The sequence below is a fragment of the Felis catus genome, chromosome B3 (assembly GCF_018350175.1).
Source record: "Felis catus isolate Fca126 chromosome B3, F.catus_Fca126_mat1.0, whole genome shotgun sequence".
NCBI lineage: Eukaryota > Metazoa > Chordata > Mammalia > Carnivora > Felidae > Felis > Felis catus.
In genome coordinates, this window is record NC_058373.1 from 125659149 (window position 1) to 125803327 (window position 144179).

At 39.8% G+C, this 144179-nt stretch overlaps 1 protein-coding gene and 1 long non-coding RNA gene across 2 annotated transcripts; one reads left to right on the forward strand and one right to left on the reverse strand.

The window, feature by feature from the left end:
• Window positions 1-321: 321 nt before the first annotated feature.
• SEL1L (SEL1L adaptor subunit of ERAD E3 ubiquitin ligase) lies at window positions 322-53520 on the reverse strand. The gene is made up of 21 exons (XM_003987895.6): window positions 53318-53520; window positions 47690-47727; window positions 46426-46660; window positions 31228-31395; window positions 29750-29855; window positions 28552-28714; window positions 26115-26168; window positions 25965-26024; window positions 24303-24384; window positions 23783-23937; window positions 20174-20230; window positions 18094-18162; window positions 17074-17151; window positions 15696-15758; window positions 14322-14409; window positions 13848-13996; window positions 12914-13079; window positions 12274-12348; window positions 10930-11102; window positions 6645-6773; window positions 322-4578 (listed from the first exon to the last, which is right to left on the reverse strand). The coding sequence occupies exons 1-21, from the start codon at window positions 53385-53387 to the stop codon at window positions 4369-4371; spliced, it is 2388 nt and encodes a 795-aa protein (XP_003987944.1). The 5' UTR covers window positions 53388-53520; the 3' UTR covers window positions 322-4368.
• A 201-nt stretch (window positions 53521-53721) lies between these two features.
• Window positions 53722-111404, forward strand: LOC111561005. The gene is made up of 4 exons (XR_002743377.2): window positions 53722-53866; window positions 65382-65589; window positions 102969-103044; window positions 108961-111404. It is a non-coding gene; the product is annotated as an uncharacterized LOC111561005 (long non-coding RNA).
• Window positions 111405-144179: the final 32775 nt, after the last annotated feature.

Genomic DNA, 144179 nt, shown 5'->3' on the forward strand with positions numbered 1-144179 from the left:
TAATAATTTCATATAATGCCAGATGGTAACTAGACGTATGGTGGCGATTTTATAATGTAAAAAAAAAAAAAAAAAAAAAAAAAGTAACATTTCTTAACATATTCATATTGTCCCTAGGGCAAAATTCAACTTACAAAAATCTGAATTTAGGGAGTTAAAAGTAAATGAAAGATGGATTCAAACTACTCCAAATCAATGTTCCCAGAAGCTTCTAAAATTCCAGAAAGGGCCATTAAAAACTGAATCATTCAGGTTAAAAAAAACCCAAAAAACAAAGAGTCTGACTGGAAAGGTGGTCATGGCACATTACAGCATACAGGATAACCAGAGGTGGAGTCTTTATTTCACAAGTTTCAAGATACAGTACAAAACGAATCTGTACATCTCTCTATTAACAGGATTTGTTTACACAATTATATTACACTTCACCAGCCTTTATACCGTATTTAATTAAATACAAAATAAATTTACAAAAAAGTCTACCATGGTGTTCCTTCCAATGCCAGCTTATGGTCTTTTTTAAGCTTCTCCTAAGTATTGACAGTGGTTATACCTTGATCGAATCGACACTATGATTTTTTTTTTTTAAATCAAAGAGACTAGTGTCAGCCTGTTTGTCATTGCAAACAGGAAAAACAGTGCGTGTAAAGAGGACTGCCTGCACGTAGCCAAGACATCCTTCCCATGCACACAAAATCAGAGTTTTGCTGGTGCAAACAGTCATTTTAAAACACAAATAATTTTTACTTGGGGTATTTTAGGTTTTCTTGAACTACCTAGTGGCAGGAGAAATTTAGCTGCTCTTCAATGACTGCCACACATTTAAAAATCAGGTAGTGCCTCAGACAGTGTGGTGTTCAAAAATTTTCCATTTTCACTTATAGTGGAGGACAATGACTGAGGAAAAAGATTTTCATGAAAATCGTTTTCTTTTGCTTTATTTCTTGCATTCTCCTAGTCATAATGTGGTGCAACACGTATTAAACTCACTTCCAGAACAAATACTGGCTGTCCTCGGGGCAAAAGTAGCCCATTCTGCTCTTCTTGGCAGGTGAAGGGGCTGTTTATCTGACACTGTTTTGAAATGTGCATGTGAAATGTTAGTCCAAACCTCTGTGAGGGAAGTTTTTTTGCAGACGGGGCTAGACAGTAATACACATGCTACACACATGAAGAGCTGTGGTCTCCATTTACAGGCTTGCATGCATACTTCCAAAACACCGGTTTGAAGAACAAATATGAGCAGCAAAGAAAAGAGGGAAAAACGAAGGAAAAAAAAAAAAAAAACCCTATACAAAATACTTAAGTTTCCCGGAGGCAACAGCAGCTCCTTAAATAAAGCATCAGATCATGGTCAGATCATGGCAGAGTTTCTACAACTTTCCAATGGTACAGAGACAGAACAGCTTAGCAGTAAAACTTTCACAAATTAACCTTATATGCACAAGGGTAACAAATCCTCAAGAGTATCAAGATAAACGATTCCCAAGTTAATCTCATTTCAGTGCTAAATAATGAATTTTGAAAAAAAAAGGGGGGGGAGTTACTTTTTCTGTGACACTGAATATTAACCAAAAATAAGATAAGCCTTACTCAAAGAACAGAAACAAAAAAATTCAACCACAGAAAGAAACAAAACAACCCCAAACACCAATGCTACCTCTGTGACATAAAAAAGAAGAAGAATGGTCTCAAAACTCTGGAACAGTTGGCTAACCACAAAGCACACGCACAGGAGAATATAAGCTAAGTGGAGTACTACTGTCGTCACCTTTGATGGCAGGAAGACAGGCTATTAAAGGGGTCAGGAGACAGGCTACCATGGAGAAATGAAGCTGTGCTCAATCTGCTAACTCTAAGTTCTAACATTAAAACTCCTGAATTCTGGAGTTAGTTTAATGTCACTGACATTAACTAGCTTTAGTTACTGTCATTTTATTCAAATGGATGCCATTTGATTAGGTAAGTATTGAGCATTATTTTAGGAGAAACACCAAACCCAGTTCCTACTTGCCTAGGTATTATGTCCCGTGAACAGAAAAGAAAAAGGGAGCAGAGTATTTTGAGACAGTCGTAAGGACTGAAGTCACAAAGCCATCTAGGAACTAAGTTATTTTAAATAGACCGTTCAAATTTCCAGTAGCAAATGACTCAAGGGTTTGGCAGGACGGGGGGGAAAGGCCAAGAAAAGGGTTAGAATATTAGTAATAAAAAGGAAATGGCAAGTAGTTGTAAACTAACAGGAAGTTTGTTATTGCATGAAGAACAAGACTGCGCTTTCCCATCTGGCTTTATTTAGGTAGTGCACACTGTTTTATGAAATGTCTTCTCAGAGTGCTAATGGAGGGAAGTAAAGCTAGAGATAAAAATGCTGCTAAAGGAGAAATCAGGTGGGTGGTAGAGGAAACAAACGGTTGTTTACTCATCTTAGAGGGGTTTTTAAGCATTTAAATAAATTACAACAGTTCTTTCAAAAAGAAATGTGGCTGCTACCGTGAATTACAGTTTTGAAGGGTGAGAAGACGCAGTGGTGAAGACACCAACATATTGTACCAACTGCACTCAGATCTCTCTCTCTCTGTGTAAGAGATCAAAGAAGTCTTAATATTTAAGAGCTGCCCAAAGCAAGGGGATGTTTTTGAGGGTGGCATTTCCTACCTTTCAGATATGCATTTATACATATGGTTCCCTCTGTGGCCACCTCTTCAAATCTGGAAGCAATTACGTGGGTGTAAAATTTGCTTACCAGGTTTCTCAGAATACTCTAAACACACACGAAAAGCATACAACTTCACATTTAAAGCCTTCGTGTTCATTACAGACTACCTAAATCTAGTTCTAAATACAATCCCAACTTCAAAACCCAAAGTCTTACAACTCTACAGGTAATAAACTCTTCAAGTTTTCTGGCAGATGAGGGCCTACGGAAAGAGTATAAAGGTTAATATAAACAGACTGAGGTCAGTAGGCATAGAAAGCCTGCTCAGATACTAATGTAGTCTCAGACTAGACATAGGCTGGTGAATACCACCATCTGATAGTAAAAAGAAATACAAATTCGGTTTAAATTTCTTCATTTGTATGGTATGTGAAATCCTCGGTTTTCTTTGTTGTTGTGTTTCACGCTATTTAACCAGACTCTGAAGTATAATGGCCTTGATTTTCCTAACGTCAACAGTGGGAGGGTGGTGAATAGGACAGCTAACAAAGTGGTTGACTTTCTACTGTAATATAAAACTGCAGAAGTAAAAATCTACCTGAACAGTATAAACAGGCTTTGGCTTTCCTCAACCACTGAGTTTAATATATCTTAGATTCTCAGAGTTTTAGTTTTATAATGGTAGTCACTGTGTGCCACATCTTGGCAATAATATTTCAAATTTAAAGAATTCAGGAGGGTGCAAACTGTTCTTTTGCAATAAAAAAATGCAAAGTAAAATAAACCCTGGGAACAAATGCTTCATCTTTCGGGAAAGTGTGTCTATCATTTTGGTACCCCACCCAGAGTTCTTTAGTATTGTTCTAATTTCTCCCACTTAGTCCATCCTCTGGCTTCCGGATCAAGGCTCTGTATACTCAAAACAAACAAGCAAATTACATCGAGTAGGTGGGGCAAATTCACATGTTAGCTCAAGGAGTCAGTTCACAATGTTTCATCTATTTCATTCCAGAGAAGTGAAGTTCACGTAAAACTCTTTAACAGGACTTTCAGTCTTTGAAGGACACAAGTACGGTATCAAGTGTGACAATCACCAGTAAGAAGAAACCTCCCAGCCTTCCCTTTTAAAATAATATGTTGAATACGTATACTTGCACATGGATTGGTAAAAGTTTCTCAGTTATTGCAGTTCTGAAACACTTTGAAGACTTTTTTTTTTTTTTTTTTACTTAAAAGGCAAGTTCTATTTTCAGACTTTCAAACATGTTAAGGTTAAACTTGCAACTAACTGGTTTTTCCTTTTTACAGTGATCAGTTTTTAGTGTTGATGCACAAGACCTTAAAGGTGGTTGATAGAAGAACTTATGCACATTGAGAGAATGACCAAAAGGACCCAAGAAAGACAGCTGGGTACAGCAGACATTGCGTCTCACATGTTTCCAGGAAAAAAAAATGGGGGGGTGGGAGGGGGAAAGCCACTGAGAGTTGTTACTCCATACGGCACTGAAACAAACATTCAACTCAGTTTAGGTAAGAGTTACTTATCCCTGAAAATAAAGGCATCAGATTCTAAGCAGCTTTAGGAATTCAATGTTTCCTTGTGCCTCTTCCAGGAGGTGACCACTGATCCGAAGTCCTAAATCAAATGCAAGTGTTCTCAGCAAACAATTTCCTTGGTTGTCACTGATCAAGGCTGGACACAGTGGCTGTTACTGTGGTGGCTGCTGCTCTGGTGGCCCCTCCTGCTGTGGTGGCACTGGCCGTGGCCCTGGGGGCCTGGGTAGAGGCATGTCCTGGTGCTGCCTCTGCCGGTAAGCTATAACTGTTCCCAACAGCAAAGCGATGATGGTCATGAGGTAAAGGTCCCACTCAGGCCCCAAAAGCTGGTCCATGTCAAGCTGGGTGAACAGATCTCGAATCTTAATGAGAATAATATAAAAATCATTACGATCACTAAAATGTCAGAGAAGGAAGCAGGAAAAAGTTGTATCACAAATCAGAGACGAATACAGAACTTATTAAAATAATTGGCTTTAGGAATGTTTTGCAATGGCTTAAATAAAAAGGCTTTAAGAATTCAAAAAATAATGTGTTTCAGGAACTGAGTTATTATTTCATGACAGTAGATGATACAGAATGTCTAGCCGGGTTCCTTTCCTTTCCATCAGTAATCGAATGCATGCATTTCCAACCACTTTTCACAGAAAAGATTTGCAAGGAATACTGGGGACAATGGAAGGCCACGGGGAGGCAATCAGTCTCTCAGCACTTGTCACCTATCTGTAGTGATGGCAGCCCTGTTCTCATGACAGCAGGGTTATTTCACTTCCTCCCTCATCTAGGTGGAGATGGCAGGAATTCAAGCGTTTAATAGCTGAATGACTAATGCTTTTCAACTAGGATTTCACTAAATATTTAACACTTTTGAACTTAAACTTTAAAGTTATGTTCTTAGTCCATAATACTTTGTTTAGGTGTCACTTAAGAGAAGTTACTCCTGAAATTTCCTGACTGCTACTTACCTACGAAGGAAGTAAACATGTGGTATAATCCTTTATATTTAACTAAAATTATATTTAAAAGGTCCCCATAATATAGATTTGTAGATGCAGGTGCTAAATTTTCCTCGAAAAAGATTCTAAGAAACTATTAACTGTGTTTCCTGGGGGTGGGACCTGTGATAGGGGATTTTTGTCTTTTCTGCACTGGCTTTCTCACCATCAATACTTGGTAACTCTTTTCTTTTGGTTGGAATATCTAGGTGGTAGGCTTATGGAGCATTTATTGTCTTCTTTATACTTCTGTATTAAAAAAACAACAAAGATAGGATACACTTAGTATGGTATAAGGCGTGACTAAATCCTAGTCTGTAACTAACAGTTCTTAGTCTTACAAACTGTGAGAGACAAGGGTCTGAAATAGCCCCGAGAGAAAAACAGCAGGCTGCCACACTGTTAGCTTTTCAGTGAAAGGAACAAAGACTGTTTCCACTTAGTGGAGGGTACGGCGCGTCTGGCTCAGGCCACCAAGCAGTTCTAAAGGTGCCATTACAAGTGTGTAAGCAACCAGGAGGACGGAGTCCAACACCTCCAGTCCTTCGGAGCCCTATGCGGGGAGGACCTCAGTACACGAGACAGGGCTGCGAAAAGGAACATCACTCTTTCCACCTGTATCACACAGGAGGAAAAGCCCTTTCTGGAATCTAATGTGAAACGGTGTATCAACCTGTTCTGAAAGATGTTAATGAAAGACTGAAACATCATCCTGTTCTGGTCTGGAGTAAATTCAAGTTTTGTAGCCCTTGTTTCTGCACACATTTCAGGACTTTCGGAGTTAAATCCTGTTCCAGTTAATCCATTATAAGGAAGTACAGTTAACAAAATGTAAAACTGGAGAACCCAAGAGCACCTACACAGAAATACTGGTAAATAAGGTCAGCAGTTTTGAAAGGAATGGGGAACCCACCTCTCGTCTAGGTTCCACCATGAGCTTATTTAAAGTAGTTCAAGGTATTTTTAGAGAACAAAGTTCGAGACGTGTTTTTAACATGTTTCTTGCTAATAGCACAATCTGAAGTACAACAGCCTGGGCAAGTTCTCAGGTTCTCCTTCTCCCTTTTGAAGGGTCTGGTCTGAGTCACTGCCAGGCAGTCACCTGATTTAATGTTTACTGAATTTAGTTAACCACTCCTTCAAATCGCCAAGGGTTGGTCTCGGTTTTCTCTGAGCCAGAAAACACCTGCATCAGTGGAAACTGCTTTAGCACCTGGAGCTACTGTCAAATGGTTCCTGAAAACATGCTGCTCTGTGGCTATGTTCACCCCACAGCTGATGCGATCTCCTGGTCCTTCATCTGGGGCAGAAGGGAAAGCACCAGACCCCTGAAGGACACTCCTCCCTTCTCCCTGAACTTTTCCAATAAAAACTTCTGGACCGAGTAGCTTATATCACTTCTATTTTAATTAAAAGAGGCACGGAACACTTACGTTTGTCTCCCGGATGTACTGCAAGAAATACACCACAGCCAGTTTGCATAGTGCTAGGAAGACTGGTACCTGTGCGTCTGGGCTGGCTTCGGCCGCCATGTCATAAAAACGTTTTGCAAGGTGAATATCCTATAATACAGGAAATAAACCAAAATTCATCTCTTGGTACAATAAGTCAAATAATATTATTTAGTTTATATAGTCCTATTATATCAGTTTGTGCATTCAGAGCATTGACTTTACCTTTCAAGTTTTCATTTTAAAATTTCCCTTATCCTAAAAGGATAAATCCCACCTTTAATTGGGTAATATTTCTTTAATCATCTAATGGCTTAATTTTGAAAAATCTAACTGAACAATGTTAAGGTTTAACTCCTGCTCCTCCTGTCTGACATCCTACTTGCTGTGTATGCATAACACTGTCATTCTGAAGACTCCCGGGGGCAACCTGGAAGTCTCAAGTTCTGGGTCAAGTTAAGTAAGTTTCTTAAAACTTCAGTCAGTGTAAGCAATTCAGGTTTCAGTTTGGAGCAGTGATCCTCAAACTGGTAATATGCTCAAGATGTTTCAAATGGTACTTGCATGGATAGTGTTAAGGGACCTGCATGCTGGGTTTCCTGCCTTAGACATATTTCCGTAAGGGGTGAGACGAGTCATTATGAATCCGGGCCCAGACCGAGTGCTCTGCATTCAGATAAATGTTGAATGGCATGGGGAGACACAGTGAAATTTTCATTTAACAACGTCCCTTTCTCCATGCCCTGACTACTGTCAAAGGATACCAAACTCCAAGGCAAGAATTCCATGAGACATGGGAAAGAAAGGCTAAACATTAAAAAGGACCTTCCCACATAGTTCAATGTAAGCAGTTACTGTCAGCTCTTCCCTATACTGTCCCTAGGGGGTGTCGTTAGTGAAGAAGGGTACCTTCCAACCAACAACAGTACTGGTAGAGTCAGTGTCTTTGGTTCAAAAAAAAAAAAAAAGGTAACAAGTTTTTTTCTGGACTGCCACATTCTTCAAGATCATGGATCAAACTTTATGTGACAACATAGACTTTTGTGTGGATGATTCAAAGGGGTAACTAAATTTTATCAATCACATCCTGAATTATTTACTCTGTGTAACACCAATCCTCATTTAATCCTTAATATTTTTCTAGCTGTACTACATGCTGGATTGATAGTTTTTAGTAGTATGTAAGTTTCCTTCTTTTAAAATTGGGAAAAAGTAAGAATAGATGATCATGGATAATCATGGAATGAAACTAATGGAATCATTTTTTTTTTACACATGGTTAATTATTCCTAAAAGCTGCATCCCTGAGTTCTGTCCTCCCCATTCTTATCAAGGGAATACTATGCTCTTTATCATCGTCTTTATTGACAAGAATTTATATAAGCAACATATAACATTATATTGCAAATTACGAGAATGCACACTAATTAATTTTCTTGGTTTCTAATCTATTATAAAAGCAGACTGTCAGAGTTCTATCACTTTAATTTTGATTGCTTTCAGTAAATTATTATAAAGTGTATCCCAAAACAACCACAACTATGTGTAATCTTTATTAGTCATCAAACACACATTAATTTTATTTGAATTAAAAAAAATGAAGTCAGTCTTGCTGATGGAGGCAAAGTCTGACCTAGCTGAGTGGTCTGCCAATTAAGAGAGGCTCTGGTATCTTAGTCAACATGGCAGAGATCTTCCACAAACTGAATGTACTCCATCTGCAGTTCCATAGTCTTGATAAAACTATATTCAAGTATCTAATAGTAACATAAATGTAAAATATGAAAATTTACATATTGGGATTAAAATACATATTCAAATGTGGTAAAATAAAAGGCACTTTGACAAAAAATGGTGCATTAGCAAAATGAAAATGAGTAACTTGCCCTTAAGCACATTAGGTCAACAAAGTGTCTCTAAGTGATGAAGAGGAATATAATTAGTTATCTGATAAACCTAGGTAAAGCCTTTCAGCATTCTCCACAGAAACTAGAAAATGAATGACTCCAGTGACAAGGGAATAAATAAATGTATCCTTTCCAAGTCTCCAGTTTCCAACAAGATTGAAGGGGGACCTAACCAAAGTGTCAGTGACAGATCACTCTGATTTTTGGCATATGTTATAGACTAAATGTGTCCCATCCTCCTGCTAAATTTCTATGTGGAAACTCTATTCTCCCTCATGTGATGGTTGGGATTAGGAAGTGAGGTCTTTGAGAGGTTATTAGGATTAGATGAGGTTAAAGGGGTAGAGCTTTCATGAATGAGATGAGCATCCTTAAAGAATCCCTAAGTACTTGCTGCTTCTCTCCTGCTCGTTGCTCAGATGAGGACAAAAGCCAGAGGACAGTGTCTCTGACCAGGAAACAGGGCCTCCTCGCCAGACACCAAACCTGCTGCCACCCTGAACTTCAACTTCTCAGCCTCCAGAAGTGTGAGAAATTCTATTATTTAAGCCACCCTATGGTATTCTGTGTAGCAGCCTGAAGGAAAACAGCAAGCAACTCGAAAGCAGTTTAAAGAACTAAGTGACCTTGCTATAACAAAATTCTCCCCAATTCCCATATACTTGTTTATGTGAACAAGGTTCCAGCCATACATTTATAAAATAAGGGGTGCCTGGATGGCTCAGTTGATTAAGTGTCCAACTCTTGAGATCGAGCCCTGTGTTGAGCTTTGTGCTGATGGCATGGAGCCTGCTTGGGGTTCTCTCTCTCTGCCCCTACCCCATTCACACTCTCTCACACTCTCAAAATAAACTTAAAAAAAAAAAAAAAAGGAAATTAATGCTAAATTTACTCAATGATACTTAAACTAATTTTTAAAAGATGCTCCATTCAACTCATTAAAAAATGCATTTTTAATAATTATCACAGAAAGTAAAATTTTAGTGAAATTCATAGTATTATGTTGATTTGTTCAATATTGTATTGATAATTAACCAACTATGGCTAGTATCTTATGAATTTTTCTTAACACTTAGAGCCTATAATCATAGGAAATAAAATTCAAAATTTGAATTTACATACTTTGTTTCAGGTAAGTATGATTGATCAGTAAAATATCTAAGCATTAAAAACATTACATTTACATGTAAATCTATGAAAACAATGACTTGAAAATATGAATTCAGGAAGAAAAGGAAAAGACACAATTTTCATTTCATAAATTTGCTGTGTTTTTTAAAAAAATTAATGATGAGGGTATCAACATTTTGGTATTCGGAGTAACTTAGTCATTTTATTTAAAAAAAAAAAGGGTTGATGCTTAAAATAGGTAGAACTCAGACCTGAAGCTTATGATGAAAAATTTTAAATGTCAAATTAAATACGTGCAGGAGAGGGGTGCCTGGGTGGCTCAGTCGGTTGAGTGTCCTACTCTTGATTTTGGTTCAGATCATGATCCCAGGGTCATGGGATCGAGCCCTGTGTTGGTCTCCACACTCAGTGTGGAGCCTGCTTGGGATTCTCTCTCTCTCCCTCTGCCCCTCTACCCCTGTTTGAGCTCACCCTAATTTAAAAACAAAAAAATAGGGGCGCCTGGGTGGCGCAGTCGGTTAAGCGTCCAACTTCAGCCAGGTCACGATCTCGCGGTCCGGGAGTTCGAGCCCCGCGTCAGGCTCTGGGCTGATGGCTCAGAGCCTGGAGCCTGTTTCCGATTCTGTGTCTCCCTCTCTCTCTGACCCTCCCCCGTTCATGCTCGGTCTCTCTCTGTCCCAAAAATAAAAGTAAACGTTGAAAAAAAAAATTTAAAAACAAAAAAATAAATAAAATAAATAAAAATGTGCAGGACAAAACACAGTTGTTCAAAATTCTCTTAAGGGCATATAGGCAAAAAGTTAAGACCATGGCTCTAAAGAATGTTAGACTCCATTAGGAAGGTATAAGAGTCAGAAATACGTTTGACAGTAGCAAACATCTTACTTCATTTCAAAATACTTTACAAAGAACAGAATTTGGCTGAAGATGGACAGATAGTTTCTCAAACAAGGAGTTGCTGATCGAAGCAGCACCATATTTCCATTTCCACGACTCTGCTTTTGGCTTATCGTACATAAAGCAGTGTGCATGTGACAGCAACATGCGTATGTCTGACAACGGGAGAGGTGCAAGGGCGGGCTTCTGAAATATTACAAAACTGCCTCATAACTTAGTACCTAAAATCGGAGCACATTCCGAAAGAAAGCCTATTTTCTAGAAATAAATGCAGACGTTTCCCCCAAATCACAATTACATCATTCTAACATTTGTTTTGAAGCCAGCCTCACCTGTTTAATGCCCAGTCCTTTCTCGTGCATATACCCCAGATTAAACATGGCTTGTGCGCTGTGTTGCTGCTCGGATGCCAGACGATAATGAATGAACGCAGTCTCGTAGTCTACGTCAGTGCCAAATCCATAGAAATGATAGTCTCCAAGCTTAATTCTAGCCACTGTATAGCCTTAAACAAAAATTAAATGCAAAACTGCCAGTAAATAAAGTGCGTTTAAAACAGACCAAATTGTTGTTTCTCCTCCTGTTAACATGCTTACATAAAACACAATTTTAATTGGTAGTATGTAAACTTTATAACAAATCCTTCAGCCAAGCTATAAATTCAATAAAGATTGAAACTAGAGGTATTGCTCTTCTGAAGCAGGTTCCGCAACAGGGAGAGGTATAACAAGGTGGGTGGTACTCCCCATGTCACAACAGTACTCTTCAAATGAGCATGTTCTAGTCTATCATGCCATTTTATACTTTCTTTTCCTTTTTTTTTTTTTTTTTAATTTAAATTCTAGTTAGTTAACATACAGTACAATGTTGGTTTCAGGAGTAGAATTCAGTGATTCATCATATACAACACCCAGTGCTCATCATAACAAGTGCCCTCCTTAATGCCCATCACCCATCTAGCCCATCTCCCACCTACCTGCCTCCATCAACCCTCAGTTTGTTCTCTATCGCCAAGAGTCTCTTGTGGCTTGTTTCCTTCTCTTCTCTTTGTCCCCCTCTTCCCATAAATTCATCTGTTTTATTTCTTAAATTCCACATACGAGTGAAATCATACGGTGTTTATCTTTCTCTGGTTGGCTTATTTTGCTTAGCTTAATACATTCTAGCTCCATCTATGTCACTGCAAATGGCCAGATTTCATTCTTTTTGATGGCTGAGTAATATTCTGCCATTTACATTTTAAAGTAGTTCAACTGGACCATTGTTTAGGTTTGAAGAAGGGATAGCCAGGCACTGTTGAGAGGAGTATGTGTGAGAATAAAATAGTCAAACAAAAAAAGATGGGGAAAGGTTAAAATCTTTTTGGGTTTTAGACTAATATTTTATTATATATTCCATGTGATTCTCATTTTATGCAATATAACCGGCTTCAAACAAAAAATCAAAGAGTAAACCATAACGTGATATAAATGACCAATCACAATTCAATAATTTAGAAACCCTGTAACTAGAACTTCCGTTTTAAGAATAGATAAATCACGATGCAACTTAAGCAACAGTTAGTATGTTGATGAATAACATTATTTAGTTTTTACGGGAGATTCAAAAACAAAACAAAAACAGTACAGAAAGATCCCTGGGTGAAACTCTTGCCCTAGAATGAGTGGGCTACTCACCTTGGGAGGCAGCCCTGTTCCAGTGCAGCAAAGCTCTGGGGTAAGTTTCATTCTCACCTACAATGGTTGCTTCTCCTACAGGGAAGATGAAATAAATACAACTTAGGCATTTAAGGAAAAGAACTAGACTTTTAGGCTTCATTTACAAGCTAGGGTGGATATGTGGAGCATAACTGGGATATAACAAGTATTAAATGACCAAAGTATTGTATTGAAATTAAACAAGTATTAGAAGGAAATACCGAGTTCAAAAGAATCACTATAAGCAGGACAACACTACTTTCTGCAACGTGTTTTATCCACAGAACTAATCGGACAGTAACCATGGAGCCACTTCTAGGGATCTACAGACCACTGGAAAAATGAGGTTCTTCTATCTGCTGTATTTTGAAAAATGTGTTTACTGAAAGCAGTTAATTTTGTGAAGAATGGCAAATTGATTTCTACATCAACGCTAATTGCAAAACTAACTTTGATGGCTTAGGGGAGCTGAGGTAAAGTACTCCAGCACGTGCGTTGTTAAGGTCTACTTACAACAATAAAGAAGTTTCTTTGTGGCTTTTCTCTTTAAAACAAAAACGAGCTACCTGATGTGAGCCTTCACAGTCTAAACCCAAGGCAGAATGAAAGTGAACCTTACTCTGATCGAGAATGAAGGCTGCGTTGCTCTGTGCCACTTCATAGCCTTGTTCGGCCAGCAGGAGGTACTGGATCACCGCGGCGTTGTAGTCGCCATCTTTATAGCTGTTATAGGCAGTCATTAGCCTCTCTGACCACCGGCCTCGTTCACACACATTCTTAAACAACTGTGAGAACAGGAAAAAAAAAAAAAAAAAAACAGTAACAAAAAAAGGAGCATATGCCAGAATATCATTTTTGCACTTTGGCTACAAGTGATTATTAAGCTACCTCTTTGAATCTCTGGCAACTTTATTAAATATATATAAAAGTCTGGGATATTTACTTGAAGCTTTCAGTTAGTCTTTAGAGCAGGTTTATAAAAATAATAGTAAACAATTATATACCATTACCCCCACCAGGCACTGTTCTTGTGCTTTATGTACAGTACGTACAGAAACTCCCTTACAGCTCCCACGAGGTTCATGGGGGACACTCTATGAAATAAGTCTTATTAATAGGCCCATTTTACAACCGAGGGAACTGAAACACAGAGAGGTTTAGAAACTGTGCTAAGCATTTAGCAAATGCCACTCTGCAGTGCCAGTTATGAGAGAGCTAAAGAGGAAAAGTTCCATTTAGAAGACATCAGCATTGCCTTTTGCAACATTCATTCGACACAGACCTCGTGGTGCTCAGATACTGTCTAGGAGGTGCTAGAGAGACTGCAGACAACACCCACTGTCCTTACAAACGTACAAATGAAACAAATGAAACAAATAAGCATGAGGGTGACACACAGGCCCTCAGTGTCTTCCCTCAGTGTATCCAAGCTATTAGGTCGAATCTCTTTCTACTGTAGAAGAAATCATGCAAAGAAAACGAGAATTAAAACGACAGACTTTCCTCCTGGGAAAATGAAGTTCCTGTGTACGAGCTGGTAGAACAGCCCTTACCTCCACTGCCGTGTGACACGATCGCATCACACCTGTGCCGCTGGCATGCATCTGTGCTAGGTTATAGAAAGCCAAGATGTGGCCTCCCTGAGAAGCTAAGTTAAAATACTTCAAGGCCTGTTTATAATCCCTCTTGACGCCAATGCCATCTGTAAGGAAAATCACATGAAAGGTCAGAAATAGTTTTAAATAAGATTTAACTGAAGCATGAGAGCAGCCTTATATAATGAGTAAAATCAAATGAAACTCAGAATTCTTACTCAGGAAAGATGGGAACCTTAACAATACAGATTTGTATATTAATACAGATGAACCTAATTTACCATGAAAAACAAGATGCACAAATTACTGAAATGGGAGAACATTAATCAGCCCGAATGCGACAGCTCTCGTTTCCACATCAAAGTGGTATCTGATGGAAAACAGGCAATTTCGATGTTGGTGGATGAAGCATTTAATTCCAGTATTACTTACTGTAGTACATAGAGCCAAGCTGCAGCTGCCCGTCCACCCAGCCTTGTTCAGCAGCTTTCTGGAAATACTTTAGTGCCAGATCATAATTCTGTAGGAAAAGAGGTCACATGATCACATGATAAGAAAGCTCAAAAGGCTGATATACTTAGAAGTTAGGAGATTCATTTATTAAAAAGAGTCAACAAAACACATACAGGATATTCTCAAAGAGCCATTAAAAAGACTACCTTCTAAGTTTTCATAACATACAGAGGGTAGTCTACTTTAAGTCACAGAGGGACTTAAATATTTAAGACTAAAGAAAAGCAAGTAAGAGTTTTTGTGAAACAATTTGCTGTGTTCACTCTCAGAAAGCATACACATCACCAGTGAAACACAACATCAGGACTTAAGAAACAATCTTTCCTATTAACCAACAAATCTTTTCTAAACCTTAATTTTTCTAATTTCCTTAAATAAGGAAAATTATTCTCTTTATTCATTCTTTTCCTGTGTAACTTATCAAGCACCATATGATTATTAGATTTCAAATACCCTACGTATCCACAGAGAGAAACTAAAAGATCACTACTGAACTTTAGTGTCCTAAAATGACTAAAAAGAATCAAAATGAGACCACGCTATACTGATTTCTGTGCTAGGGAACACCTACAGATTAGAATCTTAAACCTAATGCTTAGTTTCAGGCCCAATTAAAACATACTACTTGGAGGGTTCATAAAGTGAAGAGAAGAGGACAGCATTGAGAATCCAGGGGCAACCATGAGGAAGTAGTAGAGAAGAATAAGAAGCAATGGCTTAGGAAAAGCAAGAGAACTTGCAGAATTCCAGGGAGGAAAGGGTTCAAGCCAAAAAGTCAACAGGTGTTGACCCTTAGGAGGTTACTGGTGATCTGCATAGGGCAGTTACGTGAGGCAGAAGCCTAACTCTAAGAGCTAATGAGTGAGTGGTAGCCACTAATACAGTTCATTTTTTGGAGAAACCTGGCTTTGCAGTGAAGGACTAGAGAGAAGAGAAGAGCAAAGAATAGAACAGAAAGCTTTTCTCCTAAATGGGAGGGACAAACATTTTCTTAGCCTTGAGTCAAGAAGTAGAGAGGGAGAAGCTTAAGTCTTGGAGAGTAGACAGCATAGACAGAAGAATGAGAAGCAGCTTCACACCTTTAGAAAAGGTGCCAGAGACAGAGCTATTCGAAGAAGGCAGTCATATGGCAGGTGCGGGGTGAAGGGTGGTAAGCAGCCAAAGTCAGAGAATAGGAAAAGGTTCAGCTCTGGTTATAAAGAAAGGATTTCACCTAGGCTGGAAGCTAGTTATATTTCTCCAACTCACCAGCTGACTGCTTGTTTAAGTCAGAATGTTACACTGAAAACTTACAACTTGAACTCCTCTCCCGTAGAGGTAAGCCATTCCGAGTCCACTCTGACCGACTGGGTTGCCCTGCAAACCGAGAAAAAAGAGTGAATGGATTCATTAAGAAACTAGGCAAGAATAAATGACTGCAAAAGAAATAATTTACAAACATATTCAAAAAATGTCACTGCATTTTTCAATTCAAAATTCTCCTTCCCATCAGGCTAAATGTAATGCTGACTTTTAGAGATTTGGAGGTCAATAATTTGCGGAAAAAGAGCAAATAGTAAATTTATCTAGAATTAAATTTTGGTGACTTATGACCATCTGTTCCATGAGTTATGATAGAAAACATGACTAATGTGTTTCTTTTTTATTAAACTAAAAGTAGGTCACTTTTTAAACACTTTTTTTTAATAGGTAGTATTTTATTTTGTTTTTTTAAATGTTTATTAATTTTTGAGAGACAGAGCGCAAGTGGGGGAGGGGCAGAGAGAGAGGGAGACACAGAATCCGAAGCAGACTCCAGGCTCTGATCTGTCAGCACAGAGTCTGATGCGGGGCTTGAACTCAGGAACTGTGAGATCACAACCTGAGCACAAGTTGGATGCTTAACCAAATGAACCACCCAGGCATCCCAAAAAGTATATCACTTTTTTTGTAGTTTTTCATTGGTAATCACCCTCCCCAATAAAGAAGGAAGATGCTATGGTGTCAAGTCAACAACTAGGTAAAAAGCAACATTGGGATCAGGTGGCAAAGATATGCTAAAGGTTACTGGAGTCTCACAGAACAAAGATAATCACTGTTTTGAGACCTGCAAGAGAAAAATCTAAAATTCAATCTAAACTAATAGGGACAGAGGCATCTTTTAAAAAGTGTCACAGCACTCCTTTGGGAAATACTCAACTGACATTTAGAACTAAAGTAACATGTAGTTGGCAAGGAGATAAGTACACACACTGGAGGCATATGGGGTCTTAAAAATTCGTATGTAGTTTTCTCTGGGCCAAAGAAAGTCTAAATTATGTATTTAAGATTATTGAAAGTACCTAGTTGTGTAAGTTTTAAGCCTCAGATTGCAATACAAATAGGGTAGATTATATGACTTTCAATTGCATTACTAAAATCAGTATTTCCTTAATCAGGAAACTTCTCAATGAAATTGAAACAGAGGCTTAATATTCAATACTTTGGTCTTTTCTATCCACGCCCCCCCCCCCCCCCCCAATAAAATGCCTTTTATTGGGAAGGTTTTTTTCTAGCCAATCCATTCACACAAATCACAGGTGCTTTAAATAATTTGAGGTATGAGTTGGTTATGACTAATCCTTCAGTATAATAAACTTACTAAAATAATAATATGGCACACATTTCAATATGTTAAGTCATGAGATCTTACCATGTCAGCAGCTTTCTTAAAGTAGTGAAGAGCTGTCTCGTTACTCTGTGGGACAATATCACTTCCTTCTGAATACATCTACAAAACAAAGCCTAATTTTATTACGAGCTATAACCGTCTCTCCTATAATGTATTTCTAGCTCATCTCATTCTGGTGTTTGTGAGAGATCATGAAATCTTTCAACAAAGTTTAAAATTCCCCACAGGATATTTTAGAATTAAAAGCAAAGCATTAAAAGTAAACATTTTAGCATTATTATATATTCTTTGTCATATCACATTATGACTTCTCTATAAATATGAATACATTAAAATCAGCTCACGGATCAATCTCAAGAGGGGAAATCTTTAACTCAAGGTGAATCTTTTCTCTCACTCTATCCCAAGGCAGTCAAGTGGTTGATAAATTGCTTGGGATCAGTGATTAAATGAGAAAAAAGGAGTGTTATTACCAATATCTGCTTCCATTTCTCTTCCACCACTATTGTCCCCAGGGTAAGATAAAGGGTAGGTCTTAAGTTCAGGAAAAGAAAGAACTAAAAGGTTTCAAACACTGAATGATCAGAGTAGTACCAGGTATGGAACATGATGAAAGGGCCAAAAGAAAGAAGAATAGAATATTAATGCTTAAACAAAAATATATGAGGAATACCAATTTCTATGCTACAATAGATGGGATGTCTGAATGTAAAGTTCTCAGGCCCCAAATAACTTGCTGCAATTATGTGGGAAACACTGCTGAGATTTTTCTATTTGCAAGAATTTCTGTGACATATTTATTCTGAGCATCCTAACCTTAGGATTTGTTATAGATGAAAATACCCATTGGTTTATACTGTATTTGTTTTCAAAATAATGAAAAAGGAAGTTTTTCTTACTTTGCCATAAGACACAACATCCTTGCATTGGAAACTTCATTTCCACTTTATTTTTGGTAAACTGTAGATCCTAAATACAACATGTGCTTATTATGCAAACACCTCTTGCTGTTACATAATATGTTCACAGGACATACAGTACCTTTCCCAAGAAGGCCATAGCATGTGAATTGCCAGCATTGGCTGCTAAATTGAAGTAGTCAAATGCTCTCTGTGAGAAAAGAATTTATTAAGATAATTAGTTTTTATAGAATCTATCTATCTGCCTTTGGTTTTTAACCAAAATAATTATTTCATGAACAATTAAAAGATCTTGTAATATTGCAGTTATCTCAGTTTAAGTAAATAGCAACATGACATCTCTTGGCTGCTTAAGGTAACCCCCCCGCCCCCCGCCGAATCTCATATCCAATCCATCACTGAGTCCTGTAACTTTCACTACCAAATTCCTCTTGAATCCACCTACCATCCCCCACTACCACCATTCTAGACTAAGCTACACTATCTTGCCCTGAACTTATGGATCACTCCCTTCCTTGATCTCCCTTGCTTTTTTTCTTGGGTCACCTAAAGCAACAGATATTTGTTGAGTTAATGCAGTTATATATTGGGAACTCAGTTTATTTCTTCTGTGAAGGTACTGAAAAAATTGATCACTGTGTGAATGTTTCACAAGTCGGCACCATACACCAAGAATATCCCAAAACTTGTATAAAAGGTATGCAGCAAACTCACCATCCAGAATTCTGTACCTGACATTTTTATTAACTGATTCATCTGGCCTAATGATATACATTTTAAAGACCTACAGACAATGAAAGCTGTCAAAATGCTGTCTGGAAAAAAAATTAAAAAAATAAATAATAATAAAGCATGGGTATCTGGTATAGTTTTAAGTGTACTCTTATCTAATTTTTAAAGTTGATGGGATATGGGAATGAAATACCCTTAATTAGAATATTTAACTGTTATGGCAGAATAACAATTTTATTAGTCTGACAAACATTTATCAAGCACTATGTACTAGATATTGTCAGATGCTGGGAATAAAGTGGCAAAGTCCATGCTCTTTTGCAACTTAGTTCTAGCAGAGGAAACAACTTAATTATATAATTAACACATTTACAATGGGAAAGGGCCATAAATACATATTTTCAGAAACTGTAACTATGGTACATGACCTATTCCTGGAGTGGGGTTAGGGGTCCAGGGAGATACTTTGGGGTAAGAGACACTGGAATTGAATTCTTCAGGATAAGTAGGAATTAGTTACATAAAGAAAGGAAGTAGAATAATATTCACTCTATACAGAGAGACTAGTATTCCAGAAATCCGGGGATAGGGAGGTTCTTGATATTTTCAAAGACCTGAGAAAAGGTCCATGTGCCTGTGACTCAAAAGGCCAGGTTTTGGTCTTTAAGTGACTGGAAATTATGGAGCACTCAAGAGTTTTAAGCAAGGGAACACAGTATCAGGTGTGTGGCTTACAAATACAGGCTACTGCTTAGCAAATGCAAGCAGGAGATGATTCACACAAGTGGAAGGTATACTGATAGAAGGGAAGAGATGAGAGAGATTTCGGGCATAGAGCAGACAAAAGCTGGTGACTGGATATAGACCTGACTGCTATAGTTGTATATTCCTTAACTGCTCACAACCTCAACAATGACTGTTCCTCAGTTCTATGAAATATTTTCTTTTATTTCTTTAATGTTTATTTATTTTTGAGAGACAGTGATAGAGTGCAACTGGGAAGGGGCAGAGAGAGAGGGAGACACAGAATCCGAAGCAGGAGCCAGGCTCTGAGCTGCCAGGACACAGCCCGATGTGGGGCTTGAACTCATGAACTGCGAGATCATGACCTGAGCTGAAGCTGGATGCTGAACCAACTGAGCCACCCAGGCGCCCCTAAAATATTTTCTAATGGGAGTTTTAAGACATACTTCTATCACATACCTATAGTAAACCAAGACACTGTGTGTGTATTTTTGGCAGTATTGAGAACTAGGTTTCAGAATTAAAAAAGCCTTTCCCACCACTATGAGGTATAATCACATTTTTAGTCTTCAGCTTTCTCAGAGGTTAGTTGGATCTTAAAATCGTTTGTGAAGATTATCTAAATAACACAAACTTGATATTGTCATTGACTGACAAGAAATACATCTGGGGTATCATTTCCATCTACGACATGAAGTGCAAAGTCCCGGGAATAGGAAAGTTACCTGATGATTCTGTTCTACTCCACGGCCTCCGTGCAGATGCAGTTGTCCCAGACCAACCTGAAAATTAACAAAAATGAGAAGTAAATGGTAGCATCTGGTGTGTAATTACAATTACAAAAAGGTTTCTGTTCATCATTCAAAAATTTAAAGACTTAGTCTTAACTCCTGAAGATATTACTCTACTTTAACCTACATTTTCTAAGAACTGAAAATGCCTGCTTTTAATTACAAGGCATCTTTCTGAAATAAAACATTTATTGCAGGCAAACTAAAACTGAACTTGTCACCAGGGAACCTACTCTAAAGGAAACACTAAAGGATGTGCTTTAAGAGGTAGGAAATTTATCCTGGGAAGCCTAAAGATGCAGTAAGAAATAAAGAGCAATGGAAAGTTAAATTTGTGAGTAATCTAAATTATATGGACTGTATAAAATAATATCTTGTGGAATTCAAAAATTGACAGAATTAAAACATACAGAGTACTCTAAAGTTTGCACTGTCCAAGAAATGGTAAAAAGTGCTCATTCATACTAAACTTTGATAAAAGAGTAGTAAAACAAAGTCCAACTATCACATTAGTAGAAGGGAGGAGAAGCAACAGCAAAAACACTCAAACCAAAAGAAGGTAAGAGAGGAGAGATAAAGCAGCATGGAAAAGCATAAGGAAAGAAGGCAAGCAAGATAGAAAATTTAAACTTGAATATACCACAAACTACTTTCAACTAAAAGACTGTCAGAATGGATAAAGATATAAAAGTAGTCTTCTGATGCTTCCAAGAGACGTATCTTAAGCACAAGAAGTTGAATACAAAAGAATACAGAAGATACTCCATGTAAATACTAACCAAAAGAAAGTGGCATAGCTAGAAGCAGGCAGAGTACAAAAGCAAAAAATATTTCTTGACATAAAAAGAGAACATTTCATGATGTGCAAACTAGTTTAACAAAAAGATAACAATAATAAGTCTAAGTGCACTCCACCTGGCCTAAAATACATAAATCAAAATTGACAGAACTACAAGAAGACAGAGACAAATCCACACCGCAATGGGAAATTTTATTTATTTATTTATTTATTATTATTATTTTAAAAAAATTTTTTTTTAACGTTTATTTATTTTTGAGACAGAGAGAGACAGAGCATGAACGGGGGAGGGTCAGAGAGAGGGAGGCACAGAATCGGAAACAGGCTCCAGGCTCTGAGCTGTCAGCACAGAGCCTGACGTGGGGCTTGAACTCACGGACCGCGAGATCATGACCTGAGTCGAAGTCGGCCGCTTAACCAACTGAGCCACCCAGGCACCCCTCACAATGGGAAATTTAAACAATACTGTCTCAGCACTGGACAGAAAAAGCAGACAAATTCAGTAAGGATTCACAAGATGTGAACAATAGCATTAAGAAACATGACTCAACTGACACACAAAGAACACTATACCCAAAGACTGGAAAATTCATATTCTCTTCAGCATACAATATTTGCCTAAACTGACCAAGTGATGGATCATAAATCAAGTGTCAGGACATCTCAAACAACTGAAATCATGCAGAGTATATTCTGACCATGGTGGATTAAGCTAGAACTCAACAAAAAAGTAGAAAATCCCCATTTATATGAAAACTAAGCAATTCACTTCTAAATTTACACATGGGTCACATATGAATATATGAGAGAATATTGAGAATATGACAGCGGGAGAATGTATTCTACCAGATATCAAGATCCACTAAAGCTACAGAAATTTAAGACAGTACTGGCATAAGACATGCAAGAGAATATGCACAGAGCATTATTTGCAATAGCCCAAACCTGGGGAGGAGTAAAGTGGGTAGGTAAGCTGTGGGATTTTATACAATGAAATAACCACAGGGTAATGTAAATGAATTACAGCTACATGAAAACACATGGATTGATTTCATAAACAATGCTGAGCAAAACAAGCTGATTCCAAAAAATATGTAGGATTTTTTTTTTTTTCACATAAAATTCAAAACCAGGCCAAACCAATCCATAGTGTTAGAAGTCAGTTCAGTGGGTTACCCCTGGGGAAGAGGGGGCTCTGGGATGCTAGCTGTGCTACACAGGATGCTCACTTGGTGATAATTCAGGGGGCTGTATGCTTCAGATTTATGTACTTTTCTATATTAAGGTCATAATTCAAGTAGTAAAAAGAAGCAAATGATACATAATACCACATATGGATTTTTTTCACTTGAGTTTTCCACTGAATACACTGAAGTATTCTATATTCTACATAGTTTTTTAATGGTTGCATAAAATTCCATCACATGGAAGTGTCATATTTGAAATAAGTAGTTCCCTATTTTGAGGCATTTAGATGGTTTTGAATTTTAACTGGTTTCTCATATAAAAGAAAGATGTTTAATTAGACAAGATAACTATTATAATTTCCATAAGCTAAGATTTAGATATTCCACTGCAGGTTTTCTTTTAAATTTAAAAAATTTTTAATGTTTATTTATTTTTGAAAGAGAGAGAAAAAGAGCAGAGGAAGGGCAGAAAGAGAGGGGGAGAGAGGATCTGAAGTGGGCTCTGTGCTGACAGCAGAGAGCTGGATGCGGGGCTTGAACTTACGAACTGTGAGATCACGACTGGAGCTGAAGTTGGACACTTAACCGACTGAACCACCCAGGTGGCCCATTTTTCTGTTTGTTTGTTTGTTTTGTTTTTTAAACCTAAGATTCCCTTCTGGTAAGTCTCAAAATTAATTGTTCTCAAAAAGTATCTAATGTTTATCTCTAAATTTCTAAATCAGAAAAGATCTGTTAAATTTCATAGAAAAAAACAGGCAGATGTTGAAGTTCTCCTTTTTGTTTTAGGATTATCAAATAACCCATGAAATAACAAATTATACATGGTGTTTTGATTGATATACTGTACAATTTACATTGAACTGGGCTACTTCAGTTGATGACCTTGAGGAAATTATGGTCTACGACAAGCAAAGGAAACATAAACAGTAAATGGCTCTGAAGGGCATCTGAAATTACAAATGTTCCAGAGACTTTCTGTTTAAAAAAAGTAGCAGTTTTCATCCTTGAGGACTCTAATAAGAGCCTCATCATCTGTAAAACTCTGCTCTTTTCAAGCAATGGTTTTCAACTGTGGTGCAATCATGGGGCCAGCTTCTAGGAACACATGCCTAGTCTACATCCCAGATGAATCCTAACGGAAATGGAAATGTCTTTTTTTTTTTTTTTTTTAAAGTTTATTTGAGAGAGAGAGTGAGCACATAAGCCAGGCAGGATTAGAGAGAAGGAGAGAGAGAATCCCTAGCAGTCTCCACGCCATCAGCACACAGCCCAATGAGGGGCTTGAACTTACGAACCGTGAGATCATGATCTGAGCTGAGATCAAGAGTCGATGCTTGACTGACTGCGCCACCCAGGCGCCCCCAAATGGAACTTTTTTTAAAGTACCAAGAGTCCTACACTCTAAAAAAAACCAAAAAAAGCTCCTCCGGTGATTCTAATATATAGTTAATAATCGCTCAGAGCAATAAAAATGTTTCTAATAGATGTAAGTTCTTGCCCGAGACTATAATATAAAATGCAGTAAGATATACCGTGAGATGTTTAAATACATACCTGTGCCTGTACATCACCTTTTTCAGCTAGGAACTGATAATACTGAATCAAATCTTCTTCCAGCATTCCACTATTCATTCCTGGATTTTCCACCTCGTCAGGCAGCCGTATTCTCTGTACTACTGAGCCTCCTGTCAGTGAGATGTCACTAGCAACTGAAACAAGGGGACGAAGTAATAACATGGAGGAAGGTCAGAAGCATTGTTCCACAGAAAAAAGTATCATTTCAGCTGCCAAATGTTGACAGACCTTATGCAAACAGTAATCTACAGATTACAAAATAGTAATCTACAGAAGCCCAGTTTTTTCAACAAACTATTTAAGAAGTGGAATCCAAAGCACATGTGCACATACACACACAAGTTCTTAGTCAACTAGGGTAAAGACCATTCCACTTAAGAGAGTCAGTCACGGTTATTTCAAGTAGTACAACAAAAATAGATGTATTTAAAGTTAAATCCATTTTGGTTTTTGTTTCTTTTGATATGGTGAAAGGCAAAAAAAAAAAAAAAATAGATACCATGATTGGCAACAAGACGATAGTGAGTCAGTGCCGATTCACAGCTCTGGAGGACTCCGATGCCGGCCCAGTACCGGTAACCCTGTGAGACAATCTCTGGTGAGAAGCCTGCGGTTTCACTGGAGCTCTCGTTGTAACAAAGAAAGCCACCTGCACTCAGGATGTAATTCTATGGTTCCTTGATCCCAGTACATCACCACCTCATTCATCCTGAGTTTTAAGTTCGGCAACTCCAACAACTAGACTATAGCTAAGCACTAGGAAATAATGAAGTTCCCACAGAAATCAAAACAGATGCCATGAACCTTATGCATGAACTCTGCGTATCTAACGTGTAAAAGAAAATTACTTGGGCTCTTGCTAAGAACACATTCTAATCTTATTTTAGACAGGATTTTAACCAAAACAGGGTTGATTTACTAAACCAGCAAAGAAGCAACAATTAGCAAAACAGGGAAAACAAACGATTACTGGATGCAGGCAAAGACACCAGCAAAAAATGATTTCAGAATGAGGGGGAAGATAGTGAATTATAAAGAACATTAGACGCAAAGTAGAGCCTCTTGAGTCGTTTAGCACAGACTCAACTTTACAACTGTCACAATCCTTAGGGCATTATCGTATAATTACGTGTATAATATTTCATGTTTTTATCCTGTAGCCATTATTTAAGAAGATTGGTAAATTAAAAAAAGTTATCTGTAAAAAATATTTAACATACTTTTGCCACACAAAAATAAATGCTTCAAATTTCTGGAAAATTCATCTAAAAGCAACTTTCAATTACTGTTTGAGGAATAAATGTGACCACAGATGAAAAAACCAATGGGAAAAAAAAGCTTCAGAACTAGTGAGGAATGTTTCAGAAATCTAGAGCAACATCCTTGTTTTTCAGTGGCTTTAACTACTTCAGCAGTTTGTGTCTGTCACAGACAAGGTCCAAGCTCCTTGGCAGGATGTAGAGTTCACTTACGTGATTCCTGATGCACTTCCTGGCATTCTCCTCTCCAGCCACTAAAAAGCTTGTATTTTCTTGCAAGCACCATGTTCCTTGTCGCTGTCCCTCTGTACATATTGCTTCTGCTGTCTGGATGCCCTTCCACTTCTATTCACTCACTACTGTTTATCCCTCAAAAGTTACTTTGTTTCTTTCCTCAGAAAGAAACTTTCTTTTAACCTCTTTTTAACCTCTTTCCTTTAACCTCTCCTTCTGACACCAGTGTGAATTAAGTGCCTTTCTAGGTGATTCTTGTACTGTAATGATCTCCTTACTCGTGTGAATATAAATGTAAAACAAATCAATGTTCAATGGAAAATCAACTTAAATGTAAAATCTGTGAAAACTCAACCTAGGAAATGATTCTGACAAACAAGCTTCCAACTTACAGAAAAAAAGAGAGCCATTTATCAGATCTCTATTTTAAGGGCAATCAGCCAAACTAATCATTTTAAAGAAAAACTGTGGACTCTACAAATTTTCATCCACATGTAGATTCAAGTGTTATATCTGTTAATAAGAATTTAAAGGACGTTCAACTGAATATTTGATCTGAATGAATATAAGCAGATCTTGTTCATGAAAGCTAGAAAAGTTATGGCTCCTCAAAACGCAAACATTCTGCTACTCAATGTTTCTAAGTCTTCCCCTGAAATCTTACTTACCAAAACCATGTGTGCTATCAGGTTGCCCCCAAGAGCTCCAAAAGTGTAATACACGAGGGCCTGTGAAAGAACAAAAGACACTTAACTGATCATAGGCACACACTGACCCAATTCAAATTGTTGCACATGATAAAGTTTTCATATTATTACCTTTGCCTGACTTGAATTGACACCAAGTCCAGAGGCATAGAGAAAGCCAAGGGCCTGAAATAAAATGATAAAAGTAAGAATTCTTCCCTAGTGGAAGTGTATCCAGCAGAGACATGGTTTTATGAACTATGAAAAGACGCAACAATCTTTAGATGCTGAAAGACTTGAACCCCCAAGTATGTACAACTGTGTACATACTGAGTCATAGAGACTAGAAATGCATTCAAGGTTTTACACGATGAAATACAACTTTAAACAAATAGTCTACCTTGAAGATTAAAGACAACTTAGTAAAATATTAACTAGAAAAACAAAGCTGAACACAAACGTGGCTTTTACTTTATCTTGATCAATAGCTATTTTGAGAACCAAACAGCCCCTATAATGATATAATGATCAACACATTACCTAGCAAAGGAGAAAATACAATGAAAATGGTAAGAGACTACCAAGATAAACTATCCTAGCAATAAAAAGGGGCAGCAAGGGTCAAGTTGAAGGGGTCAACAGAGAAAGGTCACTTTACAATGCTAAAGCACACACACTTTTTCATTAAAAACAACAACAACAACAACAAAAAACCCCAAAACAAAAAACCCCAACCAACCAAAACATGCATTGGTAAGGTTCTAATCTTTGCCTTCTGAGGACAATCCTTGATGACACGAAAGTATAAGCTAAAGTTAGAAAGGCAGATATATCACGTGCCAGTGCTCATCAAAATCTATGAGCTCTTTTATATTTCCCAGCCTCCCTTGTACTTGGGTGGGGCCACATGTCTAGGATGCGGCAAAAAGAGATGTGAACCATTTTTAGGTGTGGCCATTAAAAACTTTCCAGAGAATCCTCCAGCCCTCACTTCTCCTTTCATGATGGCTCAAAGCCCTACGTTTCAGACGGTTGCAGCTATGTGGCAGAAGCAGCCCTTGACTGAGTCACCATCTGGAAGACAGGACGCAGGCAGGGGAACTGCACCGACCCTGGCATGCACAAGGAATAACTCTCTGTAGTGCTGAGCCACTGTGATTTGGGGGCTGTGTCTGTTACATCAGCTAGAATTAATTACCACAGAGAGAGTGTTTTGCAATGTACAACATAAAGCACTGTGGCACGGTAAGGTGCTATTATTAGAGGGAAAAGATGCCTTAGAAGAAAAACCATACTTCAGAGCCAAATGTGTCTGCAGATAAAGAATGTATGTGTGAATTTTATATAAAATGACTTACACAAAGAAGGGAAAAAAAGCTTTGAAAACAAAGGAGGAACAGTTAACATATAACCTGTTTATAAATTAAACCACGACCATGTTAGAGCTGCAGACTGGTTAGGTATTCGGTCCTACAGAAAACTATGGTCACAATTCCTGTTATTGTTTACACAGTCTGAAAACAGACCTCCTCTGTGACTAGAAATTTTATATTTAAGCATATCCCATACCTTCAATAAACCTGAATTATTGAGAGCATTTAAAAGAAATGGGGTGGCCCCCTAAATCCAGCTGTCAATCTTAACTACTACCAAGGGGAATTAAGCAGGTATCATGTACCAACTGGTGTGATGCAGTCTGGGATACAGAGCACCCCTCATAAGGCAGTCTGGGCCAAAAGTATTTTCCTAGTGTTCATCAGCCTTTAGCTGTGACATCCTCTGTAGGAAACAGAGATGAAAAATGGGTCCTGTTTCTAACACAGATAAGAAAGAAAAGTGGGAACTGTGCTAGCAATAAAGACCAAATATAAAGTGTAGTCCTAGGCTGGATGCTGCTTTGGACAAAACAAGTATAAAGAAAATGTTTTGGTTCAACACCCTATGAATACTGTGTGGGTATTACATTTACCAGAGTGAACCAGTGAGGGCTATTCACTGGATGAGCAAGTAATGGAACAGAAGACTGTGCATCTCGTTTTAATAAAAAATTCACAGTAAAAATACACTAAGAGAAAGGTCAAGAAGGGTGTGCATACAGTAACATGTTACCAATGTTCAGATCTGGGTAGTACAGATAGGATGCTTACTTTCTTAGTATTTTTTAATTTGTATTTCTAGTTTCCTATAATGGACATGTACTATAATGAACATTTAAAAAACCACCAAGATTACCAAAAGCTGCAGCATCTGAAGTTTGGAAAAAGGGCAGTGGGGAGTGACTTCAGATAAAAAAAAATAATCACTTTCATGTTTCACTCTTTACAGATTGAATTTGGAAAACTACAAATATAATTGTGGTAAGATGCAATCTCAAGAACGCCGTAGGTGACCACAAGTGTTCTCAGACTAAGGAGAAGATTGGTAAAATGATCTGCTGCAAAATTAGTATTTAAAGATATTCTACCTCGCAGCCATCCTTACTAAAGGAAGGCAGACCATCCAGAGTAAACTGCTGTGAAAATAAACAAGTGCTGTGTGCCAAGAGATTCTGCCGTGGAAGTGCACTTACAGTTTGTCCCTTAGGAGAGCCTTCCTCAGTTAGTTTCTCAAACATCTCTTTAGCTGCCTGGATATTCTGTGTCAGGTAATCACCAAACAAAAGAGCATATGACACTCTCTCCAGGGCCTTGGTATGGTTCATGCCTGCTGCCTTTTGAAGATACCGATAGGCTCTTTAAACATAAGCAATTAAAAAACAAAACAAAACAAATTAGCAATATTTTGGAACTACTATTAAAATATATATATATATATATATATATATATATATATATATATATATATATATTTATTTATTTTTTTTTTTTGACAAAATCTGGGGCGACTGGCTGGCTCAGTCAGAAAAGCATGTAACTCTTGATCTTGGGGTTCTGAGTTTGAGCTCCACATTGGCTGTAGAGATTACTGAAATAAAAAAACTTGAAAAAGTTTTTTTCTTTTTTTTACAAAAGCTAAAATGCAGAAAAATTAATTTCCCTGTTCTATAGAATCCTTCTGATATTTGATTTCTACTAAATTGTGTTACTTATATATGTAGAAAGCATTCTGGCTACTTTTGTTTTTATATAAAGTACCAGTTCTGTTATTCCAATATTTTAGAACAGTCTAATTTTAAAAATTTCTATTAAGAAAGTTATCTAGATTTGCAATGACAAATTATAATAATGTGGTATCCAATAAATAATCCAATGATAACCATGGCAATTTTCTTTTAAAATCTTTGCACAGACTATAACAAAAGTCAGCTAAAACTAAAAGTAAGGCACATAAAATGTTGGAAGACAGTCAACTCATTTCATATTCTTTCCAAATTCCTAAATTCTAGTCTTTGTCTGCAAGACAATTACAAAGCAAAAACAAAAAAACAAAACACCTGACAACAATTCCTTTTGTTTTACGTCATTTTGAAATCTGAACAGTGTAGGTATTCTTGGCTCTCAGAAACTATTACAGCTTTAATCAGTTCCCTTTTGCTTATTGTTCATTCTTGTGACGAGTATTTATAATGTTTTAATCCCAACAAGCTGAAATCTGATAAAAGTAATGGCCCTAATATCCATATTTCATAGTAGGTTTTCTTATAGTACAACTTAAGAAATCCTGTCTTTGGGAGTAGACTTCAAAAAGAAAAAAAATACCACACTTTAGCTTTTTATCTCAGTAATGGCCTGTGTTAGGGGAGGAATGGACTTAGTAGTGCTACCTACTCTCGTTTTTGGCTTTTCTTATTGCTTCCATTGAGGATCTTCATCCCAGTCTGGTACATCACTTCTGCTTCCTGCATTTGCCGTCTTTTAGCAGCTTCTTCTTCAGCTAAAAACAAAATGTCAGATGCTTTTAAATATATTTTAATTTTATACCAGTTATGTATCAAACATCAGTATATATTTTCTGTTGGGTAGTCATACAAACACAATATTTCACTATTTCCATATCTGACTTTAAAGACACATGGTTTTTGTGTGTAGCCTTTATCTGACAAAAGAGGACTTAAAAAAAAAAAAACTCATTGAAATCACTTTCTTGTAAAGAAAGCAATTATCAACCTGTTTTTGGAAGGTGCTCTCCTGCCAGTAATTATAAAACTTTTTATATAATTCAAACTAAAATTCCAGGAGGGCCTTATGATTATATACCAAGGTGAGCTAAAACCAGGACAGAAGAAGAGTAAAAAACAATAGTCAGAAAAATACTGTTGTAGTCAAAGTACTCTTTAGCCTTACCTGAAAGGTTGCATCTTTACAAGGAGAAGATATCTGACTAATTACATAACAAAAAATAAAAAGGATTTTTATTAAACAGAGATCTTGATTTAATATTCAAGTTCTCTGTACTTCCCAGTGTAGTGATATAACACTGGAAATCATAGCATTGGTATAGATGTCCCCCAAATTATTTTGCTACTATACTGGAGTATTTTAGCAGAAATCTAGAGCTCATCAAGACACATTTGAATATTTTGTTAGGAATATTTATAGAAATAGAAGAGACTACTTCTTGTAATATAACAACAAAATTTGATGTATTAAACATGAATACCTAAATCATACTGGCCCACATATGAAGGTAGACTATATGTGGTGATATCTCTAAGGAATGCCTAAATATTCTATCAGAACCAGTACTTTGAAAATGTTACCTGGTAACAAAGGAGATATGTTCAAGGTTTTCTGTTGTTCTTTGACAGAAAGTTTTACCTGAAAACACGGCTTGCCTTTAGAGGCAATACTGACATTAACGTTTCAGGCAGTTAAATATACTTTATCTACCAAATATTCCCTTAGCACAGCACATTCCACTCAAAGTTATTTTAAAAAGGTATTATTTTTCTTCTAAGCGCTATTAATTAACCTTCAACATAATGTTCTGTTTCTGTCATTGCCAAAAAATGTTTTACATTAATTAATTTAGCAGCCTGCCCGAGGGTTTACAGGACAACCTGTGCACACCAATGGAAAATCACCTCTAGATAAAACACAAGTGGGATACACCGCCCAAGTGACAGCCTGGAAGTATGTACACCGCAAGCTTCCTACTCATAAGTCTAGTCTTTAGGACCATAACTATGTCATCAGCACTGACCACTTCTGATCAAGGTGGGAAAAGGATGGCTAGAAAAAAGCCTTAAAAATGTTATGCAAGACCTAGAGCAATGTGGACACGCCTCCTACTGAACAATACTTACTTTCACAAAAGCCCCACTTTTCATCTGCCTTGTAGTCATAGGTTGTAGCACACCATAATCTGCCATCTTCCCTCCCATCTGATGTACATTCATCGTATTCCTTATCCAGGAACAGGAAAGGGAAGTGGCAGGGCTCCCCATGTGCTGTGCCTTCGATGGCGGTCAAAGCTGAAAAGATAAGAAAGAACTCTAAACATGAAGAGCACCTCTGGTATTCATGGATTTAATACTGTGCATTCTAATGATTAGAATCTGAAGACAAAAATACATGATTTAAAATAAATGGGGAACATGAAAGGGTCAGCATCAATTTTCTGTAGGGACGATTTAAGGGTGGGTCAACTTAGTGGACATGGCTGATAGACTACCCAGCTCTGTATCTAGCTTAGAATCTCTGAAGGTCTTGAGAGATAACCTTGGAATGTTAAGAGTCTACTGCAAAACTCCCAGCTAACTAGTGAGCAAAAAAAAAAAAGGCAAATGCAACCGGATTAATTCCACTGTTCAGCACAACTTTTTTTCTATCTGAATGTTGTAATTCAATTTCTTTAGTAGTATAAAGTTATACAGGTAAAGTTAATCACTCATGTACACCTCTGTGATCCGACAGCATTTTATCAGAGTACTTATCATATGTGCTGAGGTTCTTTCTTTCCATATTCTAGCTTCCACTAGACCCCGAGCTTCTTAAAAGTAAAGACCATATCTCTAATTTGTTCTTAAGCTCTGAGTATCTTCTCGGTGCTGGAAATTATGCCAGGTGCTGGAAACGAGGTGGAGCAGAGGCCTCTGCTATACACAACTTACCACCTAGCAAGGAAGAGAGACATTAAACAAAAGTATGATCTATGTTATGAAAAGGAAAGCCTCCCCTGTCAGGAACTGAGGTTTATACTGAACTTCACGGATATGTAGGAGATGAGGGTGGATGAACTGCTTCAGGGTGGGGTGGGAGAAGTATTATAGACAGAGAGATCCTTGTGCACTGAGAATCAAACGAAAGACAGCATGGTACAGTAGAAAAATTACAACAAGTTCAGTATGTCAGAACATGCAGTGTGAGTGCCAAGGTGGATGAGAGAAGAGGTTAAAAGCTAAAGTGGCCTGAAGAAGCCAGAGTAGGAAGGCCCTGACAAATCTAATTACGGAGCCTGGACTTTATCCTGAGAACAATGGAAATTCACTTAAGAGTTTTAAACAGGAGTGACATGCTCATATTTGCATTTTTATTAAGATAGTGGAAAATGGAATAGAGAGAAACAAGGCTGGATGCAAGGTGACCAGTTTAAAGGTTGTGACAGCAGTCTAATTGAGTGGTAATGGTAGCCTGAAGAGGACAATGGAATGAAAGAAGTGGATGTACTCAAGTGATCCAAGGAAGTAGAAACAGTATCACTTACTGACTAGGTAGATGAGAGGGGAGAGGAGTCATGGAACACTCCTAGGTACTAGGCTTCAGGGAGTGAGGAGATGGCTGTCTTCACTAAGAGAACACTAAAGGAGGAGGTTATTGGGTAGGGATGAAACGGATCAGGGGCAAGTTAAGTTTTGATCCTGCTACATTCAAAGTGACTACAAAAAACAAAAACAAGATGTCTTAAGACAACTGGAGGAAGTTCTCCAGTTCCCAGATATACTGGAGGCCAAGAGTATGCATAAGAATGCCAAATGAGAAGTACAGGAGAAGACCAGCGGGCCAGGGTTGAGCCTAGAAGCATACATGGTTAAGTGTGAGTACATGTCAACTTCTACTGGTTGATTTTACATGGAGAATTTAATTAGGCAGCAGAGCTTAGTGATTAAGAGTAGAGATTCTGGAGTTAGAATGCCTGATTCAAATTCTACTGCTTATTAGCCATGCACTTTGAGCAAATTATTTAATTTCCTCATTTATCTGTAAAATTATTTGCAGATAACTGCCTTATCTACAAATAGAGATAATAGTCCTTGCTGCATAGTTATTCACAAAGATGAACTGAAATAATACATGTAAAGGACCCACCATGGTGCCTGCCACTTAAGGTAATAAGCATTCAAGAGATGGCAACTGCTATTATTACAGGCACACCTGCTCTGAAAGGCTAGAAATGTGCTCTCCTTCTTTCCAGGGCAAAGAAGAGTACATATGAAGATACTAATTTGAAAACTATTTTCAGTGAGTTATAAACAGCAAAATAAGGGGTGCCTGGGTGGCTCAGGGGGTTGAGCATCTGACTTCGGCTCAGGTCATGATCTCACGGTCTGTGAATTTGAGCCCCGCGCCGGGCTCTGTGCTGACAGCTCGGAGCCTGGAGCCTGCTTCCGATTCTGTGTCTCCCTCTCTCTCTGTCCCTCCCCTGCTCATGCTATGTCTCTCTCTGTCTCAAAAATAAAAACATTAAAAAAATTCAAAATAAATTTCAAATGGTTTACCGGCAGGTAAATGTCATTCACTATCCTGGTAATTACTACCAGGGACAAATACTTTGACCTGTCCATGTTTATAAGAAATGATCTTTAGTACAGCATATAAGCTGTGCTAAAGTGTCCTTTAGTAACAGCCCTATAGGGGTAACTTTAACTACAGAGTTTGAAAAAGGCACTCCTATGCACTGCTACTAGATTCAAATTTGCTTGAGAAAAATAGTATCTGTAAAACAGTAGTTTGTAAACTTGAATTTCAAATTAAATAATGTAATAGGTTAAAAGAATACTTAATTTTTGCTATGATAATAGAAATTAAAAAAAATAGCTTGTCCTAAGAATTCTAATTTGTCAAAGCTTTCTAAGGGGTGCAAATATATGAAAGAATTCTCTTTCATGTGATGAAACTATACGCCAGCAAAGAAACTGGAAAGAACCCAAAGGTTTTTGGCAACAAAGGGTTTTAACCCAAGGCTGATTCAGCACTAACTTAAGTAGAAAGAAACCCCAGGGTGCATGTACTTCACCAATTTAGTTAAAGTGAATCTCGGTCTAAATAATGTGTTTATTAGTAAGTAACTAGAAAGAAAATTTGTATCTCTCAGCTACATTCTCTAAGCCAAATCACAACAGGAAATTGCTACTACCTTTTAAACTGGTTGTAAAGTCTTCTAAAAGTTCCTGACCGGGACTTGCTAGTTCTAAGTCAATTATCTCAAGTAGATATTCTTACAATAGCATTATTATTCAGTTAATTTTCTTTCCATGAAGATATTCTGCAAGAGTTTCAAAGCTATCATTTAAAAAACTGCCACAAAAACAGTACCAGCTTTAAAAACAATGGTAATCACTGCTCTGGTGCAATGAAGCAGACTGATTATGCAATTTAAGTTAATGATACCAGTAGTCAAACCTGACAAAATGAAAGGGGGAAAAATGTGTCCTTAAGTCAATTCTGCACCTTCTTGTGAAAAATCACATTTTTAGAGGATTCATAGTTTGACTCTACAATGATGACACAGTACCACTATTTAAACCCTGACAGTAAGATATTTATGATTTATGTTATATGAAAACTTACGATAATTAACAGACTGCTTTATATTTATACTAGTAAGGATTTGCTCTTGCAAAGTCAGTAAAAATCATTCAAGATAGCTAGAAAAAATTAAAAAAAAAAAAAAGACAATCTAAAACAACCACCCCAAGCCTGAAATCATTCAGCACTAGCCAGAGTCTGGGTATATGGGAACCTTCATACTGCTGGCAGGAGTATAAATTAGTACAAGCTTTTCACGAGGGACCTTTATAAATACCTATTAGCATTTAAATGGTCCATACCTTTGGATCCCATTTTTCCACTTCTAGGATGTTTACTTGTAAAAATGCTCCCAATAAGGATGCAAAGAGATATGTGTAAGAGAGTGTTTGTATATAAAGATATAAAACCAACAAGAACTCAAAGGTCTATCAATAGGAGATTGGCTAAATCAGCGACAGTGTGGCCATTACACGAAAACCTGGGCAGCAATACAGATGGAAGGTCACTGGGGAGGAGTGTAGATGGAGCACAGGATCAAAGTCTGGGTGTCAGGGCAATCTTGTATTTGAAGGTCAGGCAGATTCCAGGGAACCAGCAGCTAAGTGAAGAAACTATCTTCAGAGTATGAAAAAATATTTGAGGGGTCAGTAAAATGAGGACCAAGAACTGACCAAGTATCCAGCAATGAGAATGTGACTAGAGCACAGTGGATTGACAGACAGTTCTTGAGGGGATTAGAGCATCCCTGGAGTCAGATGAGAGAATGGGAAGAGAGGAAGTGAATAAAGACAACTCTTCCAAAGAACAATGTTAGAAAGGGGAGTAGGGAAGGAGGGAGGTTGCTAGAAGGGGTTTTGGTTTTTAAAATATAAGCTATTACAGCATGTCTGAATGCTGATGGAAAGAACCCAAGAGAGAGGGAGCAATGGAAGTTCGGCTAGAATGATGCTATATGAACTGAATTAAATGTCCTGGGAATAGCAACACCCAATAGCTTTCCCTCATTTCTAATGGTAAAATCAAAATGAAACCCAAAAAAGTCAACTTCTTGATCCATAAAGATAAAAGCAAAGGATTTAGCTTTGCAAATTTCTCATCTTAGGAGCTTTTACACTGCCAGTAAAGACTGATACTGTATCTGTAAGTTTAGATAAGTGCTCTATTAATAAGAAAACTACTTAATCATGCTGCTTGTTTGAAGCTATCTTGCACTTCCAAGCATACAACAGTAAGTAGAATTTTAGTCAAATATATTTGTAGTAGAAAATAGTTGAAATGCAATCACTTAATCTTAAAAAGCTATCAACCATATAGTGTTGAACCATATAGTGTTCATCAATTTTAGTAAACACCAAGATAAAAACTCAACCAACCAACGAACTGAGGGTTGATGGGGCGTGGGAGGGAGGGGAGGGTGGGTGATGGGTATTGAGGAGGGCACCTTTTGGGATGAGCACTGGGTGTTGTATGGAAACCAATTTGACAATAAATCTCATATTAAAAAAAAAACCAAAAAACTCAACCAACCAACCAACCATCATCAAAAATCCCCAAATTACTAAAATCAAACCCAACTACAGATGATTCAAAGTAAACCCTACTTGAGATAGAGCAAATGGTATAGGCCAAATAAAGAGGTATTTACTGTGGAAATACGGTACAACAATCTCTTAGGGCAATTCCCAATGTTATATAATTTATTATAGAGATTGTTTTCACCCAGTGCTGAGAATTCTAACTACAGCTGAGAAATGACATGTTAATGAAGAAAGGGAGGGAGGAAGGAAGGAAAGAGAAGCAGACTATGCAGGAAGGCCTTGCTTTAAGGATTAAAACAATTTTCACAACAAGAATGAAAGGTAGTAATATGGAAAATGAAAAAAACATTAAGAATTCACAAGAGAACGAATTTTAAAGGAGAAAGACAAACAAGCACTGGCCCATGTGCCCAGAAGAAAGTGACAGGCTTCATGACACTTAAGTGACAGGCACAATCAGAAACCATACAGAGTGAAACTTGCTCAGGAGGAGCAATTTAAGAGTGAGCTATTTAAGAGTGAGCTTCTCTGAATAATGGCTTTAAAGACAGTTCTTAGAGTTTGAACAGCACCAGGTGGAGTGCTTTTCCACAACGATGGTCTCCTAAAGGAGTTTTCTTGCACAACTAATTTCTTGCACACCCCAACAAAACAAAATAAAACAATGAAATCTTTTCATTAAAGTCACAACCTGCTGTAGGGAATGACCTATGTTTCCTAAGCCATCTATCTTCTGTTACGTCTGATCACTAAATTAAGGTTTTATTCCCAGCCACCCCCATGTGAGTGAGAATGAGGTAGAAATGCCATCCTATTACTCAACCAACTTGCTTATTTCAAAGCCCAACTTAACCATGATTTATCAAGTTTAAACTCAGTTCCTTCTGTGCCATTTGAAATAAAGCAAGATGCTCAACATTTGACTTAATTTTTTCTTTTTTAAGACTATCCGGATAACGTGTTTATTGTTGCAGAGACAATCATAGCGATAGGAAAGAATACAAAATTAAAGAAAAATCACAGTCATCTTTAGCTACCACTGCAAATTCCCTTTTTTCTCCCCAGGTAAACAAACCACTGTTACTAGAAAAGTAGTTCACTTTTCTCTTTCACTTACAAATATATAGAGGATAAAAAGTCTTTTCTTTTACAAAAGGGACCTGTGATGGTTAACTGTGTCAGCTCACTGGGCCACAGTGCCCAGATATTTGGTCAAAAATTATTCTGGATGTTTCTATGAAGGTGTTTGTGGAGAGTAACATTTAAATCAGTGGACTCTGAGTAAAGCAGATTACCCTCCATAAGTGGGTGGGTCTCATTCAATTAGTTGAAGGCCTAACAGAATACTGACCTCCCTTGAGCAAGCAAGAGGGAATTCTGCCAGCAGGCAGCCTTTGGTTCCATTTCTCTGGAGAACCCTGATCAATACAAGGATCATATTAAGTGAATTATTTGCAATATGGCATTTTCACTTTACACTACTATTCTTGCAGGTGGCAGACTGCAGATTGGCTCACTCTTAACCCTTTCCTCACCTTCTGTAGAGCTAGGGATGGTCAAATGATTGTCTTGGTAGTTTCACTAGTGACTTCTAAGGGAGGTTCCTGCCCTTCTGATGCAGGTACCACTTCTTCCTGAGGACCAAGGAAGGTACAGCCTTCTGTAGCCTCCTGAGGTACAGCCAACCATCAGTTGTGATTACATGGAACCAACATGAAGATGAAGCTAATTTACTAAGGAGATTGAATAGGAGAGAGAGGAGATGGAGTCCTCAATGGCATGAGCCCTGAACAGCCTATGGAACCAAAAAACCCTCTGCTTTTGTCACTTTTTAACAGATTTTGTCATTTGCAATAAAAATGTTTTTTTTTTTTTAATTTTTTTTTTCAACGTTTATTTATTTTTGGGACAGAGAGAGACAGAGCATGAATGGGGGAGGGGCAGAGAGAGAGGGAGACACAGAATCGGAAACAGGCTCCAGGCTCTGAGCCATCAGCCCAGAGCCCGGACGCAGGGCTCGAACTCACGGACCGCGAGATTGTGACCTGGCTGAAGTCGGACGCTCAACCGACTGCGCCACCCAGGCGCCCCCAAAAATGTTCTTTTTAAAAACTGCAAATATTCTATAATAGGAAACACCACAATGTAATCACTTCCCCTTCTTGATGGCCATTTATTTATTTGTTTGCAAAAAACATTTACTGGGATAATGTGCAAAAAACAGTCACCACAGGGATGGCTGTTTTCCTCTGAAAGGTGGACCCCTGGCTAGAATCAGGGAACTTACATTTTGGGAGGGTTCCCACTACCCTAACTGATAAAAGTGACTCACTGGGCCTAAACTGTACAATGTGGTTTATGCTCAACATCTGTTTTCCTTCTGGGAACCTACAATTTTGGTACAGGCTAGGCTGACAGTGATTACATGACTAGTCTGCATTAAAAATTCCAAGCACTGGGTCTCTAACCACCTTCCCTGGAAGGTAATATTTCACCTGTGTTGCCACACATGCTCAGGGAATTAAGTACATTCTCTGAGGAGTCCCCTGGAAGACTGCTGGAAACTTGCACCTTGTTTCATTTGGATTTCGTCTCATGCTGATTTTGGTTTGTATCCCTTCTGCTATAATCACCCAAAGCAGTGAGTACAACTACTTGCTGAGTCCTCCCAGCAAATCATGGAACCCGGGGAAGTCTTGGAGACCCCAAGTCAGCTGGCATCAGAAGTAGGATTCGCTATGATGACCCCGACCCACTGAAATACGGTGAAAGCACTGTTTGGGAAAGGAAGGACGGCAGACAGGCTGTGATGAATCTTTGGTGGCCAGGTGGCTACAGGGTCATCCGTGGGGTGCAGCAGCTGAGCTGCTCTCTGTTATGAGACATAAACGTTACCTGTGGAATCTGAAAATGATAGATCCAACTCTAGGGGAGTGAGCTCACTGCTTCTGGCCACAGTAGCTAAAGTGATGCCTTTGGGTTTTATGCTCTCCTCCAGATAGGAGAAAGGGCTCCCAAATTCCCAAAGGTGAACGGGCCAAAAATATTAAAAGTTTACAGTGCTCTCTCCTCCAGGTGGGGTGGAGGAGCAGGATGGGGGGGAGGGTGGGGGGCAAGAGGGAATAAAACCAGGTCCTAGGGCCGGAGCAAAACTTCAGAGAAACCAGAAAGAAAAGGGAGGGAGGGAGCGCCCAAGCAGTTTTTTTTGTTTTTTTTGTTTTTTTCAGTCTAGCTGCTGCTGCAGTAGCCTCCCCTACTCCCCTTCCTCCCCTGCGTTCTAGCCTCCAGCTGGGATCTTCCCTGGCAGCTGTGATGTTAACACGTAAATGCCGAATTTATTTCTTGGCAGTTCAAGTAAATTTGCAACAAGGTAAAAAAAAAGAAAAGGAATTTCTTTGGTAGCTTTGTATTTCGTGGCTATCACAGCTGGATGCATGATATAAATTGACATATAATGTTTAATACTTATAATTCCATACATGCCTGAGGAATCATCTTGATCAGGAGAAGCTGCAAAAAAGAAATGTGTTAGTGGGACACAACTTCCTTGCTTTTTGCCACCAGTGGGCGGGTTGGAATTTAAACTCCTTTGAGTATTGGAAACGGAACAAGTCTCTGTAATTGCTGGGTTTTGCTATGGAAGATTCGGATGTTTGCTTAGTGAAGCCCCTATAAACAGGGAGACAGTAAGAAAGAGGTGATCTATAGATACACACTTTTAAAGTTCTAAAGAACAGGTTTTAGCTGGCTATTGAGGGCTTGTGAAAGCAGAGGTCAGACCTTAGAGCCTGAAATGCGTGCCTGTGGGGATGGGGGTGGGGGAGAGAGGGGAGAGGGAGAGAGAGAAAGGGAGGGAACTCAAAGGGTGACAACACAAAAGGTGTAGCAAAGTCACTTTGCATGTCACTTAGAATTTCTGGCCCTGCAGCATCTTGCCTTTGCTGCTGAAAAAAAAAGCCTTTGGCTTTTAAAAAATCCTGAATTCACAGATCCTAGTTGCCTGGACTTGATTCTAAGCTCAAACCTGATGCTATCTGGGACAGACTTCCAGCTCCAGTGTGAGCTGGACTGAACTGAAAACAGGAATAGGCTCAATAAACAGCTCGGATTCTGTGACCTCTATACCTTAGGCCACCTTTCTGTGGGTCCCCACATTGTGAGGAAATCGTGAATGCTTGGGTCACATACAAATGCTCACAGGAAAGGAATTGTTCTTCGATGGGACTACCTGAAATCAAGCTGCTGACTGGCTGCATATTTAACTTGTGACTATTGCCCCAAGCTGTAATTTGTGAGAGGGTACATCACAGGAACTATGACCCTCTATTCACTCCTTACAGGTTGAGTGGACTCCGGGCATGTCTTAATTGTGTGTGGCTCTCCTGATAAGCTGCCATCTCCAACAAGGACTGATTACATGACCGCTTCCCTCACCTCTCCTGTGCACACACCTTAGTGCAATCTGATTATTCACTACAGCTGTCCTCAGAGAAGGGTTGATCTTTACTAGGCTGCTTATTGGTTATGTGATCAGGGCAAAAGGGGTGGGAAATTATATAAACCTCTAAAACTTTTGAAAATTATGAAATTTTTTGAAAATTCAAGATTTTGTCCTGACCGATTTTTGAACATGGTGGTTTTCTGGCTCAGCTCTATAAAAATGCTCTTCTGAGAAGATGTTCTGCCCCTCTTACACAGAACCCCTCCAAGTGAAAGGTATGGATGAGACTAGGGGATGACTAAGAAAATACAAAATTATGATTGCTGAATGGAAACACTGATTTTGTAACAACCAAGGAAAATCAACTGAAACTCCTGCACTTGGAGAGGCATGAGTGAGGGGAGAAGGCATGATGATGTTTGTTTTTTGAAACTATTCCTGGAAGCTTCTTCCCCCTCCTTGCACCATTCCAAGCTGTTTAGAGTGCTTTGCATTCAGAGTGCTGAGCCTGTGCTCCTATCTGACAGGGTTGACCATGAGGTAGCAGGAGGCGGCCGGGCCCTTGCACCTGCCATGCAGAAAACTTCCAGCTGTTGTCCCCACTCATGAGGTGGATGCACTGGTCTCACGGACAACAACACTGTTTGGAGCTGACTGGTAGTCCCTCTGAAACTAAAGACTGAGCTAAATGACTTGGACTGGAAACCCCAGGACAAGATGCCCATGGTAGGAGGCCACATCATAGTGCCTAACATATGCCCTGCTTGGGGTGCCCCAATGATGGTAAACTCTTTGTTTGCAGGGTTACTACACGTGCCCTCTGAGACTATATTTCTGTATGTGCACCCTGACTATCACGACACTGACTCAGCTTCAACTTACTGGCCAGTTGTGCTGGGCCTGAATTGATGCTTAAGGCCAGGTAAAAAGGGTTAATACAGATATTTAAGGGGGAAGCCACCTGGCTAAGGCAGGCCTTTATGATTAATGGGATTTGTTGACTGGCTGAGTCCAGGACCCATGAAGGGCATAATTGAAACCAATACTGCAGACTGTTCTCACTCTGTTGTCTGGGTCTCACTGAGATTAACTTTGCTGTAAAGCCAAGACAGCTAATGACCAAGGGGGTAGACTATGCAGAGAAGAGTTCACATAGCAGGTTTTAACTTCTGTCCTTGAAAAGACCTGCTTATAAGGTTAGCCCTTGGCTGGTGTCTGGGAACTTAAGATTTTGGAAGGGTTCCCGCTACCCTGTTAGGAGTGACTCATCCCAACTGTACAAACAATATGGTTTATGGTGAACACCTGCTTTCCTTCCACGAGTCTGCAGTTTTGGTATGTGCTAGGTACAGAGTGCCCACGTGACCACCCTCCTAAAACAACTCTAGGTATAGGTCTCTAATGAGTGTCCCTGGTAGACAGCATGTCACCCATATTGTCACAACTTGTTGCTGGAGAAATTAAACACATTTTGTGTGACTCCCCAGGGAGAGGACCATAGAAAGCTTGCATCCAGTTTTTCCCCAGGCTTCACCTATGCATATTTCTCTTTATTATGTTCTGTGTTCTTTTGCTGTGATAAACCATAGCTATAAATATGACTGCATGCTCAGTCCTATGAGTCTCATGGAAGATCATTGAGCCTGGAGGTGTGGTCCTGGGGATCCCAGAGACAGTTGGAACTAAGTGTAAAATATTCAACAAGAAGGCAAGTGTGGCTGCAATCATGTGAGTGAAGGGAAGTGGCAGAAGATAAAGTCAGAGAGATAGTAGGGGCTTGATCGTGGAAGGCCTTATTTGGACTTTATTCTGAATGTGATAGGAAGCTACTGGAGGCTCTGAACAGGAAGGAAAACTGGTCTGGTTGCTGTTAGAGAACTGACATAAGGGGGAAAGCAGGGACACGAGGCAGGAAGTTCTTACAGACATGAGACTCTTCAACTATCCTTGGGTGGTTCAGATCCACTTCAGAAAGGAGAAACTTAAGTTCTTCTTTAAGGATGAGTAGAAATAGGATAAATTTGGGCAAGGGGGTGAGGAAGGTAGTCCAAGCAGCAGGAAGAACTTGTACAAAGACCTAGAGGCATAAACTGCACAGTGTATCTGAAGAATGGTAATGGGTTTGATATCACTGAAAGAGGGTCTGGGGCAGAGCCACAGAGATGAAGTCACAGAAGCCAGCAGGCATGCTGCATGTGGAAGATTTTGGGAATCATGCCCAGGGGCTTATGTGTCATCTCACAGGCAAACGGGGAGATACTGCAGGGTTGTAAACAGGGGAGTTATGGATCAAATTTGGGTTTTAGGAAGATCAATATGGCAGAGATGTGGATGAGAGAACAACAAAGGAAGCAAGTTTAAAAGTAAATATCATAGTACCCAGTTCTAATGTAGTTGGGACTGCACACAAAACCATGCATATATAATTTATGTTATACATGAACAGAGAGGTGACATGATCAAATCATGTTAGAAACATGCTGACAAAAGACTTCCGGCAAGCACACTAAAGGTATTTACTACCAGGCGGGTCCTTCCTACCTATGGAATGCTTTAGCAGTATGCATGTGGTATGTCTACACTGCTCACTGTACATAAACCTGGGATGTATATATTTATGAGGAATGACTTCCTAGAAAATATCACACAAGCTATGCAGTTATCACAGAATAAACTGGAGATGTTTCATAATGGAAATAGCCCCATTCATGGATGTAACATTCCATATGCATCACTCAGAGGCTTCATACGTTAAAATCCAGGCCAGGGTGCATCCTAGTTGAGGCAAGCAGTAGCTGGCAGCAGCCCTGGCAGTCACAGACTTCTCGACACTTTACCTGTGTCTTGTGATAATTGTATCTTTGAACATATTAGTCAGGTTTGGTGCTGGGTAAGATCTCTCATTTGTTGGAGTCCAATATACCAATCTGACCCATTGGGTTTTCTCACAATATTTAATTTGAAATGGAAGAATCAGGACGAATGATATATTTCCTAAACATACCCACCAAAAAGGGCTACCAGTACTGACAACTAAGTTGCAGTGCATGTCCCTGCTGCCTAGATTGTGGTGTCTAAATACAATTTCCACTAACAGGAATCTGGTTTGTGTGCGTGTGTGGGGGGGAGGGGCGGATGGCTGATTCATTTCTGGGTTAGGAAATGTAAAAGATAATTTAAGACATCCTACCCTGCCTGAAAAGAAAAAATGTTTAAAAGTTACCTACAATTAGTCAAAAGAACAAAGGAATGAACTTAAACGAACTGTAAACAGGCACAACTGGGGTCACGTGAACAATGAAGAAGGGTGACTGCAATAGCGTGAAGCACCAACATGTGAAACCCACAAATCTGTAATGATGCTCAGAAGCAAAGCAAAAGCAAAGCAAACAAAAACAAACAAAAAAATGTACTCATTGGCCTCCTTTGGAGGTTACTAGGGCACCAAGTTATTATGTGAAAATACTTCAAGGGAAAAACTCGAGCATTTATCCTGCTTATAAGGACTATGTTTCAGGTAACCAAATAGTTGATGAGGGAAAGTTTTTCTTCATAAAAGAATCCCAGATAACAAATGCAGGTAGAATTATATGTTAGAAAGCCATCACTTTGCAATTCTTAGTGAAATCCAGACAACAAACAAAATGGTTGCCAAAACCTCTAGGTGAAATGTCTGTGAGGAATTTTCGCATGGCTGGATCAGGCTGACAGCACCCAGCTTCATTGATTCATCACCAGAAGTGGGACAATCAGATACTATATGCAGTGCAATGTAAAAGGAAGTACACAATATGCTATGAGATATTCTCAATAAAAAACCAGAGCTGAATCTACCCAAGCCTGTAGAGCTAACTCCCAGTTTACAGACTAGACAACAGACAGTGGAACACGTTAAATTATATTACAAGGATATGACCAACTAGATCCAGAATGTGGGAAACTGTATAGCACAAAGGACATTATTTCTCTAACAAATAAAATGAAATAAAAAACAAGGGAGAGAGAATTGTCATAGATTAAGAGAAACCTATGATCTTAGTTTGGATACTCATTCAAACAAATCACTTCTAAGAAGATATTTGAAACAGCTGGGAAAACGGAGAGGCTGGGGATTGAGTGATTAAGGAATAACAGCTAATTTTGTGGGTGTTCTAATACTATTGTGGTTTTGTTGGAAAAAAAAAAGTCATACTTTGAGAGATACCTACATAGGTGAAATAACATGTGGAATTTGCTGTAAATACTCTAGGAAAGAAAAGAGTTAATGTGTGTGGGGTGGCAGAGACGCAACAAGAATGGGATTGTAGAGGGCCACTGACTCTGGGAGATGGGTACAGGGGCCCATTACATCCTCTACTTTTGTGCATGTTTCAAAGTCTCCCTTATAAAACATAAAAAAGAATGAATTAAGCTATAGTATTTGACAAAAACTTAAAAATGGTAATACACACTGGCTGAGGTGCAGGAAAAGGAGCAGTTTCAAAGGAAGTAAACAATTACTTTTCCTAAGAACAATTTAACAGTATGTATCGAATGTCTTTTAAAATTTTATATTTAGTCAAGCATATTTAAAAAACCAATTAGTTTTTTAGTTTAAACTAATTAGTTTAAAAACTAATTTTCATAGATGTGCACAAGGATACATCTAAAATGGTCACCCAACAAAAAGCATCGTAAACAACCTATTTCCAACTTATGACATGTCAATTTTTTTTTTTTAAGTTTTACTTATTTAAGTAAATACCCAGCGCAGGGCTCAAATTCAGGATCCCAAGATCAAGAGTAGCGTGCGCTTCTGACTGAGCCAGCCAGGCACCGCTACATGTAAAATTTTTTATAGTGATTAACCATCACATTGTAAAAGAATACTAAATGATAAAGGAAATTGTTCAAGATGAACTGTTAAGGCACAAAATATGGGCTATAAAATAGAATATACATTTTGTCCCATTTTAGTCTTCTGAAAACTATGCATTTAGAAAAGATCCTGAGTTTTCTCCATAATGTTAACAGCTGTTATGTCTAGTTGATGGAATTAAGATGCTTTTAATTTTTTTACAGTTTTTCTATTTGCAAGTATGGGTATTTATAATAAAGAAATTGTATTTTTGAAAGGTCAAATCTGGATCAATTTCTAAAAGTAGCTAGTAATGGAAATAATAAGTGGGTATGGTAGTGATATCTGAAATAATAAACTAAATGACAGGAGGCTGATGGGACAGGGCAGAGTGGATTCATTAACAATTAATTTTAGAAGGATAGGTATTTAGCACACTCTATTGTGAGAAAGAGCAAGTTGTAAATTTAAAAACAGAGGGTGTCAAGAAGGTTAAAGTTAGAAAAGAATTAAAGTGTATGTGAGCTTCAGTTAGAGGAACAAACACCTACATCAATTTCCTATGGTGACAGGGAAGGTTATTGTAGCAAAAATCTTAACACAATTCTGAAAATAACCAGAGCAGCATATTAGACAATCTCTCTTGAGTTTCTATTTTGTGTACCACGCGGACAGATAATTATATACTGGAGTGCAAAAAGAAATGTTAGGATATTACTGTAATACAAACGCAATTCTGATCATCAAATTCAGCTTATGTAATGGGTCAAATCCATTAAATGAATAACTTTGACATATAAAAATCTAGAAAATCCTATACTACCACACTTCATATATTATATATGGTTCAAAATTAGAAACCAGACATAAACACTGGTTTAAATTTTAGTTGTCTCCTTCCTAAATCAGGCAAAAGCAAAGAAAATGCCCACACTACCTTGTTTCCGTACTTTCGATGGTTCTTCGTAGTCCTGGTTTTCTGGATTTGGAGATTCTAGAAAGCTGATTTCTTCTGTGACACTTTCCGCTTCTTGACTCCTGAGGCTGTCTTCCTCTTCTTGAATAGGTGATTCTAATTCTGATTCTTCTGAATCAAGAAAGATTTGACCAGCGACTACTCTGCCTGCTGTGCTGTGGTCCTTTACCGACGACTCATCTGATGGCAAAGGGGTCTGAGAATGTAAAGTATTTTTAGTTTCCAACCTAATTTGACCACTACTTTTATTAATCCAGATACATCTCCTTCAGCTGTGAAGGAGCTGGTCGTCTCTCTAAACTCTGAATACATACCACTGTGGTATGTATTCATCACATGCCTTCATCACTTGCCTAACCTGACTCTTCCAATTTCAACTTAAATGTTACTTCCCCCAGGAAGCCTTCCTTAATTCCTGAGGTCTGGATTAGGGTCTTTTCCTATAAGTTCCCAACATCTCTTATACTTCCCCTTATGCTAGCCCTGTACTACAACTTTCTGATTCTTATCTGTGTTTCCTCAAATCTAGAGATCAGAGATCATAACTGAATGGTTTCCTTGGATACATAATAATCAGCCTTATTCACTCAACCAATTTAGCTCAACAGATACATAAAAATTGATATATAAGTGGAAACAAATGGCAGAGGTTAAGCCTTCAAAATTAAAAAAACTTAAAAAAAAACAGAAATAAAATCAATCTCTCATTAGGCAGGAAAAGTGTTACTGCCTTGGGGCGCCTGGGTGGCTCAGTCGATTAAGCGTTCGACTTCGGCTCTGGTCATGATCTCGCAGTCCGTGAGTTCGAGCCCTGCGTCGGGCTCTGTGCTGACAGCTCAGAGCCTGGAGCCTGTTTCAGATTCTGTGTCTCCCTCTCTCTGACCTTCCCCCGTTCATGCTCTGTCTCTCTCTGTCTCAAAAATAAATAAACGTTAAAAAAAAATGTTACTGCCTTCAGGCTCTTACACAGCACATTTAAGTTAAAATTAAACCTAATAACCAACACTGTGAATGAAAACACAGTATTTATTATTCTCCTTCCTACAGGTCAGTGATTCCTACCTTCCCCCCCTCCGGAAGAACTAGTACATTGAATATCAGCTATGTTTTTCTTAACCCAATTCTATGCTCAAAAGATGCAGATTTCATATCCTTTTTAAGATACATGAATTCATACTTTTAAATTGGGCATTAAATACTGGTCAATGTGAATTTTAGTACACACCTTGGAATCTAAGGATTCATCTTGACTGCCTTCCTCATCTGTAAAGAAATTTTAAGACAATTTTAGTCATCCTTCTTGCTGGAAAATTGCAGGTATTATTAAAGCACTTAATAAGTACAACAAATAATAATCAGACACTTGATAAATACACCTAGAATTACCTAAAAATTGCTTGTGCTCAGCAACTGCTCAGAAAATACTAGGTGAAAGCAAAACAAGGGGCTGGCTGGAGTGGTCCTTCTTCTCTCCCCGGGCACAATGGCAGCTCCATCTGTGATACAGGCAGGAAGACCAGCTACCTCTACCACCACCAAAACCAGACACTTCTGCACATAACCATCCAATTCTTCTGTACATATTAAGTCTACTACTAAGAATGTGTTACTAAATTTATAAAAATCAATCTCTGATTTTGTGGTTCAGGATACCACCTATTATTTTCCTCTGATCAGAATCTGGAATTACATAGCTTATCTTAGTACTGATTAGCATCTTACTGTTCACTGAGACTACTAAAAATGGACACTAAGAATTATTATTATGTGACAGTAGAATTGCCAGACTAAGATATTTAGGATTTGTGTTCTACTCTATTCAGGATATAACCAGATACAAATAAAAAGTAGCATCAAACCATCATGTTTCTTATTAAGAAATTAAGATCTCTTATTAAATAAACAATGAATCCAGACCTTGGTTATACCTTTCTTCCAAACTCCTATCTGCTGCTTTGGCTTTGTCCAATTATGTTAACCTTCCTCTATTACTCCTTTTGTGCTTTCCTATAACTTCTATTCTGGTAACTTGTCATTCTTTTTTCTGATCTTATACAAACACATTCAACAACCCAGTGTCCATATGCATGTGTTTGATCTTTGTATTCCTGGCCAGTTTAAAAACAACTGCCACATGATCTCTAAGTTGCCTTCTTAGTCTTAAAATTACCTGATTTTATCCAGGAGTGAGCTTCAGTATTGCCTGCTCTGTAAGTTATATGGGAAATTGACCAGCAGACAAAATGCTATAAAACCATGTGTTTTTTACCAGGAAATTTGGTGTTCTGGTTGTCATTTATCTTTACTTCATATGGTTACACCCTAAATATTATTCATAACTTGCAACTCTTTCAAGACTAACAAAAACATGCTTTGGGGTTTGTATTATCAAAGTAGTGAGCTAACTTTAAGAAGTATAAGCAACTCATTATGTACAAAATACACAACACTATTTCACAGTATTTCTCTTGAATATTTGAGAAAACTAGTCTACTACTGAGGTTTTGCCATATAAGAAAAGTGCTGTCAATTCACATACTTAAACCATAGCTACTTCCACATTAACTACTTTTAGACTGCCTTCCAAATGTTTTTTTTTTTCTGATGAGTGGGGATGAGGAAGGTATAGCATGCATTAGTCCCATAGTGCCCATAACATTTAGGTAGTGATGCCAGTTAATGAACAATCATTCTTCATGCTAACTTCTTCACAAGTTTTACCCAAAGCCCAAGTTTTAACATACAGTTCAAATTCCATTCTCAGCAAATCTTGGATAAAGGAAAAAAATTCATCTTCATTATATATCAAAGTTGTATGTATGGGGGCACCTGGGTGGCTCAGTGGATTAAGCATCTGACTTTGGTTCAGGGCATGATCTCACAGTTTGCGGGTTTGAGCCCCACATCAGCCTCTGGGCTGACAAGTCAGAGCCTGGAGCCTGCTTTGGATTCTGTGTCTCCCTCTGTCTCTACCCCTTCCCTGCTCATGCTCTGTCTCCTTCTCTCTCTCTCTCAAAAATAAACATTAAAAAAAAAAAAGGTTGTATGTATGGATGTGTTTAATCACAAACATTAACTAATATATCAAGAGCAGTCATTAAATGCACAGATATATACAGTATATACCTACATACTGAAACTTTAGATGAGCTGGAACTCTTAAATTACTGATCACTAAATCATGAAATTTAGTACCTTCTCAACACAGGTCACATACGTAGCTAATAGGTATATAATACAGACACCTATAAATAAATTTTAAGATATGTACATTTGAGACACTACAAGCTATTAGACGTTTGACTGGCAAAATGTGTTTCTGAACTCCAAGAGACATGGAAACTTGTGACATCAGGGTTATTTCACGTGAATTGCATCATGCTTCTCTCTCTGTCTCTTCTCTCTTCAAACTAGGAATATATACTAAGGTTACCGGTAAATAAGAGAACTCTCTCTCATTTACTAAACTGGGAAAGACTACTCCAGATGGTAGTCTTAAGGCATAAGCTATTTTCTCTTTCAAACTGATATATCCATTCACATAACACTTTTATAGAAGTTGCTTATAATCTAGAAACTTCTCACATATAGCAGTCAGGTAACAATTAAAGACACTGAAGTTATGCATAAATAAAAAGAAAATAATAATGCTTTTATCAGAACACAGACAGCAAGAAAAAAATGCAAAAGAATTCAACGAAGAGTTACACATTTCTCATCCAATAGCAACACATCCAAAATATAATGGTTTACATTACTTTAATAATTGTACACCTTCCTTTGAAAAAGACCAATTTTCATTTTCATTATATCAGCTAACCAAACTGCAAAAAGTATCAGGGATATTCTTTCAGGGAAAAGTAATCATCACAGATTCATTTTCCAATTTGTTATGTAAACTAAACAGACTGATGGACCTTCAAACATAGAAAGTATTAAGAGTTTGGCGAAAGACAGCAGACATCCTGTTCTCTGATTTGCCACAGATTCTGTGCAGATCCTACAATACCCCTGATTTTAATTACTCCCAAATCAAGGCCTGGAGAGCTAGCTTCAAAACCTGCCTTCATTACATGTTAATACATACATGGTTCAATACAGCAAGCTTCCTTAGCCTTCTTCTCAACGCATCAAGAGAGAGTAATACCACCTGCCCAGTTGACTCACAATGTTTTAAGGAACACAAGAACAATGAAATTAAACATCCTCTGCAATCTCAAACTTACTCTTTGAGTATGATAATAGAACTATTATCTGAAACACTTAGCAGTGGATCTAATTTAAAAGATTCTGTAACACTGTTGGCATAAAGAAAAAAAGTAAACTATCTCTTCCTGTTGAAAATAAGAAAATACGTATTTCTTTTTTTTTTAATGTTTTTATTTTTGAGAGACAGAGTACAAGTAGGGGAGGGGCAGAGAGAGGGAGACACAGAATTCACAGCAGGTTCTGGGCCCTGAGCTGTCAACACAGAGCCTGACGTGGGGCTTGAACCCACAAACAGTGAGATCATGACCTGAGAGGAAGTCAGATGCTTAACTGACTGAACCACCCAGGCAACCCAAGAAAACATGTATTTCTAAGTGAGAAAAATTATAGCATTTTTCATTATCAAGAGAATGAAGGAGAAATGCCTTTTTAATGCCCTCCTTTATTTATTCACAGGAAAAAGAAAACATTGCTAATAAAGTTTCATATTTTTATATGCCTCTAAGACAAACTATGAAATAATAGCTACTAACAGTGACAGGATAGATATTTCCTTTGTTGGCTGATTATATTCTAACTGGTAATAAATGCAACTTGCTCTAGGTAACCACTAATATTCAAACTTTAAGTCAACACAAATTATGACCCAACACTTGAGTTTTAAATAGGAGCAAATCTTTAAATCTAAACTAATAATGAGGTGGACTTCCTGTATGAATAAGCAATTTAATGAATAAAAAAGTCAACTAAAAAGCCACGTACTCAATTTCTAAAACTTTACTTCACACAAGTGTTTTACCATATTTGCGCTTCATGTGAGTACAGTACTGCCTTTATTGTTTGTCAGCACGCACGTCTATACGGTTTTAGTTGTGGCTAAACATGGATTTTGCCTCTGCCAGAGAAATGCTCTGGCACAGTTTAACTACAATGGAAATCTCTGCTTACACCAACACAGTCCAAAGATTTAACATTTCAGTCTTAATAAACTATTATTATAACTACCCGAGAATCCCAACTGTTGCTTAAATGACTTCTTCAAGTATCATCTCCACTGACATGAAGCTCTAAGTATATGAAATAACTTAATGGAAGATGCAGGAAAATGTTTCTACGCTTTAATTTTCCTTAAATTGTGCAGACTGAACTCAGAGGAATATTTACCATGTTCCTTAAGTAGTTCTTATACTTTAGCGTGAAGAAATCACTTGTGAACTTTGTTAAACTACAGATGGCTGACCTGTTCCAGACCTAAAACTGCATGTTTAACAAACTCCTAAGAGGAATTCTGATGCAAATGGTCTGAGGGCCATCAGTTACTCTATCCATTACACTCAACAGCTCCATTTCATACTTCTTTTGGTCAAATAAATGCAAGCAGGGCTTCAAGAGTTATGTAGAGGTTTTGAAGATTTGGTTATGAATACAAACCATCACTAAAAGGGGATAAGGCAGACCTTAAAGGATGATGTTGGCAGTTAAGTAACTAGCATATGCTTGTTGCTTTTGAAATGGTATCTCAAACCACATTATGGATAGAATTTTAGGTTTAGACCTCTCATTTTAGAAACAGAATGACGTTATGGCATCGACTTACAACTAGGACAGATAATTTGGGGATTCAAATAACCATCTGGGAAATTTTCTGTTAAAAAAAAAAAAGAGTTGACATTTATACCCTGCCTTGTTCCAAAAAAATTTAAAGCCACAGAACAGCTGTCTTGTTAACTAAACTGATTAAAATTCAAAAGCTTTATTGTACTAATTGTTTCTTTACCAACAGTTAGAAACACTGTTTCTTTATCAACATTTTCAAAATAGAAGTTTTCAGATGTAGGCATACTGAACTATTAAAAAATAAAAACCAAACCACAGTATCAATCAGCTAACTGGAAAATCAAGTCAAAGGCACATTTCTATATCTATCCAAAAAATGAAAACGAGTTGCTATACATTTTAAATCTATAGGGACCAAATTTTCTCAAAAATCATAGAGTTACTTGTCAACAAACATGGGGCAACTCCAACACCGTGACAGAGGTAAACACCACTTCCTCAGGAATATTTCCTGAAAAGGGATAGAGAGTGGGCACAATTATATCAAAAGTCTTCATTTTTAAATAGACAAAGAGACAAGGGACCACTTCAGGTACTAAGCAAATCCGCCAAACCACTGTCAACATCCTGGTTTTGATGGCCCTTGTGATAGGGCTCAGTGATAGATCACTGGCTCAGTGATAGATCCAGGTGTGTCAATTACTTAACTTACAAATCTCAAGCACATAATCTGTATGAGAGTCGAGGAAGTTCCAAAAGGCTCAGGTACCTCTGTGGATCTAAGCCAGCTGTTGGGATTCATTTCCAGGGTCAATTCCTCATTCGCGAGGAGTCGCTTAAAGTTTGTTAAGTGAGGAGAGGTGTGGGCAGGGTGACCGCCCCTTCTTTCCTTCCCCTCTCTAGCTCCCGAAATACCCGCTCTAGTCCAGGCCAGCCAAAGTCCAAGGAAAGACAACGAGTGACAGGCTAGTGCGAGGTGTGACCAGAGAGAGTGGAGTCTCCAGCTTGAGCCCCCACGGCCCTGCCCCGGGATGAAGGCCGGGGGGCGGTGGCTCCCGGCCTCCAATCCGAGGGGGCGGATACTAACCCGAGGACGCCGAGGCCGAGCCCAGCAGCACCGCACAGAGCAGCAGCGTCAGCCCAACCCGGACTCGCATCCTGCTCTCGCGGCCGCTGCCACCCCCTGGAGCTGTCGCTTTCGCCTCTGCCACCACCAACTCAGCCACCGCCACCGCCTCGCCGCTGCTCTTCCTGCTCTGGTCTCCTTCCTCCGCCCCTTCCCAGGCCTCCCTGCCCCAGTGCGCAGCCAATCCCCGCCCGCCGCCGCGGGCTCCGTGCCCAATCGTCGCAGTCTTCCCGCCCACCCTATTGCTCCGCCCCCGGGGTCATGCATTGACCAATCATTTTGCGAGGTTCCCACACGGGCTTTCCCGGTAGGACCACGGCCTCACCGACATGGCCCCAGCTAATTGGTGGATCCTGGGTTCAACCCTCCCGGAATCCGAGCGTGGGTCCGGGGCCGGGAAGAAAAGAAAGTCACCCAGGACTACAATTCCCACAATGCACTACATGGGCTTCTCTCGACGTGTGCTCTTGGAAAACGTAGTACATTGTGGGGCAAGATTTAAAAATGCAGGTAGGTGGCTGTCGAAGTTAAGAGAACTTACTTAAGTAACATCTGGGGCAGACATTAATTCAAGGCCACGAACTCACAGCCTCTGTGTGTGTGTGTGTGTGTGCGTGCCAAAATATGTATCAAGCAACACACATTGTAAGGGTAATAGTTTGCAATGTGTATTAAGCTCTTATTCCTCTTTGTTTTATTTAGAAGTGTTGAATTGGACAAAGTGATATCAACACTGAGGAAAAATACAACAGCTAGACTGAGTTCGAAGTATTTTTGTAAAACCGTGCCATATGTACAGAAACCAGGATAGAACTCACTACCTGCCCCCCTTTCCCTGACAAAACAAAAGGAAAGAAACCCCGTCCAGTGCAGATCATTTCAATGCTAGTATTTATTTTTAGGAGGACCACTAGATAATAATCATCTGGAAGACGTGGCAACAGCCTTTGCAAAAACCCTTTCAAACACTTGTCCTTATCCCTCTCTTTTTGTAAGTGACACTGTTCTCTTCGTTGACTAAGTTCAGGAGACTGGGTTGATGTATTTGGAGATAAATGTGATGGTGATTGATTGCATTGCAGAAAAGGAAAGAGTCTTGTATGATAACTACCAACTTCAGGCATGCTCCCACTTCGGTAGTAGGACAGTAGCTTGTTGTTCCTGCCCCTGCGTCAAATTGTGTCATTGTGTTTTCCCTAGCATCCACCCACTCTCAACTCAGTGCTGGAACTGAGTTGAGCTCAGTTTGAGGTCAGGGTTCTGGTCAGGACACCGGCCACATGTCTTAACACCTCCAGACATTTTCTTCTGTCTTCTTTGATAGAAAGTTCTCTTTTCCAGGACGAGGATAAAAAGTTAACTGCTGGAAAACAACAAAAAACTAACTGCTGTTCCACATTCACATGGGAGGGGATGAAGGAAAAATATTGTCCTATTATAATTGTACTACTGCCTCCTTGGTACTCATCTCTGTTTCTGTCACTACAATGTTTCCTCAGAGTTCCTCTGATTTTCAATCATAGAGTAGGGGTGCCTGGGTGGCTCAGTTGGTTGGGTGGCTGACTACAGCTCAGGTCATGATCTCGTGGTCCAGCTCAGGTCATGATCTCATGGTCTGTGACTTTAAGCCCCGCATCAGGCTCTGTGCTGACAGCTCACAGCCTGGAGCCTGCTTTGATTCTGTGCCTCCCTCTCTCTCTCTGCCCCTTCCCTGCTTGCTCTCTGTCTCTCTCTCAAAAATAATAAACATTAAAAAAATTTTTTTTAATCATAGAGTAAAATCTGGTATATTTTCGTCCCTTTTTCATCTTACCGATCATTGCATCCTAATACTTTGAGCTATGTAGTTACTCTTTTATGTGACTATTTTTCTCTTTCTCTCTCAAAATTTCCCTCCTGGGTCTCATTTTCTGTTACCTGCATCGTGCACCTGAGTTCTAGCTATTTTCACCGTCATTCTCCCATGACTCTTACCTAAGTCTCATACAGCCAGATTCATTTTCCTTTCAAAATTAAATTTCAATTCAATTAAAATTAAATTGAAATTCCTACTCGAAATTTTTCAATGACTGCCTTTGTCATAAGATCGAAAAAATATTAGAACTTCTCCTGAAAAAATAGGAACTTGTGCTGACAGTTTTATTTTCTTGAGGAAGTACTGGGAAGACATTTCTGCCTTCTGCGGAAGAAGCAGCGATTATCTGATTGATAGATTAGGGAATGACTGTTCACTGCTTGAGACTCAGCTTTACTTTTCATCTTTTTCTTTCCTATGTGCTTCTTATATTCAAGGTCCGATGCTAAGTGCTGCATGAATACATTTGCCACTTCTCTGACTAATCTCCTGATTTCCACATGAACACACTCTTGCCTTGTCATGGGCTCCTTTACCCTCTCCCCACTGCCCTTGCTTCCTCTTCTTAGCCACAGCCATGGCATCCTTCCCACTTTCACTTGGATTTCATCTTGGCTGAGCCTTCTCTGACCAGGCCAGTTCTCATTATTCTTTATGTCTTTAAGGGTTCACAGAACATTCACAAACTTGCCTTTTAAATGGGATGTAAACTTTCTGAGGCCAAAGACAATTATTTAATTCTGTGCATAGATATATATCATTGGACTTGCCACTAAATAATTTTTGTTGATTGATAGTACACCTTAGTTATAAAGTATTTTAATAAAAATAAGATCTTATTATAGATAATAGATAATTATAGATTATTATTTTAATAGTAAGATCTTCAAAGTCCTTGCTATCTATTATAAGCTTAATCTTAAAATATTTTACAGGGAAATATTAAGGAGCATTTGCCCCCATAGGACATAGGAAATTTACTTCATTCCTCTTCAGCTCTGTAAAATGAGTATATTAATAACATCTTCTTCACCAGGTCTGTTGTGAGGTTAATACCTCAAAAGAGGTATGCAGGAAAAGAGAATGTTTTACAAATATTATTTCTGATTGATTGCTTGGTTGAAGCAAAGAAGGAAACCAAAATACTACTTTTTATTAAGACTAATAAAACTAGTTTTATTCACTTAATTTGAAAAAGGTTTAGAGCTGCTAGAGGTACTGTCTTTAGCCAACAGCGAATAATTGACATCTTCTGAGAATGCTCATAGGACCTTGGCTTTTTGGGGAAATTCCAAGTCTCCAAAACAGGTCTAGTGGGGAAGACTGGTGTGGGAAACCAGATTTATTTTAACAGCCTGCTAGATTGCATGATGATTAATTAGTGAAAAGGTTGTGAATTCTCCATGGCCTTACCTAGTCCAGGCAAACATTCATCAAGGTTTCTTGCCAACATTCCCAGTTAAACTTATGTACTCACTCTACTTGTACAAAATTTTAATATTATTTATTAATTCATAGACTTCTTTAATATTTGCTCAGCTGTCTGTACTCTGTTTAACTTGTCCTATATCAACATTCTGGATCAGTGTCATAGATTTCCAAGTTGCAGAAAACCTGTTTGCTTGGCATTACAACACAGCATAGGACCCAATGGAGGTAGATAATAAGTGCCTTTTCATGCAGAGGACACTGATGTGACCTTATTCCGTTGAAATGAATCAAACAACCAGCATGTATTGAAAACCTCCTGAAAGTATTGAGCACATAAATCCAGTTTGCTCTTTGTTTATGGATAAGACAACCCCCAGAGCCTTTTCCTAAGAATGCAGTGATTGTCATTAACTCTAGTCAAGTATATCCTTTCCTGTGCTATTCTTAGGCATCTGTTTGGTTGACCATGTGCACAGGCTGTCAGCACTTGAACCAACATATCTGCCAGGGCAGGATTAGGGAGAGACAAGGAGCAGAATATTTTCCCCTTAAAGCTTAGAGAATATACTTTCTTTGATATAGATGAGGTAAATTTAAGTCGTTATTTTTGTGTTCACTTCTCATGGATAAATGAAAATTGAAATCCTTGCACCGAATCATGATTTAGAACCTGACATCTCCTCATGCACATTCTCAGTTCCTTGAGTAAATGGGCAATAGGTTCTTTACTTCATTGTATTAACTGTAATTCCAGGATTGTTTATAGCAGACACATAATTAATCGTCAAATAAACTTTGAATGTACATATAGCTCTCTAAGGTTATAATTGTCATAAAGATCAGAGTGTAGATCCTGATTGCAGAGCACAGTGTTCAATATACCTAAGCTCTGAAGCTGATAGAATGAATAGGGTGTGGCATGTGTGTGTGTGTGTGTGTGTGTGTGTGTGTGTGTGTGTGTTCAGGCTCTACTAAGTTTAATCCTGAAGTGACATTTACTTTGGAGGTGTATATCCTTTCTAAGCAGTGTTGATTCATACCAGATAAAGGAAAGGCCGAGATACCTTTATACCCTGAAGAAATGGACAGGCATCTTTTGGTCTAATTTTTTCATAGATTTATTAACTACAGTTCTGGAGAGAGACTGGATTAAAACTAAATTTCAATAAGAACCTGATTAAGTGAACCTTATAAAGTGGAGATAAATGCTTTAGAGCTATCATTAAATTTAGAATACTTAACTGAGTAGACGGCAATGTATTTAATCAGTGAATGTTGGGTTAAGAACATTATATTCATAGGATAATGCTTCCTTCCTTCTTTCCTTCCTTCCTTCCTTCCTTCCTTCCTTCCTTCCTTCCTTCCTTCCTTCCTTCCTTCCTTCCCTCCTTCCTTAATTCAACAAATATTTTCTGGGCACTGTCAATGCCTTTCTGCTAAAGACCACTAGGGACACCCCTGTCGTTGAACACATTAGGTTTAGTACTTACTAATGAGGGAGAACACATGCATGGCATCTCTCTCTGTAAGGAGGCTTTAGAAAGAACCTATTATAGGATTTGGACTTTGGTTGGGTAATTGGTCGGAGGATCCAGGAAAGTTGGGTTTGGTCTAGATTGGATGCTGTTAGCAGTACCCCCGATTTCTATGATTTGGTAGAAATCAAGCAGTAAACCTTATCTGAAAGGAGAGGAGACTAGAATGAGGATGAAGCAATCATTGGTGAAGAAACAGTAGTTACTTATTTTAGCCAAGAGATGAAGTGTTTGGTACTTTTTGGATGACACAGGGAACTTGTTTCTGTCTGTGCTTAGATAAAATCGTGAAATGGTTTGCTTTGTTTCATTTAATCTTAGTTGCAGAGTAGCCTGTCTGTTGTTGGTATTCTGTGATTGTTTATGTCCAATAGGAGAAGAACATGGCCTGGTTGTGAGTGTCAGGCCGGCTTCTGCTTGTCAGGCGTTCCTCTTTTTCTTTCTCAGCACCTACTGTTGAGGTACACCAGGTTCTTGGTGCTGCGGATTCAGTGATTAATAAAACAGACAAAAATCATAAGAGTGTACATTCTAGAGAAATAGAATAAAAGAAATAATTATAATTATTTAGAAGGTGATAAGTACTACAGAGAAAAAACATAAATAGTACAGAAGGGGAATAGGGTACCGGGGGGTGAGTGGGGACCACCATTTACATTTAAAGCAGGGAGGTCAGGGGAGACTTCCCTGTAAAGCTCACATTTGAGCAGAGACTTAAAGTGATGAGGAATGAACCATGAAGACATGGAGTGGATCTAGCTGTTCTGATGGGTGTAAGGTGATATCTCATTGTGGTTTTTTTTTTTTTTTCAATATATGAAATTTATTGTCAAAATGGTTTCCATACAATACCCAGTGCTCATCCCAGAAGGTGCCCTCCTCAATACCCATCACCCACCCTCCCCTCCCTCCCACCCTCAGTTTGTTCTCAGTTTTTAAGAGTCTCTTATGCTTTGGCTCTCTCCCACTCTAACCCCCTTTTTTTTTTCCTTCCCCTCCCCCATGGGTTTCTGTTAAGTTTCTCAGGATCCACATAAGAGTGAAACCATATGGTATCTGTCTTTCTCTGTATGGCTTATTTCACTTAGCATCACACTCTCCAGTTCCATCCACGTTGCTACAAAGGGCCATATTTCGTTCTTTCTCATTGCCATGTAGTACTCCATTGTGTATATAAACCACAACTTCTTTATCCATTCATCAGTTGATGGACATTTAGGCTCTTTCCATAGTTTGGCTATTGTTGAGAGTGCTGCTATAAACATTGGGGTACAAGTGCCCCTATGCATCAGTACTCCTGTATCCGTTGGGTAAATTCCTAGCAGTGCTATTGCTGGGTCATAGGGTAGGTCTATTTTTAGTTTTCTGAGGAACCTCCACACTGTTCTCCAGATTGGCTGTACCAATTTGCATTCCCACCAACAGTGCAAGAGGGTTCCCGTTTCTCCACATCCTCTCCAGCATCTATAGTCTCCTGATTTGTTCCTTTTGGCCACTCTAACTGGCATGAGGTGATATCTGAGAGTGGTTTTGATTTGTATTTCCCTGATAAGGAGCGATGTTGAGCATCTTTTCATGTGCCTGTTGGCCATCTGGATGTCTTCTTTAGAGAATTGTCTCTTCATGTTTTCTGCCCATTTCTTCACTGGGTTATTTGTTTTTCGGGTGTGGAGTTTGGTGAGCTCTTTATAGATTTTGGATACTAGCCCTTTGTCCGATATGTCATTTGCAAATATCTTTTCCCATTCCGTTGGTTGCCTTTTAGTTTTGTTGGTTGTTTCCTTTGCTGTGCAGAAGCTTTTTATCTTCATAAGGTACCAGTAATTCATTTTTGCTTTTAATTCCCTTGCCTTTGGGGATGTGTCGAGTAAGAGATTGCTACGGCTGAGGTCAGAGAGGTCTTTTCCTGCTTTCTCCTCTAGGGTTTTGATGGTTTCGTGTCTCACATTCAGGTCCTTTATCCATTTTGAGTTTATTTTTGTGAATGGTGTGAGAAAGTGGTCTAGTTTCAACGTTCTGCATGTTGCTGTCCAGTTCTCCCAGCACCATTTGTTAAAGAGACTGTCTTTTTTCCATTAGATGTTCTTTCCTGCTTTGTCAAAGATTAGTTGGCCATACGTTTGTGGGTCTAGTTCTGGGGTTTCTATTCTATTCCATTGGTCTATGTGTCTGTTTTTGTGCCAATACCATGCTGTCTTGATGATGACAGCTTTGTAGTAGAGGCTAAGGTCTGGGATTGTGATGCCTCCTGCTTTGGTCTTCTTCAAAATTCCTTTGGCTATTCGGGGCCTTTTGTGGTTCCATATGAATTTTAGGATTGCTTGTTCTAGTTTCAAGAAGAATGCTGGTGCAATTTTGATTGGGATTGCATTGAATGTGTAGATAGCTTTGGGTAGTATTGACATTTTGACAATATTTATTCCTCCAATCCATGAGCAGGGAATGTCTTTCCATTTCTTTATATCTTCTTCAATTACCTTCATAAGCTTTCTATAGTTTTCAGCATACAGATCCTTTACATCTTTGGTGAGATTTATTCCTAGCTATTTTATGCTTCTTGGTGCAATTGTGAATGGGATCAGTTTCTTTATTTGTCTTTCTGTTGCTTCATTGTTAGTGTATAAGAATGCAACTGATTTCTGTACATTGATTTTGTATCCTGCAACTTTGCTGAATTCATGTATCAGTTCTAGCAGACTTTTGGTGGAGTCTATCGGATTTTCCATGTATAGTATCATGTCATCCTCCTCTGTGACCTCTCGTCTGCGCTTGGCTCCAGAGACTCCGTTCTGCTAATCCTCTGGCGGTTTTCTGGGTTATTTAGGCAGGTGTAGGTGGAATCTAAGTGATCAGCAGGACGCGTGGTGAGCCCAGAGTCCTCCTATGCCGCCATCTTCCTAGTAACCTCATTGTGGTTTTGATTTGTGTAACATCTGAAATAAATAGAACATAATACATACATACATACATACATACCCTTATAAATAAATAAATAAATAAATAAATAAATAAATAAATAAAGGTATGTTAATTACCCTTCAAATAGAAAATAAAAAAAAAATTTTAAAAATGTGGACATGAAGAGCCTTCCAGGAATAAGAAGCAGCCCCAATAAAGGTTCTAAGACAAGAGCACGTCTCTTATGCTCCAAGAATAGCAAGGAATCCTATGGCTGTAGAAGCAGGTGAAGGAGGAGATGGCAGGAGAACAGGAGCAGGGGAAGTCAGAGAGTGACTCGGGCCAGATGGTGTAGGGATTTTAGGTCAATATTAAGGGGTAGTCAGAATGCTACTTTTTATGAGTCTGAGATTGGGTCTCTTGAAGTATGGCTTGGATAGTGGCCTGGAGCTTCCCCCTCCTGCATGAAAATAAGCAAATAATTACATAATCCTTTTTATTAATTGTTTGGATATAATGCTAAAGTAACCAATTAAAACAATTTTACTCAAAAGTTTGATTTAGCAGGAGTTAGAAACTGAGATGGTAAGTACAAAATTGAGATGGTAAAAGAGAAAGATCTTCAAATAAGGATCCCCAAAATATTCAAATAATATTATTGTAAATGCAAGTCACATGGAAGTAAGTTTAGAAAACATTTACAATGCAAAATAAGTTTTTTTTTTAAGTATTTATTTTGAGGAGCTCGTGCATGAGCAAGTGGGGGAGGGGCAGAGAGGGAGAGAGAGAGAATCCCAAGCAGGTGCCCTATGCAGGGGCTGAACTCACAAACCATGAGATCATGACCTGAGCCAGAATCAAGAGTCAGATGCTTAACCAATTGAGCCACCGAGGCACCCTTTGATCATTTCCTACCCTTAAAAAATTTTTTTGAAGGTTTTATTTTTATTTTTGAGAGAGACAGAGACAGAGACAGAGACAGAGACAGAGACAGAGGATCTGAAGCAGACTCCACACTGACAGCAGAGAGCCAGATGCAGGTCTGGAACTCATGAACCATGAGATCATGACCTGACCTCAAATCTGATGCTTAACTGACTGAGCCACCAGGCAACCCTGATCATTCCCTATTCTTGAATAGGTTCCCAGTTATGCCATGTTGACTTCACATAAATCCACCTCGAAGGGCAGCATTGACAAAAAAAAGAAATGTATGTATTATGTATATACTAAGATATACAATAAATATATATTTCATATATGCATGAAAAATGTTTGTACACATTGGCACAAATGTATATAATTAAAACAATTGAGAATAAGTTGCAGGCATGATGCTTCTCTAAATATGTTAGTATTTCCTGAAAACAAAGAATTCTCTAACATAGAACTATGATCAAAGTTAGAAACTTCACACTGATTCAATACTATCATCTAATCTACAGACTTTATTGATCTTGTACTGACTTGCCACAATAATGTCCTTTCTAACAATAGAAAATTCAACATCATCAGTTGCATCCAGTTTGTCACATCTCATTAGTGTCCTTTAACCTGGAACAGTTCTTGAAAGTGTGTGTGTTTCTGAACCACTTGATACTAATAATTTTTAAGTGTATAAATAAGTTATTTCATAGAATTTACCCTAATGTCAATTTGTGTTATGATTAGATTCAGGTTATGTACATTTGGGAAGACCACCACAGAAATGATGCTGAATTCTCTTAGTGCATCATGTCAGGCACCAAATGCTATTGGTTAGTCCAAATTCTGGCAATGATAATGTTAATCAATTAGTTAAGGAGGTGTTTCATTGTATTTACCTTTTGCAATTAATATGTATCTTGAAGAAGACACTTTGAGATTCTGCAAATATCTCACTATTCCTTAAACATTCACCCACTAGTTTTACCATGTATATTCATGATTCTTGCCTGAATCAATAATTACTATGACAGCTGCCAAATGGTGATTTTCTAATTCTATCATTCCTTCTACATTTATTATTAGCTTTCTAGCGTAGGCAGAGATTTTTCTTATTTATTTCTTCATTTAATTGATTAATTTACATTGTTATAGACTCACACATTTTTTATTCAATATGTTATAATCCTACCTATCATTATTTTGATGTTCAGATTATCTCAGATTTAGCCAGTGGGCGCCTCTTCAAACTGACTACTGTATCTTTTTGAGAGCATTCTTACATTTTTGCACTACTTATATTTTTTTTCTACTTCCCTTGATCCAGTCTTGGAATCAGCCATTTCTCCAAGCAGGCCTGCTTTTCTTCAGTGGAGAATGGTGTTTATATTCCAAGAGTATTCATTACTACTGGGTTGTTAATGTTTCTAAAATATCTTAGCAGATGGAGCTGGGAAGTGTGTGTGTGTGTGTGTGTGTGTGTGTGTGTGTGTAGGTATAGATGTGTGTATGTTTATGTGTGCATATATGTATGTATATATAAATGAATGCATACACACATTCATAATACACATAACTACACATATCTATACCCACTTCTACATATATTTTTTAAGTTTATTTATTTATTTTGAGAGAGAGAAAGAGAGACAGAGAGCAGGGGAGGGTCAGAGATAGAAGGAGAGAGAGAATCCCAAGCAGGCTCTGCACTGTCAGCACAGAGCCCAATGTGGGGCTCGAACTCACAAACCATGAAGTCATGACCTGAGCCGAAACCAATAGTTGGATGCTTAACCAACTGAGCCACCCAGGTGCTCCCATTTCTATATCTATTTATGTCTTTCTATATATTAAAATCTCTGGAAAATGAATGAATGAGCCACAGAGAAAACAGGAGAAAATATTTGCAGTGCATATTTTTAAAGGGAATTTGTGTCTAAAATGTGTTAAGAACTTGATAATAAACACATAATGAATATATTATTTAAAACTATCCAGGCTATAAACATAGACATAAAATAAATGTGAATTAAGTAATATGAATAACATAAATATAACACATGTATATATTTATGTAATAAATAGAAATACAAAATACAATAATAAATATACAAATAGAATAAAACATAATAATAAAAATATCCCACAAATGGAAAAAGTTTGAACATGCCCTTGCAAAGAAAATAGGTAAGTAGAAAATAAGCACGTGAAAAGGTGTGCAACATCTTTAGTCTTCAAGGAAATGTAAATTAAAATCACAACAAAATATCACTCCCCTTAAAATGGCAGAACTTTTAAACAATGACAAGTATTGATGAGGATGTAGAGCAATTGGAACTTATAGGGCTATAAAAGGGTACATCTGCTGAAAAAAATTTTTATCCATAGTCCTTGTGCATGAAACATATATCGACCCTGTAACTTAATGTTTTCATTCTTTTTTTTTTATTTTTTTTTCAACGTTTATTTATTTTTGGGACAGAGAGAGACAGAGCATGAACGGGGGAGGGGCAGAGAGAGAGGGAGACACAGAATCAGAAACAGGCTCCAGGCTCTGAGCCATCAGCCCAGAGCCTGACGCGGGGCTCGAACTCACGGACCGCGAGATAGTGACCTGGCTGAAGTCGGACGCTCAACCGATTGCGCCACCCAGGCGCCCCATTAATGTTTTCATTCTTAAGTGCTTGCTCAAGAGAGATGAGACCCTATGTTCATAAAATGTCTCATGCAATAATGTTTCTGGTAGCTAAATTCATAATAGGGAAGATCTTGGAATCACTTAAAATGTTCACCTTGTGAATGGATAAGCAAACTGGTATATTGATACAATGGAGTGTTATTTGGCAACAGAAAGGAGAGAATTATTGATATGTGCATATCATGGACGAATCTCAAAAACATGCTGAGCAAAAGAAAACAGACATGAAAGAGCTCATCTTTTATGATTCCATTCCTATGGCGCTCGACAACAGTTACAGCTAACCTATAGTGATAGAGTTCAGAACAGCAGTTGCTTAGTGGTTAGGGTGGGAAGGGGAAAATTAACTGGAAAGGGGAAGAAGGGAACTTTTGGTTAATAGAAATCATCTATAGTCTAATTAGCTTGTGGGTCACATAAGTGACAGAGATACATCTGTCAAAACCATAGAACCATGCCTTTAAGATCCATGCATTTTCATGTATGTAGATGATACCTTGTGGCAGGCAGACTAATGCACCCCCTACCAAGATGTTCCTAATCCCCAAACCTGTGTATATGTTACCTTTGAAAGCATAGGACTTTGCTTATGTAATTGAGTTTAAGGGTCTTGAGATGGGAAGATTCTCCCGGATTAGCCAATGAGAATGGATAATCATAATGTAATCATAAACTTTCTTACAGGAGGGAGGTAGGAGGGCCAAAGTCAGAGAGAGAAGAGGAGATGCTATTTCTAAAAGAGGACCATGAACCAAAGGATGCAGATAGACTCTAGAAGCTAGAAACAGCAAAGAATGGATTATCCCTGGAGCCTCTGGAAGGAACACAGCCCTGCCAACTTCGTGATTTTGGCCTTGGAAGGTCCATTTTTGGACTTCTGACATTCAGAACTGTAAGATAATAAATTTGTGTAGTTTTAAGTCACTATGTTTGTGGAAATTTGTAATAAGCGGCAGTAGTAAAGAAACTAAGATATATAGGCATACCTCATTTTATTGCGTTTCACAAGTATTGCATTTTTTCATAAGGTGAAGGCTTGTGGCAACCAGCATGGATCAAGTTTATCGGCACCATTTTTCCAACAGCATTTGCTCACTTCCTATCTTTGTGTCACATTTTGGTAATTCTTGCAAAATTTTAAACTTTTTCATTGGGCACTCACAATGTGCCTATTATATTTGTTACAGTGATCTGTGGTCGGTGATTACATCTCACCGAAAGCTCAGGGATGGTTAGCATAAATTGAGGCATGTACATTATTTTTTACAACATATGCTGTTGCACACTTAATAGGCTATAGTATAAACATAATTTATATGCACTGGGAAACCAAAAAATTCATTTGACTCACTTTTTTGCAACATTTGCTTTATTGTAATATTGGCTTTATTGCAGTGTACCGGAACCAAAGCTACAGTATCTCTGAGGTATGTCTGTACTTCATTTTGAAAAAAAAAGGTATTAAAAAATAAACGTGGGGTGCCTCAGTCAGTTAAGTGTCCAACTCTTGATTTTGGCTCAGGTCAGGATCTCACGGTCGTGAGATTGAGCTGGGCATGGAGTCTGCTTGGGATTTTCTTTCTGCCCCTCCCTTTCTCGCATGTGATTTCTCTCAAAATAAAATAAATAAAATAAAAAATGCACTTAAATGAGCAGTCTCATGTGCTACCAAAAAATAAGTAAAAAAAAAAAAGCCATATTGTGGAACAGACCTGGACACTACTCTGAATTGTGCCATCTGCCAGTTCAGCAGTTCAGCTGTGGAAACTTTGGAAAGTTATGTAACATCTCTAAGGCTCAGTTTCTGAGTCTACAAAATCAGGATTATTAAACCTGGTTTACCACTCAGAACTGTCATGAGGAATAAAGGCAATAAAATAAGAAAGCATTCTAATAACAAAAGACCAAAAAGGTAAAGCCTTTTTTCAGTTAAAAAAAATTTTTTTAATGTTTATTTATTTTTGAGAGACAGAGACAGAGACAGAGAGAGAGAGACAGAGTGCAAGCAGGAGAGGGGCAGAGAGAGGGAGACACAGAATCCAAAGCAGGCTCCAGCCTCTGAGCTGTGTCAGCACAGAGCCTGATGAAGGGCTTGAACTCAAGTGCTGCGAGATCATGACCTGAGCCGAAGTCAGACACCTAACCAACTGAGCCACCCAGGCGCCCCTAGCAATTTTTTTAGCACTGATCAGCTGGCACCTAAGAAAGAGGTCAACCTGGGTATTCTGTTCTTCAATAGTCCTACTAAAGGTCAAACAACATTTTCAATTTCTTATTGATTCTCCAGAAAACTTTGAGAGGTTTGCTGGTGAGCCCAGGAGATAGGTGCCTCTGTTAAAGAGGACCAGGTTCCTTCATCAATTCCTCATTAATTAGCCAGATCCCCACCATGTCCCTTATCAGAGTTTCTCACTTGTCAGGCTTAAGGAATGAGTTCATTATATAATAATAATTAAATTTATTTTGAAGTTCTGGCAATTCACGTCACTTAATGTTTCTTGGAAGTTCTGCTTCCATTCTTTTCCACAGTCACCATCCTGGTTATAGCCCTCATAACTTCATGTCACACAAACTTGCTGATGAGATTTTCATCAGACTCATTTTCCTCAATCTCTCTGGCTCAAGAAGTCATAAGGGCTTCTTATAACCTTGGGCAACAAATTCAAACTCCCCTGCATGGCCGCCAAGCATCTTTTTCCCTCCTCTCCTCTACATCTGCAATCCTATTTTTTTCTTTCCCCCTTATACATGTGTATTAGTCAGCTCAGGCTGTCATGAGAAAATACCACAGACTGGGGGGCTTAGAGAAGAGAAATGTATTTCTCATAGTTTTGAAGACCGGGGGTCTGAGATCAGGGTGCTGGTGTGGTCAGGCTCCCGCGAGAGCTTTCTTGCCTCTTCCTGTGTCCTCACGTGGCTGTGAAAGAGACTGAGCGTGCTCTCAGGTTCTGGTGTCTCTTCTTACAAGGACAGTAACCCTAGCAGAAGGCTCCACCCTCATGATCCATCTGAACCTAATCTCCCAAAGGAGGCGATCACCATCTCTAAATACCATCCCATGGAGGGGGCGGGTAGGGTTTCCACATGTGAATTTGGGAGGAGGGACACAATTCAGTCTGTAGAAACATATTCTGTTTCAGATGTAGTTTTACCTGCTTATTTAATCCTACTTGTTCCTTTCTTTGGGTTGGGCTGCTTGCTTTTATTTTCTAATTCTCTTCCTTTTCAAAACCCAATTCTAAATTCTAAGAAGCACACTTTCAGTTTAATCTTTCTTTTGTTGGGCTTTCTCCCATTTCATAAAATACTCCTTTGTGCCATTTTAGTTTGTGTATACTTGATTTTAAGCATTTTGCTATATATTTTTATTCTGAAATTACAATTGGGTTGTAGTGAGGCAAGTGCCATATTTTGAAGAATAAATACTACTATAAAGAGCATCTCTCTATTATGAAAAGATTTTGACAGCCTAACTAATGGGTTACCTATCTTTAGCACTATGAGACTCCATTATAAGCAAGAGGAGAAAAAGGCGCAGTAACTGAGAGTTGATTGTGGCAAGATTTAGAATCATTGGATTTTCAAGCCTCTATCTCTCATACTACATATTTTAAAACTTCACATCTTAAGAAGTGACTTAAGATCGTATAGGTAGTTAATGGTGATGATAGAGACCCAGATGTCTTTCTTCCCATTCTATGGTTTATTTATTTATTATTTTTTAAGTTTATTTATTTTGAGAGAGAGAGAATCCTAAGCAGGCTCTGCACTGTCAGCACAGAGCCCAATGTGGGATTTGAACATACAAACCGTGAGATCCTGACCTGAGCCAAAACCAAGAGTTAGACGCTCAACTGACTGAGCCACCCTGGTTCCCCTATGGTTTATTTATTAAAATGTATTTTTCCACTGAAAGCCTAGTTGGTTCTATTCGTTTTCTGTTGGTGCTTAACAAATTATGACAAATGAAGCTGCTTAAAACAGACATTTATTATTCCCATAGCTTCCATGTTTCAGGAGTCTCAGCACAGTGGAAATGAATCCTCTGCTCAGGGTCTCACAAGGCTGCAACTAAGGTATTTGAGAGCTGGGGGTCCTCCTCCAAGCCCGTGTGAGTATTGGCAGAATTCATTTCCTTGAGGATGTAAAATTCATAGCAACAACAAACTCATTGCTTCTTCGAGGCCACGAGGAGAGTCTGTTGCTTCAAATCTCTGGCCTGTAAACCCTCTTTTAAAAGGCTTCCTAGGGCGCCTGGGTGGTTCAGTCAGTTAAGTGTCCAACTCTTGACTTCAGCTCAGGTCATGATCTCACAGTTTGTGAGATCTAGCCCCACGTCAGGCTCTGTGCTGACAGTGTGGAGCCTGCTTGGGATTCTCCCTCTTTCCCTCTCTCTCTGCTCGTCCCCCACTCATGCTCTCTCTCTCTCAATATATACATATATATACATACAAGCTAAGCTCTCCTTAGCTTATATATATATATATGTGTATATATATATATATATACACATATATATATATATATATTTTTTAAAGGCTTACCTGATTAGATCAGTTCCTCCCAGAATAATCTCCATTTTGATGAACTCAAAGTCAGTTGACTAGGGACCTGATATTTGTAAAAATATCCTCACTTCTGTTATATAATGTAATATATAACAGAATCATGGAAAGGACACCCATCATATTTGAAGCACTCACCCACACTGTAGGCCAGAGGGTTATACTGGGTATGTATATTGGGTTAATTTTTAAAAATTAGGACAAGTAACAACAGAGAAAAACAAAATCATTTCTGGTGTGGCTTTCTGAATAAAACACCATAATGTGTTTCTTTCTAGTCATTTGTTCTTGTTGCCCTTCCCTACTCCCCTTTGGGTTTTTTTCTCCCCATACTTTAAAAATAGAGTCATATACTATATATAACTAAATCTGATACTTCATTCATTTGGCATTATTTTGTAAGAATTTTTACATGTTGTTCTATATCATCCCCATAGACATATTTTTTTTTTAGTAAACATGTCTCTTTAGTGTGGAAGAAATGGAAAGTGTAGATAAGCAAAAAGGGAAAATAAATCAAATTGCAATATTCAGAATTCAGCCTGAGTGTCATACACTTTCAGATTTTTTATTTTGGTCTGAATATTTTGAGTATACTCATATAGATATATTTCAAGGTGGAGACAATTTTTGGACCTTACCTCTCGGCATTCAAATTTCCCTTTGGGGAAGATGTCACAGTATTAAAAAAAAAAACACTCTGATAATTCCTTGGGGCATAAGATGGGACTCTGAGTTTCAGGATATTGGATGATGTTAAGATGTCAGAGAAGGAGAAAGCTACACGGCAAGGTGGAGGAGCAGAATCTGGAGTTCCCAGGAAGTGTGGGAGGTGGGAGTGAAGAGCTGATAGAGGGAGAGAGGAGGGACAGAGAGGTGATGGTATACTGCTGCACACTGTGCAATTTTCCTTTACCCAGCTCAGTTTTCATTGCATCTGCTAGAAGTTTGAATTCTTGGTGTGAAGGATTTGTTGATGCAATGCAGGGTTTCTCAGCCTGGGGACCACTGACCTTTTGGGGCTGGATAATTCCTTGTTGTGCAGTCCCTGTGCACTGAAGAGTGTTTAGTAGCATCCCTGATCTCTACCAACTAGGTGCCGATGGCAGCCCGCCTTCCATTTGTGACAGCTAAAAGTATCTCTAGATGTTGCCAAATATCCCATGGGGGCAAACTCAGTTGAGAACCCCTGTTGTAATGGAAATGGTAGGAGTGGCTACGTTTTGTGTTGGGTGATTATGTTGGCTTTGTAATATGCCAACTTGTCTAGGCTGAACCGCATTCTCCAGTGGATTTTTCTGGTCAGGGTAGGTTTCTGGTCACCCTGTTGGTGTGAAGCAGCAACTGAACGTGCAACTGTTCTAATCTCCTTGAACCCTCCTTCAGCATCTCCCATTCCGGTGCATGAAATTTCACGGAGAAAGGCTGTGGCTTCTGTAGGATGCCCCTGTCATTGTGTTAGTTTGCCAGGGCTGCTATAACAAAAAGCCACAGACCAGGTGGCTAAGCAACAGGAATGTATTTTCCCACAGTTCTGAAGGTTATGAGTTTGAGACCAAGGTGTTGGCTGGGTTGGTTTCCTCTAAGCCTCTCCTTAGCTTGTAGATGGCATCTTCTTTCTGTGTCTTCACATCAGATTCCCTTGGTGTGTGTGTGTTTCAATTCTAATTTCCTCTTCTTATAGGGATACTGGCCACATTAGATCATGACCCACCCTAATGAGTAATTTTAACTTAATTAACTTATTAAAGACACTATCTCCAAATATAGTCACATGCTGAGGTACTGGGGTATATTAGGGATCTCTGGAAAAACAACCAATAAGACCCCCCCAAAAATATGTAAGCAAGATATAAATGTATATATAGGTACATTCTATACATACATATATGCTTATAGCTATATCCTATTTATACAATATTAATTATAATATAATTATATAATAAAAATATTGTTATTAATATTATATATATAATAATTTATATGTATAAAAGGAGATGTATTATAAGGAATTGGCTCATGTAATAATGGAAGCTGAGAAATTCCAGGATCTGCCTCCTGGAAGCTGGAGATCCAGGAAACACAAGAGTGTAATTATAGTCTGACACTAAAGGCCTGAGAACTAGGGGAACACATGGGGTAAATCTCAGTTCGAGGGCAGGAGGAGACTGATGTTCTAGCTCAAGCAGGCAGAAAATTCATCCCTTCTTCTACTTTTTGTTCTATTCAGGCCCTCAGCTGATTGGATGCTGCTCACTCACACTGGGGGTCGGGGGGAGGTCCATCTACTGTGCTGAGTCTACCCATTCAAACGCTAATCTCATCCAGAAGCAACCTGCAGACCCATCCATAAATCATGTTTAATCTGGGCACCCTGCATCCCCGTCACTTTAATACATAACATTAACCATCATGTGGGAGTGAGGATGTCAACATGTGAGTTGGGGGGTAACAATATTCAGCCCAGAGCAATTATCAAAGTCAGAGGCCACAAGAACTGACGTGGGCTTATTAGCCTGTCATCGTGGACCCTGGCTCATTTGTGTGGCTTCCCACATGTCCTCTCCGTACCTTACTTCACCTTTGCTTCTAGCCTGTCTGCCTTGTGGACTTCAAGTTCTAATATCAGACACAAAGGAGGAGTATTTAATCAACTCCCACAATTGTGTAAGATCAGATTTATGTAGCAAGTATGTATGATATATGTAAATACCCATATTTGGTATATGCTTCTTTGATTGAACCCTGACTGATACAGCAGGGCAGAGGCAGAACACCAGGCAGACAGAGACTTAGGGTGAGGAGGGCAAAGGGAGATGTGGATCCACCCTCCCCTGCTCAAGAAGGGGCTTGCAGGAAGCTTCACACTGCACTAGGGTAGACAGTTAGAGGGGGTCAAAGAAATCTGAAGTAAAGGTCATGGGTAGGGTGTACTACCTGTGATTTTGTTCACATGAATAAACACGGAAACAATTTTAATGGTGCTATGGTTTGCTATTGAGTGGCTGTTCTACATTTAGCTTTACCTTGTGGTTGAATTTTTTTTGTAAGTTTATTTATTTTGAGAAAGAGAGAACAAGGAGGGGAGGGGCAGAGAGAGAGAGAGAGAGAGAGAGAGAGAGAGAGAGAGAGAGAGAATCCCAAGCAGGCTGCCTACTGTCAGCCAGGTCAAATGAGGGGCTCAGTGCCACATCTCAGGAACTGTGAGATCATGACCTGAACTGAGATCAAGAGTTGGACACTTAACTGACTGAGCCACCCAGGAGCCTCTTGTGGTTGAATATTTAAGTTGTTTTCACCCTCCTCCCTTCTCATTATAAATAATACTTAGATAATCATTTTTTGTTCAGGTCTTATTTTGAATTAAGGATTGCATTTTTATAAGAGTGAAATTACTAAGTATGTCAATTTGTGTCTCTGAGAAGAAGATGTAGGTGGGAAGTGGGAGAATCTTGAGAAGGATAAATTAGGGAGGGAACAGGAGTGGTTGGGGGAACCCTCTGGCCATGGTGCAGAGCCAACACCTGTGAAGGGAGAGATGGAAGTTGCAGCTGATGGGGTGCCTAGGGCAAAAGCTGATGTGTCTTTGTTTAGGCAGAAGTGGCCTGACTCAAGTCCCCTGTGTGCTCAGCCTTTGGCTGGGATCAGGTTGGGAGAAGCATGGTATCCACCTGAATTCATGATGAATTAAGGTTACCCTTTGTAAGCAGGTCTTTTTGAAAAAGAGTTCAGCATTGTGCACTCTTACACTGGGCCATAGGATATGTATGTATGTATGTATGTATGTATGTATGTATTTATTTATTTATAATTTATATCCAAGTTACTTAGCATATAGTGCAACAATGATTTCAGGAGTACGTTCCTTAATGCCCCTTACCCATTTAGCCCACACCCCTCCCACAACCCCTCCAGTAACCCTCTATTTGTTCTCCATATTTAAGAGTCTCTTATGTTTTGTCCCCCTCCCACTTTTTATATTATTTTTGTTTCCCTTCCCTTATGTTCATCTGTTTTGTGTCTTAAAGTCCTCATATGAGTGAAGTCATGACATTTGTCTTTCTCTGACTGACCAATCTTGCTTAGCATAATACCCTCCAGTTCCATCCACATAGTTGCAAATGGCAAGATTTCATTCTTTTTGATTGCCGAGTAATACTCCATTTTATACATATACCACATCTTCTTTATCCATTCATCCATCAATGGGCATTTGGGCTCTTTCCATACTATCGCTATTGTTGGTAGTGCTGCTATAAACACTGGGGTGCATGTGTCCCTTTGAAACAGCACACCTGTATCCCTTGGGTAAATACCTAGTAGTGCAATTGCTAGGTTGTAAGGTAGTTGTATTTTTAATTTTTTTAGGAACCTCCATACTGTTTTCCAGAGTGGCTGCACCAGTTTGCATTCCCACCAGCAGTGCAAAAGAGATCCTTTTTCTCTGCATCCTCACCAACATCTGTTGTTGCCTGAGTTGTTAATGTTATCCATTCTGACAGGTATGAGGTGGTATCTCATTGTGGTTTTGATTTGTATTTCCCTGATGATGAGTGATGTGGAGCATTTTTTCATGGGTCAGTTGGCCATCTGGATGTCTTCCTTGGAGAAGTGTCTATTCATATCTTTTGCCCATTTCTTCACTGGATTACTTGTTTTTTGGGTGTTGAGTTTGATAAGTTCTTTATAGATTTTGGATCCTAACCCTTTGTCTGATATATCGTTTGCAAATATCTTCTCCCATTCTGTCGGTTGCCTTTTAGTTTTGCTGATTGTTTCCTTCACTGTGCAGAAGCTTTTTATTTTGATGAAGTCCCAATAGTTCATTTTTGCTTTTGTTTCCCTTGCCTCTGGAGATGTGTTGAGTAAGAAGTTGCTGCAGCCAAGATCAAAGAGATTTTTGCCTGCTTTCTCCTCAAGGATTTTGATGGCTTCCTGTCTTACAGTTAGGTGTTTCATCCATTTTGAGTTTATTTTTGTGTATGGTGTAAGAAAGTGGTCCAGGTTCATTTTTCTGCGTGTCACTGTCCAGTTTTCCCAGCACCACTTGCTGAAGAGACTGTCTTTATTCCATTGGATATTCTTTCCTGCTTTGTCAAAGATTAGTTGGCCATACGTATGTGGGTCCATTTCTGGGTTCTCTATTGTGTTCCATTGATCTGAGTGTCTGTTTTTGTGCCAGTACCATACTGTCTTGATGATTACAGCTTTGTAATACAGCTTGAAGTCCGGGATTGTGATGCCTCCTGCTTTGGTTTTCTTTTTTAAGATTGCTTTCGCTATTCGGGGTCTTTTGTGGTTCCATACACATTTTAGGATTGTTTGTTCTAGCTCTGTGAAGAATGCTGGTGTTATTTTGATAGGGATTGCATTGAATATGTAGATTGCTTTGGGTAGTATTGACATTTTAACACTATTTGTGGGGCGCCTGGGTGGCTCTGTCGGTTAAGCGTCCAACTTCAGTTCATGTCATAATCTCGCAGTTTGTGGGTTCAAGCCCCACGTCGGGCTTTGTGCTGACAGCTTGGAGCCTGGAGCCTGCTTCGGATTCTGTGTCTCCCTCTGTCTCTGCCCCTCCCCTGCTCATGGGAGCATGGAATATTTTTCCATTGTTTGTGTGTCTTCTTCAATTTCTTTCATAAGCTTTCCATAGTTTTCAGTGTATAGATTTTTCACCTCTTTGGTTAGATTTATTCCTAGGTATTTTATGGTTTTTGGTGCAATTGTAAATGGTATCTATTCTTTGATTTCTCTTTCTATTGCTTCATTGTTGGTGTATACGAATGCAAACAATTTCTGTGCATTGATTTTATATCCTGCAACTTTGCTGACTTCATGAATCAGTTCTAGCAGTTTTTTGGTGGAATCTTTTGGGTTTTCCATATAGAATATCATGTCATCTGAAAAGAGCGAAAGTTTGACCTCCTCCTGGCCGATTTGGATGCCTTTTATTTTTGTGTTGTCTGATTGCAGAGGCTAAGACTTACAATACTATGTTGAGTAACAGTGGTGAAAGTGGACATCCCAGTCTTATTCCTGACCTTAGGTGGAAAGCTCTCAGTTTTTCCCCACGGAGGATGATATTAGCATTGGGTCTTTCATATATGGCTTTTGTGATTTTGAGATATGACCCTTCTATCCCTACTTTCTTGAGGGTTTTTATCAAGAAAGGATGCTGTATTTTGTCGAATGCTTTCTCTGCATCTATTGAGAGGATCATATGGTTCTTGTCCTTTCTTTTATTGATGTGATGAATCACACTGATTGCTTTGCAAATATTGAACCAACCCTGCATCCCAGGTATAAATTCCACTTGGTCGTGGTGAGTAATTGTTTTAACGTATTGTTGGATCTGGTTGGCTAATATCTTGTTGAGGATTTTTGCATCCATGTTCATCAGGGAAATTGGTCTATAGTTCACCTTTTTAGTGGGATCTTTGTCTGGTTTTGGAATCAAGGTAATGCTGGCTTCATGGAAAGAGTTTGGAAGTTTTCCTTTCATTTCTATTTTTGGAACAGCTTCAAGGGAATAGGTATTAACCCTTCCTTAAATGTTTGGTAGAATTCCCCTGGGAGCCATCTGGCCCTGGTCTCTTGTTTTTTGGGAGGTTTTTGATTACTAATTCAATTCTTACTGGTTATGGGGCTGTTCAAATTTTCTATTTCTTCCTGTTTCAGTTTTGGTAGTGTATACGTTTCTAGGAATTTGGCCATTTCTTCCAGATTGCCCATTTTATTGGTGTATAATTGCTCATAATATTCTCATTATTGTTTTTTATTTCTGCTTTGTTGGTTGTGATCTGTCCTCTTTCATTCTTGATTTTATTTATTTGGGTCCTTTCCTTTTTCTTCTTGATCAAACTGGCTAGTGGTTTATCAATTTTTTTAATTGTTTCAAAGAACCAACTTCTGGTTTCATTGATCTGTTCTACTGTGTTTTTTTTGTTGTTGTTGTTTTGATAGCATTGATTTCTGCTCTAATATTTATTATTTCCTGTCTTCTGCTAATTTTGGGTTTTATTTGCTATGCTTTTTCCAGCTCTTTAAGGTGTAAGGTTAGATTGTGTATCTGAGACCTTTCTTCCTTCTTTAACAAGGCCTGGATTGCTATACACTTTCCTCTTATGACCTCCTTTGCAGCATCCCAGAGGTTTTGGGCTGTGGTGTTATCATCTTCATATTTTCCATGTACTTTTTAATTTCCTCTTTAACTTCTTGGTTAGCCCAATCATTTTTTAGTAGGGTGTTCTTTAGTCTCCGAAGTATTTGTTACCTTTCCAAATTTTTTCTTGTGGTTGATTTCAAGTTTCATAGCATTGTGGTCTGAAAATCTGCATGGTATGATCTCAATATTTTTGTACTTGTTGAGGGTTGATTTGGCCCAGTATGTGGTCTATTCTAGAGAATGTTCCATGTGCACTGGAGAAGAATATGTATTCCACTGCTTTAGGATGAAATGTTCTGAATATACCTGTTAAGTCCATCTGATCCAATGTGTCATTCAAAGCCATTGTTTCCTTGTTGATTTTTTGACTAGATAATCTGTCCATTGCTGTGAGTGGGGTGTTGAAGTCCCCTACTATTATGGTATTACTATCGATGAGTTTCTTTATGTTTGTGATGAATTGATTTATATATTTGGGTGCTTGCACATTTGGTGCATAAATGTTTACAGTATTAGGTCTTCTTGGAGGATAAACCCCTTGATTATGATATAATGCCCTTCTGCATTTCTTGATACAGTCTTTATTTTAAAGTCTTTATTTTGTCTGATATAAGTATGGCTACTCCAGCTTTCTTTTGTTGACCATTAGTATGATAGATGGTTCTCCATCCCCTTACTTTCAATCGGAAGGTGTCTTTAGGTCTAAAGTGGGTCTCCTGTAAACAGCATATAGATGGATCTTGTTTCCTTATCCATTCTGTTACCCTGTGTCTTTCAATTGGAGCATTTAGTACATTGACATTTAGAGTGAGTACTGAAAGATATGAATTTATTGCCCTTATGTTGCTTGTAGAGTTGGAGTTTCTGGTGGTGTTCTCTGGTCCTTTCTAGTCTTTGTTGCTTTTGGTATTTATTTATTTATTTATTTATTCATCTTTTCTCCCCTCAGAGGGTCCCCCTTAGAATTTCTTGCAGGGCTGGTTTAGTGTTCACAAACTCCTTTAATTTTGCTGTTTGTCTGGGAAACTTATAATCTCTCCTTCTATCTTGAATAAAGAATTCTTTTTTTCAACGTTTTATTTATTTATTTATTTATTTATTTATTTATTTATTTATTTTATTTTTGGGACAGAGAAAGACAGAGCATGAATGGGGGAGGGGCAGAGAGAGAGGGAGACACAGAATCAGAAACAGGCTCCAGGCTCCGAGCCATCAGCCCAGAGCCTGACGCGGGGCTCGAACTCACAGACCGTGAGATCGTGACCTGGCTGAAGTTGGATGCTTAACCGACTGCGCCACCCAGGCGCCCCTTGAATAAAGAATTCTTGACTGCATATTTTTCTGATTCAGCACACTGAATATATCCTGCCACTCCTTTCTGGCTTGCCAAGTTTTTGGATAGGTGTGCTGCAAACCTGATCTGTCTTCCTTTGTAGGTTAGGGACTTTTTTTCCCTTGCTGCTTTCATGATTCTCTCCTTCCCTGAGTATTTTGTGAATTTGACTATGATATGTCTTGTTGATGGTTGGTTTTTGTAGAATCTAATGGGAGTCCTCTGTACTTCCTGTATTTTGATGTCTGTGTCTTTCCCCAGGTTAGGAAAGTTTTCTCCTATGATTTGCTCACATAACCCCTCTACCCCTTTTTATCTCTCTTCATCTTCTGCGACCCCTATGATTCTGATGTTGTTCCTTTTTAATGAGTCACTGATTTCTCTAATTCTTAAAATGTGCTCTTTTGCCTTAGTGTCCCTCTTTTTTTCTGCTTCATTATTCTCCATAAGTTTGTCCTGTATATCTGCCAATTCTCTGTGCTGCTTCATCCATCCTTGCTGTCATGGCATCCATCGAGATTGCAGCTCAGTTATAGCATTTTTTATTTCATCCTGACTAGTTTTTACTTCTTTTATCTCTGCAGAAAGGGGTTCTAATCTATTTTCGACTGCAGCTAGTATGCTTATTATCATGATTCTAAATTCTGGTTCAGACATCTTGCTTGTATCTGTATTAGTTAAAGTCCCTGGCTGTTGTTTCTTCCTGCTCTTCCTTTTAGGGCTAATTCCTTCGTTTCATCATTTTGAAGGGAGAAAGGGAATTAATGAGGTAAAAAAAAATTAAAAGTAAAAAATTAAAAACAAGACATACACAAAATCAAATAAATGATGCTAGATCCTAGGTGTGTTTTGGTCTTGGTGTTGAAAGGGGCTTGATAGATTAGAAGAAAAAAGGGGAAAGAAAAAAAAGGGAAATAGTTTGAAAATTTGAAAAAATGAATACACTGAAATAAAATGAAATGATAGAAATAGAATTTGAAAAAACTTATACAAAAGTAAAGAAATATAGTAGAGAAAAATTAAATAAAAATATTTTCAATAAAAATTGAAAGTAAAAGTAATTTTTTTTCTTTCTATATTCAAGAAAAGGAAAAGAAACGAAAAAGAGAAAAAAAAGAAAATTGAATAGCTGGACCAGTGAACAGACTGAAATATGATTGAAATTACTTCGTTTTCCCCTGGAAGTTAAACTGTGAATCACTTTATAGTCTGTAAACTAAGTAGTTGGAGAGATTTGTGTTTCTGGAGAGTGAGGTTGGCCCAGTTGCGGGGCTTAGTGTAACGGCTCCATTCTCCACTAGATGGCGCTGCTTAGCTTAGTGGGGTGGACTGCTGCAGAGCTCGTAGGTGTGTATGCGCATGCGCGGGAGCAGTGAAAATGGCGTCCCCCAGCTACACAGTCTCTGGTGTCAGAACTCTGTGCTCTCCAGACCTGCAGTCACACACTGGTCCTTTGTCTCTGGCTTCTGTCCACTCCACGCTTTTACACTGTCAGTGAACAAGCTGTCAGGTTGCCAGATGGCACCTCCCTCCTGAGTTGTATCTCAGGTGCGGCTGTTTTCCCCGAGCCCTCACTTCTGAGGGACTGCAGGTTTGACCCACTCAGACCTTCTGCAGGAGGGTCTCACCGAGTAGTGGCCAGGTGCTGGCCCCACCCAGGAATGTTCGCGGGTCCGTGCTGCTGCCAATGCCCAGAGACTGCAGCCGGGCGCCAGCCCACCCCAGCAAAAGTTCATGCGAACGTGTAGCAGCAGCATTTCGGGGATTATGGAAAATCGCAACACCCATCTGGCACCAGGCTTCACCTTTAATGACCTTCTTCCAGCACCAGGGAATGTGGTTGTTCTCTGCGATCTGCAGGGACTGGGTGGTCGCAGAGCCTCTGCCAAATGTCCTTCCAGCAGTGGAACCGCTTCTCCCCATGTGGCCCGAGAACCTCCCAGACCCCACTCTGTTCCTGGGGATTCACCCTTCTCACCAGAGCACCACCAGGTATTGAGCTGCGGAGTTTCAGACTCTGCGCTCCCCTGCTTATAGAGTCTTAATGGAATTTAAACCCTCTTATTTCTCCTTTTTCCCTTTTTAGTTCTGTCCCTGTGGCTGTTTCCCCTTTTCTACTTTCTCTCCAGCTGCTTTGGGGGGGGCGCTTTTCCCGAACTCTCCCTCCCATCTCCAACCTCTCTCTGCATGCAAAAACGGCTCCCTGCCTTCTGCCCTTCTCTCTCCCCCAGTTCACCTCTCTGTGCCCATAGTACCTGCTGAGTTCTGTGGTTCAGGGTGTGCAGATTGTTGTGTTGATCCTCAAATCAGTTTTCTAGTTGTGTAGGATGGTTTAGTGTTGATCTGGCTGTATTTCATCGATGTGAGATGCAAAAAAACCTTCCATGCTGTTCTGCCATCTTGGGTCCTCCAGGATATGTATTGTTTTAAGATGAATTGCTAACTTATTTTCCACGAGAGTTGTAGACTTGGGCACACTAAGCAATACAAGTCTCTCTACTTTGGACTCAGATACACACAAGCCCATGACACACTTGAAGTGAACGCACCCTGCAGATGGGTGGCTGCTTGGATCTCTCCTGAGTTTTGCCCCTCCCCACAGGATATGTATGAGCCTCTGCTGGCTGCCTTCAAACAGTCTTCAATTCCATGGCCACCCACCCTGCTTCCTGATGTCGCATGGCAGTCCCCAACCCAGGTCAAGATTTGGCAAAGCAGGATTCAACCCTGTCATGTCCACATAACCAGGAATGAGTGACTTTAGCATGTAAAGTAAAAAATAAGGGCAGCTTCTTAAATGTTTAAAGTACAGTGACTCTAAGCCCTTACCTGCCCTCATTAGCCTAAAGCCATTTTCTTTTTCTAGCATTCTTTTCTTGAAAACCAATGTGGTGGGAAAGTCTTTTAAAGTATTAATTGAGGCACTGTCTTTTCACCTGCCAAGAATAGCTGTCCTCCCTCTTCATTTGATAGCTAAAGGAAAGAGCATCCAGAGTTGTGGGTACAATTTATAGGGTGAGACAAAGATGCCAAGTTCATGATTTATATCACTCTAATGTAAGGCAGGATGGATTTTGATGTGGCACAGAGAAAAGAATTTACTTTCCTGTTCCAGGAATAGGAAGGAAGAGACAGGTAAAAGGAGCCCCTATCTGCCGCAGCAGAGCCGATGAGCTGGCCTGAGGAGAGGAGGAGTGTTCTGTGTGACCCCACCCTGCCTCTCCCCACACAGACCCGTGGTGGGGTTGGGTGTGTCTTTGTGTGGATGGGCTGCAGGTGGTCATGAGGAATGTCCAGGACAGGAGAAAAATTCCTTCCTTGAATTGGAGGGTTTCAAATAAAGACATTTTGTGCCTCGTTTTCTGTCTAGATCTTTTGAGATACTGTCTTAGTCTGTCTGGGCTGCCATAACAAAATACCATAAACTGGGAGACTCATCAACAATAGAAATTGATTATTGCTCACAGTTCTGGAGGCTGGAAGTCTGAGATCAGGGGGCCAGCACAGTTGGGTTCTCTCTTCCTAGTTGCAGACTGCCTGTTGCCTTCTCATCAGATCCATGCATGGTGGAGCACAGAGAGGGAGAAAGACTCTTATGAGGTGCCAATCCCCTTTATCAGGGCTCTATCCTCCTGACCTCATCCAAACCTAATCACATCCTAATGGCCCCACCTTCTAATGCCATCACATAGGTGGGGAGGGTTTAATATATGAATTCTGGGAGGTCACAAACCCCATAGATTCTCCTCATACCACTAGGCATGGAGAAGCAGTGAAAATGGGGACCTGGCCCATCTATTCACAGGAGGGTCCAGAATGTGGTTGGGGGTGCAGACGGGATCTGAATGCTCTCATGTACCTGGGGATAGGGAAGGTGGAATATGACAATCAGCAGGCTGGTTGCCGGGAACAGAGCAGGTGGACAGCCATAAAATACATGGCTGATGTCTCACAGAATCTTCTGTGTCACAGGGCCAACCTGTGGGCCAGGTCAGAAGGGGGAGTTCAGAGCCATTGCCGGGCGGGGAGAACAGTGGAGGAGATGAGCAACCAGGAACACTGCCTCTCTTCCCACTGGATGCTACTTTGTGATGTAAACTTTCCCTGAAGGACCGTCTGCTATTAGTGAAGGGGCTGGCACAAGAGTTCAGAAAATAAAATGAGTTGCAATGCAGTTTATTTGCTGCTGTGACGATGGATGATCACATCTAGTATGTCCTCAGTCACAATCCTTACCCTGACCTGAAAAATCGAAAGAGGTTCTCCTTGTGGCCGGCTGCTTTCCACACCCCCTTCCAGGGCTCCTCCTGGGGCTCTTTGTGGCCTCATGCTCCCCCTTGTGGTCGTTGCTTGATATGGCTCCCGCTCTGGGTGGGAGGGAGGAAGCTCCTTCACTCAGTCTGATTCAGTCAAAGTGGCTCAGAGCAAAAATGGCCTGAGGTTCCCAGGCTTATGGATGGCTGTTGGTGACATAAACATGGCTACTTCCTGCAAAGTGTGTCCAAGACGTCAGGATGGCTGAAGCAAGATGAATCACTGCCTACTGTGCCCAGACAGGTCTCTCCTAGGACAGTCTGGGCCCTGGGATGATTGCACCACCATCTTCTCTATGGTGAGTGTCTTCTTAGCTTCTCCTTTCCTGCTAGGAGCCCTCATCTGAGGTCATTTTGTCCTTCTGACATATTCTATCACATTAAAAAAATATATATAGAGAGTTCCTATATATTCCATACCCAGTTTCTCCTAGTAGTAACATCTTACATTCCTAAGGGACATTTGTCACAACAAATGAGGCAGTATTGAGAAACTATTATTAACTGAAGTCCATACTTTATTCAGCTTTCCCTAGTTTTTTTGTTTTTGGTTTTTTATTTTATTTTTTTTTACACCTAATGTCCTTTTCCTGTTCTAGGATCCCACTCAGGGTACCTCATTACATTGAATCATGTCTCCTTAGGGACCTTTGACCTGTGACAGTTTCTCAGGTCTTCTTTGCTTTTGATGAGATTGACAATTTTGAGGAATACTGGCAGAGTATTTTGTCGAATGTCTCTCAACTGGAACTTGACTAGACTGAGGTTATGGGTTTTGTGAGGAAGACCAGAGGTGAAGGACCCTCTTCATCACGTCGTATCAAGGGTACGTGCAGTCAATACAACTCATCACTGTTGATATTGACCTTGGTCACTTGGCTGAGGCAGTGTTCATAAGCTTTCTCTAAAATAAAGTTCTCTTTTTCCCCCTTTCCATGCTGTACTCTTAGGAAAGACATCACCCTACACAGTCCTGTTCCATCACTTTCGAATCTCAGTGAGGAAGACCCTGTGTCTCCAGTGGTTGCTGTGTTTTTCAGAGTTGTTCCATAAGCAATTTATTATTTGTGGTACAAGGCACATTAAAAAAATAGAAAATATTAATCAAAAAGGCTTTAAAGATTTCATAGCAATTCAAATTGTTATAGCCTCAGCAGAATATCTTCCCAAAATTGGAATTAGAAAATCATGTAAGAACTTCAGTGACTCAAGAAAAATCACATAATTTGGCACTACCATCAATAGAACAGAAATTTTGTGGAAAATATGATTAAACAACATAATTAGAGGCATTGCTGAAATTAAGGCAAGAAAAATAAATATTTCGGAATTCGTGTGTAATTTGTAAATTACATGTGTCTGTACTTTATGACTCATCCAAACTTGACCGGTAACAGAACACCCAGGCATGTGCAATAATAATTAAATTCAGCTGTCTGATATTTGTCCACTTGCAGTTGTGGCTTTTGTGTATGGTTATGGGTTTTGTGAGGAAGACCAGAGGTGAAGGAAAAAAAGACACAGGGTCTTCCTCACTGAGATTCGAAAGTGATGGAACAGGACTGTGTAGGGTGATGTCTTTCCTAAGAGTACAGCATGGAAAGGGGGAAAAAGAGAACTTTATTTTAGAGAAAGCTGATGAACACTGCCTCAGCCAAGTGATCAAGGTCAATATCAACAGTGATGAGTTGTATTGACTGCATGCACCCTTGATAACGACGTGATGAAGAGGGTCCTTCACCTCTGGTCTTCCTCACAAAACCCATAACCTTACACAAAAGCCACAACTGCTGTGTATTTGTTTTGACAGGAGGGTAGAACATATTTTGCTTAATTTAGAACTTTTAGTTTGTTAGAGGTGTGGCCTATAGACCTCCCTTTGTACTCACAGCCTGAGCCCCCGAAATGCTAGGGGCGGGTGTGACCGTTTGGAGGAACACGAGCATGACCCTCAGTATTGCCAGTGGAAAGCTTCCTCCCTGGCCACTTTGGTGTCTAGTTTGATTCTGTATTTGTTAATGTGCCTCACTCGAACCGGAGGAGGCTGTGGTGGGGACCTGGTTTATAGCTGATGGCTTAGAAGCCAGGGGACAGCCTGGACTTTCAGCTGGCATCTGAAGGGGGGCGGAGGGGCATTCTTGTGGGACAGAGCCCTTCACCTGAGGGATCTGACACTATCTCTGGGTAGACAGTGTCATTACTGAGTTAATTGTAGAACACGCAGCTGGGGTCACAGAAATGCTTGGTGTGGGGACCTCCCCCCTCCACCTGGTGTCAGAAGTGTAGTAAGTGTGGTGGCTCAGTGAGAGTAGAGGAGAAACCCAGGAGGACTGAGACTTTTCTCACTCACTTGGTTATACTCCATGGCACGTATCCCAGTCTGCAGTTAACTTTTAATTTATATATTATCTGTTTAATATTTGTTTTCCTTGATGAGGTTTGAGGAAGATAATGAATCTCACCTTCTTCCTTCTCTAGGTTCAGAGTCAATTAAGAAATAAGACACAGGAATCAGAGATAAAACATTGGCATTATTACTGGTAACAAACTATTCTGACAACTTTGCTCATTGCTGACACTTATGACTCATTCCAAGAGAGATGCCTTAGTTTTTACAGTTGGACGATGTCCTTACAGGATATAAGCACTACTCACAATCACCCATTCCCCACTTCTTTCAGGAGGTATTGTAAACATTTCCAGGGATTAAAAAAATTAACCTCAATCTCTTTTAATGCAAACAATTGCCATGTGGCATGCTGGGAGTGGAATTGCAAGAGAGAGCACATAGGGCTCTGGCCAAACAACAGGGCAGGGGCTGGGAGATAATGGACAGTGTGTGCATAGGCCTGCACCTACATGGGTGTAGTAAATAGGGGTGCTTCTCAGCAAGCAAAGGAGGCCCCTCTTAGAATGTTGGGCTGGGAGTGACAGAGATGGATATTTAGGGGGAAAATCACCCAACATTTCAGAGTCTCGAGGCTGTAGGCACCCTAGAATCTCTGGCTGAAAAGAGAGACCCCAGTTTTTCACTCCTTTTGAAAGGATATCTTGAGAGTTAGTGAGATTGTATGATTGTGGAAGGTTGCCAGGGGCTATGGACTGGGAGACATAAGAAGAGAATGGATAGCAATAAACCTGGGGAACTCAGAAAGAATGTTCAGAGAGTAGAAACTTTATATATTGATTGAAAGTAAGCAAAGAAAGCCACTTTAATGCTTATAGTGAGACTGCAGCCGCATTTGGGGAAGGTAAATTAGAGGGAGGAGGTGAGGGGAGATGGGAGAGGCCTTGCCTGGCTTACAGATAAGAGGCAAAAAAAAACCAAACAAACCCAGAAATGCTGTTACCTGTAGAAGTGAAGCTGGGATCCAGCTGTGCCCCTGGAGGCTTACTGTCAGTGCAACAAACTAACAGCTTGTTGTACTCAAATGGGAGTTGAGTAAAAAGCCATTGTTAGAAGGAATGTAAACAAAAACTGCCAGTTAGGCCCACAGAAAAGCATTTTATGTGTTTGAAGCCTAAGAAACAATGGTTCAGGTTCAAGGTTATGTGGAGTTTTAAGCAAATAGTCAGCAGGGTTTACTTTAGGAGGGCATCTTGACACACAACCAAATGACCCAAATAAGGCAAGCACTGTGGAGTTCAGGCAGCAGGTAAGTAAGCCCTTCTGTTCACAATGGGCATCCCAGTCATTCCTTATTTATTTACCTAGTTTTACTTTAGAGTCCAGTTTAGTAGGACTCTAGTAGGAAATGTAATAAATCCAACCTTAGGGACACAGTGGCCTTGAAAAATGTAGGTAGCAATCTAGCAAATTACACGTCTTGTGCAATTTGGTGGGCAAGTCGGTGGGAAGGTGGAACTGAGCTCGCAAATTTGCAGCTTCCAAAGCCATCGGTTTTGAAGACTATGGGGTTACCTAGGATGGCAGTTGACTTTTACTCCTTTAAAAGTGAAGTTTAGGGCTAGATTGGCCCTTTGATATTATCTAATCCTACCCTGTCATTTTAGGAAAGATAATAGACCCAGAGAGGTCAGAGTTTTGCTAAAGATTACAACACCTAGCTAGCAGTTGACTAGGATTCCAGTAATCTGAAGGTGTGCTGTGATAAGACTGGAATATGGGAAGTCTATGTCTGTGGGGTATGAATGACAAGCTGGCTCTCCTGAGGCTGTCTTCAAGTCCCTCAGTCCACTTGTCCCCATGCATGAGTCTTGTGGGAATCTCTGGCTTCCCTGACAGCCACCAGGAAGACTTGGGAGAGCCCCTAGGGCCATCAGTGAGTCCTAAGTGAACGGTTTCTGCATGGATGAGCTTCCCACCGCCACTACTTGGCCTCTGGCTGCCTGCTGTGGCCAGCTGGCTAGGAGGACAGCAGAGGCTTTTGTGCAATATTCTTTCCTTAGCAATTTCTGAGGAAGAGAGCTTATATGTAGGCCCGTGACACCTGGGGATGGGAGGATTCAGCTTTGGAGACTCAGACATCAGAATTGAGAAGGGGAAGGTCAGTGCATCCTGCAGTTGATCAACTAAGTCTACAAGACTGACCTCCCTGCCTGTCTCCTTCTCATGGCCACTTTTTACTGGAGAACACCTTTAGGGTTTAACTCCCCACCAACGCCTCCTTCTCTGTCCCTCTCTGCCATACTTTGGAGGCCTTTTGTTTGTTTTTAATATGAAATTTATTGTCACATTGGTTTCCATACAACACCCAGTGCTCATCCCAACAGGTTCCCTCCTCAATGCCCATCACCCACCCTCCCCTCCCTCCAATCCCCCATCAAACCTTAGTTTATTCTCAGTTTTTAAGAGTCCCTTATGGTTTGGCTCTCTCCCCCTCTCTAACTTTTTAGGAGGCCTTTTGGAAAGGTGCTTACCTACTGTAAGAGAGAAAGAAACATCCAGGATGTCAAAGAGCTGATGGCTGAAGGGAGAATATAAAGTAATGATGTCAGCTCTCCTTCCATTTCAAACCCACCCCCAAAGCTATATTAGGCTAGTGCACACAGCATTATTCAACAGATCTTTTTTGATTGAATGAATACATTGGCAGTAACAAAGAGATTGAGATTTTGGAACATGGTGGGGTATGTTTAGCATGGATTCTCTGATCTCAGGGAAAAGAAAACAGAAAGGCAATTTTCATCTAATTTCAATCAGAATATTCTGGAGATGAAAGGGATCTTAGTGATTATTTGGTTTCTTTGTTGTTTTACAAATAGGAATTTAATGACTTGCATTTCTTGCTGGTTCAATAACATACACTTAAATATTTTCGTTTTTGAATTGAATGGAATATATATTGGATAGATACTCAGATTGCTCTTGCCTCAAATTTCCCATTTGCTGCTCATGTTTCCTGAATACTTCGTTGTGGAGTGGCTCATTAAGGTGGGAAACAGGTGGTAGCTTTGGGGTCTTAATGCTTTAATCCTACATTTTACCATTCCTAACTGGGCTCCCTTAACAGTTACAAAAACTGTGGGAGGGTCAGATTTACAAATACTGACAGTGTTGCCAGGGCTGTTTTGATGAGTGCAGTTCAAAAGCATAACACACAGTCTCCACCCTCTTCTTTTTTTTTCTTTTAAAGCTATTACATACTACTATTAAGTAATTTAGATAATCTAGAATGCTAATAATCAAGACCCATGCTCCAAAACACCACACAGCAAATAGATGCAGGACTGCAGTCCAGTTTCAGCTCTTAGAGAATTGAAGGGAAAGGCAGCACAATGGCTACGAGCCTTTAGGGACATCACTCAAATTGTTGAAGCCTTGCCACAGCCAGAACCATGTTTAGCACATAGTAGGTTCTTAATACTTATTATGTGATGAATGCATATATCTGTATAAAGACAGTACTTAAATGCTTTTCAATAATGACCTGAAAACTATATCAGAACAAGTCTTAACTTTTCCCTGCACAATCAAATGATATGTGTGCATGGCAGGCACTTGACAGGTGATATATACTCTGTTGCAAAGTTGCAACTGCTACTTCCGTCATTTATCCATGGAACAAACATTTAGTGAGTATCCACTACATGTAAGACACCAGAGATAAAACTTTGAACAAATTATTATTGATAATAATAATATAGGAGAGAGTATGGGCTTTGGAATTGGACTCACCTGGATCTGGATACACTCTTATGACCTCTAGAGTGAATTGGGGCATACCAACTTTATCTGAGCCTCACTTTTTGCATCTGTAATATGGGGATATTCGTACTATCCGTGAAAGTTGGGTTGTTACAGAAATTAAATATAAAGTAAAAAACATCTGTAACATTTACAAAGTCACAGAAGATGGTCAGCACACATTTATGGTCAGCACACATTTATTACTGGCAGTACTAGCTAGCCATGTAGGAAGGTTTTCCCAGAAATGTTTCAGATGCTATGGCATTTCACCACGAGAGGGAGGCATAACCACACTATTTGGAACACAGCTTTCTCCCCACACAGATGGCTCTCAGCACTCAACACAGTGTTACTCCCATATTGTGAGTTTAACGCAACATTTAAAGGCCTAAATAGCTTAGTATAATATTTTAAAAGTGGCAGGTTCTAACCTCCAGGCTTCTAGTCAACTGGGTATTGATAGGAATGATCAATTAAGTATTCTGCATTCCAGATGTTGAGAATATTCTTGCAATGAGGACTCAGCTGGATCTGAATTGTTGAGTCTTAAAAATTAGGCCAAGTTATCTAACAGCATCAGGCTGTCTTTGGCTAAATCCAGAATTTCATGGAATTGGTCAAGCTGTTAAACTTAGGCCTCCTGGCTGCCATTTGAGATTCGTATAAATTCTTTACTTTGAGACATTCTAGATCGAAGACTGCATTCGAAGGTGCAGTCTTTCATTTACCATATATTTTTTGTGGACCTACTAGGTACCAGGTGCTGTTTTCAGTGCTTACTATTCAGCAGGAGATTAAAAAACCTCAAATGAAGTCATTATCACTATCATTAAGCAATAGATCAGATTTATCAAATTCCTAAATGGAAAGTGACAAGAAAGAAGCAGTCAGTGTGTGAAACAATAGGGCAGGGTGATTGGTTCTTGCATCAGGGCTTGTAACTGACTTTCTCAGATCCCTTTGTTGGAGTGGCCCAGTGCTGGCCCTCGCTCATGGCTGATGTCCTGGACTTGACTAATGTAACGTCCCAGCCGCGAACATTTGCATTAGTGATTCTAAATCTTCATGCCATGACACACGGGTGTAAACTGGGAACTGTAAGGAGTAAATAAGGGAACATTTGCTGTTCCTGTGGATCTCAGCCTGGAAATCAGGCAGCCCAAACTGTAGCTCGCTTCATCCTCCTGAGTCACTCTCATTTCATTTTGTTCCCTCCTTCTGGTAGGATGACAGAAACTTCCTTTAGTTGTTTTGTGTGTCTAATTCTGGGGTTGGTGGTGCGGCCGGGGGCAGAGGGTGACGTGAAGACACTGGTGTGTCCACAGAGGCAATCTTGTAAGCCCTGGATGTCATCTGGGCCGTGGACACCTGTTGAGAAGTCCGTTACTCATCTGGTCCCTGGTTATCAGTTCACTCAGGTTACCAAGGAGACATCCATCCTCTCTCCTGTAAGTTTCAGATTCATTAGCTCATTCACCTACTTCCTGTGCCTTTAGGGGCAGAGAGATTGCCTTGTCCCACTCTGTGGGGCTGCTGTGGCCCTGTCTAGTTGTCCCAGAAACACCAGGCATCTCTTCCTTCTCTGAATCTTGCTGCCTCCCAGAGTTTTTCCCTAAGAATGGGGAGCCTCTTCCCTGCTCTCTGATGCCTCATCTCAAGCCTGCCTGGGGGCTTCAATGCCTCCCTGGGATTGGCCCAAAGTAGGCCCCCCTTTCTCTGCATCCTCAGCTTCTATGATCTCATTGCTTCCCCTGAGGCTTTCTACCTCAAGCTTGGGAAATTCTTCCAAATTTAGGAGTGGGAGGGAGCCTTGCTCTTTTATTCATGATTTATCTCTAAAAACCTGTACCCCACATTAAGGAATCTACTCTTGAAATCATTGTTGCACTATATGCTAACTAATTTGGATGTAAATTAAAAAAATAAAATTAAAAGAAAAAACCTGTACCCCAAATTCTCTTTGTTTCACCTAATGTCTGGTCTTTTGGGAAAACCAAAATCTGGGATGAATCTTGAAGCCTGTTTGATTTTCTCCTTGTTGTGTCTCTCTGCCTCCCTCTTCCCCACAAAACAAGTCCAGGCTAACCTAGATGCTTGGGGGTGGGCAGGAGGAGAAGGATAGAAAGGTGAAAAGGGATACAGAGAAAAAATATTGGTTAATATTTCAAATATATTATCCTGCCATACCAATAATAAAGTACCAACATTTGTGAATGATTTATCTTTTTTATAAATTGGAGTGGTTTCAAGGTTATCCCTATAATAACTTCCATCCCATTGTTCATTTGGATTTCAGTTTGATCATTTCTTCCTCAGGGAAGGGTCTCCTGACCTACCCTCTTCTCTGCTTTCATAGCACTGTTTTTCTGCCTCTCATAACACTTACTCTCATTTTTAATAATTGTGGTAAAGTACACATAACAAAATTTGCCATCTTAACCACTTATTATTTATTTATTTATTTTATTTGAGAGATAGAGAGAGAAGAGGGGAAGAGAGAGAGAGAGAGAGAGAGAGAGAGAGAGAGAGAGAGAGAGAATATCCTTAAATAGGCTCTATGCTCAGCATGGAGCCTGACATGGGGCTGGATCTCACGACCCTGGGATCATGGCCTGAGCTGAAATTAAGAGTTGGATGCTCAACTGACTGTGCCACCCAGGCACCCCCATCTTAGCCATTTTTAAGCATATAGTTAAGTGGCATTAAACACATCCACTGTGACCACCAGGGTGGTCCACTGTGGACCACTGTGACCACCAATCCATCCACAGTGTTCTTTTCATCTTACAAACGTAAAATAATTTTAACTTTGTGTGATTCTTTGATTAATGTTTGCCTGCTTCACGAGGATCTCAGCTCCATGGTGGTTCAGACTGTGTTCTGTTCTCCTCATTGATATATTTTAGCATCTGGCACAGTGTGTACCATAGAGTAGTTGCTCACAGAGTAGTAGTTACTGAATGAGTGGGTGGCCCTCATTTCCTTTCCTTATATGCATTCTTGAGTAGGACAGAAAGGAAACAGGTACAGCTAGCATGCCAGAAACTTCTCACAACCCTGGGTGCATGTGGGAGTATGTTGTACAATTTAACAATGTCTAGAGAAATTTGCATGTTTTGGGTTAACATGGTAGACTCACAATGCATCTTTTCCCCAAAACCCAATGAAATAAGGAAAAACTGTAAAAGCAAAAACAAACAAAAATACAGTAACCAAAGGAGGAAAGAGACATAGTATATATCAATAAGGTTAAAGAAACTAGCCACTGTGAAGACACTGAGAAGATGCTGGAACAGAGTAGAATCCCAGGCTGCCCTGGACTCTCCAGAAGCCAGACTGGATAAGCCAGAGGCAATAACATTCTGAGAAATCTCATGAATAATCCTAATTTGAAAAGAGGGAAACTGAGTAAACCGACCTTCTATTTTTCTTCATGGGACTGAGAAATAGTGGGAATGAAATGAATCCTGAAAGAAAGGGGCATAGGGGTAGGTAGCTCCTTGGTTAGGCATGGAACTAGAGAAACCCACTGACATGCATGGTCATCTAGCAATGGGAACAAGATACACACATTGCCAAAGGGTGGCCCTTTGGACAGTACAGATATCAAGATGGTGGAAGAGAGCAGGATTAAGTTTTCTAACCAAAGATGCTCTACCCACCGATTCAGGTGAGCTCTCCCATCTGTGTTTTGGACAGGAAACTAAACTTGTCTCAGCTACAGTGGGAAGAGTGCCAAGAAGTCAGCCCACTACAACAGACCAGCTAGAAAGTCCATTCAGGGCTGTCGAGCATGAACAAAATATAAATGGCATGGCAGGAATGCAAACCTTCTACAGCAGAAGACACAACAAACTACAAACCAAAGTCAATAAGCAAGAAGTATATTACACAGATTCTGTTTTAGAAAAAAACATAAGGAACAGAAGAAAATGCTTTGCAATCTATGTTATAGAACAATTTGACTTTAGAAGAGAACAAATATAATAAATTGGTAACTCAAACATAGTAAAACAATAGCATGCAATCAAGGAGTTATGGAAACCTGTGGAATTCAGTTCAAGAACTAAATGATATCACTATGGAACTAATAACTGGGAATAGCAAAGAACAACATTTAAACATTGCTGAAATTTGAATTATTAATATAGAAGAAAGACTTGAGGCAATCTAGGTAAGTGTAATTAAAAGGGTAAGAATTAAAGCAATCAAATTGAAACTAATAGATGGAAAATGCAAGAAAACAAATCAACATAAAAGTATTGGGTGGCTCTAAAGAAATATTCAGGGAAATAATGAAGAACCTGTTTTCTCAATTAAAGATAACACTGAGTATACAAATCCAAAGGGCATACTATGTTCTAGAAAAATTAGAAGAATAAAGCTCAACACTAAGACATTTTAGTTAAGAAGCTAAAACTCAATAATAAGAAACAATTCTTTAGGAATCTAGGGAGAAAAGGCAAGTCCTTCACAAGGAGAAAAAAAAACTAGGCTGGTCTTAGGTTTTCCCACAGTTTTTAATGGCAGAAGACAATGGAACTAGAGCTTTAAAATATTCCTAGGGAAACGTTTGACTGTGAACCCTCTTACCTGTCTAAGATGATGTTCAGGTGTAAAGGGAATTTGAAACACAGAAGAATTTATTTTATTTCATTTATTTATTTTTCCAAATTTTTATTTAAATTTTAGTTAGTTAACATATAGTGTAATACTGGTTTCAGGAGTAGAATTTAGTGATTCATCGCTTACATATAATACCCAGTGTTCATCATAACAAATGCCCTCCTTAATACCCATCACCCATTTGGTCCATCCCCCACCCACCTCCCTCCATCAACCCTCTGTTTCTTCTCTATCATTAACAGTCTCTTATGGTTTGTTTCCCTTCCTCTCTGCACCCTACTTCTCATATGTTCATTTGTTTTGTTTTTCGAATTCCACATATGAGTGAAATCTTATGGTCTTTTATTTTTCTTTTTCTGACTGACATGTCGCTTAGCATAATCTACTCTAGTTCCATCCATGTCATTACAAATGGTAAGATTTCATTCTTTTTGATGGCTGAGTACTATTCCATTATATATATATGTGTGTGTGTGTGTGTGTGTGTGTGTGTGTGTGTGTCTGTGTGATAAAATAGAAGAAATGGATAAAAAAGATGTGATATATATATATGTATATATATATACTACACACACACACACATATATATATCATTATATATATATACATATATATATGTATATATATATACTACACACACACACATATATATATATCATTATATATATATATATACATATATATATGTATATATATATGTATATATACATATATATATGTATATATATATATATATACACATACCACATCTTTTTTATCCATTTATCAGTCAATGGACACTTGGGTTCCTTCCATCATTTGGCTATTGTTGATAGTGCTGCTATAAACATTGGGGTGCATGTGCCCCTTTGAATCTGTATTTTTGTATCCGTTGGATAAATACCTAGTAGTGCAATTGCTGGATCATTGGGTAGTTCTATTTTTAGCTTTTTGAGGAATCTCCATTCTGTTTTCCAGAGTGATTGCACCAGTTTTCATTCCTACAAACAGTGTTAAGAGGGTTCCTCTTTCTCCCCATCCTCACCACCATCTGTTGTTTCCTGTGTTGTTAATTTTAGCCATTCTGACAGGGAAACAGAAGAATTTAAAGAATTCAGTACCTGTATGAGCTTCTTGGGGAAAAAAACTACATGCAGTTAAAGCCAGCCACTTAATGTGTGAATCAAAATGCAGAATGCAGGAATGTAGAAACCCTAGAAAATACTGTGTTGAACACTAAACTCATATAAATGTAGAATTCATGTTAAACAGCTATGAGAATTATGTGTAAAGAACAAAATGTGAGTGTTGTTAACATAGACAGTGTAGAAACTATAATGTAACTAGCAAATATCAGGAAGAGGGGAGAGGATAGGAAGATATGTGAGAATATGAAAGTCTTCATCTCTCATAGCAAATAGCAGGGAGTGAAGAGAAACTTAAAATAAGTAGCTCAAAAAAATCCTGCAATCTTCAGATTTTTTTAAAGTTTATTTATTTTGAGAGAGAGAGAACATGAGTGGGGGAGGGCAGAGAGAGGGGGAGAGAGAGAATCCCAAGCAGGCTCTGCCCTGTCAGCTCGGAGCATGACTCAAGGTTTGAACTCTCGAAATGTGAGATCATGACCTGAGCCTAAATCAAGAGTCAGACACCCAACCAACTGAGCCACCCAGGCACCCCGACATGTGTGATCATTTTAACTTAATATGAACAGTTATTCCTGGCTGTGGGATTTTGATTTTATTTCAAACTTTGGCTTTATGTTTTCTACATTCTTTGTTATACAATATTTGTTTCTACATTCTTTTTCCACATTCTTTTTACATACATTTATTTATTTATTTATTTATTTATTTATTTATTTATTTAATTTTTGAGAGAGAGAGACAGAGGGTGAGTGGGGGAGGGGCAGAGAGAGAGAGAGGGAGACACAGAATCCGAGGCAGGCTCCAGGCTCTGAGCTGTCAGCACAGAACCCGATGCGGGGCTTGAACCCATAGACCGTGAGATCATGACCTGAGCCAAAGTTGGACACAAGCAACTGAGCCACCCAGGCGCCCCTACATTCGTTACATTTTTATGGTAGGTTTGTAGCATTTTTCCGAAAATGAGTGTTTTTTTTAAATTAAAAAAACCTAGGAGAAGCCTGGAAGTCAACACAATGCATTAATAGTGGCCAACTCTAGGTTGGTGGAAATTGGGTGATTGTTATGTTTTTGCTTTGTACTTTTCTGAATTTGTTTAGTTTTTAAAGACTTGTACAGAGAAAAATAAAAAGGATAAGTTGGGAATATCTGCTTCATGTCAACTGAATAGAAATCATGTGGGCCTCATTTATGGACTGCCTAATATATTTAGGGACAGGTTGATAGAAGGACTGGCTGGCCCGAATGGGTTGTGGGATCTGTCATAATAAGCTGCAGGGTGACAGGCTGGTGTGGTACACGGCCACTCTTGGGTGGTCTAGGAGAAAAGTGACAGTGTCTGGGTACTGGGAGTCTCTTTTGAGAGACTAGCAGAATTAAAGAAATTTCAAGAGAACAGTCAGACCTATTCATCATTGCATATACTTAAATATGCCATGACTCAATTTTCCCCTTGAAGCATAACACCTTGTAAAGTCTGGGAATACTTATAGGTGTTAATTTTTTCATTGACTTTGTAATGGGATTTTATTCTACTTATTAAGCATTCGACACAGAGGGAAATACATCAATGAAAACCAGTGAAACAATAAAAATTTTATACAAAAAATAAGAGCAGATTTTGTTATATTAATAGGAAGAGGATATGATGCCTAAACAGTAGGTAAAACACAAAGCTACTATGGCTAAAAAGTAGCTATGTCCATAATGTCCTAACCATGCTGGTCTGATTCTTTACTCGTTGCTCTACACAGGCAGGCATGGCAGAGTCAAAAGAGCATGAAGGTTAATGTCAAAGTCCTGCTTCTCCACCCACAGTTTCCTTCTCCAGGAAGTGGAGAGACTAAAGCTGACTTTGTTGGGTTTGATTCAGATGACGTGTGTGTAAAGCACCATGAATGATTTAGTGGAGGTCATTATTATTGAAGCACGTTGATGAACAGGGCAAACCTCTTCCTCTTCTCTAGAGTGACCACCGATTAGCTGTTACTTGAAAGGTGCTGTCTTTATTTCCAATTGGACCAGTTACCAACCTGTACAGGGAGTCCACCGCAGAATTAAACATGAATTAAACTTTAGGGGCACCTGGGTGGCTCAGTTGGTTAAGCATCCAACTCTTGATTTCATTTCAGGTCATGATCTTACAGTTTGAGAGATTGAGCCCTGCTGTTAGCACAGAGCCTGCTTGGGATTCTCTCTTTCCCTCTTTCTCTGCCTCTCTCTCTCTCTCTCTCTCTCTCTCTCTCTCTCTCTCTCTCTCATAAATAAATAAATAAATAAATAAATAAATAAACAAACAAACAAACACAGAAAAACATGAACGAAACTTTATTCAGAGGGAGAGTTTGGATGTTCTAGTTGATGACCCTGAAACTGTAAAGAGAAGCATGTGTATGAGGCCCATATGTTAATCTCATGCACAAAGAGCTGGAGGGACCACAGAGAGGAGCTGATTCACTATCCTCACTTTCTAGGTAAAGACACTGAGACTCAGAGAAGTGAAGGCTTGCTTAGGCTCATACCTCTACTTTGGCTAACAGGGAAGTTTGAATGGAAGGACTAGCTTACGGAGAAGCACGGAAGTTCAGAACCTAGATTGGGGAAAAGGAGTTGACCCTGAAACCTTCCTGGCGGAGCACATGCGCCATTCATCAGGATGATGTAATTCCAGCAACCTGTGTGTCCTTGTGGTGAAATGGCCACTCCATGTTATCAAGAAGCCTTGCTATCTTTTCTTCTCTCCTTGGTTCATCTGCTGATGAGCACATTGTCTAATTCTAGAAGCCTCAGTGGTCAATAGCTGTTATTGGTAATGTGTACATGGAGGAGACCTGAACATTCTTGGACTGCAAAGAAGACAGTGTTCAGGAACAAAGCCGGAGCTAGACCCTGGAGTGCTCCTGGTCCAGAAGCGAGGGACCACGGGCCAGGCACTGCTGGACAGTAAAAGAGTTGGGGGTAGAGCAGTCAGGAATGAAGATAGGGCACTGTATGTAGTTGTTGTGGTCTCACCTAGAGGGGTTTACTTCAAGACCCCAGGAAGGAGTGGCTCAGTGATGAAGTGATGCAGGGAGGACACAGGTCCATGGAGACTTGGGAACAGGTGAGGGTTATAGTGACTGCCTCTTAGATACAGGTCTTTAGCCTGAAGTGGGCAGATTTGGCTGACCTTATTCCCTCATGTGGGGATTGAAAGTCTGCATCTTGGAAGTATGTACTTCTTTCCAGAGGAGCCTCTGGCAGACGTTTGGACAGGGCTGTGCTAAGATTTGTGCTTTGCCGCATTTTTATGTTCAACCTCCTACCCGTCCCCTCTCTCCTCACTCTTCCTTTCTCCAGGGTCTTCCCATTTGCAAAATCGAGAAAGCACACATTTAGCCACAACAGGAGAACAGAACAAAGATGCTTTATGAAAAAGAGACATGATCTCATAGAAGAGGGATGTTTATTTACCCCAGCCCTGGAGAAGTTCATTCTAAGGGCACAATTCTAAAAGCCAAGGAGACAAACACCTGTGGGGGAGCTGGGTGCATAAAGTAAGTTAAGACTAAAGAATGGTCGTTGCCTCGGGGCCCTAAAATCTAAAGGAACTAGCACAGATTTAAAGACAAACTCTCAAAGTTACCTTTTCCTCCCCACTGACTTTAATTTTTTATTTTTGCTGTTTTTCCTGAAGTCTTTTTTATATTTGGAGAGGAGAAGAATGTCCTTGGGGAGTCAGGAGAATTGGGTTAAAATTAGGAACTGTGGACATCAGGTGTAAGCAGTGAATTTCAGAGAGAGTCACAGTGGAAGAAGGTGGGTATGGAGTCAGGGGTTAGACTTTGCTCACCGCCAGGTCCATTTTCCCCAGAATCTACCTTTCTCTTACCTTGTACCTGTTTTCTCCTCCTCCTAAGGCTGAGGCATGTCCATTGGTTTACTCTTTTACATGCTGAGCTAAAGATTTCTTAAACAAGGTCACCTCCCAGCTCTTGAAGAAACAGTCTGTTGTTAGGCTCAACACATAGTAAGTGCTCAGATATTCACTAAAGTAATAAGTTAATAAGTTTCAGGCTTAACACAAACAGAGTAACTGAGGCTCAGAGACATACTCATTCACTGTACAAGGTTGTATCCTAGCCAGGAGCAGAACTTCAGGTCTGGTTGAGGTCAGGGAAAATGCACATAAAAATAGTGAATTGTGGATGCAGGGTATTGTCAGTGTTCACATGATGAGTACAGGGTGTTAGCCGTCAACTCACAGGAGGGCAGTGTGGGCTGAAGCCACCAGTAAGACTTCCTGGAAAAGGCGGGGCTTGGGTCAAAAGAGAATCAGTGAGGAGGCAGGAGGGAAAGCAGGCAGGAGGTAAGCTTTGAGCCAAGGCTAAGGGGCAGTAATGTTTGTGAATTATTTAGTTCACGTAATACCTGGAGTATTGGTGTCCCTGGTAGACTGGTTTGGCTAAAGAAGTCTGAGTGGAGGCACTGTGGCAGATGAGGCTGCAGAAATCAGCAGATGCCAGGCTGGGAAGTGCTGGCCCTCTTTGTCATTTGCATCGTCCTGGTTCTTGATTCCCAGGATAAAGTGGACCCTTGGGTACATGCACTGCTCATATGCCCCCTTCAGGACTAGGCACACATTCTCCCAGCTGCCAGGAATGTTGCCAGCTGAGAGCCCATAGTTGAGTTTCTCCCCCAAAATGAACTGCCTCATTCACTGTCATGACTAGTTGATGTGGGGGTACAAAGGCCCCGTCCCCTTGCCCCAAAGGTGGGTCAACTCTTAAGAGCCATCCCAACTTCAGAGCTCCTGTGTGACATGCCAAGGTCTCTGCCCTCTCCCCTGCCCCCAACAATGTCTCCCTCTGCCCGTTTCTGCTCCTCACTCCCTTGCAGGTATGTTTCAGGAGAGCACTCCCTGTATGCTTTCTGCATGGAAATCTGCTGTTTCAGCATCTGTTTCGTAGGGGACCTGACTTAAGCCAGTTGAGACACAAATGTTTCTAAGAAGCAGACTCTGAGAAAATTGAGAACAATGAAAGCCCCATTGCCTATGGCACGTGGAGTCATGCTAGCCCTTGGCCTGCTGGAATTGTGCAATCATTAGAACTTGGCCAAGGGTAAGAGAGAACACTGGTGGTTCAATAGCTCAGGCACAGGAAGGGTTTGGGGAAAGTGTTAATGATAAGGTCTTGTATTTGAATAGCTCTTGCTGGGGGGCTATTGATGCCCTGGTGAAAGACTGAGGATGATCAATGACCAGTTTAAGTCACTGACTAGTGAAGGCTAGAGGTCCTCCTTGGTAGGTATAAATATTCTTTTTTTTTTTATGTTTATTTATTTTTGAGAGAGACAGAGAGGCAGAGTGTGAGCAGGGGAGGCGCAGAGAGAGGGAGACATAGAATCCGAAGCAGGCTCCAGGCTCTGAGCTGTCAGCACAGAGCCCAATGCAGGGCTGCAACTCATGAACCGTGAGATCATGACCTGAGCCTAAGTCAGATGCCAAACCAACTGAACCACCCAAGTGCCCCTGTAGGTATATTCTTGACTATTGCAGCCAGAGGGCAGGAAGGTTGAAGAGATGGCTTGGTATTTAATTATATGAACTGTGGATCTCCAGAGAAGGTTGAATTCACAGCCCAGCAGGTTTCCCTCACCAGGTCAAGACCCAGACCCTGAGTAGGAGGAAGGAGGACTCTGAAATTTGGGATGGAGACATCTGAGCTGATGCATTCAGAATTTTTTAATCCCCAGAAACCCCTGAACCATTTGGGTCTGCAGAAGTAGCCGACTCTGCCTTGCAGTTATCTGAGGCTTGATGGGTTGAAATGTGGGACTAGGAAGGTTATAAGACTAGAAATGAGGGGAAGGGTGTGGGAGATGACAAGAAGGAAAGAGGTTTGTGTTCTGGTGGTCTAATTCTTCAATGGCTACTGGAGTAGGAGGCGATTTAATACATTGATGAATAAGGTATTGTAATAGAAATAAATAGGGTTTGTCTATGTGCAGATTAGGTATAGTAAATCTCACATGTCCTCAAGATAGAATGTATTTTTCTCTTCCTATTTTCCAATTTCCATTTTCAGTTTTATGTCATGAAATAATAATAACAATTCTTGCAACAGTGATTACACTAATAAATAACATTGTGCATTAGTGCATGAGAATGAAGAATGTACATTATAAATAATAATAGTTTATTTATGATACTCTCTCTACTCACCCTTTCTATTCTCTCAGCAAGGTGCTTGGGGGATCTCAAAAAGCTACCACATACCCCTGCACACACATATTTCCAGAGGAGATATTGTTACATGTGTATTTCACAAATAAAAACTCCTCCAAATGACAGTTAATAAAAAAAAAATGGTAATCCTAGAATAAAAATCATTAGAGATGGTGGACATTTATTAAATTTATGTACCACTGAAACTTGGTTTTATGAATCTGAAACTTAATTTAGACATTTTTGGAATACAGATAGATAAAGATCTTAGTAAAACATTATTGACTTCAGGTAGAAAAATACACTCACATGACATTTTTTTCTGGTACAGCTATGCATATCCTTTAAATTTCATTGGTTTACAGATGTTTGGATTTTTGGACCAATACATGAAAAACAACAACAACAACATTTTGAAGACCAACATTGGCTGCAATCTATTTTGTGAATTAAGTTTATTTGGAAAAAAAAAAAAAGAGTCAGTGTTGTTTTAATACCATTATTCCATAAAAAAGAATGAAGATTTAGCAGTAAAAAGGTAGGAAGAATATAATCTCACAATAAAGGCCTTTAAATTTATCCAATGAATAAAAGAATTAGCTTCATAAAAAACTCCTGGTTATTTTATTTATCTCATTTTGCTGGGAATCAATGAAAAGTTTTGTCAAGGCAGGTATGAATGCTATGCATGGATAGAAGTTTAGGAATCACTAGTATAATACATTTCTCTTTTTTTCCCTCCAATTTTTTATTTAAATTCTAGGTAGTTAATATACAGTACAGTATTCGTTTCAGGAGTAAAATTCAGTGATTCCTCACTTACGTATAACACCCAGTGCTCATCACAAGGGCCCTCCTTAGTATCCTTAGCCCATCACCCATCAGCCCATCCCCCCCCACCTCCCTTCATCAACCCTGTTTGTTCTCTATCATTAAGAGTCTCTTCTGCTTTGCCTCCCTCCCTCTCTGTCTTTTTTTTCTTCCCTTTCCCTATGTTCATCTGTTTTGTTTCCTAATTTCTGCATATGAGTGAGATCATATGGTAGGAATCACCAGTAGAATACATTTCTATGAATTAGGCGTAGGAACGTTTTAGTTACCTCGGCTGGTGAGATGGAGAAAGCATATCACAGGATGATTTGAAGTTGCTTGCTCTGGGGCTGCTGTTCTCATGCTTTAGCATCAGAATTCCCTGAAAAGCATCTTCAAATACATGTTGCTGCCTCAGCCTCAGAGTTTCTGAATCCATGGCTGAGAGACACAAATCTGTATTTCTACCAAGTTGCCAGGCGGTGTTCGTGCTGCTGGTCAGGAGCTCACACATTGAGAACCAATATTCTAGGTTATTAAAATGTATTTTCTTTCTTTTTCTTTTTAGAGGGAGAGAGGGGGAGAGAGAGAGAGAGAGAGAGAGAGAGAGAGAGAGAGAGGGAATCTTAAGCAGGCCCCACACTCAGCACAGAGCCTGATGTGGGGCTTGATCCCATGACCCTGAGATCATGACTTGAGCCAAAATCAAGAGTCGGACACTCACTTATCCACCCAGGTGCCCCTAAAATGTATTTTCTGTTTTTAAGGAATGTTATATTAATTTGACAGTCTTCCTTCCTTGTATTACTTAGAAAGTAGATTCAGACAGCAAGTTCTAGTTCATAGAATAGAAAATGCAAATATCTTGCCCAAGTGTTCCATGGCTCAGATGCCTCTATCACCTTATCTTTGGGGTGAATGAAGGCTGACACATCTTTGTAGAACCTTTTAAAAATAATCATCTCCTCTTTCCTTAACTACCCAAGTGGACTCTATCTCCCTCCCTCCCCCTTCTATTTCTGTCTCCCTTTTTCTTTCTTCCTCTTTCCTTATCTCCTTCCCTTTTCCCTTCCTTTATTTCTTTTATAGATATCCCCATTAGATTCTGGGCTTGTGGAAAAGAAGTGCCTTAACTCATTTGCCTTTGAATCCTGGAATCTAGCTGCACGCCTGCTGTTGATCTTGTCCACTTGTTGGGCGTAGCATGGCAATAACCAAATCAACGAACTGAGCAATCAACTAGTGGATTTTCTCTCCATAGATTGTCTGGATTATTCCAGTGAAGCACTTTGTTTCCTCCCCCTCGGCGCCTTCCCGCTATAATCTGTGGCACGGTATTATTTTCCTTAGATCATGTGGACAGCTATTTAAACTGCCCACTTTAAGTGTCTGCTGTGGGGTGCACTGTACCAGCCTATAAGTCAAATATTGGAGCAAATGCATAGACGTCTCATATTTGTCAATTACTAGCCTAACTAGCCTTCCTGGATTAGAATCATGTTCAGTGTATCCCTGGCAAAAGTTTGTGTACTATTCCTGTTAGCTTTGGGGGACATCAGAGTGTGGTGCTTTAGATATCCAAATTTCAAAACCTTCAAGGTCCTTTTGCATGTCAGACATATATGGAGTATTAAATAGGCTTTGGGTATTTTTCAAGATTCTAAAGGTAGGAATGGAAAGCTGGAGCAGTCTGGAGCATCTGAGTATTCCCGTGGCCCAATGCCCCTTTTCTCCATTTCCTATACACTGTATTGTTTTTGAAATCAGGGGACAACATAATGGGATATCAAAAAACTGGCAGGTACAAATACACAACCAAATGCAGAATCTTTGATTTCATGGATTTGTTTTCACCATTCTGGCCTAGTTTTTAAGACCCAAGACTTGTGATTGTGTGACCCAATATACAAGAAAAAGCTGAACAACTGTGGAAAAAATAGGTTTGTAATTTGTATTACATTTATCACTGTTTCCAGGTCCATAAAGACAGAGATGAGAAAGCGACATACATTCAGGATATAGACTTGGTCCAAGGAGCAGAAAGATACTCAGGTAACAGAATGGGATAGAATAGATAAAAGGGGTTGGGTTAACAAAATATTTAAGTTATTTCCTCTAGCTAACATAAAATATAACTTTTCTCTCTCTATCATATGTTAACTAAGTGAAATAAAGAACATCTTGAAATTAATTTTTGTCGGGGCACCTGGGTGGCTCAGTCTGACTTAGGCTCAGGTCATGATCTTGTGGTTTGGGAGTTTGAGCCCTGCGTCAGGCTCTGTGGTGACAGCTTAGGGCCTGGAACCTGCTTCGGAATCTGTCTCCCTCTCCCTCAGCACCTCCCCCACTCATGCACTCACTCGCTCTCTGTCTCTCTCTCTCTCAAAAAAATAAACATTAAAAATTTTTTAAAAAGTAAAATTAATTTTTGTCCCAAAATGCTATTTTCCATAATACCTCATGAACAAGAGTTACTCATTATTTCTTAGACATTTTTAGATTGCTTGCACTCTTTCATTTAAGAAATGTAGAGTGTCTTGTCCCCAGAACTACACAGTTAATGAACATTTGTTTCGAGTGCTTTGTTACATTTCACTCAAAAGGTCTAGGAAGTGCCACATACTATTAGAAGCAACAGTTTTTATTTTGTTTGCAGACAATTCAATTATGGAAAATACCCAGAAAGAAGTTGCGAAAAGAATATCATTAGACAACCAAGTAGCTTTCCTCTCTTCTGTGTGCTAGGAAGAGGGATCAGCCTGCTGGTAATTGACTACAGAATTGGGTTGTTCCTGGAACAAGCATCTTATTGAGATTGTAGGAGATACTAAGCAATACACAGCAAGCCCGCTTGTAAGAAAACCTAGGATGTTCAGGGGGGTGAGAGTTGGGGAGGAGCAGATTTATCGCTGACCTTACTTGAAACGGAAAGACTCTTCCATGTTTAAGGCAAGAGCAGCTCTGCCAAATAATACCCTGTTCCCCCTTTTATTCTTCTGGCCCAAAGTGAATTTGCTCCTCCTTGAGTCTTAGAGCATTTTTCTGTCTGTCGTTTTCTTGTCAAGTAAGGAGACACGGCTTCACATCAGCCTAGCAGGAAGAGAGGCAAAACTGGGGCCGTGTTTGCTAGGAGTCAGGACCACTGTGTGTTAGTTTCACATATAGGTGTTGCCTCCCTTCAGTGATCTTAGAAACGTAACCAGCAATTGGATAGGCAGTCTTTGGCAGGTCTGGCCGGCTTCCCTCTCTCTTCCTCCTCCCCCACTGTGGGTGCTCAGTGTGTGCCTACCCTATACAATGCTTCTAGCCAGAGTGTGGTGTAGTCCCAAGATTAGGGTTTGGGTTTAGGAAGATGGCAAAGGCCCATTTGGCCTTCTGCCAGAACACATGATTCTATCAGGTTATCAACCAACCTTTCACAGGAAATTAAATCACACATATTTCCAGGAAATTAAAAATAGCAGAGTTCTTTAATTCCTATTTGTCCTTTTCTCTTGTATCAGGGATCTCACAGTGTGGAAGGGAGGTAGGCTGTGGCAGGATTTGGGCATTCCTAGGTGTCTCTGTCAGTAGCATCTCAAACCTCATCAAAACCCTCATAAAATTTTTTTAACTTTTCATTGTATTGTAGATGTCTTTTATTCATTTAACAAGCTTTTGTTGAGGATCCATTAGGTTTTGTATACTAGATTCAGCTAGATTATAAATTCCCAGAAGGTCAAGTGGCTGCATTTTATCTATCTATCTATCTATCTATCTATCTATCTATCTATCTATCTATCTAATGTTTATTTGTGTATTTTGAGACAGAGAGAGAGAGAGAGAGAGAGAGAGAGAGAGAGAAAGTGAGCAGGAGAGGAACAGAGACAGAGGGAGAGAGAGAATCCCAAGCAGGCTCTGCAGTGTCAGCAGAGAGCTGAACATGGGGCTTGATCCCACAAACTCTGAGAACATGACCTGAGCAGAAACCAAGAGTCAGAAGCTCAATCAACACAGCCACCCAGGTGCCCCTCAAGTGGCTGCATTTTAAATCTCTTAGAACCTGTCATCTTTTTTTCCCTTATTTTAGAATCTAGCAAGTGCTCTCTGTACTTTGTAGGCACACATTAATTATTTCCAATTAAACGAAACACTGAATAAACTTCCAGATTCCTGAGATCTGAGACCAGAAGAAACATATTAGGCAGAAGAAGGGGAAACAGCAATGGCTGAGCAGTATATGCCAGTGATTTTGCTGGATATATTATCCAACAGGGATAGAGAACCAGGGTCTAGTCTAGTGATCGGGAAAGAGAGTGTTAGGGCCTTCTATGGAGATAATTCATGAAGGCGAGCAATCTGAGGCCACACCAAGTATTTGTTCCTGGAATGACAGTCCACACAAATGCTTGTTTTGACAGCCAGACACAAGATGAAAGATAGAGTATGGGGGACTCCAGGGACTACAGAAAGGCTATAGGGGGAAGGCTCAGGGAGGGTTGCATGTGAAGCTTGCCAAGAAGAAATAAAGGGAAGAAAGAAAGGGCAGGTTGTGTGGAACAAGTCTCCTGTTTTTTAATTCTCACTGTGCCCTGATGAAAGCCACTGTTGGACATATAGGAGTTCTTATTCTCTTCATGGTCTGGGTCTAGAGAGGCCCAAGATACATCTAAGTCTGCTAGTGTGTCAAAAACTAGAGAAATGCCAGGAAAGTATATAAAAATGTAGATTTTTTTAAAACCTTAATATATATGTATATTTATGTGTGCATTTAAACACATGTATATACACAGATTTTATTTGAAGACTGTGTAAAAAGCAGATGAATGAATAAAGAAGATGTGATTTATACATATAATGGAATACTACTCGGTAATCAAAAAGAATGAAATCTTGCCATTTGCAACAATGTGGATGGAACTAGAGTGTATTATGCTAAGTGAAATAAGTCAGTCAGAGAAAGATAAATATCATATGATTTCACTCATAAGTGGAATTTAAGAAACAAAACAAATGAACATAAGAGAAGGAAAAATAAGATAAAAAGAGGGAGGCAAACAATTAGAGATTCTTAAATACAGAGAACAAACTGAGGGTTAGTGGGGGGGTGTGTGCGTGGGAGGAAGGGTTAAATGAGTGATGGACATTAAGGAGGACACTTGCTGGGATGAGCACTGGGTGTTATATGTAAGTGATGAATCTTTGGGTTCTACTTCTGAAACCGATACTACACTGTATGTTCACTAACTTGAATTTAGGTAAATAAATTTAAAATAAAAAAAAATATAAACATGAGACTGTTATAAACATGGGTCAAATGTTCCTCATGCTCACCCTGTAATAGCCCTCACCTTCATACAATAGATAGGGAAACTGAGGCTCAGAAAGAATGAGTGATTTGAAGGTCATACTAGCAAGTGGTGGAGACAGGATTGAACTCTGTATCCCTTGGTGGCTTAAGCTTTCTTCTTCTTCTCTTTCTTCCTCTTCTTCCTCTTCCTCCTCTTCTTCTGCTTCTTCTTCTTTTTTTAACTGTACCATTACTGTTAGAGCAGGCATAGGGATCGGAGGGCGAGGGCTGTGTTGCAGGTCAGGGCATCCAGAATACCTGATAGATATACCTACTGTTTGATCCTTGTTTGCAGAGCCCAGGGAATGGGGGCTGTCCCCCACCAACCCTGTAACCCCACTGGTTGTGCCCCTCTTTGAAGATCAGATGAGAAAAGTGTTTACTAATCTTGTGGAGTTTGATTCTATCTATAAGAAACTGTCATTGCCCCGAAGCAAAACAAAATGGTTTAAAGGACCACATCAATGTCCTTAATGACTTGATAATTAAGACAACACTACATAAGCACAGTTTAAATGTAAACAAATTACTTGGAAAGGAAAAAATATGCAAACTCTTTCAAATGATACACTATTTGTTTAATTAGAACAGGATCTTTTTTGTCCTTTTTTAAGGCCACTGACAATAGAGTCCTAAATGAATTGATGAAAAACAATAGTAATTAAAGACATCTTCTCTGATAATAGCCCAGGAAAAAAACTTCAGCATGAGTTGTAAAGTCAAAGCATACTTGGCATGGGCCCTATAAAGAGGGGCTGTGAAAATGTTTGAGTTGTTCTACTGGTTTGGGCCCCCTGAAGCAGAGGCGAGGAAAACACTGGGGCAGGGGGTTCATTTGTGAGGTGCCTCCAGGAGGCATGAGTAAGGTAAGCTGGAAAGGGACAAGAGTCAATAAAATCTATATTAATGAATAAGCTTTTGCTGTGGGCAACTGGGGCTCAGCTCTGTTTGGGGGCCCTCTGAGAGGCCTTGTAGAACACACTTCAAAGCTTAAAATGAAAACATCAGTTTTTTTAAAAAAGATATATGCACCCCTGTTTATTGCAGCATTATTTACAGTAGCCAAGATATGGAAGAAACCCAAGTATCCATTGATAGATGAATGGATAATGAAGACATATACATATACACAATGGAATATCATTTAACTATAAAAGAAGAAAGAAATCTTGCCATTTGTGATAACATAGATGGCCCTAGAAGGTATTATGCTGAGTGAATGAGTCAGATAAAGACAAATATCAATCTATTTCACTTATATGTGGACTCTAAAAAACAAATAAAAAACCAAATAGATCCTTAAATACAGAGAAAAAATTGGTGGTTGTCAAAGGGTAGGTGGAGATTAAGAGGTACAAACTCCCAGTTACAAAATAAATAAGTCATGGAGATTAAAAGTACAGCAGAGGGAATATAGTCAATAATATTGCAATAATGTTGTATGGTGACAGATAGCGACAACATTTACCGTGGTGAGCATTGACTAATGTGTAGAATTGTCAAACCACTATGTTGTACACCTGAAACTAATATAACACTGTATATCAACTATACTTCAATAGTAAATTAAAAAAAATTGTCCTGCCGAAGGCCTGCTGAAGATGGGGCATTTATTCATCTTCTATTGATTGGAAGTTGCTCCTGGGAGCATTAAATCATGGGCTGCCCTGAGCAAGTTCCTAAGGCACTAGTAAAGGCCTTCAGGCAGAGAAGCAGAGAGATCCTGCCTTACGGAGGGCATGGGGAAGCTGTTGGCATGCATGTAATGGTCCTTGAGGCTGCTGGTGAACTCAGAAATGGGCCAGTGGCACATGGGCGGGGCACCACAGCACCTGTTACAGATAGGCGCTTGTAAGGTATCATCCTTCTAGACCAGCTCAGTACAACAGAAATATCATGTCAGCCACAGGTATGAACCACATATGTAACTTTACATTTTCTAGTAGCTACGTTAAAAAAATAAACAGGTGAGCTTAACTTTAATAATATGTTTTACTTGATTTCCTATGTCCAAAATATTATTGTTCCAACATGTATTCAACATAAAAGTTATGAATGAGATATCTTAACATTCTTTTTTTCTTACAAAGTCTTTGAAATATAGTATGCATTTAATACTTACAGTGCATGTCAATTTGGACCAGCCACATTTTAAGTGCTCAACAGCCACATGTGGCTCATGGCTACTGTACCTGGACATGGAGTTTTGGATGAATGTAAGAAGGATACTCATTTGGGACACCTGGGTGGTTCAGTCCGCTAAGTGTCTAACTCTTGGTTTCAGCCTAAGTCATGATCTCACGGTTGTGGGATTGAGCTCCACTTCAGCACAGAGCGTGCTTGGGATCCTCCCTCTCTCTCTCTCTCTCTCTCTCTCTCTCTGCCCCACACCCTCTGCCATTCATGATCTTGTGCTCTTTCTCTCTTTCGAATAATAAATAAATAAACTTAAAAAAAAAAAGGGAAACACTCATTTAGGAATGGTGTAAAGCAAAAATCTGTGATTTCCTTCAAAATAACACATAAGTCATACATATTGTAGATTTCTCTTTTCTTATTTTGTGAACATTATTAAGTGATATCCCTTTATGATTTATAGAGATTCTTTTCAGGAGCTTTCTCTCTCCTTTTGATTCCAGATTCCCTTCTGGTTTATGTGGAAGACGGTCATGTTAAATTTCTCTTGAGAACACTCATTGAGAGGGCCTCCAGGCCTTTCCCATCATCATTGCTGATGGAGCCCATGACCAACACTTACCACGGAGGTGTGGGGGAGCAATGGGAAGGTAGGAACACCATTTGGCCTGGCCTCTCAAAGGTTGGTACTGGCAAATGAGGTTCTACCTATAGTTAGTGCATCAAGAAAGCCCATTTGTTAGAAATGCATGATATATACATTGCAACAATACGACGTTTCTTGAAACTGCCTTTTTTTTTTTTTTGCATTTCTTCCTTTTAAAACATCTAGGAACCCTAAAAACTGGTCTAGGCCTCTCTGTATAGGTGAGAGGAGTAACAGATAATTTTTATTGACTAACCTTTCATTTCCAACCTCTTTCTCCCTTTTCTGTCTCTGTTAGAAAGGCTGTTAAAACAAAAACAAAAAAACAAAGAAAAATGGATTTTCTGGTCTGCCTTGAAGTCAGCAGGGGCCATATGATAGTGTTGGGCAATGAGATATAAGCCAAAATCTGCTGTCTCTTCTTTTCCTTCTTCCTTATTCCTCTCTGGGACTCAAACATGATGGCTGGCAATGTGGCAGCCACTGGCAATCAGGAGGCAACTGGCATGAGAATGAAGGCTAACATGGTAAGGATGGCAGAGAAAAAGAGGATTCAGTATCTGGTAGCAATTTTGGGCCACTTTGCCAGCACTGAAAGTACTTACAGACTTCTTGCTAGGTGAGACAAGTACCTTATACGTTTAAGCTGCTATTAATTAGATTTTCTTGTACTCACAGAAAAATGACTTTCTATCTGATATAGAGATTTTGCCAAAACCACCACTGAAACAAATTCCATATGTATTTGCTTCCTCACTACCTCCTACAAGTGGCTAATTAAGCAGTCATCCCAAAACACAGTTAAAACAACCATATACACAAAATGCTGCAAGTCTGAAGTTATCAGTTCTCCAGAGACCTAATTAGATATATCTTTGAAAAGGTATAGACTGATCAAAGCATTTACCTTTGTGTTCCAGCCCCAAAGCCCCCTATTTAAAATGACTGTAATTTTTCATTTGAATCGCCACTCTCTTCATTAAAGGGGAAAGGGGAAATCGCTTATGATTACTCATTTTTGGGTCTTCAGATCTTACTTTGAGTCTGGTATACAGAAGGCAACCAGCAAATGTTTATCATATTGATAAATTGTGATAACACCTTGCAAGGAAAAATAACTTGCCATTTAGGGGTTGTTCTTTTTTGTCCCTTTATGAGAAGACTCCTCAGACTTTATTAGGCTGCCCCAGTCCATGGACAATACTGACTCAGGCTGTTGCTATCCTAAAGACGCCTTCTAGAAGTTGTCTAAGATCTCCCAGTGGTGTGGAAGAGATAAAAAGAATAGGTAACTCAAATTAGGGAGTTGTTTTTCTCAGAAGACTTCCCTCTTACAGTAACTGGCCAGCACTTCTAATAACTGTAAGTGAGGAGTTGTTTGTTTCTAGATTATCTCTTCTTTCTTAGCTATGTAACTCCAAATGAGTAATTTGTAGAATCATGTGGAAGTTTTCTCCTCTCTCCATGTGGGTGAATCTCAGGGCATCTTCTGTAGGAGTTTGAAAGCCTCTGAGTTTGGATTTGGCATCCTAAACAGAAGGATCAAAATCCAGCCTTAACACCTTTTTGACTAAAACCACCTTATATCTGTGGTTGTTAAAATAAAGCTTTCCTGTCGGCTCACCCAAATTCTCTGTGGTGTCTCTGAGGACACAGCCCTGAAGGCTTCTGCCTTTACCTTTTACCTATCATTAATGGTATCATTGATGGTTGAGCTTTCACAACAAACTTAAGGTTGGACCAGACATGCTAGCTGTCTGACCTTGGATAAGTTACTTAACTTCTCTGAATATCAGTTTCCTCATTTTTAAAATGGGAATTGTAGTAGTATAGATCTCATCAGGTTGTTGTGATGGTTCTATGAGATAATACATATATAATGCTTAGCACATTGCCTTGCATTCCTAAACTCTCAATAAATGTTACTTGTTATTCATAAAATTAACATTGTTAAATTGCCAAAATGAATAATTAATATTTACTAATAAAATAATATTTACAGTGGTCTGACAAGGCTTTATTTTAGATTAAGGTGAATAGTGCAGATTTATCTTCAAGGGGACATGGCCTACACATTCTATTTTAAGCAAATAATTGAAATGACTTAAAGAGTCTCTTTGGTTTTCTTGTTGTATCTACTGGATAGCCTGTTTGGAAACCGTGTCTAAGAACCAGAGTGTTAACCTAAAAAAGGGATTAAAAGCCTTCTCTCCAAGCTATCCTAGAAAATAATGGGAAGTAAATAATTCATATTCAACTCCACCTGGATGAGAACACCATTTAAGGTCAGTGTTAGAACATCTCTCTTTTCCAGAACTTTTTGATCATGACTTCATAGCTATGGTGAGATTCTTCTTCTTCTTTTTTTTTTTTAATGTTTATTTACTTATTTTGAGACAGAGAGAGAGAGAGAGAGAGAGAGAGAGAGAGAGAGAGAGAGAGAATGAGCAGGGAGAGGTGCAGAGATAGAGGAGAGAGAGGATCCCAAGGAGGCTCTGTGCTGTCAGTGCAGAGCCTGATGCGGGGCTCCATCTCACCAACTGTGTGATCATGACCTGAGCCCAAATCAAGAGTTAGGTGCTTAACTGACTGAGCCACCCAGAATTAAGATTCTTTAAAACATTTTTTTGAATGTTTGTTTATTTTTGAGAGAGAGAGAGAGAGACAGAGTGCGAGTGGGGAGGGGCAGATAGAGCCGGAGACACAGAATCTGAAGCAAGCTGCAGGCTCTGAGCTGTCAGCACAGAGCCTGACATGGGGCTCGAACCCACAAGCCATGAAATCATGACCTGAGCTGAAGTCCGATGCTTAATCAATTTAGCCATACAGGTGCCCCAGAATTGAAATTCTTAATATTCAAGAAAACCCCATTTGTATCTAGTTGTGACCCAGGTTGGTCCTGAACAGCAGATAATGGCTTGGCAGTCATGGAAGAACAAAGTTGCTTGACATTTTTAGAGTTTAGAAAACTTAGCCTCTAATTCAATCAAGGCTTGCGAGAAGGAGGAGGAGGAGTTCTTTATTTTGTTCCGACTAGTTTACCCTGAGTGTGCAGCTGGTTAGAGTTTCTGAGAGGCTGTTAGTTCCAATTAATTTGGTATACACTCTTGTATGTAGGCTTGATGAATTAAGAGGCAGCAATGAATTTATCTGTGCATCAGCCATAAAATTTCCATTACTTTTCTTAATGAATTTTACATTCGATTCTGAAAGCTTTTTAAAAAGTTGTTCATTTGTTTTTCAGGGCCTTTCCCTCCTTCTTCTATATAATTTGTGTCAAAACAAGAACTTCCCGTAGAGAGAGATTGGACATTTCTATAAGACATTTGCTTTCAGGGGTAGGGAGACTGCCCTTCCTGCTGTCTGGAAACCTCAAGGCTGAGCTCACTTCTTGGGCTCTCAGGTAGGGTGAGATAGGAAGTTCCAGCTGAAGAGGATGGGTGTGGGCTTGTGGCAAAGTTCCATTATCACTGCAGAGGGAAAAGACAATGAAAAGGAAGTGGTGTTGGGGAATAAATTTGATATTCTTCAGTAATGTCAGGTGTGAGTAGCCATTCCTGAGCTCTGTGTTTCCTTCCTTTCGTCAGAGAAGGCTGGCAAGAGTCTGAATCTTGGTGAAAGCCTGGTCCTAAGATTCTCAGGACCTAGAGGGGAGTGATGAAAGCTGATAAACCTGCATTTCAAACTCTAAGCAATTTTCTCTCTTGAATGAAATAAAGACTGGAGGATCTTTTGAAGCATCCTTTTCTTTGTTATGGAAAGGACTCAAATATACAATTTTATTAGGTAAATGTGACGCACACTATAATCAGAAGATGTGTCTTAGAGGCTGTGGCTCAAAGGAACTTAACTGTGAATGTTTATTTTGTTGGCTTCTTGCATCTCTGAAGACTCTATTTCTTTTAGAGAAATGCTTGCTTTCTTGTGTATTGATTTAGAGTGAACTATGGGTAAAGATTGTCACTTGTTTCTTTGTTGGTATGAAGACTGGAGGAGGGCAGGAAAAGACGGCAAGAGTGGTCTTCACCTTGCACTGGAGCAAGGCTGTAAGAAAAGAGCGAGACCAAAATGGGGGAGTACACCCTGGACTGTACCTTTGATACAACTCAGACTTGGATATGGAGCAGTCTTCCTGTTGTGACTGGAGGTCAAGCCCATCCAGTTGGGCAGTGAAGGGTTTCTCTTTGAGAGAGTAAACAGTTCCAACATTCCTATTATCATTTGTCCTGGGCAGTAGCAGGATGGTAGGCCTTAGATTGGGGCCCCTTTGGATCTGATTTCTGGACCTGGTCATGGACTAGCCTAGATGTGTTGTGAACACTCTAGAGGGTATAGGAAGATGACCTGCCTAGGGAGACAGCGCCCCCTATGGGGGGTTTCTGAGAAAGGCCAATCTTGGAGTCCTCAAAACAGCCAAATCTAGGAGTTACAAGTCCTTCCTTGAATATAATTTTTTTTCTCCTATCTCTGAGCCTGGAATAAAATCATGTTAAATATTACAACCTAGTCTCCAAAATGTTGTGTAAAATTAAGGTAAAATTTGTAGTCATCTTAGTTCAGAATGGTAAAAGAAGAGTAGCTACTCACATAGAACCCCATAGTGGGAAGGGCCTATGAGTGGGGGGGTGGAAATCCCAAGAATTGGAGGGGCTTGTGAATGGGTGGAGCCTGGGAGTATAAGAGGCCTGGGGGAGGGGCCCAAACTGAGTTTATAAATCCCAGTGGGGGGGGGGGTGCACCTGGGTGGCTAAGTAGGCTAAGTGTGGACTCTTGATTTAGGCTCAGGTCATGATCTCACGGTTTGTGAGATCAAGCCCTGTGTCAGGCTTGGTGCTGACAGCAAGGAGCCTGCTTGGGATTCTCTCTCCCTCTCTTTCTAGCCTCTCTCTCAAAATAAAAAAAACCAAACATTTAAAAAAAGTTTCTTACAAATGTTGAGTAGAAATGAAGGGCATTTTGGAGAATGAAAGGTTTGACCTGACCTTGGGAATTAGAAAGACAGGATAAAAAACAGTAATGAAGGCTTGGAGCAGGACAAGGAGGCAGGGAGGCCAGTAAGGAGTTTTGTCCTTGCATTGTAGAAAACAAAACAAAGGGGCAGGTTTGAGAAAGCCACAGACTGGGGATCAGTCTTTCTCTGGAAAGCACTTCACTTTCTGGTTCCTGAAAGAGGAAGTTATCATCTCTGCCTCATTTTCTCCAGCACAGAATGGGGCTGTGGACAACAGAACAGCTATCCAGGGCTTCCTGGGTACTCAGCATGAACTACCTGCTTCCAGTGGCCTATGAAGTAGGAACTGTTATCAGTGAGGAAACTGGGCACCAAGCAGTAGACCAACACACTATTACACTATTACTATTATCATTATAGTGTCCCATCACACCCACACTCCTCTTTTCCCTTTCCTTGGTATTTTCTGTGGAAAAATAAAATAATATTTGTGAAATTTATTTAATCTCTTTGGAAGGACAAATGTGAAGTAAGTCCCTTTTTTTATTATCTGCTGAGCCTCCCCTGAAGTTGAAAATGTATAGGAATTTTTTTTTTTTTTTGGGAGAGAGAGAAAGAGAGAGAGTGCTCGTGCACGCAAGTGGGGGAAGGGCAGAGAGAGAGAGGGAGAGAATCCCAAGCAGTCTTCCTGCTGTCAGCACAGAGCCTGATGTAGGGCTCTATCTCACAAACTGTGAGATCATGACTTGAGCTGAAACCAAGAGTTGCATGCTTAACCAGCTGAACCACCCAGGTGTCCCGAAAATGTATATGAAGTTTGAGCACCTATTGCACAGATATTCTGCATTTCTCTGCTTCTTGACTATGAGGGGATGATATCCCAGAGATAGGAAACGTACATGTCAGCTACCTGACAAGGGGTACGTGCTAATATGACATTACATTTATGAAGCTCACACACTAATGTCTCTACTTACCCTGATAGTTTGTGAGGCAGGCAGTATTTTCCAGACAAGGCAACTGTGTCCAGAGAGGTTGTGATTTGTCTGAGGTCTGGCCACATTGGTCCAAAAGACCAGGCCTCTGACTCTTTCTCTCCAGTCCTCTGGAGAGTTCTCGCCTGTCAGGGGGCTTTTGTTGCCAGTGGAAAGTGGTGGGAACTTCTCTGTTATCCCTTCCCACCCACACAATATTTCTGTCTGGTTCTCTGAGTAGTGGTTGTGAAAATGGTGGGGCTATTTCATGCTGTTCATGTACAGGGAGCCCCTCTGGAGGCCTGTTGAGATAATACACAGTATGAAGGAAAGAGGCCAAAGTTGTTCATGAAAGTTGTACTCGCTTGGGGCTGCTGATGAGGGGTGATGACATCTTCCCCTGCCCAACCTAGCAGAACTTGCCTCATCTTTAATTTCTGCCCGAGTTTGTGAAATCTTTTGATTAGGATCTCTGCACAAGGCCATATTCCCAGCGGGATCACACTATACCACCTCATTAGTCCCATTTGCTGATCTTCACAGCAAAGTGTGTGCTCACTAGGAGCTGCCGGTGGAAGGGCCACGTGGGGCCCAGAGCTCTGAAGGGCCCGGTTCATCTTTATATGCTGGATTGTTTCTTGACCTCGATTTTCTTCTTCTGACAGCAGGGCTGTGTGGGAAGAATGCAGACTTTGGAGTCCTGCCATTTGGAAGTGTGGAGAGCTGGGAAATCACTCTACCTCTGAGCTCTCCTTACAGCTATCAAACAAGCTCTTTTGACAAGCCGGATGTTAGCATGAAAGCGGGGTTTGGAGGGAGGGGCAACGAAGCTTTGCCAATAATACTTGTTACACAGCCATAGCCGAGACCCCTCTGCCCATTATGAAAGCCTCAAGCGTTCACTTTCCCTCTTCCTCATAATTGCTCCGTATGTAAGGCTTAATAGACCTGCAGTTCCTGTGGAGAGTGGGCTCATGTTTGAGAGCCGGCCAGATCCCTTGACCCAGGCTTTCTGACAGATGAGTTCCAAAGGTTAATGTTTCATTGATGGACTGACAAAAGACTTTCAGAGGATGGCTCTATTCCAATTCCAGGGGCGTCCTGTGAAGACCCTGTGTCCTGGTTGGGTTTTTATTCTGGCGTCTGAGATGACAAGAAAGGCTGTGGTTTGTGTGAGTGAGCTCAGGGTGGGCTTCTTCGGAGTCCTGCTTGGGAAAGTGTTGGGGATTCTGAAGTATGGGTGTCTTTCTGCCGCACTTAACTAGGGGGACAATGGTTTATTTATATGCCTGTCTCTCCCCACCTCTCAAGACATAAGGTGAGCTCCTGGAGGGCAGGGCTTGCATTGTAGGCAACTTGATATCTTCAGAGTCTGGTAAATAGTCTACCCTTAGTATATATTTGTTGAGTAAAACTTTTGGTTTCATTAATGGTAAGTAGTAGGCGAGCCTCTATTTTTAAACTAGCTTTTAAGCTGTAAAGGTAAAGCAAGTCCATGGTAAAAATTTCAAAAGTACAAAAGAGTAAAAATGAAAATGAAATTCCCACTATGTAGAGAAAAATGACTCTTAGAAATTTTCTGTGTCTCTTTCCAGAAATGTCCAGTGAGTCTGCATCTCAAGCACATTTTTGTTCACAAGTGAAATCATACTACACTCACACATTTCTGCAACTATCCTTGTGTAATTAACTATCTATCCTGAACACCTTTTTATAGTAGTGCATACAGATCTACCTCAATGTTTATAATGGCTGCAGTCTACTGTATAGATTTTCCGTAATTTTTTTTTTCAACGTTTATTTATTTTTGGGACAGAGAGAGACAGAGCATGAATGGGGGAGGGGCAGAGAGAGAGGGAGACACAGAATCGGAAGCAGGCTCCAGGCTCTGAGCCATCAGCCCAGAGCCTGACGCGGGGCTCGAACTCCCGGACCGCGAGATCGTGACCTGGCTGAAGTCGGACGCTTAACCGACTGCGCCACCCAGGCGCCCCTAGATTTTCCGTAATTTAACCAATTCCCTACTGAATGGATATACAAGATATTGCCAGAATCTTAATTATTACAAATAATGCTGCAGCAAATATTTATTTACGTTTGTATTTATATATGTGTGGGATAAATTTCTAGAGGTGTAAGTTTGTTACACATAGCCAGTTGCCTTTTAAAAATTATGTCAATCCACACTCGATGGTAGTGAGTGAGTGCCCATTTTTTCACATCCTTGGTAACACCCAAAATTAGCAAATATTTTATCTTGGTCAGGATAATGGGAGAAACTCAATTTTTTTTCAAATTTGTATTTTTAAAATTATGATTAAGTTTCAACCTTTCCGCATTTATGGGCTATTTTATTTTGTGTGAACTGCTTGTTCAGGTTATTTAGTGATTTTCTTATTGGCTTCCCTCTCTCTCTCTCTCCCTCTCTCTAAAATACATTTATTAAAAAATCTTGATTTATTCATGACATGAATTTTTTGTCACAGTTGTTAAAAATTGTCAGTTTGTCACTTATCTTTGGACTTCGATTAGGACATTTTAGTCATAAAGAATTTTAACATTTTATGTAGTTAAATTTACTAATCATTTCCTTTATATTTCTGAATCTTATGTCATGTCTAGAAAGGATTTTTCCATAAGAGATGATAAGCAAAATTCACTGATTTATTTTTTGTACAAATATATATTATTAACTGTATTTAAATATTTGATCCATCTGGAATTTATTTTGGTATAGAGTCCTTTAGGGATCCAGATTTATTTTATCCAAAAGGATAGCCAGTTGTCCCAGCTCTGTCTTTCCTTTACTCATTTGAAATGATACTTTATTGCATATTAACAAACAAATATTTGTTTTTCTTGTGAAAATACATAGAAATATTCAAAGGAAACCAACATGTCCTTTCCAGATATATATACTGCACATAGATTTTTCCAGTTCTCCTAGGTGAGTTCTTTGGAATTGTTCTCAAATATGGAAACAAAGATTTTTGGGTTGTTGTTTAAAGCCAACCTTTCTATGAGATATAAAATGGAAAAAGGATACGTTGTGAACAATTTGGGGAGTAAAGAGAGATTAGGTGAGTTTTACATTTAAAAAACCTTCCCTGAAAAGGTGGCTCTTGCACAGGCTCAGATTCTGGGGGAGCAGAGCTATAGGCCTGCTGGGTTTCTCCTCGCTCTCCTCTGGTCTCACCCTCGAGGAGTCAGTCAAACACACCAGTCTGCTACTTGCACACAACTCTAGGATCAGCATCTGCCTCCCTCCCCGGGGTGGTACATGAGTCCCTGTTTGTGGAATCTGGCTCAGTGGAGAGTCCTGCCTCTACCCACATCCTTTCATTAGAAATGAAAAGGCTTTTGATTCGTGCATACTGCTGTTCACCATCATTTGTCTGCCTCAAAACAGAGGATTTGGCTTCCTGAGACATGATTAAATGAACCCCAAATTCAAACCCTAAGAAACAAATTAATATTATGTCTCAATATCAGGAAAGGGACCCCCCCCCCCACCATCCACTCAGGAGATGTGTATATTAGGGGAGGCGGTGCAAACTCTGCTAAAATTTGGATCCCAGATTTCCCTTTGGAAGTGTTAACTAAATACACGAGTCTGGGAAGGATTTCCCCTTTGCTGAAAAGATTCAAGGTCTGCAGACAATAGTTTGATTGCTTACATCCCACAGACCCATCATGGAGAACTTCAATTTCATGTGTCCTACAGGGGGTTTCAACATGGCTCTTTCATTTACAGTTAGGAGATTAAAAATAAATTCAAACTTTGTACCATGCCACACAAAGACACACAAGAAAAACCAAAAAGTTTACTTGTAAACCTTAGCTCAATTGTTAAAGCTTTCTAATTTTCTTGTGTCTCTTGAGCCAAAAAAAAAAAAAAAAAAAAAAAAAGGAACTCCCTAGGGATTTCTCTAGCACTTTTCATCTGATGCTGTCAAAGCACTTCACATTCTCTATCTAATTAAGACTCTGAACACCTCAGTGAGAGAGGGAAGCATCAACACCATAAACCTGACAAATAGAAGTTAGATTCCCTGAAAACCTAACTAAATAAAATAGCCCTGGGTACATGATGAGAATGCATTGCATTTAAAGTATTGAAAAGTTTGCATTTTGTCCGGTTGCCGATTCTGGAGTGTCTCCTACAGCATGCAGATCATTCAGCTCAGACTTCTGTGTTGCTGGAATATTTGCAGCGGGTGGTAGAGTTTCAGAGAAATCTCTCAGGCATTAAGTATATCAGAAAAGGAATTGGAAGGCAAATAAATTCACAGGAAGAACTTAGCATGCTGTTTTTGTGACATAGGTCCCAATAGCCTTCCAATAAGTGGAAGGGGGGGCATGGAGAGCTGCTATGAGGAATGGTTCTTGAGAGGCTGGGGAAGGTTCTGGAAGGGTATGTGTGGGAGATTCCAGAATCTGTAATCATGTCAAGATTCTTCATTGTAGAAACCAACTCTGGCTAGTGGAAGCAAAAAGGACATTTATTAGAAGGATTATCAGCGTCTCTCAGATTCAAGATTGTGGAGAAGGGAAGGAGTTAAGGTAGAATCAGCCCCAAATTGGAAACTTGGGGAAAAAGGAATTAGTTTGGTAGACCAATGGTTAATTTCAGTGGTCTCTGGGCCATAGGGGCTGTCCCTAGTTATGTGGAACCTGGTCCCAAAGTAATGAGGGCAGGGGAATAGCAGCTCAGACCCCGAAATTCTGATATAGGAGGTTGGGTGTGGCTCTGGGTTGGTTGTTTGCATTTGAAATGTACAGTTGAGGAAGAAAAGTTTACTGTGTGTAGGAACTGGTTGGCTCTGGAAGGGGAGTTCCCCCAGGGTCATATCCCCCCAGATATCAAAGCATCAAAATGTAAAAAATAGAAGTATGGTTAAATAAGGAAGCATAATTAGAAATAGAAATTCAAGCCCTCACTCTCTATACACTAACATCACAACAGTTATGATAGCAACTAGAATTGCTGTTATTACTATCTAGCCCAATGTTCTTTCCATTCCTAAACTGGACAATAGCAAGGTAGAAGGAAAACAATCTTTCAAGAGTGCAGTGCAGGTCTGAGGTAGAGGACTGTGCCTCTCTAGTGCTTTGCTCTGAGCGGGGAAGTTCCTTGCAAACAATGCCTGGTTCAGCCTTACCACAGTGTCACAAAGTAAGTGCATAGTATTATTCTTTCCACTTAACAAGATGGAAAACAGAGGGGCTCATGGCAATCTGAATGGCTCTGCCAAGGTCATAGGCTAAGCCTGAGTGCCTGAGGTAGAAACAGGGCCCTGGGAGTCTTATAACATGTTTGAACCTCCTAAATATGGAAACATAATTGAGTATTGAATATTGTACCTGACAACTAAGGCTCTTTAAAATCGGTGCAATGTAAATCTGAAGAAAGGAGCTCATATTTGTCGTTGTACACACTGATGCAAACTTCATGTAGCCTTTCCACCTCAGTATCCACCTGTAACTCTTGGTCAGTATCACAGGATGAGATTCTTTAAATATTAAGCACCTTTCCAAATCCTATTCCGTTGGTCCTGCTGTATCAGGAGGTTAATGGGTGCATGGTATGGAGTATTTAACGTGACAGATATTTCTCGTGTCTGTGGATGCCCTTGCTGCCTTTGCTGGTGTGGTGGCTAACCCCAGCTGGCACCTTCAACAGAATATTTCAGTGGCACAAGAAGTAACTAGGTTAATAGCTGAAAATTTACACCTGTTTTCCCCACACAGCCCAAGTGCTCAATAAACCTCACATACAAAAATCCTTTAACCTATTACAAAAACTCAGTCAACAGAAGCAAATAGTAACCTTTAGACAGAGCCCAGCATGAAGCAGGAAATTGTATTCCCGATACCTAGAGATTTAGCTGGTGTGAAACATAGTATTCAGGAATGGGGTGACAGATATCGGAACACTGGTTTTTGACAAGAGACATAAGTGGTCTGCATCCTCTGCGAGGCGATAAAAGCTGTTTAATTCAGATCCCGCTAGAGCTGTAGACTTTCTCTGTTTATCTGCAAATCATCATCACCATCAACACCTACTCACACCCAGAAGTCATCTGCGCTCTGAGCTGGATACTGAACAAAGAGTCTGGGTTCCAATTTTGTGGGATCATACCATCTTAGCTATGGTACACCGACACCAATAAACCTCAAAACACATCAAGCAGAAAAACCTGGACTAGCACAAGCAATTGCAGGACAACAAATTTAGGATCAAAAGAATTGAGTGGTGGAGATCGAAGACAGAATCAAGAAATTCCATTTTCAGACTAATGGGACACAGCAGCAAGTGTGCAGATTGAGGGGACACTGGAATCACAGGTGATGATCCTGTGTTGCCATATATTGAGAAGTGGCATCACTCAGAAGACTGGCCTGGATCTTATCCCAACATGTCACTTTGAAAATCAGTTTTTGGAAGAAGATTGTGTTTCAGGATCTCTTCAAATGCTGGAAAGAAAAGTGAATAAGACTAACATTCATAAAGTAATAGTATAAAGCAACATCCTCAGTTGTCTGATAGGGAATACATGGGCCCTAGGAATTTAGAGCAAGAGGTGACGGTTCTAGGCTCAGGAATGATAGGACAGTAGGATGTTTGTAAATTGGAGTCTAATTTTCAGATTAACCAATGTTTGTATCAGTGCAGATAATAAAACCACATATGTCCAGTTCTATTTCCTGCCCAAGGACACTGTTGTCCTTACTAACCAAAGGAAAATGGAAAGGCCATCTTTCCAAGGTACATCTACATGCCCAGCTAGAGTGACCTGGCGTGGTGCATATTTAGTAATGTCCAGTAGAGGAGGATGGAAACTATGGGGGGAAGAGCATGGCACAGTGCAGGCCTGGCCCATGATGGATCACTACCCTTGGCCAGAGCAGTCTCTGTGTGTACCCACAACATCGCACATCTTACACAACATACACTTTTATAATGTCTGGGTTTCGTCCTGAGCAAGAACAGCTGAGTGAAGAGGGAAGACTCTTGTGGACATTTTTTTATTTTTCTGGTTGTCCACATTCCAGGTCCTTCGCTGCCTAGTATACCCGAAAGAAGTACACGTAAGGCTATGGTGTGTCATAGATACTAGCCCCCACTAGGGAAGCTGAGGAGCTAGATTCTCTTCCTTCCTATGCCTGCACAAGCCAAGGTGGACAAGTGACTTCACTAGGCCAATTGGGGGCTAACTCCCAGCATGTAGACTCTTGAGGGTGTGTCATAAAGATGTCTGAACAGTAGAAGTCATTCTTTATGGCAAAAGTAGCAGCAGGAAGCAGACTAGATTGTTGTCCCTGTCAGACCAGGAGCTCACTTTGTTTCTCCTATTTTCCAAGTCCACGTCTTGAGTCTCCTCTTGAATCTGAGAGATGCTGATATCCTTCTAATAAATGTCCTTTTTGCTTCCACTAGCCAGAGTTGCTTTCTGTTACTTGTAGCTAAGAATCCTGACACTGTTACAGATTCAAGAGTCTCCCATACATACCCTTTCTGAACCTTCCCCAGCCTCTCAAGAACCACTCCTGTTAGCACCTCCCATGCCCTGGCTCAAACAAGTCAATCTTTTTTTTTTTTTTAATATAATTTATTGTCAAATTGGCTTACATACAACACCCAGTGCTCATCCCAACAAGTGCCCTCCTCAATGTCCATCATCCATTTTCCCCTCTCCCCCACCCCCATCAATCTTTAGTTTGTTCTCTGTATTTAAGAGTCTCCTATGGTTTGCCTCCCTCCCTCTCTGTAACTATTTTTTTTCACCTTCCCTTCCCCCATGGTCTTCTGTTAAGTTTCTCAAGATCCACATATGACTGAAAACATATGATATCTTTCTCTGACTGACTTATTTCACTTAGTCAAATGGGCCAATCTTAAATCCATCTACCCTTGTTTGTCTGTTTCTTCCTGTGGAAACCAAGATGAAGACTCTTGCTCAGGTGCTCCTCAACCCTACCTCTTGACCAATTTCCTTGCTTTCCTGTGTAGTCCCCTCATGGAGTGGCATATATTTATTATAACTAATTATCTCTCATTGTCAGTTGTTTCTTGATCTGATGGCCTTTCCAACAGAAAGTTTTCAAATACTTCCCCTGTTCTAAAGTAGAAGCCAGATGAGATTAAGGTCTGGAGACCTTAGGTCTAAATGTATAAGTGTAAATGTGGATGTGGCCAAATAGTATTGAATAAGTTGAACTGGATTTTAAAAAGTCATTGAAAAAATTCAAGAAATGGGACCCAATATTGTAGGGCATTCATTAAACATGTGAGAGAGTGAATATAAAAATGGACAAGAGCCAGACCATATGTGACAATGGAACTCTGACCCACAACCTCTGCAACAATTGGCCCAGAAAAGTTAGGACTTGGTCAGTGACTGCTAGCTTCCCTAATTTTTGCCCCTGCTCCAACTCAGATCAATGAGAGAAAGACAAATATGTTCCCTGAACTACTTAGGTAGGGTGCCTTAGTGGACCCTCAGCTTCCCAATGCTGACAGCCTTCAATGAGGACATACTTTAAGCCTTCTCTTTTCTACTCCCCTGTCTTTGAATCTCCACTAAATCCAACTGATGGTGGCTGACTTCTTTGTTATAGCATGTGTTTATATTTTATATGTATATATACATATAATGTGTGTGTGTGTGTGTGTGTGTGTGTGTGTGTGTGTATATATATATATATATATATATATATATATATATATGATTTATTGTAAAGAATTGGCTCATGTGACTATAGAGTCTGAAAAGTCCTAAGGTCTGCACTCAGCAAACTGGAGGTCAGGAGCTGATGGTGTAGTTCCAGCCTGAATAGTTCCTGTAGTTCCAGGCTTGAGACTCAGGAAGAACTGATGCTTCAGTTTGAGTCAAGAGACACAAAACCCCCAATGTCCCAGTTCAAAGACAGTCAGACAAGAAGAATTCCCTCTCACTTGGGGGAAGGTGGACTTTTGGTTCTATTCAGGTCTTTAACTGATTGGATGAGGCCCACCCACATTGGGGAGGGCAATCTGCTTTATTCAGTCTTCCAATTTAAGTGTTCATCTCATTCAAAAACCTTCACGAAAACACCTAGAATAAAGTTTGACCAAATATCTGAGCACCCCATGTCCCAGTCCAGTTAAGTTGACACATAAAATTAACCATTATACCCACCAAATTAATTCCTTTTTCCAAGTTTCCAATTTGGAGCTGATTCTACTCTGACTCATTCTCCTCCCCACAATCTTGTAGCATATTTTAATAATTCTTCATATTTTCTCCCTTTCATAATCCCAGTTATTAACTTTTCTTTTTTTGGGGGAGCAGAGTGTGTGTGTGTGTGTGTGTATACACACATATATATGTATGTGTGTATATATGTATACACACATACATATATATGTATATACACACACACACATATATACACATACATATATATACATATATGTATGTATGTGTGTATATATATACATATATGTATTTATGTATATATATATATACATATACATATATATATATATATATATATATATATATATATATATATAAAAGCAAGCTCCACACCCAGCACAGAGCCTGATGCAGGGCTTCGTCTCATGACTGTAAGATCATGAGCTGAGACAAAATCAAGAGTTGGACACTTAACTGACTGAGCCACCGAGGCGACCCAGTTATTATTAACTCTTTCTGATCCTTGTTCTTAGAGACTTTTTTTCTCTTCATTCCAACAACTATCCCCAGTATTTAATTGCCGCTACTTAGCTATAAGGTACTGTTAGATACTTAAACCAAAAACTAACTATATTTTATTGTCAGACAATCCCTAAAATACCACTTTTATCACATTTGTTCTTCCCTCAAGAGTAGGTAGCTTCCTGACATAGTGAGTTTTCAACCCTGATTATACATTAGAATGAATCAGACAGGGTGCTAAAAATCAACTAACCAAACAACAAGAACACCAAAACCTAAGCTCCATGGTATAAGAGGGCACTGAGAGCCTAGAGATCTAACAAAGTCCCAGTGCTATTGGTTCTGCCAGTTTATGGACCACACTTGAGTAGCCATGGCTCCCCATTGAAATCACCTGGGGAGCTTAGACACCACCCTTAGAAATGCTGATTTTACATGAATAGACACTTCTCTAAAGAAGACATCCGGATGGCCAACAGGCACATGAAAAGATGCTCAACATCACTCCTCATCAGGGAAATACAAATCAAAACTACACTCAGATATCACCTCACACCAGTCAGAGTGGCCAAAATGAACAAATCAGGAGACTATAGATGCTGGAGAGGATGTGGAGAAACAGAAACCCTCTTGCACTGTTGGTGGAAATGCAAATTGGTGCAGCCGCTCTGGAAAACAGTGTGGAGGTTCCTTAGAAAATTAAAAATAGACCTACCCTATGACCCAGCAATAGCACTGCTAGGAATTTACCCAAGGGATACAGGAGTACTGATGCATAGGGGCACTTGTACCCCGATGTTTATAGCAGCAGTCTCAACAATAGCCAAATTATGGAAAGAGCCTAAATGTCCATCAACTGATGAATGGATAAAGAAGTTGTGGCTTATATACACAATGGAGTACTATGTGGCAATGAGAAAGAATGAAATATGGCCCTTTGTAGCAACGTGGATGGAACTGGAGAGTGTGATGCTAAGTGAAATAAGCCATACAGAGAAAGACAGATACCATATGTGTTCACTCTTATGTGGATCCTGAGAAACTTAACAGGAACCCATGGGGGAGGGGAAGGAAAAAAAAAAAAGAGGTTAGAGTGGGAGAGAGCCAGAGCATAAGAGACTCTTAAAAACTGAGAACAAACTGAGGGCTGATGGGGGGTGGGAGGGAGGGGAGGGTGGGTGATGGTTATTGAGGAGGGCACCTGTTGGGATGAGCACTGGGTGTTGTATGGAAACCAATTTGACAATAAATTTCTTATATTAAAAAAAAAAAGAAATGCTGATTTTAATTACCTTAGGTACAGCTTGGGCTTCATGATTTTAAAAAGCTCTCCAGGTGAAGGCAGTGGGCTACCAAGGTTGCAAACCAACGCTGACCAGATTCATCTCTGGGTCTTCCTTTACTCTGCCATGAGTCTGGTCACTCTTATTTTTCATTTTAATTAAATCAGGTTCTATAATTTTTGTTAAGCTCTCCTCAAAAGATGACTTTCTTTTCCAAGATGCCTTCCTTCCTTAATTAACTCAGCTTGTAATAATCTTCCTCCCACTTTGACTTATTTTAGCACAAATGTGTACAATTAACACTATAGTATCACCCTATTACTTATGAATACCTTTCAAGTTATGAACATATCCAAGTTTTGTACCCTGAAATTTTACTGTAGGGCTTTGCAGACAGTGATTAGATCTTCCTAGGCACCATCTACCACATACCTTTTCTACTTCAGTGTCTTAAACACGATCGGAACAATTATCCACAACTTGAAAATAAGGAAAAGATATCACCATGTGCTTAAACCCACCTCTGGGCTTGATTTTCTATTGACTGGTCTATTTTACAACTCTAGAAGGGCATAGGTTAACCTGTCAACTTTTGTCCAGTAGAGAGGCAAATAATACCTGTTTATTGGAAGTGATAGCCTCAGAGGTCATGATGCCCTGGAAGACATCAGTCAATTTTGTATGTGACCCAGCAACCTTAACATTCATTTATGAAATTGGATATATAGATCTCACTGGTTCCCTCATTAATTAATGAGTTGAATAAAGTCTTTGACATATATGATTTGGACGGAGTCATGATTTTACCTTTTTGAAAACTGCTTTAAAATGCGGAAAGCCTTAAATAGGAGTTTAATCAATGCATGGTGGAATTAATTTGATTGAGGAATCAAGATAAAATTTCATATCTGAAGAGACAGTACTTCTTAGAAGTGTAAAATAGAATAATCGATATATCAAATAACACATGAGAAACCCTAACTAGCAATAATTTCAAATGGGAACAGGCCCTACTGATTTGTACACTCAGTCATGGATTAGGAGGACAGTCAGCAAGCAGTTTTCAGCTGTTTTTCCCCTCCCTGTGCATTTAATCAATGAAAATAATGGTTGAGGGGTGATGAGGCAATAGTGGGAGGAGCTATGGCCATGAAATCAAACAAATAGTTCAAATCTTGGCTCTGCTTCTAGTAGTTGTTCTCTGTAAATTGGGGTTAATAAATCCCTGTGAGAAGTGTCTAGTGCTTAATGGGTGCTTAATAAATGCAAGTTCTGTTCCTCATGAGCATCTCAGAGGATGAGAGAGGTGGACAACTGCAGCCTCATGTGGAAACCTGAGTTATGGGGAAAGAGTTAAAATGACTTAATGCTGTTTATATAGGGCCATAAAAACACCATCTGCTGGCTCTAGCCAGTTAAGCTATTACAAAGCTGACATACACTAATGCTACCCTGATAGAGAAGGAATGGCCAAGGTTTTGCTTTTTCTATCATTATTTGACAAGCTGCCATCTCGGGACCAGTCTCCAGTTTACCCATCGCGTAAGTCGGTTGTTCAGCATTTAAAGATTTATTTTGGCCCTTAAATATTTATACTCTCCTCCAACCTTTTATTGCTGTAGTTACTGCTAAAGAAAAAACAAGACTCGGGAGGTTACTGCGTGGTATATCAGCAGTTCTAGACTTTGCTGTTAGATTGGGGTATGTTTTATGTTGAGTTAGACTCAAATGACTGGACTAATATTAAACTCTCATTTTGCATGATGAGGCTAGCTAGATGCGCCTGTGATAAAAGAGTAAGGTCTATTCCTCTACACCCAGCAGTCAGTAAGGAAAAGACCACTTACTGTGCAATACACAATGCTGATCCATAAGTGAATAGCAACAGATCCTAGACCTTAGTGGGGGTTTGCCTCCAATAAAGTGTGCAGCTGAAGGTTGTCCCAGTGGTAGATGGGAACTCCATGATTACTCCTGCCACCGCTCACAACACCTGTGTTTGTATCCTCAGTACGCATCAGGCATAATGATGGGCTGACTGCACATGCCTGGGACATGTGGCCTCATTTGGGTGATTAAAGAGAATGAAATATATGTCCCAGACACCTGTCAACCTGCAATAATAATAGCCTGTATTTACATAATGTTTTTCTCTAAGAATCTCAAAACCCCTTGTCATTGAAAATCTATTTATTTGATAGGGTGGGAGAGATAATCTTATTTCCATTTTGCACAGTCTTAGAGCTATGGTAAAGACCTAAATGTCCGGTCATTTTGGTAACCATTCAGTATGCCAAATTTTGCTGCATATTGAAATCACCTGGAAGTCTTTAACAACAATGGTTGACTGGCTCCGATGCACAGACATTACCATCCAATTTTTCTGGGAGATGAGCTGGGCATTAGGATTTTTAAAAGTTCCCTGGACATTGGAAGTTTTTAAAATGTTTATTTATTTATTTTGAGAGAGAGCAGGGGGAGTACATGCAGGGAGAGGAAGGGAGAGAGAGAGAATCCAAGCAGGCTCTCTGAGCTGTCAGCTCAGAGCCTGGTGTGGGGCTTGATCTCATGAACCATGAGATCATGACGTGGGTTGAAAGAGTTGGGATGCTTAACCGACTGAGCCACCCAGGTATCCCTGGACATCCCTCCAGTCATTGGGATGTGCAGGGAACCTTGGGGACCACATGGATAGAGTTGTTTGGTCTGTGAAGTATTAACAGTAGGAAGCATTTCAGATGGCAGGGCTGTTAAAATAATTCTTTCCCACATGAGTTTTCCTTCCTTATTAATGTTTTTCATTCCTGACAAACCCTACTAATAAAGAGGAGAGCCATGTGAAATATACCCCAATGCCAGAATCCTTTGGATGATCCCTACCCCATCTCCAACCCAAATTAGGTTAACTCAGATCACCAACTTCCTGCAGGAATTATGTTTTGGTGGAATATTCAGAGAGAAGGCTAATCAACATGTAACTGTATTTTTAAAAGAAGACAACAGCAGATTTATCCCTTGGGAACTCTACATATGGCTTTGAATTTGTAGAAGACTTTTGGGATATAATTTTCCCATCAGTAAACTGGGTTTTTAAGGAGGGAAAATACTGAGGGCCTTTTGATCACAGTGGGGAAAGGATTCAATGAATCACAAATGAGTATAGCAGGGGCCAATGGTGCTGAGAAGTGTTTATCGTAAATCTTACTTGTCATTGCCTGATTTTCATAAAGATTCTCAGGCAGTATTGAGGGTTGGAAAAGCCAAGCCATGGCTAGTGTATCCTGGGTCCTTACATCACTGCTGGTGACTCAACCATGACTTCTGTTGTGGACCTACTTGGCTTAAAGATGTATCAACCTGATGCTGCCATTTACGGGTTTGTTTTGAGGAAGTGGCTGTTGCCTGAGGGGGAAGAAAGACTATCTTTTCAGATGTTGAGCTGCCTCCCCATCTGGCTGAAAAGAAGAGGGAGCAGGAATAAAAGAAAGGCAGAACAACTATGAAACATGGGAAATATGCAGAGACCATGGGAAAGAGGGGAGACAATTGGAGAGAAGGCAATAAGACTTTATGGCTTAACAGTGAGTCTATTCTTTTAGCATTTTGGGCACTAAAGAGAATAGACATTTCCTCCACTGCCACTAGCAGAGGGTAAATGACGTGATGCAAAAATGCATTTAGGAAGCCTAGATTTCTTTTTGCTAACTGATTCCATAGGTCCCTGGAGGGTTCTAGAGTCTCCTATCTATTTGTGTCTTTTGTGAGCTGTTACTTCCATTCTATAGTACTTTTGGGGCCTCTAATTGTTGGGATAGTTTCAGTTTATTTCTGGAGGCACAAGGATATCCATAGACATTTATGATAGTTGAGTAATTCTCAACAGACATTAGGTGAGTTAATAGGAGGGTGTATTAGTTTCCCAGGGCTGCCATAACCTGGGTGTGTTAAAACACTGAAATTTATTCTCTCACAGTTCTGGAGCTAGAAGTCTGAAATCAAGATGTCTGTAGAGCCATGCTCCCCCCTTAAGGCTGTAGGCTCCATGCCTCTTCCTAGTTACTTGTGGCTCCTAGAAATCTTGCTATTCCTTTGCAAATGATATAGGTGTATCGTTTCAGTCTCTAACTCCATTATAACATTACCTTCTTCCCTATGTGTTTCCCTGTGTCTTCTCTTCTTCCTATAAGGACAGCAGTCATAGGATTTAAGGTCCAGCCTAAATTCAGGATGATTTTATCTTGAGATCCTTGGCTAATTTAATCTGAAAAGATGAGATCATGTTCAGAGGTTCCAAGTGAACACGAATTTTGGGGGGACACTATTCAACCACTATAAAGGAATGAGAGAAACACAAGACAGAAAAAAGATTGATGGACATATTGAGAATAGGGCTTAGGGGTGCCTGGGTGGTGCAGTCGGTTAAGCGTCCGACTTCGGCCGGGTCACGGTCTCGTGGTCCGGGAGTTCGAGCCCCGCGTCAGGCTCTGGGCTGATGGCTCAGAGCCTGGAGCCTGTTTCCGATTCTGTGTCTCCCTCTCTCTCTGCCCCTCCCCCGTTCAAGCTCTGTCTCTCTCTGTCCCAAAAATAAATAAACGTTGAAAAAAAATTAAAAAAAAAAAAAAGAGAGAATAGGGCTTAGACCAGTGATTTGTAACATTGGTTGTTCATTAGCAGCCCTGGGTGAGAATGGGAGCTTTAGATCATCTCTGTCCTGGCCTCCTTCCAGATATTCTGACTTAATCAATCTAGAGTGGCACTTGATCAATTTCAAAACTCTCACTTAGGGTTTGGGCACATAAGGTATGCGTAAGGTAGGGATGAAGAGGACTGGTCTAAAGTAATAGGGAGGAATGGGGAGTCTGGGGGATAGGGAGCTTGCACGCAGCATTGTAAAGAATTCAGATTTGGTTTGGCAATGTCTCCCAGACAAAATGGGTGTGCAGGCCTTGAAAGGCTGTCAATTTTAGATGCCAGGTACAAACTCTTAGAAATTCTTCTATTGTATCTTAGAGCTAGGAGAATGGTAACTTAGCCCAAGAGTGTGTATGGTAATAATGACACAGAGTATTTGGGATAAATCCTGACCTGAAAAACCCAGAGGTTTTTCCTAAGAGGACCTTGGAGAGAGGGACCAAGATGGTGGAGCAGCATGGAAGTTCTCAGCTTCTCTCATCCTTGAAATGCAGCTAGATCAGCACCAAACCATTTTGGCCACCTAGAAAATTGATCTGAGGATTAACACAACAATCTGCATAACTTGAACCACAGAACTCAGCAGGTACATGGCACAGAGAGGTGAACTGGGGGAGAGAGAAGCCGTGGTGGATAGGGAGGTGTTTTTGTGGAGAGAGGACAGAGAAAGGGGGCAGAGTCCAGGAAAAGCACTCCCCCTGAAAGTAGCTGGAGAGAAAGAGTGGGAACACCCACAAGTGACTGAACAGGAAAAGGAGGAAGGAGAAAGGAAAGGGTTTCAATACCACTAGGACTCTATAAACAGGGAAGAGCAGAGTCAGAAACTCCGCAGCTCGACACCTGGCAGAGCTCTGGTGGGAAGAGCGAATCCCCAGGAGCAGGCAGCGAGGTGTGAGGGGTCTGCTGGCCACATGGGGAGAGGCAGTTCCCTGATGGGAGGACATTTGGTAGAGGCCATAGGGCCTTCTCATGGACATAGGTCCCAGCGGACCCCAGAGAACACAATTGCTGGTATTGGAACAAAAATGCCAGGTGCCGGTGAAACCTGGCACCAGCCATATGTTGTGTTTTGCCATAATCTCTAAACCTCTGCTGCCTGTGATCCCATGAACTTTCCCTGGGGCAAGCTGGCTCCTAGCCGTTGCTTGGTGAGACCCTCCCCCAGAGGGTCAGAGTGGGTCCAAGCCACAGGGCTCTCAGCAGTGAGGGGTTTGGAAACACAGCCCCATATGAAATATAATTTAGAAGGGGGGTGCTGCCTGATTGGCTGACTTGGAGGTGGACAGTGTAGAAACAGGGAATGGATGGAAGCTGGAGACAAAGGAGGGGTGCTTGATTGTGGGTTGGTGAGAGCACAGAGTTCTGATACCAGCTACTGGGAAGCTGGGTGACACCATTTTCACCTCTCCCCGCACATGCCACACTGATCCACCCCAGTGAGCTAATCATCGCCACCTGGTGGAGAATGGAGCCATTACACCAAGCCCTGCCCAACTGTGCCAACCAAGCTCAGGCCTTAGAGGACACCACAAGTCTCTCCTCCTGCTTAGTGTATGGACTATAAAGTGCTTCATAGTTAGACTTCTAGGGGAAACTGGATGTAATTTCATTTGGATTTCATTCTGCTCACTGGTCTATTTGTTTCTTTTCTTTTCTTTTCTTTTTCTTATTCTTGGATATAGAAAGAAAATTTTATTTTTATTTTGTGTTTTTTAAAAAAATTTTTGTAAAATTTTTTATTCTATTTTATTTTTTTCATTTTATTCTATTTTATTGTGTATATCTTTTTAAATTGTTAAATATTTTCTTACTTTTTTCTTTTTTCTTTTCTTTTCCTTTCTTTCCCTTTTTTTCTCAATTCTATCAAGCTTCTTCCAACAGCCAGACAAAACACACCTAGTATCTAGCTTCCTTTATTTGATCTTTTTGTGTTGTTTTAATTTTTTAATTTTAATTTTCTATTTTATTAATTCTTTTCATTCTTCCAAAATGACAAAATGAAGGAATTCACCCCAAAAGAAAGAACAGGTAGAAATGACAGCCAGGGACTCAGTCAACACAGATATAAGCAATATGTCTGAACTAGAATTTAAAATCACAATAATAAGAATATTAGCTGGGGTTGAATAAAACATAGAATCCCTTTCTGTAGAGATAAAAGAACTAAGAGGACCTTATCAGTGAATGTTCCTACCCAGGATCCAGGTCCTGTTCCAAGTCTCCTTTGCCCTATTTTATATATTCTTGACTCTGGAGTGATCCTGCCATATTATAGGCTTCTGTTATGGGTCCACTTGGCAATTATTTAGGACACTTTTCTGATGCTCAAGTGTCCATATCTAAAAGAGCTAACTCACTCCCCAGTTTCCTTTGTAATGGTGAAATCTGGATTTGTGCCCAGTCTTGTCACTCAGTAGTTGTGTGACCTTGATTCACTTATCTTTGTTTTACAAGTGAAATTATTAACATTGAGCTTACCAAATTATTGTTAGGATTAGATAGTTACAAGGCCTAAAAAATGTTAGTTCTCTTTCTCTGCCTCTTGTCCATTTCAGATGATGACTTTTTTTTTTTCAAGACTGAAACACTATCAACCTGTACTATTGTTGTTTATCTTTTGAGTAGTGATGAAATGATGATAGTTCTAATAGTTGACATTTTCTTTTTTTTTTAATGTTTATATATTTTTGAAAGAGAAAGGAGACAGAGTGTGAGTGGGGGAGGGGCAGAAAGCGAGGGAGACAGAATCTGAAGCAGGTTCCAGGCTCTGAGCTGTCAGCACAGAGCCCAACATTGGGCTCAAACCCATGGACCACTAAATCATGACCTGAGCCAAAGTTGGACTGAATCAAAGTTGGATGCTCAACTGACTGAGCCACCCAGGTGCCCCCTAACAGCTGACATGTTCTGAGGGCTTTATACATGCTGAAATCTTCAAAGCATTTGGCACATATGATTTTACAATCCCATTTCCTCATTTGTAAAGAGGGATAAATAATATATATATTATATAATACATAAAAGGTATATATTTATATATATAAATTATACACATGCTAACACATATATAATTGTACATGTAGTTTATCCCTCATTACAAATGAGGAAACTGCAGGAAGAAATTCACCTAAGGACACACAGCAATTTTGACTCCAGAAATTGCATTATCCACTATCCATTTTTTCCAACTTATTTGTGAACCATGTAAGGACAGAGGCCTGTGTCAGGTGGGACCAATGACCTCTTGGACATCTTTCAGCAAGTTCTTGTAAATATTGGGCGGGGGGAGGATATCCTGTCTTCTAAAGGCCCAAATCTAGATTACTCTGAGTCCTCAAGAGTGCTTAGTGGGTCTTTGTATTCATGCAGATAGTGCCAATATTCTCATTTTATAGGGTGTATTATCAGTAGTGATAGCTAATTAAAAAAAAACCTAACAGGAGTATTGCATTAGTGTTTTGCGAGAAACTGCAATAGTTGCTTCATTATTTCAAATACATTTTTCAGCAACAGAAACAATTAGGCCATGAGAATCTACAGATCCATAAAGCTGGCAAACAATTAAGAACAGGCTCTGAGAAAAAGGGCACCACATTTTAGTGGATAAAGTAAATCAGTTTTTTATTTTGGCATAATGTTTCAGCACCTAGGTGTTGATCATTAAAGTGATATGTTTTTATAGTCGTGTATAATAAAAATACCCAGATTGTTCCTGGAACATGGAAGGTGCTCAGATAAGAAGTCTATATCTCTGAATTGATTGAAAAGAAAACCTTGGATAACGTTTAACATACCTCTCAAAATAAATATATACTTACAATCAAGTAAGAGGTTGGGGGAAGGATTCCAAATAGAAAACAAACAGTAAATAAACCCAGTTGTATTACAACTGAAAATACTGAAGGGGTTGGGGAAGTAAGAACTAACCTAGGTAACTTTGGAAAATGGTATTTTGGTTGGATGCTGTAAGACTAAAGGTGAAAGAATCAGACAGAAGTACCATACTTTAGTTAATAAATTTTTTTGTCACAGGAGTATGGTTTAGAAGTTGTGTAACTAAACGCTTTATATTTATATTGCAGTTGAGCAAATAAGTGAGCATATTGTTAATAATGAAGGCCAGGCTTGTCACTGTTGGGGTAAGACGAGGGGAGGACTGGAGTCAGTCTTGTGGTATTGGATTGTTATTGGAAGTATTCATATAAACTTAGGTTTTTTAAATATGTATACTGATAAATACATACATACATACAATACATACATATAAATGGAAGCATAAGCATGGGTTTGTATACAAACTATTATTTCCCAACTATGTGTACTTAGAGGACCGAGGAACTATGACACTCCAGTAGCAATGAGCACATATAGAGCCTAGATCATGTTTCTAAATCTCATTTTTTTATTCTTTATTTTTTTTTTTAGAGAGAGTGAGTGAGTGAGTGAGAGAGAGAGAGAGAGAGAGAGAGAGCACATGAGCAGGGAAGAGGATGAGATAGAGAATCCCAAGCAGGCTCCATACTCAGCTTGATCTCATGACCCTGGGATCATGACCTGACATGAAATCAAGAGTTGGATGCCCAACTGACTGAGCCATCCAGGAGCCCCTCTAAATCTCATTTTTGATTAAAAAAAAAAATCAGGTCTTTTTTAGGGAGAGATTACTAACTCTAGGGTTGTGGCAAGGAAATATAAGATGAGCCTGGAACATCTTATAATATCAGAAAGTAAAGAAGGTCTAAAAAAAAAAAATTAAAAACATGAAGCTATACCAAAAACAGAACACAGCTAATGAACTCCCAATGACTAAAGTGGTCAATTTGAGAAACATTACAAGTAACAATAATATTAAGGATATATATCCATGTATTTATCCTCATGTAAATAATCAAATAAATCAATACATGGAAGAGGAGACAGCTCTTCATTACAGAAGAATTCCAACTGACATATGGAGAAGGAATGTGGGAAATAGTAAATCACTGCCAGGAAACACTACAGCAATAATTGTTGCAAAGAAAATCCATGGATTGATGCTAAAATCAGCGGGTAAATGTTTGAGGAGAAATAGTGTATTAGTATCTGTCCCAAGATACCATCAATTACAAGGAGAGAAATAGTGACTTTACAGTAGAGAAACCCAACAGACATTGCCTTATAATTATGTGATCAAAGTTAATATCATGAGTTATAAGATATGTTGGTATTATGTTCCTCTTGATAAGATGTCCTGAGAAAGACACAGCACTGCTTTTGTGATATTCTGTAATATGCCTAAAATATGTAACCTCAATTGAATCATCAGGACATAATAGACAAGCCCAAATTGGTAGATATTCTTCCAAATAACTAGCTAGTACTCATTAAAAGTATCAACATCATAAAAGACAAGGGCAGACTGAAGAGCTGTCTTTGGAAGCTAAAGAGACACGATGACTGAATTCAACGTGAGGTACACGAATAGAAAAAGGGCAGTAGGAGAAAAACTGGTGAAATTTGAATAAGATCCATAGTTCAGTTATTAGTTTTGAACCACGGATAATTTCCTGGTTTAATAATTATACTACGGAGATGTCATTTGTTAAAATTAGGGAAAGCTTAGTGAAGGGAATATGAGACCTCTGTACTATTTTTGCTATTTTATTCTGTCTAAAATTATTTTAAAATAAGTAGTTAAAAAATTAACAAGAGAAATTCAGCAGTGAGATTATGGGCCATTTTTGTTTTTCACCCTTTCCTCTTAAAAACAGTAAAATTAGTTTTTGATTAAAAAACAAAAACAAAAACCTTGGGATCAAAAACAAAAAGCCCTTAAGAATTAAAGATTTTAAGAACTCAGGATAAAAATAAAAGTTTAGACATTTTATAAATAGTATTTTCCAGGCATTAGACTTTTTCCTTCCTTGTTTTTAGGTGTTAGTGGGGGTTAAATGATATAATATACCTATGTAAAAATGCTTTGCAAAGCATAAAAACCTACTATAAACATTATTATTTTTTCTTCCATAGTCTTCATTTTCTTCTTGTTCATGCTATTACCTATTAGTGGTAATTTTATTTATGTTGTTAATTTTTAAAATGTCAGAGAGAAAACTTATAGGAACTTTGGTGCAGGACAGATCTGCCTGTCACATAGTAGCTGTTCAATAAATATTTGTGGAGTAAATTGAATGAATGAATATGAATGAGTCTTGACTCTTTCACTTACTTTGTTATCTTTGGAAGTTATTCAAATCCTTTTTTTTTTTTAATGTTTATTTATTTTTGAACAGAGAGACAGAATGCAAGTGGGGGAGGGGCAGAGAGAGAGGGAGACACAGAATCGGAAGCAGGCTCCAGGCTCTGAGCTGTCAGCACAGAGCCCAGCCTGGGCCTGAAATTCACAAACTGTGAGATTAACCTGAGCCGAGGTCGGACTCTTAACTGATTGAGCCACCCAGGCACCATGGAAGTTCTTCAACTCCTTAAAGCATTGTCTTCATACATATCAAGTGGTAATACTCTTGCTCTGCGGGGTTGCTCTGAGGATGCGTGGTCAGGGATGTGTGCAGTGTCTGGTGCGCTGTCGGACCCTTAGTTCTTACTCTCTCATGACAAATCATTGCCACAGTTGTCCTTCTCCCCATTGTCTCCACTCTATTCCTCTTCAATTGTTTTCTTTACTTCTAAATAAAATGCATTATTTCTCCATCTTCCCTTGGTCAGAAATGTTGTCTATGCTTTACAGCTCTTCTCAAGGAATCATTCTTTACTTAGTCCTCTAACATTTTATTTCTGTCTTTCTCGTGGTTCATTATGACATGTGTAAATGTGTGTGTATATGTTTATGTGTGTGTGTTAGACCCAGTCCTCTTTTACACTGTAAATTCTTTGAGGCATCATTTTGGTGTCTTATCCCCTAGTCCAGTGCCTGCCACATAGTAAATGCTAAGCTGTAAACCCTATGATGGAATGGAGACCATGCTTATGTTATTTAGTATTATTTCTCCTGAGCCTACTCTTATGTCTGGCATATAGTACATATTCAGTAAATATGGGATTGGGTAAATATGAAGTAGGCAGTAGGCAGAGGTATTTAATGTTGATAATTTTGGCCACCTTTCCATTTTCTTTCCATCCCTCTGTAATTTTTGATTATTTAAATCCATTTTTAAGTATTGGACCAGATCTCTGACCTTCCTGTCTAAAGAACTACATTTAAGTTCCTTTGTGGCTGACTTCTACTTCCTTGTCAATTTAAATTCCTATCACACTTTCAATCTTGGTGTGCATCTCAGGTTCCTATTTATCAGATTATTTCCAAATTCCCCAATAAACTCTGCACTCTACTTCCATGAGCTTTTGCCAATGCTGTTCTTTCTGTCTGAAATATCATCCCTCCCATTCTCAACGATCACCTTCTCTAGTCACCCTCGTGGGCAAGACACCATGGTGAATCTCTGATCCCCTCCTATTCTTAACTGTTCTCCGGCAGCAAATTTCGAGTAGCTTTATCCAGTCTTTATTTAATCTTTACTTAATAACAAGTTAGTTATTTGTTTATATCTCTTCTAGACTAGAAATTCTCAAACTCCATTGTGCAAAATAATTACGCAGTTTGTTAAAAATGCAGAATCCTGGAACACAGTCCCCTGTGCTCATCACCATCATAGTGTTGCTCCAGATGTAATTCAGGGGTTAACAATGACGATGCCTAGGACCCATCTCAAGCATATGGAATGAGGATCTCTGACCAGAGGATCTTCATTTGCAGTAAGTATCTTTGAATTGCACTTAGAGCAATACAGGGTCAGTGATGAGCATGTTGAGTCTCCAGAACCTCATAAAGTCTGGCTCTCATGGGCCTGTAATCAATGAAGGGGACAACTATGAATGTCTCTAAGTCAAGCAACAAAATTATGACTCAGGCCTTTGCCATGTGGAAAGAGATTTCTAACCACTTGAGGAGAGGAGGGCAGTCACTGCAGAAAGTGGAGACAGGCCCCTAGCCCAAGTTGAACTGCAAACCCACTTCATCAGCAGAAAACTCTTTGCTGCTCTTGTGTTCATCTAACTTGAAGAATAAGAGGACCAGTCCAGGTCACGCGGTTAACGGGAAGGCTAATATAGGCGGCAGTAATTGATGATTTACTAGATCAAAGACCTTTAAGCCAGGCAATAGCGATGGCCCTTGCTTATTGATTATCATCCAATAGCTTTAAATTATCCTCAGTGTCCTAGGAGATGCGCAGAGAGGGGCTGGTAAAGAAAGGGGCTTAAAGAAAAGTCAATAAGTCATCCCTCGACAAGTTAAAGGCAGGAAGCTCGGCATGCACATTCCTTTCAAGTGCACTTACAAGAAGGAGAGAAGAAATGAAATAGGCTTCTAATTATTTAAATTGGACCTACACTCTCTGCTGAGCAATGCCTTCGCTAGCATTCTTCTTTCCTGCGAGCTGTCGGTTAGGCCAGGAGAAGGAGATTAAACATGTCAGCGATAGGTGTGGAAATAATTGGGGGCAGTAATTGGGAGAAATCCGGGCACCTTGATTGTGACTGCTGTCTGGTTTTCTCTTTCAAAATCTAAATTCACATTAACATGTTGATGGCCTCATCCAAACTGGGTAGAATTTATTAACAATAAAAGTAATTACAAAAATGGCTTGTGTTTAGACAATCAGATAACAAGCTGCAGCCTTGATTCTAGAGAGGCTTTACAAAGTGGATAACCTAGTCCTGTTTCCATAAAGAAATTCCTCATTTATTAGTAATTTATTTTTATTTTTATTTTAGTTGAATTCAGGCTTAGATCTGGTGTCTGTTTTTCCAGTCTGAGAGTGTGGATTTCCCCCCACCCCCAACAGCTGGAGTTACCAGATACACTTGTTATTTGTTTGAGAATGTTTGGTGTACTTTCTATTGAGTAGATATTCAGCAAAAGTTAGTTTCATCTGAGTATTTCCCTACATAGAATTCTGAAGAAGTTATCATTCCACTTTGTGGCTTCTAACCTAGTTGTTTTAAAAAACGATGCATATAGTTCTTTGAACTTATTTTTAACGGCTCAGAATTCTACCCTTTTGAAATTTCCTCCCAAGAAGGGAACTGATACCAATGATATTTGCACATTTTAAGTATTTTATTTTATTAAAAAAATTTTTTTAAATGTTTATTTATTTTTGAGAGAGACAGAGAAACAGAACGTGAATGGGGGAGGGGCAGAAAGAGAGAGGGGGACACAGAATCCAAAGCAGGCTCCAGGCTCTGAGCTGTCAGCACAGAGCTAAATGCAGGGCTCAAACCCACGAACCTTGAGATCATGACCTGAGTTGAAGTCAGACGCTTAACTGAGCCATCCAGGCGCCCCACATTTTAAGTATTTTAAATTACATTTAATGTGAATGAAAGCATCTATCTTGTATCATAGAAATTCTAAGCATTAGGATTTAGAAAGAGACATTGCTTTGGGAATTGGGAGGCTCTTTCTAGTTAAATGTATACGCAAGGATGGATTAGCTTGTTGCACTGTGGGCAGGATACCCTTCCTTGCCTCTTTGGGGAAGACATGAAAGGAGTGTTTTGGCCCTGTGCTAATTATGATGCTATTTTACATCGGCCTCGTACTTTCCAGTTATGAGCTGAGTTTGCCCTGATGATCTCATTAGAGCCCTCCAGCAGTCCTAGGAGGAAGTGAGGGCACATGTTTTCAGTCTTGTTTGGCTGAGGAGGAAATGAGGCCCAGAGAAGTTGTGACTGATCAAAAGTCAAATTGTGGCACGGGGTCTACAGTCTTTTTAATCAGAGTCAGGTCTGCCCTCTTCTCCCTTCCCCTTTCCCTCCCTGCCTGCATGAAACTTCATGCCACACACTGTGCAGATACCCAGGGATTTTCATGAGCTTCCCTGGAACCTGGCATATAAAGCAAGTTTCCTGATTCAAAGGGACCTACAATAAAGTAAAAAGGGACACACCAAAAATCAATCAAGGGCACCAACGTGTTAGAGAGGCTGTGGCATAAATATTTACAGAGAGTCATGGGAGAAAAGGGGTAGCGTTGGTCACTTGGATTTGGGACTGTGGGTAGGGAGTGGTAATGCACTAGAAAATGCTTCATGAGACAGCAGAGTTCTAGCAAAGTCTGCAGGAAGAACAGGAACCAGACAGACCTAAAGTTGGCCTTTTGCAAAGTGTATTTCCAAGAGAAACTACAGAAAGGGTTCCACTGCCAAGTAATTTTGTGAACTATAGCATACACTGTATTGGAAATTCACAATTCTTATTAGGATATTGAGGACCTAGAAGCCCTTCCAAAAGAAACCTGCTTAACTTTGTATCTTCCAGCCAAAGTGTGGTATTATAGAGCTTTCAAAAAATGTTTTTGGAGAAAAATTAAAAATGTCTCGTAGTGTAATGTATAACTCTGGAAAGTGCTAACTTTGATCCACTGGCATGCAGATCTGGCCGTGTGATGTGCAAAGCTGAAGATCAGTGGAGACCAGCCCTCTTGGATGGCAATAAGCCCTGAACCAGATAAACTGGAACACCAAAAATTTTGCTGTCTTATATTTAATGGTGAGCTGTCCCTGAGGGAAATAGCAGAGGGGGAGGAAAGCCAGAGGGGCGTCCTGATTTTTATTTCTTCCATCTGGCAGTGTAGTTAACTCAGGATCATTCCTCAGATGGAATCATGTCCCTGAAATGGTGACAGAGAGGTTACTGGGGGCAAATGGGGTGGAAGGCTTGATCGGGGGCAGAGGTTACCTATCTTGGGGGATAAACATCTCTTCCTTTTAGATTATGCTCTCAGCCCCTCTCCTCTTGGGCGAGACTTGGTTGGATAACCTGGGGACTGTTCCCCACTATCTTCTAGGAGAGCACATTTCAGCTTTGTCTGTCTTCTCCTCTTTGCCTTGTCGACTCATTCAAAATCTATTCTGAGAGACTTTCCTTCCCCACCATACCTGAAACAGACTATCATCTCTCATTGCGCTGTGATTCTGTATTTTCTTTAAAGATCCTCTGATGGGGCACCCAGGTGGCTCAGTTGGTTCGACGTCTGACTTCGGCTCAGGTCATGATCTCACAGCTCGTGGGTTTGAGCCCCACATCGGGCTCTGTGATGACAGCTCAGAGCCTGGAGCCTGCTTCATATTCTGTGTCTCCCTCTCTCTCTGCTCCTCCCCTGCTCACACTTTGTGTGTGTGTGTGTGTGTCTCTCTCTCTCAAAAATAAGTAAACATTGAAAAACATTTAAAAAAAATAAAGAATTCTGACATTAATAGGTTACTTCCACCAGATAGGAAACTTGCCCTACCTCTGAGCCTAGGACGGTGCTTGGCATATAGCAGGGTCTCAGTATTTATTGAGTAAGAATGTGAACGCTGCCATTTTTTTTTTCAAACACATACATAGATATCTGACTCTCATTTGGTAAGTGAACAGATACAGGAGAAGGGGCAGAATGGAAGAAAAGTCACCTTGACTGGACTAAACCATTGTGTTACAGGCTTTTCCTAAAATGACTCATTTAGGGCTCATAATGCTCCCCATGAATGGTCATTATTATATCATCACCATTTTTCAGATGAAAAAACAGAAGGTCGGAGAGGTTTCACTTGCCCTAGGCTACTTGGGCATGAAGCACAGAGTGTGAGGTGCTCCTGGTGTATCTGAGGTTGCATGGCTTTGATCAGGCTTCTATTGGGAATCTGTTGAGGCTCTTGTTACTGATTGGTATTAGATTCTCCTTATTTAACATCGGACTCTGGAGGAAACCATGGATTTCTACTAATTTCTTCATTCTATTTATGTGGCCTCTGTTAAGATTCCCCGTAAATTTGGCAATATCAGATTACGCGGAGGGATTTTTCTGAGGGCTGACGAGGACACAAAGCACCTTCATTTAATACCGTTCCTCTTCCGCACTGGATCTGTTTGGGTAAAATGTACAGATCGAAATTTAAGACGGATCCGTCCCCTTTTGAAATACTTGTCATTCACTAGATGGCACTGTTGTATTAACTTTTTCTATTTTCTTGTCCCATGTTAACAACTTCAAGCAGTGTATTTACTGTGATTCTAGAGCTGTTGGGCTATCCTGAGTTTCCAGATATAGGTAGAAGGGCAGGGCGGAGACAAGCAGATATTTTATATATGTTTCATTAGTATGGATCCTAAATCCCCATTTAGATTTTAGGACTGTAGCAAAATTGTAGTTTTTGTGGCAACACAGTAAGAGCTGTGTCCTTTGACAGACTGAAAAGTAACGTCTTGATGGGCATTGTGAGACCAAAATAACGGTCTCACTGGGTTATGAGAGCTCTGTAGTGGCACCAGTGGGGACAATTTCTGACATATGCTAGAGGCAGAGGCAGAGAAGTATCAACAAACCTGAGTGCACAGTAGATGCTCTCAACAACCCAGAGAGTGAAATCATCACTTTAAGCTACTTACGTTTATCTCCTCCCTCCAAAGCCAGATTCCCTTGTAACTTCCCTGTTCCTGCCAGTGCCGCCATCATGCCCCAGTCATCTGGAAAAATGTAGTTCCTGAGTGATTCCTTTCCCCTGTCCTTTTTCAATATCCCAAATTGTTTACTCTCCGGTCTATCTCCTTGCCATTGTTTGCTTTCCATTTCCACCATCATGAATCATAGTTGGGGTCCTTCTCATTGACCCCCATTTCATAGTCATCTTTCACCTGAGTTCCCTGAATCTCCTTCCTCTACAGCACTGGTAGTCTGTGATGGGAACATGCTTCGTAATGGGAGTCTCGTGCTCACGTGAGCGAAACTTCTTGGCCGGCCATCTAGGGCCTCCCTCAATCTGATCACAATTGACTTTTCAGTTCCATCTCCAATTCTCCTAATTAAAATTTAAAAAATGAATGGAAAGCATACAACCCATTGTATTGCATGTGGTAGGTACCAAGTAATTGGTAGCTGCTGCTATACCAATGGCCTCTGTTTAGGACTTTTTCTCTGCTAGGGAGGGAGAACACTCATTTGCAGAGCCTCCAGTAGATTCCAGATGAGGAGTGAGGCATGCATGCTGCATCTATTATTACCTGCTGATCACCATAACCTGCCCACCCTTGCAACCTGGTGAGCAGGCCCACGTCCTGCTTTCTCTTGGCTGTACCTCTCTCCATGGTTTGAAGGGTCCTTGGGCTAAGCATTCCTGCCCATTCTGAGACTGCTCCCACCCTGTCATCAGGACCTTAGAATTCCTTGCTCAAGCCTCCCTGAGTCTGCTTTCAGGACCTGCATGGGCATCTTCTTCAGGTCTTTCCTCCCGAGGTCAGACTGTGTTGTCTGCTGGCCCAAAGGGTGACCGAGGGGCAATTGGTTGTAGCAGGAAGACATATGTGAACCGGGCTTCAACTGGGATAGCCTGTCACAGGTGTGTGAGGCCCCAGGCACTATAAGATGGAGCTGGGGCTACAGGGAGGAGCAGGACCTTCTCTCCCTGTGCTGCATGGTGGCGTTGGTTACC

Excerpts from the sequence above, each read along its gene's own strand:
- SEL1L (XM_003987895.6), bottom strand. The coding sequence starts at position 53,387 with ATGCGAGTCCGGGTTGGGCTGACGCTGCTGCTCTGTGCGGTGCTGCTG. Across the intron at positions 28,715-29,749 it reads AAGAAAAGCCAAAAACGAGA|AGCCTATCGGTATCTTCAAA; the intron begins GTAGGTAGCACT and ends TTATGTTTAAAG. Across the intron at positions 4,579-6,644 it reads AGTACATCCGGGAGACAAAC|ATTCGAGATCTGTTCACCCA; the intron begins GTAAGTGTTCCG and ends ATTCTCATTAAG.